Source organism: Pelodiscus sinensis, chromosome 23 (genome assembly GCF_049634645.1).
Source record: "Pelodiscus sinensis isolate JC-2024 chromosome 23, ASM4963464v1, whole genome shotgun sequence".
Taxonomy (NCBI): Eukaryota; Metazoa; Chordata; order Testudines; family Trionychidae; genus Pelodiscus; species Pelodiscus sinensis.
In genome coordinates, this window is record NC_134733.1 from 16,119,413 (window position 1) to 16,245,405 (window position 125,993).

General features: G+C 47.0%; 2 protein-coding genes across 3 annotated transcripts; both read right to left on the reverse strand.

Annotated features, from left to right (window-relative positions):
- Nucleotides 1-50,110: 50,110 nt before the first annotated feature.
- On the reverse strand, nucleotides 50,111-94,602 carry C1QTNF12 (C1q and TNF related 12). Of its 2 annotated transcripts, XM_006127143.2 has the most exons (8): nucleotides 93,263-94,589; nucleotides 77,954-78,073; nucleotides 75,387-75,498; nucleotides 73,979-74,160; nucleotides 66,074-66,182; nucleotides 65,001-65,091; nucleotides 53,966-54,044; nucleotides 50,122-52,011 (listed from the first exon to the last, which is right to left on the reverse strand). In XM_006127143.2, the coding sequence occupies exons 1-8, from the start codon at nucleotides 93,431-93,433 to the stop codon at nucleotides 51,913-51,915; spliced, it is 963 nt and encodes a 320-aa protein (XP_006127205.2). In that variant the 5' UTR covers nucleotides 93,434-94,589; the 3' UTR covers nucleotides 50,122-51,912. The 2 variants fall into 2 exon arrangements, with proteins under 2 accessions (XP_075762467.1, XP_006127205.2); XM_075906352.1 differs by lacking the exon at nucleotides 77,954-78,073 and having other exon boundaries at nucleotides 50,111-52,011; nucleotides 93,263-94,602.
- Nucleotides 94,603-102,784: 8,182 nt separating this feature from the next.
- On the reverse strand, nucleotides 102,785-120,733 carry UBE2J2 (ubiquitin conjugating enzyme E2 J2). The gene is made up of 7 exons (XM_075906103.1): nucleotides 120,509-120,733; nucleotides 113,026-113,156; nucleotides 112,731-112,771; nucleotides 110,827-110,929; nucleotides 110,561-110,699; nucleotides 109,743-109,823; nucleotides 102,785-106,308 (listed from the first exon to the last, which is right to left on the reverse strand). Exons 2-7 carry the CDS (start codon nucleotides 113,154-113,156, stop codon nucleotides 106,024-106,026), a joined length of 780 nt encoding a protein of 259 aa, XP_075762218.1. The 5' UTR covers nucleotides 120,509-120,733; the 3' UTR covers nucleotides 102,785-106,023.
- Between the last annotated feature and the right edge of the window lie 5,260 nt (nucleotides 120,734-125,993).

The window sequence follows — 125,993 nt, forward strand, 5'->3', positions numbered from 1 at the left end:
CCCTCGACCCTGAGCCCTGAGCTTAGAACATAAGAACATAAGAACGGCCGTACTGGGTCAGACCAAAGGTCCATCTAGCCCAGTAGCCTGTCTGCCGACAGTGGCCAGCACTAGGTACCCCGAAGGGGATGGACCGAAGACAATGACCAAGCGATTTGTCTCGTGCCATCCATCTCCAGCCTTCCACAAACAGAGGCCGGGGACACCATTCCTACCCCCTGGCTAACAGCACTCCAAGGACCCAACCTCCATGAATTTATCTAACTTCTCTTTAAACTCTGTTATAGTTCTAGCCTTCACAGCCTCCTGTGGCAAGGAGTTCCACAGGTTGACTATGTGCTGTGTGAAGAACTTTTTCTTATTAGTTTTAAACCTGCTGGCCATTCATTTCATTTGCTGTCCTCTAGTCCTTCTATTATGGGAACTAATGAAGAACTTTTCTTTATTCACCCTCTCTGCACCACTCATGATTTTATAGACCTCTATCACATCCCACCTCAGTCTCCTCTCTTCTAAGCTGAAAAGTCCCAGTCTCTTTAGCCTCTCTTCATATGGAACCTGTTCCAGACCCCTAATCATTTTAGTTGCCCTTTTCTGAAGCCTTTCCAAAGCCAAAATATCTTTTTTGAAGTGAGGAGACCACATCTATACACAGTACTGAAGATATGGTGTACCATAGTTTTATACTTCCCCTCCTCCTTCTTCCCCTGGCTTCCCCCTTCCAGCTCCCTCCTCCCAGGTTTCCCCCTCCCCTCTCCCACCCTTTCTCTTCCCCTCTCCCACCTCCTTTTCCCAGTCTCCCCAGAGGTTAATCCCCCCCCCCCCCCAGTTTTGTTAAATAAAGAGAGTTTCTATTTTTGAACACACGTGTCCTTTATTTTTTACATCAGGAAGGGGGGCTAGCGAAGGGTAAGTGGAAGGAGGTGAGGGAAGAATGGGGCATGAGCCCCCAATGGGGAGGACTGGGGTGGCTCTGCGGGCTCCTCGGGGTAGAAGTTCTCCTGCAGGGCCTCCTGGATCCTGACAGCCCCCCGATTGACCCCCCCAGATGGCAGCCTGCGGCAAGTGCAGCCGGGCTGATGGCCAAGTGTGAGCACTCAGGCACTCCAAGACAGGACTGCTTTGCTGTCCCTCATCGAGGTAGACAAGTAAGCAGGGAACCCTGAGAACTGTCTGTCCGGGGTGGGGGTCAGGTCCCTTTAAGCACAGCCCTCGGCTAGCCTGAGGCAGCAGCTCCACACTCTAAGTCCTAACCTGATGCCCTGCCGGCACTGCTTCTGGACAGCCTTAACTTCGGTTCAGGGTCCACTCAATGTGGACATGCTATTTTGAATTAGAAAAACACTAATTCGAATTAGTTTTTAGGTCTAGATTCACTAATTCGAATTAGCTTAGTTCGAATTAACTAATTCAAATTAAGTTAGTTCGAATTAGTGCTGTAGTGTAGACATACCCTCAGTGACTGTCCTCCTAGCTGATCCCTCACTGTGCCTCATCCCAGGGGAGGGATGAGACCTGCTGGAGAAGTGGAGCAGGTAAACCAGGCACTCCTGTCCCCCCTACCACTACACCCGCCCCCCCACACCCTCAAAAAACTGGTACCTGACTATAGCTGTCAGCCTGTAAAAGCAAAGGAACAAACAAACAGGTACTTAAAGAGTACTTAGAACCCACTCTATCAGCTTCATTTAGCATGGACACTCTAATGCTTGGGTTCCCAAACTGGGGGCATGCCCCTCTGGGGGGCATGAAGAAATTCCAGTGGGGGAGGAGGTGACCCAGCATCCCACCCCACCACCGTCAATCCTCCCCCCTAAGTTTTGCTGCTATTTTTGGTTTTTGGCCCCGGTGAGTTCCTTTTTTTTTTTTTTTTGGCTCAACAAGTTTTGCTGCTATGGGGGCGGGGGCGCGTGTAGGTTTCTCAAAAATCAAAAAGGGGACGTGATGCCGAAAAGTTTGGCAACCACTGAGTCTAATGCTATGCCTACACAGCAGTGTTATTTCGCAATAACTGATGTTATTCCAAAATAACATAATCCGCGTCTTCACACAAGCAGTTATTTTGACATAAGTTACAGAGCCAAAGAACGTCACAGAGATCTGGCGCTACACCCCAAAGGCTGCACGGGGGTGTTTGTACCATGATGCCATGCTGTGGCGATGCAATGCTGCTCTGCAAACTTCCCAGTGCATTGGCCCAGCACCAAGTCATGAGGGTCTCCATGATGCTTCCTCTCTGCCACCACCAGCCTCTAGGAGGGATGGAGGGTTTGTGCAGTGAGAGAAGAAGGGATCGTCTTGCTGACCCTAAAGCAGGGCTTCCCAACCTATGGGTCACGACCCAAATATGGGTCACCATTACATTTCAAAAGGGCCGCCAAGTGTCTCCCCAGGTGGCCCCTTCCTCCCCCCCATTTTTGAATTGCCTTGGGTCACCAAGTCTTCCTGAATTGCCAAAATGGGTCCCCATGTGGAAAAGGTTGGGAACCGCTGCCCTAGAGCACGATGGGTGTTTGATACAGGCTGTAGATCACATGGGCACAGCCTCTGTTCCCTGGGCTCGGGGCTGCAGGCAAGTTTGTTATTAATAGGGATTTCATTTACAAACCAACCAACCTGCGCGGCTTCCCGTTTCAGAGCAGCCTTCCCCAGCTGCCTGCAGCAGCAACATCGCTTAGCTCTCGCCCTGTTCGCCCCGGCACTTGGCTGGCAGTGGGCCAGAGCTGTCACTCAGCATCAGACAGACGCCTTGTCAGCATGCTCTTAGCTGTCACAACACTGTCAGCCCTGGCGTCTAGGCAACAGGGAGAAGATGCTTAACAAGGCCCAATTTGTCTGGCTGCGCAAGGGAGGGGAAAGCGGGGAGCTGCAGGGGGACCGTGTCTGACCCAGTGCTGGCTAGGAGAATTTTAGGACAAGATGGAAGATCACATAGGCTGAAGCAAACAAGTATTTCCCCAGACTGTATATGCCATTCATTAGATACAAGCCTTTCTATGTCTGTTTGCCCTTCCACATCCATCTAATTCCTTCCTTCATGTCTTTCTTCCACCTTTACTAGGAGCAGCCTTCCACTCCCGGGGTGCTAAGCATGGCTATCCAGCGCCTCTAGTGAAAAGTCTCAGAGGTAGTCTGTATCTGCAAAAACAATGAGGAATCCTGTGGCACCTTAAAGATTTATTAGGGCATAAGCTTTTGTGGGCAAAAGCCCACTTCATCAGATGAATCGGAGTGGCATTTGCAGAGGCATGGGTATATATTTATACAAGTGCCCTCTTTCTATTGTTATCCTTATATTTACCTCTGCCTCTGTAAACTCCACAGACCCCACAACCTCTCCCCCCCCACACCCTCTGCCACTGAGACCCTGCACCTCCACCCCACTCCTCCCCCCAACCTCTCCCCCCAGCCTGCTCCTGAACCCTACCTCCTAGCCAGACCACCTACCCTTAGCCTGCTCCTGCACCCATTTTGTCATCATGGGTGGCTGGCTGGTGATCCGTGGAAAGGTTTGCATTGAGCGGGGTGGGCCACAGGCCAAAAAGTTTGAGAACCCCTGATCTAAACTGACACATCCAAGGTCAGCACAGGGTGTGTGCCATGGAAGCAGAAGAGGTTCCTATTTAAAGTCCTTGAACAATGTACCATGTTAGTCTTTTTAAATGGTTACTTTTAGAGTACAGCCTGGCTCCAGAAAAGGTTAACTCAGCCTGTCTGGAATGTATTGCCTTACATGCCGTCTTTGGACCCCACAGCAGAAAGCAGAGATGGTGGTTAGGATGATCCCCAAATAGCATGAACAGAAATAGACACCACTCTACCACCTGTGCCCTCCTCAATAGTGGAGGGGACATTACAGGAGCAGGAGAAGGCAGGGACAGAGCTTGCTGCTCCCCCAGCTGATTCTTGGTAGCATAATGGCCTGCACCTGCCCATAATGCAGCAGGTTCTCTGCTGCAAGGATTCTGCATCACTAGCCCCTCATTAGTATCACAGTGTAATGCCAGCAGGTGACACATTGTTCTTTTGATCTGGCAAAACTCACTTCAGCTTCACCATCTGTTTTGTTTGCCGAGACTCCTGCTTTCTGCTGCTTTCCACCTGGGCTGACGAGGTCCCAAGACAATCCTGTGACTTGCCTCGTGAGGACAAAGAGCTGAGCCCAGGCAGGATTTGAACCCACGGACAATGGGAAGCCTCAGTCCTTTGTTGTAATCACTGGCTCAGGAGTAAGCCAAAATGCAATCCCAGCAAGGGATATGACCTACAACCATCCCCCACTTTCAGACAGAGGTGCAGCCAGGGAGGTTCCTGGGCTTTGTGGAGTGTTTGTGTGTGTCAAAAACCTTATACTTGCTGACAACTAATAGGGATTTTCCTTGAGCTCTACGGGTGGGGACTGTGGTTTTGGAGGTTGACTGTTCTCTCTGTTACTGGGATACTCTATGTGGCCATTATGTGCATCCTTGTGAGAACTGTGAAGTTCTGACTAGTTGCAGAATTGTTACAGTACTATAGGCAACATGTCACTAGTACAGGTCGCCTGTCTCTCTCTATTCCATGCAGCTATCGCCATACAAACCTCATTGTGCTTGTTGCTAAACAACACCCTGCTTAATAACATACCTGTCTCACTCTGGGGGCTGTCACATCAAGAGATTTCACTCAAGGCTGTCTCTGGTTAACCCCAAACAAAACAAAAATTGCTCCTGGCTTAAAGAAACATTCCTTTAATATTTTATAATCCAGGCTTTTCCGTCACAGCTGAAATCATGTTCCAAGGCACTGACTGAGAACACATTGTGCCTTTAAGTAAGAGAATATCACCTGGATTTTCCATGCGCTCATGCGTACTCCTAGTGTGGAGTGGATTTTCCATTAACTGGGCAGAAGGGACGTGTTCAGATGGAAATGGCCAGCAGTAACTTTCCCTCAACATAGCGGCACATCATTAACATAATTGACATGCCCCAAAAAAGTATTTATTTGTTAAACCACAAAATAACATTGTTCACAGAAATTTTATTTTTTCTTCCGAAATGTCCAGCTCCAACCCCCCAAAAAAGTTTTAAAAAAATCAACTAGCTCTATTTCTTTCATTTGTTCGCTACTGATTTGATGTGGAAAGGACTCAGACGACTACCGAAAAGGATGGTCGAATCAGATGGGTTCCTGATGTGGAAAGGACTCAGACGACTACCAAAAAGGATGGTCGAATCAGATAGGTTCCAATGACCCAGGAGGAAATGCTTTCCTATTCCCGTACAACGTGTGCTGTTACACCATGCTTCCCTACAGCCATGTCATCAAACATGAATTGGAACCACAAAGTCTTAAGTAAAAGTGGCCGGATTCTGAAAGGTGCTCAGTGTTTGGCATCCCACAGCTTCCAGTGAGAAAGCATTCACAGCTCCTAGTTTAACTTCCCTGGAAGCTGACGAGTACTCAGCACTCTTTGAAAACCAGATCACTTATTTAGGTGACTAGAGATTGAGGGATTGATTTTTAGTTATTCGATAGTAGGACCCAAAGGCCCAAATCCTAGTCCAGCCCCTAGTGCTGGGCATTCTACAGACACATAATGAGAGACAGTCTCTGCCCTAAAAGTGCTTGTGGTTCAAGAAGACAGACGAAGGATGGGAGGGAAACAGAAGCACAAAGAGGGGAGTTGAACTAATATAATAGAATCATAGAATACTAGAACTGGAAGGGACCTCAAGAGGTCATCAAGTCCAGTCCCCTGCCCTCACAGCAGGGCCAAAAGCCATCTAGATCATCCCTGACAGACATCTATCCAACCTGCTCTTAAATATCTACAGTGTTGGAGATTCCACAACCTCCCTACGCAATTTATTCCAGTGTTTAACCACCCTGACAGGAGGTTTTTCCTAATGTCCAACCTAACCTCCCTTGCTGCAATTTAAGCCCATTGCTTGTCCTATCATCAGAGGTCAGGAAGAACAATTTTCCCCCTTCTCCTTGTAACACCCTTTTAGGTGCTTGCCCAGAAGGGAGCCAGATCTAGAAGCCGAATCTCCTGACTTCCAGTTCAGCACCCTTTCCCCTGCCTTCACCTTCCTTTAGCTGCCTAAACTTTGAATAGTTTGTTAGTTGGAGCCTCCGTCTGGCAGTAGACTAGCAGCAGCTGAGACGGGTGTTTGGACAGGCTCAGCACTAAGAAAGGCTCACTTTGGAGTGGGAGATAGATATGTGGATATCACAGCCACAGGGGTACAGGAGCAGGCAAAAGATGATGAGGTGGGTTGAAGCAATGGTAAAGAGGCCTTTGTGCTGCAGTGGCTTTTGGATGGGAGACTAGCTCTGTGGAGGCCTTCACTCTCTGGTGGAGCTGGTATGAGAAAAGAAACACAGCCCATCATTGTGGAGAAGACAGCAATGGGCTACCTAGGCTAGTGAGTGAGCCACATGAGTGGCCCTCCTCCATCTCAGTGAGCCACAAGACTATCATAACCAAGATGTTCTCCCGGGATAGTTTTGCTCACTGAACTTGCATATCTAGAATTTTGGGGGCGGGGGAGCTGATTGAACCAGAGCCAACTTTGATTGGCCGCAGAGGGAGTGCACGGCTCTTCCAGTCAATGTTGTGTCCAATCAGCACGCGCCTCACTTCATATGTCCTTGCATTATGTGTGTGTTGCTTTAGTAACACCAGTAGGAAAAAAACTAAGTGGATGGAAACCAGCAGCATCTGGGAATCCTGCACATGGATAACGGTAAACAAACTGTTTTGTGGGTTACATGTTGAATGGCAATGGGCCCGCAGGCTGCCCACTGCTGCTTTAAGACAAGAGCCGTACCCTATATCATCACGTTAGGGTGCGACCCAGAGCCGTTCGCTCTAGGGCCTGAAAATGGATCCTTGATCAAGGCTCACGTTCTAAAAGGAGAGCGTCAAAACCAGGCAGGAGAGCTAACCAGCAATAAAACCAGGAGTGTGCGCACTGGGGAGCTGTAGCGTGAAAAGCAAACAGCCCCTGAGCTAGGGCTTGTGTACTAATTATTTAAATTCAGCTGTGTTAGAAAGAGTATCTTGTTACCCAAGCTTGCAGCTAAATACCCTTGATTTGTGCAACCTGAGAAGTGTTTTCTGCCTCTTTTCAAACTTCCTGCTTCCTTTATCCCTTGCAAAGGAATTTGAAAGGGCATCTCTTGTATGCCCAGAAAAGCCCTCCAAATGTCTGTCAGTTACTGTCACCTTGGATTAATTGGTGCGATTACCTGTCGCGTTGCATCAGCTCACGCAGGGTTGAATCGGGATGGTGATCCAGCTGTTACGTTGGTGTAAGACCATGTGTTTAATGAGATCTTCATGCTAGGGGTTTGGTTTTTTTTTTTCAAATTCCTCTTTGTCTGTAGGAAGACACTGTGAAGTGTGAGCCTGGTGAAGGAGACAAGATCCTTGCTTGACAATAAAAAGAATTTTAATTTAATCTCTCCTCTCTTCATGACTATTAGACTTGAGCCAGAATGTCTGAGTCAGAAATCGGATCTGAACTTCTCTCGATGGTCTGAGGAGTTGTTGGAGTCCAAAGTTTTAATTCTGGCCCCATGTCTACTAATAAGTGGTTAATCTAAACAATTCTGAGGCATCCATTCAGAAGAGAGATGGATAAGTAGCATTACTCCTCACCTTAATGAGGCTACGTCTAGACTGCAGGCTTCTTTCGGAAGAAGCTTTTCTGGAAGAGATCTTCCGAAAAAACGTCTCCTGAAAGAGAGCGTCCACGCTGTCAAAGCGCATCAAAAAAGTGACCTGCTTTTTGAAAGATAGTGTTCACACTGAATGGATGCTATCGCTCATGTAAGCGTGATTACTATGGACGGAGTGGCCACCAGGGCACCTGTGCTTTTTCCTCTATCCTCTCCTTTCAAAAGAACTCCTCCTTCCCAGTCCACACATGCCTTTTTCCAACAGAGCTCTTTCGGAAAAAGACTTCTTCCTCGTAGAAAGAAGTTTACCAATGTCGGAAAAACCCCTCTGTTCTTTCGGATTTTTTTCGAAAGAATGAGATTGCAGTGTGGAGGTAAGTGAAGTGAAAACTCTGTAGTGTAGACATAGCCTGAGAGAGGAACTGAAGCACAAAAAGGTGACTTACCATGGCGGAGGGTCACATGAGAAGTGAGTAGAAAAACCAGGACCAGAACTTCTGACTCTGTGTCTCCTGCTCTCTCAGCTTAACCAAAACCGAGGATCAGCTGGGTACATTTCACCTAAAATTCCCTGTCATTGCAGAGGCAGCATCAATCTCTCCTGCTCTCTCTGTCAAGTTAATCTTCTGAGGGCTGAAATGCATTAGTCTAGCTATAGTTTTGGGGGTGTCTGGATGAAATGTTATGGCCTGTGATTAACATGGGGTCAGATGATCTTGTGGTCTCCTCCCACCTTAAACTCAATGAATTTGTCTGAAGGAAATCAGTGAGTCTTCCAAGGTTTGCCCAGTGCTTCCCAAATGGGAAATCACAATGACGTGGGAAGGATTGTCTCCGTGTGTCTCTGCAAAGTTTCATGCATGGTGTCATGTAAGGGCCAGATCCTCAGAGCTGAGCAGGAAATGTTATTCCCATCTTGCAAAAGTTTTTGAGGTTTCACATTTTTCCCCCTATCCAGAATGTGGGGAGAGGCAAAATCTCAAAAAAGTTCACAGTGACCCTGGGTTCTGTGTAGTTCTAGCCGTGTTGTGTCTCTTTCGCCAACAGAAGTTGGTCCAAGGAAAGCTACTACCTCACCTGCAGTGTCGCTCCAACTTCGAATTCTGTCAATCAAAACATTATCCTTTAATTTTGACCTTTTACAAAACATTAACCTACTTTTCAGTATAAATAAACTAAATGTTCAAAACAGCCATTTTGAACCTGAAAATGAAAGTGCCAGGTTAGAAAATTTTAAAATGGGAGGTTTTGACTATTTCAAAACTTGTTGGGGGTTTTTTTCCAAAAAAAATTTCAAACCAGAGGGTTCATCAAAACTGACCTTTCTCTACCAACGGTTTCAGTTTTGGGGAACTGACATTTTTGGGTGAAAAAAGCAATTACTTGGAAAATTCTCAACTAGCCCTACTCTCTGCCTCTTCTATACCTTCCTCATCTCGTACAGCGCTACACCCCCCCCCCCCATCCTCAGCTATGGCCCATACTGCTGTTGGTGCTTGAACCTCTACTAATCCTGGTATTTACTCACTTGCATAATCTCACCAAAGTCAATGTGATTACTTATAAGAATGGGTGCTTCTTAACGCATGTAAAGATTACAGAATCAGCACTTAATAAATACCAATAAATCATAAATATTGATTTATCCATTCAGAGGGAATGTGGGTAGTGAATAAGCTGAGACGAGGAATATACCTGCTTGCTTTTGCTACAACTAACATTCCCAGCAGCAAAAGAGTGGTATTTGAGGACTGTATTCTTACTAGCTGAGAGGTGATGGTGTGTAAGACATGCAAGCCGTGTATTCAATTGATATCACCCTAGCCAATGTGCATTTGTGTTTGTGTTATGCCTATGTGCCTCTGATGGTTGCCGGAAGCACCTGCTGTCGAGATGCCAGACAGAGATGATATCGAATGAAACTTTGGCACTCTAATTGACATACTTCTGAAAAGCCAATTTACATTCCTTGCTCTGGACTTCTGGTGCCAAAAAAAATGTTCCTTGGATCCAAATCTAACTTTGTGGCTCCAGTTCGCCTCGTGAAGTCTCACTGGCATTAAGCTAAAATGACGTTCTGGCTCCCAGCACTATGTCCTGGATGGATCCCTAGCGGCTTTTGCAAAATATATCAGGACGAGTGCAAGGCGGCAGTTATGAGATTGTGATGAAAAGTGGCTCTAGCTGCTACATTGCCCAACCTTGTTTCCATCTTTGTCATGAAGGGCTTCTCAGGACGGTGATTTGGATAATAAGGGCTTCTCAGGCACTGTGATTTCATAACAATCTCCATTTGGAAAATGGAGTGTCTTTCCCTCCTTCGCTCCTACCTCACCCCATTCCCGACCTTCCTTCCCCTCCCTTCCCAGCTGCTCCTAAAGAACACCGCTGCACACAAAGCAGGCCACGCTGGGTCCCCAGCTGGAAGAAAACGGCAGTGTTCCATCGAGTTCAACGTGATTTACGCCATCCAACATTCTGTCCTGGTGATCACACACAACAGACATTGCTTTGAGCTGTCCCATTTTAACCCTTTCTGCTCTGTTGGCTGCTGGTTGAACAGCCTCCAGGAGGTCCAGAACCCAGAGCAGAGCGAGACCTTATACCTTGCTTCACAATTCAGACGTGTGCAAAATGTTCCCAGCTCTGTACGTGATTACGCCATAAGAACATAAGAATGGCCATACTGGGTCAGACCAAAGGTCCATCTAACCCAGTGTCCTGTCTTCCAACAATGGCCAATATCAGGTGCCCCAGAGGGAATGAACAGGACAAGGAATCATCAAGTGATCCCTGCCCTGTCTCCCATTCCAAGCTTCTGACAAACAGAGGCTAGGGGCACCATTCCTGCCCATCCTGGCTAATAGTCACTGAAGGACCCATCCTCCATGAATCTAGCCAGCTCTTTTTTGAACCCTGTTGAAGTCCTGGCCATCACAACATCCCCCAGCAAGGAGTTCCACAGATTGATTGTGTATTGAGTGAAGAAAAACGTCCTTTTGTTTCTTTTAGACCTGCTATCTATTAATTTCATTGGGTGACCCCTAGATCTTACGTTACGGGAACAAGAAAATAACTTTTCCTCATTCACTTTCTCCACACTAGTCATGATTTTATAGATCTCAATCATATCCCCCTTAGTCTCCTCTTTTCTAAAATAAGAAATCCCAGTCTTTTAAATCTCTCTTCATATGGCAGCCATTCCAAATCCCTCATCATGTTTGTTGCCCTTTTCTGAATTTTTTCCAATGCGAAGATATCTTTTCTAAGATGAGGCAGCCATATTTTACACCCTGCTGTCCAGATGTAATTGACTAAATGGGGTATAGTACAATAGAGAATCAGGCCCCAATTATGCCTGTAGTCTGGGATCTTTCCCATTCAGGCTCTCAAGCCCCATTACAGCTTGAAAACTGAACTTGTAAGTTCCCTCTTCCTGAGCAGTAGCAGATTTTCCGAGCTGGCCAAATCAGGTTCTATATCAGAGCACAAATTGGTGACAGCATCAGGGTGTTTTCTTGATGAACTCTCTCTAGACATGCAATTTGCTTTCTGTTTTCTGCTCCAGATGATATAACCAGCAGGCAGAAACCTCATGTGCAGCACCGCTGCCCTGTGCCAAAACATAGCTCGGGTGCCTTTGTCTCTCCGAGGGACCCACAAACACCCAAGCCAAAAGTGCCTGCTCCATCTTCTCTCCCTCTTCCGTTAACTCACGCTGACTGCTTCAGCACACATGGGAACAACCCCAGGCCACTGCTGAGGGAGCAAGGTTTGGCCAGAATGACTGAGGTTAAGTCTACACTGGCACTTTACTGAGCTGCAACTTTCTGGATCAGGAGTGTGAAAAACAATCCCCCCTCATCCCAAGCTTAGCAAGTTACTGTACTATAAAGCACCAGTGTAAACCGGGCAACAACTGGTGCCATTAGCCACTCCCTTCATGGAGATGATTTATCTGGAGCACTGGGAGAGCTCTTCCCCACACTTTATAGCATAGACGAAGCCTTAGCTATGAACCACACAGTTGTTCTCTCCAGCTCCGTCTAGACTGGCATGATTTTCCAGAAATGCTTTTAACGGAAAAGTTTTCCGTTAAAAGTATTTTTGGAAAAGAGCATCTAGATTGGCATGGACGCTTTTCTGCAAAAGCACTTTTTGCGGAAAAGCGTCCGTGGCCAATCTAGACGCGCTTTTGCGCAAAAAAGCCCCAGTCGCCATTTTCGCGATCGGGGCTTTTTTGCACAAAACAAATCTCAGCTGTCTACACTGGCCCTTTTGCGCAAAAGGGACTTTTGCCCGAACGGGAGCAGCATAGTATTTCCGCAAAAAGCACTGATTTCTTACAGTAGGAAGTCAGTGTTCTTGCGGAAATTCAAGCAGCCAGTGTAGACAGCTGGCAAGTTTTTCCTGAAAAACGGCTGATTTTCTGGAAAAACTGGCCAGTCTAAACACAGCCTCCCAGTCTCCATCTTCTCTGCAGAGAATTTTTACCTCAGCCACCCTTAATGGTGGTTCAGCCCATGTTCCACACCCCCTCTTGACCTGAGCTGGGTCTTGTGGATTGCATCCATTAGGATAATGGGGTTAGCTATTTCTTAGATGCAACCCTGTATATGTATGTACATGAAGCCCTGATTCCCTGGACACAGTAGGATTCAAATAATAGGAGACCGTTTCTTTGTTCACAGTTCTAAGCCTCTTTTCAGCCTGCACTCTCTCCAAAAGCTCTCATTCTTTGCTACAATCAGTTTCTCTTTGGTGCTTCCCTGCTGCCTTCTTTGTCTGCCTCTGTGGTGTTTCAGTCTCCTCCCCACCACACAGCTCCACCAAAACAGTGCTCAGGTCTGGGCTACACTTCTTCTTAGCCTATGTGTAAAATATGTCAGGTGGCACATGCCCAGGGTTCATCATCAAATATGGTCTGCTAATTGGATCATTAACATCCCTGGTCCAGGCCAGATACCAGAGACCTAAACTGGCATAACGACATCACTCAGGCTACGTCTAGACTATGGGGTTTTTCCGGGATACCAGAGATATCCCGGAAAAACTCCACCGCGTCCAGGGAACGCATCTGCTCTTCTGCTTTTATCTGCGGAACAGCAGACATGCTCTTTTGGAAGCCCTGTCTTCCTCCTCCCATGAGGAAGAAGGGCTCTTCCGAAAGAGGAGGCATTTCTGAAATTTGGCCTAATGTAGACAGGACAAATTTTGGAAAAGTCTCTTCTGAAAAAATCTATCAGAAAAAGGTACGCAAATTGTGGAGCCCAATTTGGGTACCTTTTTCCGATAGATCATTGTAGTGTAGACATAGCCTCAGGGGTGTAGGTATATATTGTGGCAGGGTCAGGCCAGAGAGCTGCTGCGGGGGGGGGGGGGGGGGGGGGGAGGGGGGGGAGGGAGGCAGACCCAAAAGGGTAAAGACCTGTAAATAGAAGCAGAGGGCTGCAGGACAATTAGATGCAGCTGAGAGGGAGCTGGCTCAGGCAGATTGGGGCCAGCTGACTCCCCTGCTGGCTGGCTGAAGGCCTTTAAGAGCCTCAGCAGTTGGCTGCTGGGGGGAGAGTGGGAGGATGGAAGAGAGGTGCAGGAGAGAGCCAAAGGTTAGAGAGCGATTCATACCAACGTTAGAACAGAAACAGCCAGGGATGGAGTCCCAGGAGGCGTGGCTGGGTTACCTACCAGAGACACCTGCTGAAAACCTCAGCCCCTGGGGTTGGCAGCAAGAGGCTGGCCCCAGCGGCGGTCTGGGTGTGTGGGGCCTTTGCCACAATATACTGATCCAGGACCAGCAATTCTGGGGGGAAGCAGTTGCCCTGGAACCAGAGATTTAAAAGAGCCTGGGGCTCCAGGCTGCCAACTCTGTTACCGTGGCAGCAGCTGTGGCTGGAGAGCCCCAGGCCCTTTAAATTGCCACCAGAGTCCTACATAGTGCAGTCCAGATAGTGTGAGGACCAACTGACCGAGGCCCCGCCCCTTCTGTCCAAAGGCCCCCCCCCCCCCCAACATTATCCTATGCCTGGTGAAGTCTGTTGCCGGCCTTGTACTGTCCAAAGGCCCGCCCCTTCCAGAGCCACGTCTCGTCCCCCCCCCCCCCCCAACATTATCCCATGCCTGGCGAAGTCTGTTGCCGGTCTTGTACTGATCTAACGTCCTGCGTGGACTGCGGGAGAGCCTGCTGACATAACCACTGCCTCTCAGGGAGGCAGATTAATGATCCCGACAGCAGCGCTCCTCCCCGCCATTTGTGCAAGGCATCTTCATTAATGCACTGATGCAGAGTTTCAAGTGGAGACACGCTTCCAGTTCCCGGCCTTTGCATTCTGCCCTCATAACTCAGTCCTGACCAGCCTTCTGCAAGGCCTGTGTTTTCAGGACTGCTATTGTTTTACCTACCTCATTCCTTCCGTGAGCTTAATAACTTCTGATATTTATTCTAGGCGAAAGGTGGCTGGTACAGCTACCAGCTTCGCTGAGGTCCCCTCCATCCCCTGCCATAACACTACTAATCCATTCTGCTCTCTGGGAGCTGTATAAGCTCTTAAAAAGGTACTTAAAAAATCAGACTTCTGTTTTTATTGGCGTTTGGATAAGCCCAAAAGAGTCTCATGAAATTTAGTTTTGAAAAAGTTCCTCCTTGTCTACTGTAGTTTCTGTCCAAAGTAAATGGGCCCACGCTTTAAAGTTAAATAGAAGTCAAGGCAACAACCATGCCTTTGAGGTGGCTTAAAAAAAAAAGTATCATCTGCATTGGCAATACATTTCCTTCACATTAAAGACTAGGGCCTTATTTTTGCATTTCGCTCTGTTTGCCCAGTGGCATTGCTTGAGCAAGTGGAGTGATTAAAACATTCACAGTCAATTGGTGAATAAACAGCTCAAACGTTCTTCGCTGTGATTGTAGCTCTTTCTGGGTTAGGGTTTTGCGTAGCTGCTCATCACCACAGTGTCTACACATCTTGCAAGGCAAGAGAAATCAATGGCACTAAAGAGGTCCCTGCAGATTTCATGCACTATCTGCCCCATCTCCCTTTTAGGAGAGATGCTATGAGCAAGATTTTAGATTTGTTTGGGTGGGATTTCAGGACTGGAAGGAGCATTAATGCTTTTGTCAATACTCTGAGGGCCTCCCTTCACTGCAGTTAACTTGGGTTATCCCCACTCAGGTATTGGAGGAGTAGCCATGTTAGTCTGTATCTGCAAAACCAATGAGGGGTTCTGTGGCCAGAGCCAGCCTGTCCGTGGGATGGTGCGCTTTGGGGGGGCTCTCTCAACTGGCCTATGAATGGGTTGGGCATGGGGCGGCAGCATGGGTCACCCCGACCCCCACACTCACTGGGTGGGAAGGAGCGGAGCAGGCTGCTATATGGAAGGGTGGGGGGATATGACCCTTGCTGACACATGGCTCCCATAATCCCCCCGCTTGCCTTGTGCTGGACAAGGGACAAGGGGGCATGAAAGGAGCAGGAATGGGCAGGGCTTGAGGAAGGGGTGGAGCAAGGACACAGCAGGGGCAGAACAGAGGTGGGGCAGGGACTGCAGTGGGGGTGGCGGATTGCTCTAGGCCTTGCACCTGGGACATTAGAGGGAGGTGGGGGTTGCCCCAGTCCCTGTGACTCCCTAAAGACAGCCCTGCCTGTGGCACCTTAATGATTAACAGATTTATTTAGACTTTAATGGAAAAAAACCCACTTCCTCAAATGCAGTAGATGAAGTGGGTTTTTCCCACAAAAGCTTATACAGATTGGATCCCTCCCCCCCCCAGTCCAGCATCCTCAGGACCTGACTTATCTCAAATGAAGGAGTTAGCCAAACCAGTGCCCAGCAGGGCTCCCAGCCACCAGCCTGCTGCTGGCCACCTGGGCTCTCTGGTCCAGGAACATCTGTGGTCATGCTGGATCACAGATGTTGCTGCACCGAAAAGTCCCAGTTTAGAGAGGTTCATCCTATACCTAAACAAATCTGCTAGTCGTTATGGTGAAACAAGACTCCTCGGTATATCCCCACTCAAGTGATTCTTTTGAGTTATTTTAGCTTATGCAGAATTACCTTCAAACTGCTATGTCTGCATTGGTATGAAACTTAACCATGTGTCATTAAGATTTCCAGAGGCACATCATCTTCTGGGTCTTTGGAGGGCAGTATGCTAAGTCTCTTGTGAATGCTTTCCCAGTGAAATGTGTGAGACCTTGTCTATCTTTTTTGGGTGCAAGGAAAGCCCTTGGAGGGCCAGCCCCTCTTAAGACCATAATATTTTCATGCAGTAAGGCAACGTTCAAGCCGTAACTACAGTATACATTTATAGTGGAAAGGCCTATTTGAGGAAGTGCTGTGCTTAGCTTCATGCTAATCTTTATGTGCAGTTGGATTTCTTAAGTGCCTTTTTAAGAGCAATCAAAAGCAGCGCTGTAGATGAGGTCCGTTTTCTTTTTGCTTGTGTCAACCAAGCTGGATAGTCTGACAGGCAATAAAACATAGGCCTGAAAGAAAAAGGCACCAAACAGAGAGAAAATACAACACAAGGAGGAACCATTTTAGTCTTCCTGTCGGGCCAGAGATTCCAAAGTTCTTATTCTTTATCCTGCTACTTAGTCACTGTTTAAAAACAATTGGCTCTCAGGATTAGTAGTAAATAAACCTTAAGACAGAACAAGCCTGGCCAAAAAAAGAAAGACTTATTTTGTGGAGGAACATTGTAACCACGGGGCTTAACAGCAATTTCTTTTATGCCTGTGCTCTCTAGTGTGACTTGTGTATCAGCTAATGCGCCGGGAGCCCAGTGCTTTGAATAATTGCCGAATGAGGCCTTTCGTTCTGGCGCTCGGAGGCAGAAAGTATTCCCAAGAGGAGGGCATTCAGAGGGGCCAATGCTCACAGGAGGTGACCACCAACATGCCTCTGAGAGGGAGTGAGACCTAGCCCAGGGCTCCAAGCTCAAATCAACTGAACTTTGGCACCATCGGAGAAGAGCTAGGATCCCCGGCTTACCCCAGCATCGCAGGGGCTTGCTTGCATCCCCTCTTCCCGCTGCCTCCAGCTCTTTGCTAGAACCCTGCCTTGCAACTCACGGTGCCCATGTGCACCCAACTATCCCTGTGCTGTAGAATTGTAGCCTTCTTGATGCCAAGGCTTAAAGGACTGCAGAAGAAAAGAATGGGGGGAAGGGGGGGCGGGGATTTGATAGCAGCCTTCAACTTCCTGAAGGGGGGTTCCAAAGAGGATGGAGAAAGGCTGTTCTCAGTGGTGAGGGATGGCAGAACAAGGAGCAATGGTCTCAAGTTGCAATGGAGGAGGTCTAGGTTAGATATTAGGAAAAACTATTTCACCAGGAAGGTGGGGTATGTCTACACTACCCCGCTAGTTCGAACTAGGAGGGTAATGTAGGCATACCGCACTTGCAAATGAAGCCCGGGATTTGAATTTCCTGGGCTTCATTTGCATAAGCGGGGAGCCGCCATTTTTAAATCCCCGCTTGTTCGAACCCCGTGTAGCACGGCTACACGGGGCTCGAACTAGGTAGTTCGGAATAGGAATCCTAGTCCGAACTACCTAGTTCGAGCCCCGTGTAGCCGCGCTACACGGGGTTCGAACAAGCGGGGATTTAAAAATGGCGGCTCCCCGCTTATGCAAATGAAGCCCGGGAAATTCAAATCCCGGGCTTCATTTGCAAGTGCGGTATGCCTACATTACCCTCCTAGTTCGAACTAGGAGGGTAGTGTAGACATACCCGTGGTGAAGCACTGGGTTGGGTTCCCTAGGGAGGTGGTGGAATCTCCATCCCTAGAGGTTTTTAAATCCTGGCTTGACAAGGCCCTGGCTGGGATGATTTAGTTGGGTTGGTTCTGCTTTAGGCAGGGGGCTGGACTCGATGACTCCTGAGGTCTCTTCCAGCTCTATGATTCTATGATTCTATGACTGCTGTAATCTTCCAGTGTGAATTCCTGTCTAGCACATGCTGTTCCCCCAGATAACTACAGCAGACATCTCTTCCCCTTAGCCATGTTTTTCCACCCACTTTGAATCTAAATAAAAGGCAGGAGCGGCCTCTTGGGAAGCCAAGCCGACAGCCTGGGTCCTTCCTTTGTTTCATACTCAAATTTCTTTAGCTGTCCCCAGGCAAACAGTTTTTATGCGCACCCCGACTTACGCGCCCAGAGCTAACTCCAGACAAATAGCCGACGGGAGATTTAGGGCATTGATGTGTAAGAACTCTAGTTTCAAGAGGGTTGGGTTTGAGGCGGATACATGTTCCCAGGAAGGACGTCCCGCAACAAAAGGGAAAATCAGCTCTAGGTAAATATCAGTTTCTGCAATGGGATTCCCCCACCGTCCCCAACCCCTATTTTCAAGGACTTATCAAAGGGCCTTGAACAGAAGGGATCATTTTACCTCAGGTCAACTGCAAGCCTTCCTAGGGTCAGCAATATGTTAGATATTAGCACTGAAAGATTACTGCTCTCTAGCCTCTGGCCAGGGGTCTCAGATTCTACCCTTGAGCTAGTTGGTCCCACTCACATATTCTCCTCCCTCCTCCTTCCCCACCCCTTTTCAGGACACCCCAGCAAGATGGTGATACAGTGGTTCATTGTTTGCAGGACAATGTTCTCCCCGGCTTGGAAGTGTCATTGCCTCGATAAAATCAGCTCACCTTCAGGCTCCCTTGCTCTTTATTGTGGCTCCGAGCCCCAGACACCAGGGCCCACCTCATGACCTTTCAGGGGATGTCCCGTATCCTGTTTCAAGCCTTGGCCGCCTTGGCTGCGAGGGAAGGCTCGCTGGTTTACACACGCCCCACTAATCTTCATGTTGCCAAGTTCAAAGATCAGGAAAGGTGCGATTAGCCTCTAGGCTCAGAGCTGGTTGAGTAACGATGCTTCACTTCCTCCCTTCTGTGAGTCCCTCTTGGATTGCAGCATCTAGCAGCCAGGTTCCCTTGCAGACCGAACATGCACATATCTGTAGGTGTCACCCAAGCCAGCAAAATGCTCTTTCCTTCTCCTCTCTGGCTGCCCCAGGCCTCTGTGTCCCTCTCCATCTCTGGCATAATATGTACAGCTGTTCCCCACCCCCAGGTAACAATTATTTACCCTGAGTTTGATAATAAACAAAAGTGTTTGTATTAAGTATAAAAAGTAGGATTTAAATAATTGCAAGTGAACACCAACAGAGGAAGGATCTATGCAAAAATAAACAAAAAATGCCAGCTAAGCCTAATACACTTAGAGAAATTGTTACAAGTCACATTGATCACCCTAGTCCTTATTTCGGGTAAAATCTTTCTAGTCAGAGATGGTCTTTTCTCCGGTCTGGGTCTAACAGCTTCTTGTGTATCCTCTTAGTATGGGGAGGCAGTTTCAATAGCCAGCTGAAGATGATCATTGATTGCTTCCTATCCCTTGAATAGAATTTCCTCAGGACAGAAAGTCTTTGTCTCCCCATCCCAATGGAAAAATACCAAATCAAGATGGATTCCACCACCAGATAGCATGGTCACATGTCTATGTCAGACCAATCACAGTTTGGGCTTACAGGAAAAACAAAACCTTTTACAGATCATTGTCTTGAGCACTGGGCCATTTAGTTCCTTAAGTACCACTAGTGGCTTTTATTAGAAGACCTAGAATTAATAAAACAGGTTTACATTTCATATTTCTAACTTCACATACAAGAATGATACATGCACACAAACGGAATATACACATTCAGGGCTCTTGAATGATAAGTTACTTGCCTAGTTTTTCATAAAGCATACAAATTATGCATATTTATATTCAAAAGCATATTTCCATAAAAATATGGAGAGAACATCATGCATCATGTTGAGTACTTTCAAGCTACTGATTCTGTGAGTATTTTCACCCCAGTATTTTCATGTTAGTGCATAACACCATGGGTATGAAAATACTCACCGAGGTGAAAATACTCACAGAATCAGAATCAAAATAGGATAAATATTTGCACAGTACTTTGAGGATTTTCATGGTGCTCTATTTTCAAAAGATGTTGAGGATTTTGTGGGAGCAATTCCATGGTATGATGGGTATTTTTATGATCCGATATAGGTATTTTTGCAGTGCTGTTTTTTCCATAGCACTGTGGGCTCTTTTATGGTTTTATGGTTCTCTAAGCATGTTAGTATATAACAGCACGGGTATTTGAAACCAGGGATATTGTTTTCTTTTATGCCAAACCCTTTCAGCATATAGCTTGTGGAGTCGCCTTCCTCTTCTTCCTTCCTCAGACACCAAAAACCTTTTCTGGTTTTTCTAATCTGTTTTTCCACTGATTGATTTCTCCATGCCCAACACTGGGGGCTTTATTTTACTCTGCACTGAAGAGTTGTAATTCCAGCACATATTAAATTGCCCATTTAAGCACTCACAAATTCCAAAAAAGGATTTGCCTGTGTGTATGTGCGTGTGTTGCAATAAAAGCTGATGGAGAAAAAGGTACAGCCTCAGGGCACAGCCCAAGAGCTCACTGCGAATATCAAAAAGCAGCATTTCATTATGTAACAGCTTATTAAGGAATATGTTGACTTACAGCTAGGCTCGTGCAAAAGAAAAGCGTCTGGGTGCGTGTATGTATGCACAGTGTAAAGCACATGGTGTCCTGGCTGTCTGATTCACACAGAAACACTTAACACTTTCATAGGCGCATAGGTACACACGTGCCTCTTCAGCAAACACCGTATCCAGGCACCTTTGTATGGCATTCACTGGGACTGGGGGGACAGAAGTGAAGAACCAATTAAAACCCTAATGGAAGAGCCATGGAAAATGGTTTAGAACAAAGAAAAATCAAGATTGGCAGGGAGTGAGTGGGGTTTCCAGCGCTGGGCCCTGAGTCCTGATCTACCCCTAGACCAGGCAGGTTGGCTTAAAAGTCAAAATGCATAGTTGGATTTGGCTATCCATAAATCAAGCTGCCGCAGCATCTACACTGGAAGAGGCCGACGGGAGCTCACGCTCCCACTGGCCTCCCTTCTTCCTTACAGAATGAGGAGTATAGGACCCCAGTGGGGGCTGCCCTCAGCATTCAATTTGGGGGTCTACAATAGACCCACTAAATCAAACACTAGAAAATCGACCTCTGGAGGGTTGATCTTCTCTGTAGTGTAGACATGTCCTACGGGGGCACTTGCATAATACACAGATACCCAATGGACCCACCAGCAGACCCCCTAGAAGGCAGAATGTGTGCACGCAAATTGGTTAGCGGAGCATGTCTGCGCACCTATTTGTACACAGTGCTGTTCCACGCCCACATGCTGGACTGTCTGTGCAAATGTTTCCTACAGCAAGTATCCTCGGAGACGGCTGGCAACAGATTGTGCTGGGCCCTGGGCAATGTGGGGGCAGCTCTGTTCTGGGCCCAGGCCCACTGATGGGTGGGTAAAGAGGGCAGTTGCCCCAGGGCTCGATAATTCAAATGGGCCCAAGGCTGCCATCTGCCATCACTTCAGGGGCCCCGGGCCCTTTAAATTGCTGCCGGAGCACTGCACAGCTCTCAGGGCTGCCTGAGGGGTGAGCACACTCCGGGAAGCTCTGAGGACTGGCCGCCCCATCCCTGTCTCTTCTGCTTGAGGCTCCACCCCTTCCAGGAGCATGGAGCAGATGCCCCCCATCTTGGCCAGGGGCCTGGCAAGTCTGTTGGCCCCCATATCTGGGCCCCCTGGAAGGGGCAGAGCCTCGGGTGGAGGCTGGGCCTAGCCTTGCCAGCCACTGCGGTCTCTGGCTGCTGCTGCTGTCATGGTAGCAGCGGCGGTGGCCTAGAGCTCCACCCCGTTTAAATTGCCAGTCTTCAGGGTAACTGTCCTTTTTGCCTGTCCCCTTCCCCCACCATCGTTGGCTCTGTCCTCAGCTTCCTGTAAAAACAGCTCTCTGTGTTATAACAATCACCACTGATGGGCAGTAAAGTCTCCGCCAGTTTGAATACTGTGCGAAATCACAGCAGCTGGAGGATTTCTTCTGTGCTATCAGTGGATTACACTTTTCAGTGTCTGGGACTGACCTGCCGAATAAAAGATTTGACGCCCAGCACCCCAACCTGTCAACAGCCTCTTGGCTTGAAGTGAAGAAAGCAGAAAAGAAACGTTCTGAGGAAACATTGGCTCCTTCAACCATGGCTGTAGGAAAGGACATGTAGCCAAATACCCAATTACCTGAAAAATTATAAGGATTCTTAAAACATACACAGCCAGATCTGTCACAAGCCAGAGTTCTGGGGCAGGAGACTCAGCCACAAAATGAGAAGGGTGAAATATCTGAGAACAGACCCAGTATCATGTACTAATAAGAGAATAGTTTTGGCCTAAGCTTGCATAGGTCAATAGTTCCATTGAAGTCAATGAAAGTCTTTCCATTTGAGTCCTTTCCATCTTTACTTTGAATCAGGCCCTCGATTCCCAGGAAATGGAAGTGTGCTGGCCCTTTGCAGGACCAGGGTTTCTATATGGAGAATTAAAATAAGTCCCCAGGGATTGTGAGGCTTAATTAACTCAAAGTTTTGCATCGAAGCAAAAGTCCATGTTTCCCTTCCCCAGACAATTTACATCCAGGTACAAATATAAGAGAAACCAAAGTCACTGGAGAGCATCAGGCAGAGTTCATTGGAAAATATTTTTGTCCCACTGATATTTTAGACAAAATCCAATGTTTTCCATTTTTGTCAAAAAAGTTTGTTTGGTTCATGTTTTGACACATGCTTCCCCATTTTTCGGTGAAAATGGATTCTCTACTCCCCCCTTCCCCCCAGTAAAGTGATAGTTGACTCAAGAAGCCATTTCTGGTACAAAAAAAAGAGGGGGGTATGAGTATGACACAAAATGTTCAGCTATTCAAAGGGTTTATTGTCCTCAGCGGGAAAGAAGCATGGAGAAGGTAAACCAGACTTGCTCCATGCCATAAACCAAGCCAGGTGGCTGGGAACAGAACCCAGACATCCTGAATCCAGAGACAAGATCAGGCTGAATATGAGTGTTTCATTGAACCCCAAAATTCCAGTGTTAACCCCACACAAAGTGATATGGGAAAACAAGTTTCTTGCAGACCTCACCCTTTGACATAGCTTTCCCAAAGACTCAAGTCCTGCGGCAGAGATGCAGGGCTCCCCTCTGCAGAGCCCCGTGCTCCATTTTCACTGAGACAGTCACAGCAACAAATGGGAGAGAATTCAAGATCTTCTTACTCTCAAAGCTAAAAGAGAATTTCTGTTAGCTAGTAGCACTATAGTATCTATGACACACAGATGAGATATTCTGATTCCACCCAGTAAAGGACAGCGAGAAAGACACAGAGGGAGGGACACACACACACACACACACACAAAAGCTGGTTCATGAGTCAAGGGATACTGCTAGCGGGAATCTGCTCATAATTGGAAACAGCAAACTTGTGTATGTTTTCCATTGACTTTTTTTTGTTTTGTTCTTATACAACTTATGCTGAGAACTGTGACGCTGCGGCTTTAGAAATGCTCCTGCAGTCATTCCCTCTCCCTCCCACTGGCTATCGAGTAAAAACAGAACATTCCTTGCCACCCCAAATGCCTGAATGATTCCACTAGGCAATAAAGGACTATGGGAAGAGGAGGGGGAACAAGACTAATCTTTAAGGTTCACTGGGACTGCTGAAGGGAGGAAGTTGGTCTCAATAGTCCACTGGAATCAGCCAGTTTGGAACTCCCTGTCTTGGAGATGATCCCAACCACAGCTTCCAACCTGTCAGTCCTGGAAACCACATTGCTTCTGTAGCACATGTGGTACAGGAGCTGCCTTTCACTGTCAACAGACAAGGGCCAAGGGTACCACAAGGAATAAATTCTTCCCCTTTCTCCATTTCTTCTAGGCATCACACGCAAATATCTTGCATGCTCGTTTTTATATTTTGCAGATCGACAGGGCTCAGCAAGGGATGGTTTTGTATTCATAGGGGTAGAGTTCACTGTGTCTTCTCGAGGAATGCTTGTCTCTCAGTTTTTACCACAGAGTGATGAAAGTGACAAGAAATAAAACAAATGTTTGGACAGATTTAATCTGATTAGCGGTGGCTTGGAAAAGAGGGAAGAAGAGAGAGAAAGCAAAGGCAGAGTAAGATAAACCAGCTGTGTAATATCCTCAAGACTGGGTAAGAGAAATGGTCTAGGACAGTGGTCTCCAACCTTTTTAAGCACAAGATCCCTTTTTGAATTTGTTAGTCCAAGATCTACCTCAAACCCAAATACCCCGGCCCCACCCCTTTGCCAAGGCCCTGCCCACCTCACTCTGGGAAGACGGGGTACAGGGGAGGGAGACAGAGTGACATCAGTGCCCCTGTGCCTCTGTCTTCCCCACACTGCACAACAAGCAGGAGGCTCCCAGGGGGGCAGTTCTGAGGCTCTGGGCAGAAACAGCAGGGCAGTACAGGGAGGGGCAGCTGAAGTGCCAGCACTTGATAGCATCCCAGCCAAACTAGTCAGGATCACCTGTCAGAGGCTCCAAGATCTACCAGTAGATTCTGATCTACTGGTTGGTGACCACTGGTCTATGAGGATTTCCATCTGTAGCTGATTTCAGAGAGGCAGTTGGGTTAGTCTGGTTCAGCCAAAACAATGAGGAGTCCTGTAATACCTTAGGGTATGTCTACACTACCACCCTAGTTCGAACTAGGGTGGTAATGTAGGCAACCGGAGTTGCAAATGAAGCCCAGGATTTGAATTTCCTGGGCTTCATTTGCATAAAGCCGGGCGCCGCCATTTTTAAATGTCCGCTAGTGCGGACTCCATGCCGCGCAGCTACACGAGGCACGGACTAGGTAGCTCGGACAAGGTTTCCTAGTCCGAACTACTGTTACTCCTCGTGAAACGAGGAAGCCTAGTCCGAACTACACGCGGCATGGAGTCCGCACTAGCAGACATTTAAAAATGGCGGCGCCCAGCTTTATGCAAATGAAGCCCGGGAAATTCAAATCCCGGGCTTCATTTGCAACTCCGGTTGCCTACATTACCACCCTAGTTCGAACTAGGGTGGTAGTGTAGACATACCCTTAAAGACTAACCATTTTATTTGGCCATAAGCTTTCATGGGTTGGAGCCCACTTTGTCAGTTGCATGAAGTGGAAACCTCAGTTTGGCAGAGATATATACATGCAGAGATGGGAGTGTTGCATTATTATGCAGAGGAGCCATGTTAACAAGACCAATTCTATCAGGGCAGATGTGGTCCACTCCCAACAGCTGGTAAGAAGATGAGAATACCAGGAAGAGGGGAAATTACTTTTTGCAGCAACCTGAAGATCCTGATGTCGGGGTGCATTCATTTCACTGTGGCCAAAGCTAGAAAAGGGTTTGGGAATATTTATTTTGGTACAAATCCCCATGTGGACAATAATTCTGGAATAGCCATTTGGTAAATTTCCAATTGTAGACAAGCCCTGAGTGCTGTTGTAAGGGTGAGGCTGGGAAGTGACGAAGAATGTTCTCATCATTACTGGTAGCACATCTAGCCATGTATCACTGAGCAACCCTCATCCACACCTTCATGGCAGGAGGGCATAAGGGATCGGTCGGTAAAGGCTTCCCCAGCCGACAGATCTGTGTCTAGACTGCCGCGCTGTGTCGGATCAGCTGATCATCGGCACAGCGTGGCGGCCATGTTTATTTTAATGAAGCGGGGATTATTTAAATCCCTGCTTCTTTGACTATGCCGAATAAACTAATTTACACAGCTCTGTCAACGGAGCCATGTAGTCTAGACACACCCCTAGTGTTTCTGGCTCCATTCTGGAGTTCATGGAGTTGGTGCTTCTGAGAGGGATGCCAACCAACCAAACCTGACAACACTACAGCAAAGCCACAAAACCCAGGCTACCTAGTCAGACTGGAAGATGCTTCCCCTATGGACGCATGTGTTCAGGGAATGCTGATTGAAGGGGACTGAAGAAAGGTACAGGAATGAGTAATATCAGCATAAGGTGCTTGATCCTGGTGTAACTGCATCCATGCTTTGGGGGTTGGACCCAATGAACGATTTTGATTGCTGAGCTAGAATAATTAAAGCGGTAGGAAAACTGCATTGCTCAGGTCTGCACATCTTCGCTTCGGGTGTGTCTAGACTACATGCCTCCTTCGACGGAGGCATGTAGATTAGCCAGATCGGAAGAGGGAAATGAAGCCGCGATTAAAATAATCGCGGCTTCATTTAAATTTAAATGGCTGCCCCGATCTGCCGATCAGCTGTTTGTCGGCAGATCGGGGGAGTCTGGACGCGATGCCCCGACAAAGAAGCCTTTCTTCATCGACACAGGTAAACCTGGTTTCACGAGGCTTACCTGTGTCGATGAAGAAAGGCTTCTTTGTTGGGGCATCGCGTCCAGACTCCCCCGATCTGCCGACAAACAGCTGATCGGCAGATCGGGGCAGCCATTTAAATTTAAATGAAGCCGCGATTATTTTAATCGCGGCTTCATTTCCCTCTTCCGATCTGGCTAATCTACATGCCTCCGTCGAAGGAGGCATGTAGTCTAGACACACCCTTCCACAGTTAGGAAATAGAATTAATTCTGACCCAACTTCCCACGGTTCATCAGCCTCAGCACGTTTGGGAACAGTGCTTTGAGTTACACAAGTGAGAAGTCCTAGGGAAGCGCAAAGTATCAAATATCTGTGCAGGGTATAGGAATAGGGCAGCAGCCCTTTTAAATAACTTGTGAGTCTTCTTAGGGCCCCCAGAAGTGTTTATGTACTTAGGCCATGCTTGGTGTGTCTATTCAGGAAACATTTCTTTGGCGCTCACCCCTCCTAGGTGTTTCTTCCTGTTCTTATGCAAGGGTAAGAGACACAACAACAACTTTAGTCCTTTGAGCTGGCCATAGACACAGCTCCATGACTGCTGTGCCCTTTGGTGTGTTTGTTGTAAAGCTTTCTGAGCTACAGATATGAAATGCACTCTATAAGACAATGTGCCATGGTTACCATCATTAGCACAAATCATTATGCGAGAGGTTTATTTTTAGGAGGGGTTGTGGGGTATTGCTTTGGGAGTGAAAGGATGTGGGTTCTATTCCTACTTAATCTGCTGGGACCTGGAACAAGTCACCTTCCCCCCCTTCTGTGCCTCAGTTTTCTTTCCCACCCTTTGTCTGTCTTGTCTAGAGTGTTAGCTCCTTGGGGGTAAGGGACTGCCTCCTATGATGTGTATGTACAGCAGGTAGCACAGTGGGGTCATGGTGAGTGCCTCCATATATTACTGTAATGTAAATAATACTGAAAGTAGAGACAAATTCCCCTTCCTCTCTCTGCCCATGCTGAGGAAGAAAGGAGGAAGAAAGAGAACGGTAAAGAGGAGGGTCTAGCCAGGTCCCTGGTTTCAGGAGGATTTGCACTGACCGCTTTTCTCAGAATGCCTAAAGGTGTCTAGTGAAAAGGAGAGGGGAGAAAAATCCCACCTGTTCATTAAGTGAGCTCATGCTTTTTAATTAGCCTATAAGTCTCCCCTGACAACTCAAGCATGAACAAGCCTAAGGAGGTTCCATGTGATATGAAAACTTTACACATCTTGGACTGGGGGAAGGAGGAGCCGTGCAAGAAAGAGAGAAAAGGGACACAAACAACACGCAGTTCGATGTGTGTTAAGAGTGGAACTCCATCTCTCTCTCCCCTCCAAATGCAAACTTCACTGCAGAGTTAACACAAGCTTTTGACACTTGAGTTAATGCCCCTCTTGCCAGCCTATATCCAAGTGAGGGCACCCACACTGCGAAGGAACAATCATGCTGTGCTTTGCATGAGTTGCGCAACTTGGAGGAGTAGGGGCCAGCCCCGAGCGTCTGTCTACATGACAACTGGGTGGTGTGATTCCCAGGGCAGGTAGGTCCATAGCCTTGGAGCCAGCGTGCTGAAAATAGCAATATGGCTATCAGTGCCAATGGGGCTTGCACTCTGGTGGCTAGCCCTAGCCATGTCCCCTTTTGGACTCACCCCTCCCAGCTGCAGGGTGGACACAGTGTGGCCAGGCCAGCCAATCTGAATTAAAAGCACCAAGGCATTCAGGTGGCAGGGCTCTGTGTGTGGACGAGAACAGAATTAGGGACAAGACTTGAGTTGATGCTGCAGTGAAGACAAGTCCACCAAGTCCAACACAGGTGAGGGCAGTGTCTCTCTGGTGCGTGCACACAGCAGCTTTGGGCAGCCGCTGGCCAGCGGCTCACCTGTTCTCACGGCTGCCATCCCCTTGTGTGAAGACCTGAGGGACACCCCCCCCCCCATCATGAACTGAAGCTCTGGACTGCAGCTTCCCATTCCCTGGCACAGCCACAAATCAACTCGTCTTTCCTCCCCCTCTCCCCCATCGCCGATCGGATTCTGTTCCTTGTGAGGGTTACGCTAATGGCTTCCTCATGCAGAGCCCAGCACTGCGTGATCAGCAAAGATCCATATCGCCCCTTAATATATCTTAAGGCTCCAGCTCCTATTTGTTAAATACGGCGGCAAGGGGCAGAAGAATGTAAGTCATTGAGACGGAGGGAGGCGAGTGATAACAGCTGGAGATCCAGCACTGAGATGTCTCGCAGGACAGGGTCTTGCTGGCGTTTTTCTTAAAAAAATAGAAAGAACAGACACTGGGCCTAAGTACAAATCAATTCCACAAATACCTTCGCACCGGGAGCCAGCCGGGCTGCCGTCCTCTCTCTTCCCTGTTGGTCTCACCGCCATCCACACTGGCTCTGCTGCTGCCAGAAGCCAAGTGACAATCAACAGCAGCAGCAGGTTTTCCGAGGGTAACAGTCACCCCCGGGCACAGAGCCTGCGCAAGGTGCATGTGTCTTTTAAGACGAGCTTGCATAGATTCTTTGCACCAGGGTGAACTTCCCTACCCCTTTCCCACTATGCCGCAGAGAAGTCTTTTCCAAAAGCTCACCAGGCCGTATTAGTATAGAGGTGAATCCCCATTTATTTCTGGTGCTTAGCCCTTTGCTTCCGTTGACATCCACCATGGTGGAAACAGAAGACTTCAATGCACCTGCTTCCGCCTGTTGATTACAAAAACACCCTGCAGGAGAAGAACAGTCCACGCCAGGAACTTCTGCTGTGAGATGAGCAACGAGGATACATCTGGGAGTGTGGAATTAGCCCCTTCAATTCAGTTCAAAAGATATTAGGCAGGCCAAGGAAGGCTTTAGCCAGTTGGATAACTGCCACCTTAAATTAGTGATCTAGTTCAAGCAGAAAGGCTTGTTGACACCTGTCAGTCAATGAATGCACCAGTGGGCATCAGCGCTGCAAGGCAGAACCACACCCTCAGCGAAGGAGCACAACACCCCTTCCACCGAGAATCCCGTTCATGTTGCTGGGTGCACCAGATAGACTCTCTTGTTCCCTTCCAGCCATTTCCAGCATCCTCACTGGCCAGAGCACAGCAGGGCTGGCCCACAACATTTTGGCACCTGAGGTGGGGAGCTCAAATGATGCTCCCATGCCACCTTTTCTCCTGCCTGCCTGTTATGTCTCTTGTGCCCTCCTTCCTCCAGCACAGCACTCCACCGTCTCTGTGCATCTAGAGCAGAGAGAATACATATGCACCAGCAGCAGACACAATTTTCACACTCTGGGTCCTAGTGATGCACCCCCCTCTCCCCCACAGTCTGGCACCTGAGGTGGCTGCCTCAGTTCGCCTCATTGTAAGGCCAGCCCTGGGGTACAGGCATAGTTTAGCAACAGTAAGACAAAAGAAACTTGAAGTCACTACACCCAGAGGCAAATTAGAGGTGTGTGGGGCCTTGCACTGCAGAAAAGTGGGGCTCCTCCCACACTTTCTGCCTGCAGTCCCACCCTGCACCATGTGACACTCCTGCTGGGGAGCACGCTTGGGGTGAGGTGGCTTCCTAAGCTTCCAGAGAGGAGTGCTGCAAGCTCCTGCACTCTGCCCCTGCTCCCAGGCCGGGGGGGGGGGGGGGGGGGGAATGGCTGGGGACCCCAGGCATGGTCCCCATTAGTCCAGTGGCTAATCTGCCACTGATTACCCCTGTGATCTTCCCTCCTGAGCTCTTGTCTCACAAGCTAAGCAGCAACAGGCCAGGGCAATAGATGGACGGGGTCCCATAGCAGTTTCTTAGTCATAAGACCATCCTTAGTCCTTCCTTGGTGGAGGGATAATGGCTTCCTTGGTGGAACTGGCTTGCGATTTTCTCTCTCATTCAAAATGATCTTCTTTGACATGTGCCAACCACAGTTCAGGAGAGCTTTGTAGACATGGCCAAAGGATGGAAAGTCTCCATGCACGTTCTGCTGGTTTCTGCAGAAAAGCAGCATCTCTTTCCATGAGTGTCTATGTCTGAACCCCCCGAGGGGGGGGGGGGGGCACAGAGAGAAAGACACAAAAAGCCCACCAAATCATGAAAGTCTCCTGCGGAAAATCCAACAGGACCTGTGTATTCACTTTGTCAAATAACTCCACTGCCTATCTCTCTTCCCACCATGTTTGCAACTGGTTTTAAGTGCTCCTGGGAGAGCACACTTGGAAGGACGAAGACCTCACAGCTCATAGCTTTCTTTAGCTAATTTCAGATATGGCCCACACCCCCCACCCTCAGCCTCCAAGTGTGTGCTAAGAAGTTGAGACACTCGCTAATTAATGTGCTTTAGTTATGGCTTGTGGACTTGCCTCCAGAAAAATATCTGATAACCATGAGATGGGATTTAATGAGCAGAATTTGGGTGTCACCCACTTTTTGCTGATGGAAGACATGAAACTGATTAATAAAACTAACTGCTTTCAACGTGGCATAAAATATTAACCCTGCTTTGCCCCAGGTACTCGGAAGCTCTGACAAAACTGGGTGACAATAAACCCATCCTGCTGGGGGGGAGGGGAAGAAAATGGGGAAAATAAGGAGCTATGAATGCCTCTCAGATAACATGAGTCAGACACCACCAGCATTTGGCTTTAACCATACAAATATAAATAAGCAAAACTAAGATCCTAACAGATTCAGAGGTCAAAGTCTGAAAAATCCCGGTTTGGGATCTAGCTTTGTTACAGTTAAAAGGGCCAACAGGAGCAGAAATGAACGATGGGCCCATCTGAACAGCACACGGTTCAGAGCTTCAACCCTGAGAAGCAGCCCACCATTGCAGAGGCCTGGTCTGCAGCTGGGGTAGACCTGGGTCTAGCCCTAGACTCTTATCCAAAGCCACTTGAGTCAGCAAATTAGGACTGGACATCTTGAAGGCAGGGGAGGCCTGTCCATATAGGCGAACTAGGCGGTCACCTAGGGCGCCAAGGCCAAATGGTGGCACAAGATCATTGAGGGGTTTGGAGGCGGGGGTGCCGATTGCAGGGTTCGCCTAGGCCGCCAGTTGCTGGCAGCTAGTCTAGGGCCACCCCTTCTTGAAGGGCAATAACTCCGTCCCTCCTGCCTCTGGCTGGAGGCTGGAAATACCATCCCAGGAGGTTAGTCTTGTCTGTGTGCAGCAGGAACCTGGGAATGCAGAGGCAGCATAAAAAAAGAGGTGGGAGGGTGGGAAAGAGGGAAAGGAAAGCTAGCCAGGTTTTCAATCCCCTCTCCTCAAGAAGTTACTTTCAGTCTGAGCTGTGAGCAACGTTCTGGGAGGAAGAGGAGGAGTTTTCCATTTTGCCTAGGGGCTAGGGTAAAGGTGGGCAATACTTTTCACAGGGGGACCACTTAATGAATGTTGGTAGGTGCTCACCGGCCAACTCCACCCCTCCCAGAAGGGGTGGGGTCTAGGGTGGAAGGGGTGGGGCTAGGGACTAGCCTCCCCCCAGAGTTATCTGGATCTGAAGGCGTTGAAGTAATAACACAACAAAGGGTTTGCAGCTCTTGGCCCCGCTGCTACTGCGTTGCCTGGCAGCCACCCAGGGTTGCTGGGGCTATTTAAAAGGGTCACAGTTCTGTCCCTTGCTGGGATAGTGCCATGACCAGGAGCCGAGAGCCATTTACATAGGATCCTGCTGCCTGAGCCACTGCCTGGAAATTCGGTGGGATGGGCAGCAGGATATAAAGAGAAAGCAGCCAGATGCAGACCGCAGGCCAGATCAAAGTGTTAGATGGGATGGTTCTGACTCCTGGGCCACATCTTGCCCAACTCTGGCCTAGGGAAAGATGGTTGTATGAGATTCACACACATAACTGAGTCAAGATGCCTGGGTTATATTCCTCCCTCTACCACTGACTTTCTCTGTGATGTCACTCAAGCATCTAAGCAGCTTTGAGGAACCGGACCTTAACTATTTGTTGCCTCAGTTTCCCTGTCTGTAAAATGGGGGTGATACTTCTCTGCCTCTTGTGCAGGAGTGTGAGACTGAATTAATTCATATCCAGAAAGCATAGTGAGATGAGAAGATGCTATTAGGAGTCTACAGGAATGCCTGGGTACCCCTAAGCACAAGTCAAGCCCAAGCAATTTTGGAAATTATGTTTTAGAAGGTCTTATATCTCACACAGGCTGTGAAACTCCTGATCTTTGCTATCTCCCCCTGGAGGTGGCAGGGTTAGAGGTGGAGGTGACCATTTTCTTGCAGTCTTCCCCCAGCTGGTGGCCATGGGATTGGAGAATGAAGCAATTCATGGACTGATTTCTCCTCTTTGGGCCACCCTTGCTTGGGATCTTTAGGCCTCCAGGACACTGCAGCTCTCCTGTCCCAATGGTATTGTCCTAAGACCACTGACTTCAAGAGAACAGGCTCAGGTCCCTTGGGGCATGTCTACACAGCAGTGTTATTTTGGAATAACAAACAGTGCATCTACACAGCAAGCCATTATTTCGAAATAATGTTGAACTGGAGGACTTCTTACTCCAACTCCTGTAACTCTCATTTCAATAGGGGCAAGGGAAGTCAAAGGAAGAGTGTTTCCTTCGGCTTCAGCTTCGCAACTGATGTCACTGAAGTTGCGTAGCTTCATTCGACTTTTGCCCTGCTGTGTAGACCTGCCCATACTGCTTAAGCCAGGCACAGTGGTGTTGGTGGTGTGGCAACCTCCCCTACATCTTCTCTTTCCAGCTCTCCTCAGAAAACCTCTCCTCTCCCTCGTTTCTCTCCCTAAGGCTAGCTCTGCAGGACAGCCAACAGAGGCGATTCCCTGCCTCGTGCACATAGACTCATGCTAGCTCTCCACACGTTACCCGAGTAGACACATCAGTGCAGCCCCAGTCATGCTGGCAGCAGCCATGGAGATACAGCTGATGTGCACCATGTACAAACCTGCCTGAAGTTGGTGGATACGGACTCGGCCTGGCTCAGCCCTGCCTCCACTGCTGCTACCAGTGCTAACCAGCAAGTTAGACTCCTGCTAGCTGAGTCTGCTCACTTGAAGTGACTAGAGTTGCACTTGGGCCGAATGGGTGCTAAGGAGGGAATGAGGCCAGTAGAGGAGGCCAGTTGCCTCGTTGCCAGTGGTTCTCCAAGTGTGGTCCACGGACCACTAGTGGTCCATGACTGTCATGCAGGTGCAGGGCCAGCCCGAGGCATTCTGGCCCCCCGGGCACGGGCGTGCGGTGCTGCCCCCAGGCGCACGGCACATGCGTGCCCCAGCTACGGCTGCTGGCGCGCAGCCCGGGACCTGCCTCCGGGGTGCATGGCACAAACGTGGCCCAGTCCAGCCCGGCTGTTGCTGCTGGCATGCGTGCCGGGCCGTGTAGGGCGCTGCGGCCGTCGGGGGAAGGGCGTTGCTGGTGGGCGCCACAGGGATGCGGGCGGGCTGATGCTGTAGGAGCTGGGCATGCGGCGCCTGATGGCAGCTGTAAGGGATGCTGCATGCCCCTTACATCTGCCGTCAGGCACCCCCCATCAGTTGGCGCCCTGGGTAGCTGCCCGGCTTGCTCATGCCTCTGTCCGGCCCTGTGCAGGTGGACCGTGGGCTCAGGGCTCACGCTCCTTTTCTCCTGCAGTGGGGAGACTGCGCACAGGTGCTCCAGCCCCACATGCCCCCTGTGGTGAGGTTGGCTTCCCGCTGTGGAGAGTGGGGAGTCCTGAGCCTCGCAGGCTAGATCCAGCTCATGAGGGGAGGAAGCAGCTCCGCATGCTGCCACTCCCCTCACCCCTGGCTGGGGAAATGGCAGCACAGGAAACCTGGAGGCTTTCCCTGCTGCTCCCATTGGCTGGAATCCCAGCCAGACCTACCCACCCCTGGCCCGCTCCTGCATGCAACCTCCCAGCCAAACCCCCACTCACAGCCTGTTCCTGCACCTACCTCCCGCCCCGTCCCCACATCCCTGTTCTGCACGCATTTTGTCATTGTGGGGGGTTGGCTGCTGAACCGCGGAAAGGTTTGCGATGAGCAGGGTGGGCCGCAGGTGAGAATTGCTGATAGATAGCAATGGAAAATTCAGCCCAGTCTACATCATAGTGACTTACCTTCTCCTTTGCACTGGTGTAAATAACTAAGCAGAGCGTAGGGCAACCAGGAACCTGGCCCAAAGCCTTAAACTCTAGTATCCGAGAAGAAAGGAATGTTCCCAGCATTCGGCCATGATGGGATAATCAAGATGATCCCCCCCCCCAACTTTAGCTTGAAGTTCTCCCAGTCATAGTATAGGGGTGGGACTTCCTGGACCCAGATCCCAGTTACTGTCTGGAGGGCTGAATCCCCAGGTTCAAGACCTGTGGGGCCGGAGCCAGACAAAGGGTGGGAGGGAAAACAGACATGACGTGACTTTTAAGGTCCTACAGCAGGTCACGGGCAGGCAGAGCTGCAAACTGAAGACTAGACTCCTGGCTCCATCCAGAGCCACTGGGCCAGGCTGCCTTGCCACACAGCTAGCTGAGAGTTCACCAAACCACTTGGGTGGCACCCACAAGATGTTACATCCAGGACATTACCTCTGCCCTTTGGGCTTCCGCCCAGAACCCGGCCGCCATCCCACACCAGCTGAAAACAGTTCTAGACTGTCCACTGCTCTGGAGTAAAGCTGCAAGACTCACACCAGTTTGGGGCTATTTATACTATTTGAGATCATTTCCCCGAGATTGATGGTTGCTCCTGGTTTTTAGATTACTGGCAGCGCTCTGCACCCCTTGCTGGGAAAGCGACTTTGAGAATTACAACAGCCCCCGGGAACTTTGATTTAAAAAAAAGGATTCCATCAGGCTGTACAATTTTATTAGATTCCAAGTCTAAAACGCACACCTCTCCCTCTCCACCAGCCCTGCTGTAGCGTGTCTGTCAAAAGAGACACCTGAGACGGTGTTAGAAACCCGATCCTCAGCTGAAGTCACTTGCTCATTCTACTAGGTGAGGCTATGGGGTTACACCAATTTACCCCACATAAAAGATGTTCTTTCCTGGATTGAAACTTGCCACACAGCCCAGCCTAGGATCCTATAGAAATTGCCCTACAAACATTAATTAAACCTCGGATAACTTCCATGAAGCAGGTGGGTATTGCTATACCCATTTTGCAGTGGGTAAACTGAGGCACAGAGCCATCATAGTTAGAGGACAAGTCGATGGTACAGGTGGCAATACAATCCTACACAGAGTCCCAACTCTCAGAGCCTTACTTTGAGCACCAAGCCATACTGCCTCAGTCTGAGGTGCCTGCAGCTTTCTCCCATCTGCTTTAGATGCAGGTAGATATGTTGGCTTGGCTGGATTGAGACATTTTCCTTGGTTTTCCTTGGCTCTCTCAGTGGTGCAACTAAGAAAAGTACAAAAAGATGTTACTTATCAACAAATGGGGTGTCACTGGCCATGGAGAGTGAGAACCAGTGCAGTTACCAGGAATTTAGGACTGATTTCTTTCTTTCTGCCATTAGCACTGACTCAGTCTCCCTCCCTCTTTGCTGAATGCTTCATTTATTTTATTACTTTCTAGTTACCTAGTATTGACTCAGCTTCCAAGAAAGTGTGCCGTGAAGAACAGCTTTATGAAAGTGAGCAAGAGAGAGAGTGCCAGTAAATTTTTGTCCTGATTTGTAGCGTCAGATTCTGCTTGGGTTATAACCATTGTGTATATCCCAGTAAACCAGTATACCTCTTCATAGAATTTTTCTGTCCAAAGAACTTTCCAAGCTACAGCTGCTGCATGCAGCCACCTCTGGGGTGGAGAACAAATGTCAAATGGACAAGGAACAAGCAGAGACGGCTGGACCTGCTGTTACAAAAACAAACCCGCACATTGGATTTGCCAAAAAACACACTCCACAGTAATGAAATAAAATAAAAAAATAAATGTACCTCATAAATAAGCAGGTGCCTTGTAAAACCGTTTAAGAGCCTGATTTATAACCCAACAAAAGCAGCAAGAAAATTTGTGGCCATGCCTAGAAATACAAACCAACATTCTGTACTTGGCAAAGGCATGGGGCTATTTTTTTCTTGTTTTCCACAAGCATACGAGCTAACGCTCGAGCTGACCTGATGCTAGATTTTGTTATTATTTATCTGTGCTACTGAGATCAGGGCCCCATTATACAAGGCATTCCATAGTGGCACAGTGTAAGTAACGGTCCTCATTATTTGAGAAATCTTATGGCAGCTTAGGGCATGTTGATACTAGGGAGTTATTTCAAAATAAGTTATTTTGAAATAATAACTCCCAAAATAACAATTTTGAAATCGCGCTATTCCTCTTCACAAGCAAGAGTTACTATTTTGAAATAACAAGCCCTTTATTTCGAAATAATGGGTTTGGTAGTGTGGACACTCATCTTGTTATTTTGAAATAAGGGGTGTTATTTCAAAATAACTCCCTAGTGTAGACATGAGACTAACAGATTTATTTGGGCATATATATATATAAAAGAAGGGACTTACTTGTCAAGTGTAGGATCAGTGTTAACAGAGCCAATTCAGTCAGGGTGGAACTGGCTCACTCTCAGCAGCTGATGGGGATATTTGAATAGCAAGAGAGGGGAACTGTCTCTGTAGTGGGACAACTATTCTAAGTCAATATTCAGTCCTAATTGGATCATGTTAAATTCTCAAGGGTGTGTCTAAACTACATGGCTCCGTCGACGGAGCCATGTAGATTAGGCAGGATGGCAAAAGGAAATGAAGCCGCGATTTAAATAATCGTGGCTTCATTTAAATCAAAATGGCTGCCGCGCTGTGCCAATCAACTGATTGTTGGCTCAGCACGGCAATCTAGACGGGGATCTGCCAACCCCAGAACCCTTCGTCGGCAGATCCTTTATGCCTTGTGAAACGAGGCTTACAGGATCTGCCAACGAAGGGTTCTGGGGTAGGCAGAACCCCGTTTAGACTGCCGTGCTGAGACAACAATCAACTGATTGGCACAGCTCGGCGGCCATTTTTATTTAAATGAAGCCGCGATTATTTAAATCGCAGCTTCATTTCTCTTTGCCGAGTAAACTAATCTACATGGCTCCGTCGACAGAGCCATGTAATTTAGATGTACCCCAAATGAATTGCAGCTCTGCTGTTTCTCTTTGTCATCTGGTTTTGAAGTTTTTTGGTAGAAGGAAGGCTACTTTCAAACCTGTTACTGAGGGCATGTCTAACCAACAGGGTTAAATGTGAAATAAGCTATGCAACTTGAGCTACGTTAATTGTGTAGCTTAAGTCAAAATAGCTTATTTGGACTTTTGGCCCTATCTACACAGCAGTTATTTCAAAATAGAGCACTCTTCCCCTGACTTCCCTTACTCCCCATACAATGAGGATTACAGGAGTCAGAGTAAGAAGCCTGTTATTTCAAATTTATTTTGAAATAATGGGCTTGCTATGTAGACATGTGTTATGTTATTTTGGAATAACTAACATTATTCTGAAATAATACTGCTATGTAGACATAGCCTGAGTGTCCAGGGAGGTTAAAGTGTTCTCCTACTGGTTTTTGTGTGTTGCCTTTCTTAATGTCTGATTTGTGTCCATTTATCCTTTGGCTCAGTGACTGTCCAATTCGGCCAATACACATGGCAGAGGGCCATTGCTGGCACATGATGGTACATCCATGTATTTTAAATACCTTTTTTTTTTTCTTGTTTGCTTTCATGGTAGTTAACTATTTTCTAGGCTTTCATGCTAACTTGAAGATAAGTACACCAGTTATTTAGGCAAGCAAGAGTCCCAGAAGGAAATAGCCATGCTGGTTATCACAAAGATGAAAATATTTCTTCCTTTAAAATGAAATCTAGTAGTGGCTGGAATATTGTTTGTTTTACTAATGTTGCTATTGAGATTAATATGAAGAAAAATGCAACAAGTTTCTAAAAGTACCTCCCTGATGGGAAACTGGAGGCTCTTTAGGGGAGACTGTTAGCACTTCAAATGTACCCACTTCTGCATGGATATCTCTATAGCATCTTCTGGGGGTGAGTGTGGGGGCATTAAGGGTCATATTTGACTGAGGAAATGGGGGGCTAATTGCTCTCGCTGCTATGTGGGAGGACAAGTAGCTAATTAAAACCAAAAGTCAACATTGGGTTGGAAGCAACCAATTACTGTAACTTCAAGTTGAAGGGCACAGAAGTAATTTTAGAAAATCCACGGTGTACTCGACATATAAATGCCATTACAGCTGCAGGAAGGGACCCCATGTCCTTTATACATAACCAAGGCCTTGTCTTGCTGCTGCCATGATCGATCTTCTAGAGTTTGATTTAGCGAGTCTACTTAAGACTCGCTAAATCGAACTCAGAGGGTACCCCACCAGTGTCTGGTACTCCTGCTTTTGCGAGGAGTAAGGGAAGCAGATGGGAGCATTTGCTCCCGTCAGTCTTCTGCTGTGGTGGGGACACTGCTAAGCTCGCCTTCAGGTAAGCTGACTCCAGCGATATATTCTACATTGCGAGAGTTGTGTACTGTAAGCCGAGCTGCTGGGTCTAGCGTAGACCTGGCCCACATGGTTAAATATCTGTCCTAGCACCAAGCTCAATTCAGCCTTAGCTATGGAACAGCAATTGGCACTTCCATAATGATATCAGGCCAGACTGAGAGGGTACGTCTAAACTACATGCCTCCGTCGACGGAGGCATGTAGATTAGCCAGATCGGCAGAGGGAAATGAAGCCGCGATTAAAATAATCGCGGCTTCATTTAAATTTAAATGGCTGCCCCGCTCTGCCAATCAGCTGTTTGTTGGCAGATCGGGGCAGTCTGGACGCGACGCGCCGACAAAGAAGCCTTTCTTGATCAGCACAGGTATGCCTCGTGAAACCAGGTTTACTTGTGCCGATCAAGAAAGGCTTCTTTGTCGGCGCGGCGCGTCCAGACTGCCCCGATCTGCCGACAAATAGCTGATCGGCAGAGCGGGGCAGCCATTTAAATTTAAATGAAGCCGCGATTATTTTAATCGCGGCTTCATTTCCCTCTGCCGATCTGGCTAATCTACATGCCTCCGTCGACGGCGGCATGTAGTTTAGACGTACCCAGAATGTCTACGCTGCATCCTCACCAGGGCTATGACCCAGGTTTGGGCCCCTGTTTCCATTCCATCCACACACAAATCAGTCTGATCTGGGTCAGCAAGCACTTAGGACCTCGGTCCTAGGATCCTGCGAGGGGAGTGGGTCAGAGCGTAAGTCCTGCTAAGCCTGGGGCCCCAGTCCTGTCGTTTTGCAATCGGAATGCAGTTCAGGCCACAGACCTGAGTCAGAAAGTCTGCGCAGTGCAGTATGGATGCATTCAGACGGCTGTCAGAACTGGATCCAGCAAGCATGTGCAACGTGGACACTCAAGTGAAGGCTTGGAAAGTCCAAATCTACCAGCGCAAGCCCCACGGATGCAGGTTTACACTGCAGGGCAGAGGTGCCCCCTCTAGTGCTGTAGTGGAGCGGAGTGGAGGCCCACTGACCCGGAGGCAGGGGAACCCTCTCCCCGGGAGGCCTAACCAGCTACAAGTGCTCACTTCCTTTTGGGATTTCAATCAAGTTTCAACTTGGTGAGCTTCATGCAAAATAGTTGCCCTCAAGTCACTGTCCAAATCTGCAGAGGCCTTGGAAAAGGGGTGAAGGTCGGGAGTGGGGATCTGGGGGGAGTCCTGAGGGGAAAGAAGAGCTGGGGAAAAACGTATTCAGTTGATGCCTTTTCAAGTGGAGACTGTGTGGTGCTTGAGCGGGCGTGGGGGACAGAGATAAATACATCCTGAGCTTTGCTTCCACATTGTTTACAACAGGCTGGGTCTTGTCTGGGAGTAGGCTAGTGAGGAAGGAGTCTGGCCTGCCCTCCCAGCATGTTCCCAATTGCCTTGTTGATTGCTTGGGTCTGAGATTTATGTTGGTTTTATTCTACTTACATCAGGAATTTTCCTTTCCTTATAAACAGCAAGCGTGTGCCCGCCTCCCCGCCCCCATGCAGTGAGAGACACACAGGCAGCATGCAGTGATCCCGCAGCACATCCACACACAGAACCACATGCATCCACGACACACACGCACAGCGACACAGAACCACGGGTGGGTATGGCCACCCTCAGTCACCTGCTCACACCAAGCCTCAGACACCCACTGCAGGCTCCAAAGGCGTGCGCTCAATGACACACGTATGCCTGTACAAAAATGCATGCATACATGTGTCCTTGTACACAGCCACATAGAGACACAAATGAACTTACCTCCATGGCGTACACACACACACACACACACTCACCCATGGTCATGGCGAAACACACAGACCTCCTCCTGCTCCCATCTAAAGACATACATTTGCACTACCCACCCCATGCACACCTATCCGCACCCGGACACCCACACAAATAGTAGGACCGACAACCACTGCAGGCCCTGGGGTAAGGTGTGTGTGTATGGGGGGAGGGCAGCGCTGCACTCCCAGAAGGGGTGGAGCTTCAGGTGGAAGGGGAGGGGCCCTGACTGCCCACCCCCACAAGCCCTCAAAGCCTCCTGGCGAACACCCTGCTGCATTCTGGCTGTGAATCAAGTGGGCCTGAGGCTCTGGCTGCCAGATCCCTGGACCCCTTTGAATCACTGGGCCCCAGGGCAATTGCCCCTTTGTGCTCCTCCATCGGTGGCCTGCACACAAATATGTCAATGGTTAAGTAAACAATTACAGAACTATTAGTTATTTGGGAGGCAGAGCATGTTCTGCCCTCCAAAGCAGAGGAGCTGGCGAGGCTGGCATAACACAGAAGAGCAGCCAGATGACAGGGCCTGAGTACAAAGATATTTCCCCTCCGCGATCACACAGCAGCAAGAAGCCGGGGACATGGAGCCGAGCTCGTTTCAGATCCAAAAACGGCTTGACAAGCAGGTTGGGGGACCTGCCCTCAGAGAAACCAGGCCACTTCAAGGTGTCTCCACAAATCAATCCACACTTTCAGAAAACCTTGCCCTTCGTGAACAGTGGCCAGAATTGTTCACCCAGTTGGAAAGCCTCCTCTCCCACAACCAGCTCCCAATGCCTGCAGAGAGAGCAGTCCTGGGACTCGCTGGGGTAGGAGTCTCAACCTTGCCCCAGAGGAATCGGATCTTGTTAAAACAAAGCTTCCCAAGGAAGGCAGAGGGAACGACTCATTTCCGCCTCTCCCAGCCCTCTCTACTTACCTACGGGTACATGGGCAGGTTATTTTACAGCACTTGGCTGCAGAGGATAAAGGGGAAATGTTTTACCCTTTTAAGGCTCTACCAAAGGCTGAACACTCACTCGGACACAGTGACAAGGCAGGGGGAGCTCATATCACACCAAGCAGGCATCCCCATTTCCCCAGGCTACCAGCACCCTGAAGATACATACCCCTCGCACCGGGCCTCGGTTGCCCACTGAGCAGCATTCCTGTTGGGATCCCCTGCAAGGCCATCCCCTGCTGTTTTTTTGGGGAAGGATTTTAACCTCTCCTCTGCTGGAACGTGTCCAGGATCTGATTCTCCATTGAATTGTAGGCACCTGACTTGCACCTGGGGTTCTCCTTTCCATCCGTGCCACATGAGAGTTTTTAAAAAAGCGAACAGATCAGAATGGCAGCGCTTTGCACTTCCTTTGGACAGGTGTAAATGATGTCACAAAGCAAGGATCGAGCCTGCTAGGTTATTTAAAGCTTTTTGTATAGTCCCACACCACCTCTTTAATTTAGAAACCTAACAAACTCAGCCCTCTGAAATCCTACCGACAGGGTTTTTCTATGGACACAGTTACAATGCCAAAGTACATTCATTCTATTATAGTCCCCGTGTCATTCTTAAATGTCACACAAATGAGATGTCTAAAGCACATCTTGGGCTAATTTACCCTGCTTTTATTCAAGCCATGGTTTCAGAGGAGTCTCAGAGGCTGCAGCAGTGAAAGTAACTTAAAATTTCTTACAGCTACTGTACTATTGCAACCCGGGTTCCTGCCAGCTCTTTTAATAGCTCCATGCTGGCTTTTGCTGCAGCTCAGCCAGCTCTTGCCGTAGCTGCGCACGTGGGCGCACCTGCTTACTTTCCCCTCTGTCAGAGAGATAGCCATATTAGTCTGCAAAGTAATGAGGAGTCCTGTAGCACCTTAGGGTACGTAATCTCCGCTTCATTTAAATCAAAATGGCCGCCACGCTGTGCCGATCAGCTGGTTGTCGGCACAGCGCAGCAGTCTAGACAGGGATCTGCCGACCCCAAAACCCTTGTGAAACGAGGCATAAAGGATCTGCCGACGAAGGGTCATGGGGTCAGCAGATCCCCGTCTAGACTGCCGCGCTGTGCTGACAATCAGCTGATCGGCACAGCACGGCAGCCATTTTTATTTAAATGAAGCGGAGATTATTTAAATTGCAGCTTCATTTCCCTTTGCCGTCCTGTCTAATCTACATGGCTCCGTTGACGGAGCCATGTAGTCTAGACACACCCTTAGAGACTAACAGATTTATTGGGCATAAGCTTTCATGGGTAAAACCCACTTCATCAGATGAATTGGAGCAGAAGTTACAGAGGCAGAGGTACACAATATATATGCCCCTGCCTCAATAACTTCTGCTCCAATTCATCTGATGAAATGGGTTTTACTCACGGTCTCAGAAGAACTTTCCTATTATGCAACAAACTCACCATTTTCACTACCCCTCTCTTCCTCCTTCTGCATGCAGCCTCCCCCTACAACACAGCACTTTGGGAACATGTTCCATATCTGTGCAATTTCATCATGGTCCTGGGGAGTGATTTATAGCCCGCCCCTATTTATAACAGAGTTTTATAGGACAAACTAATCATTTTGCTTGAAGGTTACTAGCATGCCATTCAAGGGGAGTTTACATACACTGGGCTTTCTTCTATCAAGTGAGGAAAGGCAGGCAATCTGCTGCTAATCCAACATAAATACCCATGGAGTCAGTCTGGAGCGTGGCATCAAAATCATTTACAAAACCTGAAATTTGAATAGGGCTTAAAACCCCATAACCTGTCAGCTCCCAGCCAGGGAAAGTATTCACAGCCCGCCCGAGATTGGCGTCTTGTACTGTCTAGGTGCCAGGGAGATTGCTCCCCCCCCCCCGACACACACACTCCTTCTAAGCAGCTAGCAAGGGAGGGGGAGGGAGACTGGACAACCTAGGGGTTATGGAGCCTTTCACTTAGTTCTAACAGAGCTCAGGCTGGTGCGGTTTCCATACAACGTCTGCTCAGTGTCAGATTAGCTAAAGGGTCTCCGTGTAATTCCCACACTGCAAAGGGCCTGATTTAGCACTGCAGGCCCTATGCAGAGGGACAGCAGGCAGGAGTTAGCAGCACCACCAAACACACCCTGCCAGGAGTCCAGAAAGCCACTGACTCCTGGCTGCAGACGCCCCACAAGTGGGGATGGAGAGTCAGGGGTAGGGTGTGAATGGACTTATGTCACAGAGCCATTGATCTCAGTAGAGTTATCATCTATGCTGCTTTCCCCCAGCGGGCGTATGCCCCTTAGCACTGATATGTTAGTTGTCTTTAGAGCACACTGCATGGTGCATTTTATTGCAAAGTCTGGGGCAGAAGATTAGCTTTACAGGAGGGGCAGGCAGCAGGAAAAAAAGAAGCCAGGGCAGAAGAGAGACAGAAAGAAAATCTCTTTAAGTAATAGCTAAGCCATGTAGGAGATAGGGGACTCCTATAGGGAACATTTCTTAGACTAGCGTCTGGAGCCTACATACTATTGTGATTGGTGCCAGGTAGAATAGATAGCTAGATGGAGCATTTCACCTTCAAAACATTTTTAAAGCATCAGCTGATTCAGTCGCTCAAGCCCTTTGGTGAAGCAAGTAATAGTTTCTCCATTTTGCAGGTGGGGAAACTGAGGCACAAACATACCAATGACTTGCTCAAGGCCATAGGGCGAGTCAGGGTCACAACTGGGATCAAGACCTGTCTGTCTAAAGGGAGGGTACACCCTCAGGAGGTCTCATTAGCAGGGAAAGGTAAACTTATGCAAGTAAAGCACAAATATCTCCTGCTCCTGATGCTTTCCTGAAATGTTGTCCAGAACTCAACACGAGACTGTTCACGGATTTCTAAAAAAATATATAGCGAACGGCTCCCAGCATCCCCACTCTGCTAGCCCCTCTTAGCTGGGCTGCTGATGCAGCAAGTGCATCTCTTTCTATCTGCCACAGCCTGAATGTAAAATACACAGAGCATAGAACAAAGGTACAGAAAAAGGAAGGAGTCCAAGAAACAGACTGAAACAAGACACTTAAATAATTATACATCATATTTTAGGTAGGGCTTCTCCTCTTGTAAGGATCTCATAGTATACACAGCACCAATGAAATGCAGCTTCCTCTGGGGGGGGGGAGGAGAGCGTGTCAACCAACTAGACAACCAGCACACATCAGGGTGGGGAAATATTACCCACAGACACTAGGGCAAACCCTTATTTGTATGACAAGTTTCAGGGGCTCCCTAATGACAAGATCTGGTGTGCTCAGAACGGGGTGCAATGGCGTTAGCTGAAAAAACAAGTTTTTGCCCTATCGCTGCCTTATAACAACTCCACCGACAACACACATACCCCTTCATACCTTAGAGACGTGGTCCCCAACGCAGTGCCCGGGGGTGCCATGGTGCCCGCCGGGGCATTTATGTGCACCCGCCTAGTGACCAGGGCCAGCCCGAGCCATTCTTGCGCCCTGGGCATGCACGGCCCCCGGGCACGCAGCACATGCACGGCCCCGCCCCCACCCACCTGGCAGCCCCAAAAGATTGGAGACCACTGCCTTAGATTAACCGTCGGTATTGATGCCAAACACTGGTAACACAATATGGGTTGGGGTCCTAAATCTAAATCTAATCTTATCTATCTATCTATCCTAGGATAATTTCATGATAGAGCATTTCTAATATAAAATGACCAGCTGTGTGCAGCATGCAGCTACATGGCTGTCTAAAATCGAAGGTCCTGAGAGAGGTATGGATGTGTCTGTCCTGGGAGTGTGAGAACCAACTACACAGCTCATGTGCTGCTGCGGTGCAAGGGGTAGCGAGGGGAAAGCATTCGCAGATGTGCTTGAGGCTATGGGGCTGGACAAATAGCTTCATTTTGTGATAGCTCAGATCCCCAGCTGAAAAATGGAGAAGATGATACTTCCTCTGTCAGCCTCGTCTATTCTGGTCCAGCAACATGGCTGTGCAGTGCCCAGCTCACTGACCCTGATCTGGGCTGGGGTCCGGATGCAAAGAGTGGTAAGTGGCATCGTTCACGGGTGACGAGAAGGTTTGTGTGTATTTTATGGCCACGTACAACTTTGCTCCATTGGTCAACTGGCCGTCAACGTATCTGGATGGGGTGAGATCACAGTGCTGCCTGGCCTAGCAGGTATCAGTCACACAGCAGCCCCCTTCCTAGTCCACGCTCCTTCATTTCCATAATGCCATTCCTTTGAGTTATACGTCCCCCCGCCCCCGGCCCCCTGCTTGAAGCCTCGCCTCTCTAATGAGTCCTGCACAATAGGGATAATTAATGTTTAAAATGTTAAACGGTTAAACGTTTGGTTTAACCAATTAACCCTGTAGCAGTTCCTCCCCCCTGTGGTGTGACAGACTGCAACTGGGGTGACAGGTGTGTGTGGGGGGGGTTGCTCTGCCCCCCAGACCCGCTGAGGCTGGAGGAGCTGCTCTGACTGTGGCCATGGGGGCTGCTCCAGCAGCAGGGGGTCCTCTGGCCCCAGCTGCTGCCCCGGGCCCTGCTGCAGCTTCAGGTGGTGGGGGCTGCCCCGGCCCCACAGCAAGGTCCAGCCAGCCAGGCCAGTTAACCAGTTACCTGATAAGCAGGCCGATAAGCCGCCTGTTTACCAGGTATCCGGATAACCTCTTACATCCTGACAGCCTACAAATGCTGACAACTCCAACCGGCCTGTTGACAGGTCTGAGGAGAAAAACAAAGCCGTTTCCCTTGTGCCTGTTTCAGTTTTTTTCCTTCTGTCCTGCCACAACTCCCCTCCCCTGGGGGGCCGTTTGGGTAGGATTTATACTTTTTGGCCATTAAACCAAAGGTTGGGGCACAAGGGTTTTGTTATAAACAACCTCTCCTTCCTGCTGAATTCAGGTTCTCCCAAACACGCACATTTCTCCTAGGAGTATACATTTTATGGCGACAGACAGAGGAGCACTGTGACTTTGCTTCTCATACCATCAATCTCTTCAGCATCCAAACAGCATTCAGGCCATTCCATGCCTTTGCCCCAGCCATGTCCTGCTTTGGAGTTTTCTGTTTTCACTTAAGTGGCTATTATTCTGGAGCCTGGTGCACTCCCAGCTCACTGCTAGTCTCCTGATTATTGGCTCTCTGCCACCAACACTCCTCACAGCCTATCTCCCCTTTTGTCTTACCCTTGGAGGGGCTATCTCTCTCTAACACAGGGATCTTAAACTCCAGGCCCCGGGAACCTTCTGCGGACCAAGCACTTCCCCAGTCCGGCCTGCAAAATATTTTGAAAAAGTAATTTAACTGGACCCATGAGGTCCCAGAGTGATCACAGCTTATAATAGGGCAGGAGGCATCAGGTAGTGAAGTTCCCAGATCTGGCTTAATTCTAATAAAGTGGCTGAAGCTTGCCAGGAAAACAAAAAGGCCCAGTTATCAGGAGGCTTGTGAGTTGGCATCATTGATATTGAGTCTGTTTCATAACGTGCATTAATAGTTTCACAGCTTACACCTACAGACGGAGAAGGCTCCACACACACCTTCCCCGGGCCCCACGGACGTACTGGCAGTGGCATGGAGCTAGCGTCCTGTTGCTAAGTTAGGGCCCTTGTGCTGCGGGTGGGAGCAGTGACAGTCACTGGGGACAGGGAGTTGTTAAATAGCCTGGAAGTGGTAGGCAAGGCCGAGGGACTCTTGGGGGGGCGAGGGGTTAGGGAGACACCCATCCTCCTAGAGTTCTGCCGGAGGGGGTTCCAGCTGGTCCACTAGGAGGATTTGAGGACTGGTACTGCCCCTAAGGTAAATTGAGTTTCAGACCCCTGTTCTATGGGCGGTAGGTACCATAGGCAAGGGAAGGCATTGCCTTCCCAAAACTGCCTACACTGTCTGGACACCCCAGAGAGCTGGGACCATAGTGTGACAGCCCCGCTCCCCAGCCACCAGGGAGGAGTAGAGCCATGGCAGTCTGGCCCTGCGGCTGCCAGGAAGGGCTGGGACTGCAGCACAACAACCTGGCCCTCTGGGTGGCGAAGAAGGATCAGGCTTGAGGACTTGGGTTGGCCCGCTTGTGGCTGAGGGGGGAGGTTGTTGAAGGGGCGTGGTCTTGAAAAAGGGGTGTGGCTTTGGGGAAAAGGGGTGTGGCTTGCCTTCCCCAGCTGGGCCTTCACCTGCTGCCCATGCCCTGTTCTAATGTGTCCCCCTCGGATTGATGGCCATGGCCCATGAGGGACAAAGTAGCAGCTTTCCAGTGATATTCAGGGTGATCACTGACAGGGCAACACATGGGGAAGATTCTGTACTGGCTTATGCTGAGGATGAAGGGCTACTCAAAGCTCATTGAAGTCAATGAGAAAGGTTCCCATTGACTTCAGGGGCCTTGGGGATGAGGCTCCAAGAGAGGACTTCAGTCCCCCTGGGGCTGCCTGTTGGAACTACTTCACCAGCACTACAGTCCTCCCACAAATGATTTGCTTACTGCAGAGGAACTGTGGTCTGGGCAGCATTTCCCAACCCCCTGTCCGTGCACCAGCTCTGCAGATTTTGAGGGGGGTGGTCAGCTTTAACCAGGACTCCAGGGCGGCTATTGAAGCACTTTGAAAACTCTAATTTTCTGGCAGATCATTTAGCAATTAGCTGACAGGCGTCCTGCATCTAATTTCTATATACAGTAAAACTTGCGCTATCTGGAACTTAAGCATCTGGAAAACTGTACAAACTGGCAAATTTCTGATGCTGGGAAAAGCAAAACAAAACAAAAAAAAAGGAAACAAAAGTGCTGGGCCGCTCCTCAGACGAGCATGCAGCACGTACCTGGGGGAGGGGCGAACGGCAGCCGGAAGCAAGCAGCAAGCATCTCGGCTCCCCCCATGGCTCCTGGCACCCCTGGCAAGCCAGCTCCCTCCCCGTCCCGCCTGCAGCTCCTGCCCCCGCCATCTTCGCCTCCCGCCCCGGCTTCTACCCCCCCTCACCAGGCCACATTCCCCCCCCACCCCGGCAGCTCGTGGCCCCCCCAGCAGGCCACATCCCGGACCCTACACGGCTCCCATACCCCTGCCCCCCAACTCAGATAACCAGAATTTTTAGGTTACTGGCATGCCCTACTTCCCACGTGTGCCGGATAACACAGGTTTTACTGTAAAAGGAAGACAAATATTAGACCCACTCAGCTCTGCTAACAACATGTTCTGACATCTTGCAAAAGCAAATCAAATCGAGGGACACTTGTTAGAGTTAGAATTTTAATATCTATGCTTATTTTGTGACTAACTCTGCAGAGAGCTCTGGTCCCAGAGATCTCTCGGACACAGTTTAGGAAGGCAGCAAGCTGGTCCCTGGTATCGAAAAGGCTGAGGAACACTGGTCTAGTGGATAGCTTGGAAGACAGAAGACCATGTTTCTTTCCTGGCTTTACTGCATGTCAAATCCCTTTCTTCTCCCTTCATATTTTCATCCCTCTGTATATTTTGCCTGTAAGCTCCTGGGGGCAAAGACTGTCTCTTGCTATGAGTTTGTACAGTATCCATCACAATGGGGCCTTCTCTCAGCTTGGCCCACTAGGCATTGTCATACTATCAATAAATAACGTGGGAGTTATGTATGGGTTATGGGTTTGAGTCCTGCCCAGGCCCTACCCTTCTCTGCCACTGGAGCAGAAAGGCAGCCATGATCAGTTTCCCCAGGGCTGGAGATGGCATCCGCTGAAGGTGAGGCGTTTCTTCCATGCATCGCTGCTAAAAAGTGCAAAATCCAACCAACGGTGACTATCAGCAGGGAGAAGCACCCACTCAATAAAACAAAGGCAACGTCAGATAAGCACTTTAGTTCTACAACAAAATAAATATTTTTTCAACTCCCCTTTGCCAAGAGCAGCAAAACTGTTCATGGTTCATGTCTTACAGCACACGGAATGGCACAACACTTGGTGAGTGTGCTGCAGCAAGACACGCATGAAATAGCCCTGTTGAGTACAAGTATTTGCACAATATAAAATACCGGGATAGGGATACATGCTGATTTATAGGCTGCTTGCCAGGACCAGTGTGAATAGTCTGTCTTCACCACTTGGGCTTAGCTGAGAGAGAGTATATGGACGCACACATGCCCATGGCCTGTCTTCATTGATTGCATTTAGCTGATGTGTGTCTGTATGTCCCCGTTATATCCTTGGCCTGTTTTCACAGTTGATGTGTGTGTGTGTCTCTCTACCAATAATGCCCTTGAATCAGTCAATACCTGCTAATTTCCATTCAAGACTGGGCTATCACCAGTTCCTTGATCCTAGGGATCGGCCTACTAAAGTGTAGTGAGAGGATAACAGTGTACAACACACTTTGGCAGCTGATAACTGCCAGCGATTCTCAAATGGCTGTAGGCATGTCTGGGACAGATTCATCCCCATGTAACTCTGCTGATTAGACCAATTAATATGGCCTGTGTTTAAAGGGACACTCTTTGGCCAGGTTTTCCAACACTACAAGCAAACTGAAAATTACATAACACGCACACACCATCTGTGCTAAATAGCTTTTCTCCCTGGGTATGTCTAAACTACATGGCTCCGTCGATGGAACCATGTAGATTTGTTTTTTTGGCAAAGGCAAATGAAGCCGTGATTTAAATGATCGCGGCTTCATTTACATTTACATGGCTGCCGCACTGAGCCGACCAACAGCTGATCAGCTGTTTGTCCGCTCAGCGCGCTAGTCTGGACGCTCCCCTGCCGACATCAAAGCCCTTTGTTGGCAGCCCCGGTAAACCTCATCCCACGAGGAATAACGGGGCTGCTGACAAAGGGCTTTGATGTCGGCAGGGGAGCGTCCAGACTAGCACGCTGAGCGGACAAACAGCTGATCAGCTGTTTGTCAGCTCTGCGCGGCAGCCATGTAAATGTAAATGAAGCCGCGATCATTTAAATAGCGGCTTCATTTGCCTTTGCCTATCTGTCTAATCTACATGGCTCCGTCATCAGAGCCATGTAGTCTAGACACAGCCCCTGGGTTTAGAAGTAACTGATACAAAAGAATCAATTTCTGTTGTACAGCAACTTTCCCCACAGCGTAGTAAATAAATCTTCTGTATGCTCCAGCCTCACTGGAGCGTGGAGAAACATTGGTTTTCTCCTTCCATAGAAACAGCAGAGGGAAGAGTTGACTGTATTTCTGCTGGGGCCATAAAAATGGGATCCTTTGGTTCTTTGCATTCATGGCCTGGGGAGAAGAGTGGTTGATTAGAAAAATACAACACCCCAAAACAAGGGATTTGGAATCTTTCTTCTTTATTTTCTCATCTGCTGAGATCAATGTTAAAAGGATCATCAAGCCTCTTTTTTACCTTGCCAATGTCTCTTTAGAGTTATCTGACTGCGCCATTTCTCTGCCGGGGTTGCATTAACTAAATCCCACCTATTGAACCTGGAACCAACACCCAGGTGCAACAAATTTGCTTTTTTGGGCCACAGGGACTCTGCATCTCCACATTCATGGGTGAAAATCCTGACCCCGTTGAAGTCAAAACTCCCATTGACTTCAGAAGCATCAGGACTTCACACCTTAGCAACAGAGAATGCCTGAATTTGGGAGTTACAGGTCCTATTAAGACACCAACCTGTGCAAACTAGAGTCTGGACAAGCACTGATCCTGTGAGCTGCTCATTCGGTGCCTTCCGGGGGAGATTCACAAGACCTCTGAAACAGGACTTAGCTGAGTCCTAAATGGTGCTTGCATTAGCTTGGAGAGTGGCACTCCCTGTTATCAATCATGCATTTTCATCAATTACACCATCTAATTAGCACCAAATGAAATGACAGCTTTCACATGGTCAGTCTGGGCCTCTGATCCCCAGCCTTTTCCAGCTCTGTTGGCAACTAGCACTGTGTACCTGACATGTTTACAACTTAATATATGGTGTCCCAGCGATGCTGCCTCTATGGATGTGACTAAAAATATACATATATCTCTTACTAAAACATAAGAATATAAGAAAGCAGGGAATTGGCTAGAACTGTTGCCCTTGCTTGTTTGTCTTGCCCTAAAAAGTCATCCTGCAGCCAACACAAAATGTTCAGCTTCGTCAAGAGATTACGGAACGACTTGGACACAAAGTAACAATTCTGCTTAAGTCCTTGGGCCCCCAGAATTACAGTGGGAAATGCTTGAGTTTGATGATAGTTAAAGCAGTCAGCACGCTGTGTACCAGTCATCCAAGAGTCGGGAGGGAAGATGGGGGGTTTCAGCTTGTCCAAAGCATGATATTAGCAGAGTTTGCTGGCAAATCCCTATCTTCTTCCTCCCAAATACAAAGAATCCATCTTTTTGTTAGCTAGTCTGCAAAGAAACTCAAAGCAAACCCATCAATTCCCAAGACATGCTGGATGCAAGCTCTATTGTGTTATGCAGATAGTTATTACGTAACACTTTTCAGACCTTGGTATATTGTGCTGTGAACTTTTGGTGAAGCACAGACAATTTAAATAATATACAGTTCTTTTTTTAATTATTATTATTATTATTGTTATTTAAAGTATATTTGTAGGCAGAACTGATGTAGACATTTAACAGCAGCAACCTCTGAAAAGCAAGTTGAGTGTCGGTGGAAGGAAACGCTCTTTATTTCACTGTATTAGAAATGCCAATGGCTAACAGGGAGCAGTCCTCTAGGGTCAAAGAAAGGTTTCTTCAGTCAAGTGTGTGTTGCAAGGCTCCTGGAGTCATGTCCTTCCCCACCCAACCTGTGGTCGACATCCAGGTTAGATGCCCATAAACATGCCCATGAAATCCGATCCATTCTGAATTGTGATGGAAGCTCCTGCGCTGTTGTCCACAAATATTGAGGTGTATTGTCCAGCCTGTAGGTTCAAAACAAAAGGGGGAGGAAGGGAACTAAAACTGCTATCCAATGTACAAGACGGGGTGGGCAATAAGCAGCCCACGGGTCGGACGCAGTTTGCCAGTTATTTACCCTGAGCATCCACAAGTATGGCAGCTTGCAGGTGTCAGTGACCACAGGTCACTGTTCCCAGCCAATAGGAGCTGCGGAAAGTGGCGGTCTGGTCCATGCCACTTTCCACAGTTCCCATTGGCTAGGAACAGTGAACTGCAGCCAATAGGAACTGTGAGTGGCCGTGTCTGCGGGAACTCAGATAACTCTGTGAACCAGGTCTGACCTGCATACTGTTTATTGCTCACCCCGGGTGTAAGGGAAAGCATAAAGCAGCAAAAACTATTGTTAGGTTGTACTCAAAGCACTTGTGCATGGTGGTTTCAGAGAGCAGGGAGCTGATGAAATATTTACACTGCAGCATTGTGTGTTTGGCTTGGTACTATTCAATTCTATTTATATATGTTTCTTGGCTTGATGTTGTTAGAGTATGAAGACCATGTAGTCTACAGGTTAGAGCAGTCAAGCACAAATCAAATGATTAGTCCTTACTCTGTCACTGTCCTGGTGAGTGACCTTGGGCATGTGGTGCTCCATGCCTCAGTTTCCTTCCAAGAATTTAAGATGATGCTACTTACCCAGTGGTAAAGCACTGTGAGATGGTACAATCAAGATTTTAGGTTTTCACTATTATTAGTATCACAGTTTTTATTAATTCTGTGATTAAATTTGGGAACTTGGAGCTAGGAGATAAGGTCTCCACTTCTAGCCTTGACATAGACTTCCTGGGTGACCATTTAATTTCATGGTATCTTTTATCCTACAATGAAGTTAATAACATTTCCCTAATTCATCGAGGGTGGCAGGGAGAGGAATGGAGCTGGGCTGAGAAGTTTAATTCTATAATACAGGTTGGGCCTTCTTAGTCCAGCACCCTTAGGACCTGACTGGTCACGGATGAGGAATTTTCCCAGATGTCATTTCTGGCCCTACTATTTCACCAAGCTTCCTGGTCCCCCCGGCCTCCTGCAGTCCAGCTGAGCTGTGCATCAGGCTTCCTGACTCCTGGGCCCCTCTTCCCAGTGGTGGAAGCCCAGCTGGGCTGCATGCCAGACTCCCCCACACACTTCCCATTCCTGCGTCCCCTCAGCGTGCTGGGACTCTCTGATGCCAGACCAGAGAGTCCCAGTTTATAGAGGTACAACCTGTACCTATAAAGCACTCTTGCCCCAGCTCCACAAAGGAAGCTTGGAATCTTCATTCCTTTGTGGATTTGGGTCTCTGTGATCCCACCATACTGTGTGCTTTCTGTGTAAGCTCGAAAACTTGTCTTTTTCCCCAAGGGTATGTCTACACTACCACCCTAGTTCGAACTAGGGTGGTAATGTAGGCAACCGGAGTTGCAAATGAAGCCTGGGATTTGAATTTCCCAGGCTTCATTTGCATAAAGCCGAGCGCCGCCATTTTTAAATGTCCGCTAGTGCGGACTCCGTGCCGCACGGCTACACGCGGCACGGACTAGGTACTTCGGACTAGGCTTCCTAGTCTGAACTACCGTTACTTCTCATTTCACGAGGAGTAACAGTAGTTCGGACTAGGAAGCCTAGTCCGTGCCGCGTGTAGCCGCGCAGCACGGAGTCTGCATTAGTGGACATTTAAAAATGGCGGCGCCCGGCTTTATGCAAATGAAGCCCGGGAAATTCAAATGCCGGGCTTCATTTGCAACTCCAGTTGCCTACATTACCACACTAGTTCGAACTTGGGTGGTAGTGTAGACATACCCCAACAGAAGTTGGTCCAGTAAAAGATATGGCCTCACCCACCTAGATTCCCTAACATCCTGGGACCATGACATAGCTACAACTACACAGCGTACCGAATAAGTGTGGAATGTTTTATCACCCTCTTCCATGCCTCCTTACCTGTAGCTGTAGCAATCCATGCACATAAACAGTGAAGATCTTGCTATTACTTTCCAGACCAGCAATGACTTCCAAAGATCTAAATAGCAGTAAGAGAAGAACAGAATATGCACAGTAACTGAGGCGGCTAGTCACATCTGCTCTACACACAAGCAGAAACAGAGACAGCCAGACTAAGGCTATGTCTAGACTCCAGCGCTTTTCTGGAGGTATCCTGGAAAACCAATGCTGCATCCAAAGAACGTGTCCATTTTTTCAGGAAAATTTGCGAGTTCACCATCCCTGTAAACCTTGTTCTATGAAGAAGAAGGGATGTGTCGAAAGAGCAGATTATTCCGAAATTTGGCACTGTGTAGATCCGCCAAATTTCGGAAACGCCTCTTTCGACAGAAACGTGGAAAAAGATATGCAAATTGTGGTTTGCAATTTGCGTATCTTTGTCCGAATTATCATAAATTAGCATATATAGTCCACACCCATGTATAACCCGTGCATAATCTGCGGTTTTTCCTAAATGTATAAAAAAAGTATAAGATAACCCGCGCATGTGTATAGCCCTCGGGTTATATACGCTACTGTAAGGTACCTGGTAATTGCTGGCCGGACTGCAGGAGGGGAGCCGCGCTCGCGTCCAAGCTCTGCACAGCCGTGGCCAGATGAAACCCACCCGCCTCCAGAAGGGGGGGAACAGAGAGCGCAGACAAGCGCTCACACCCAGGCAAGTAAAAATAAACTTGTATACCCCGTGGATATGTATACCCCATGGGGGGGCTGCGGGGTTTGTAAAACTTTGTTATATGCACTAAAACATGGTATCTTTGCAGTCTAGACATAGCCTGAGTCACAGTCCTTCCCTTCTCAAAGAACTTTAACACTCCTGGGGAGCAGAAACCAGTACTAGCACAGACTTTGCTACCTTGGAGCAAACTAGGGATGTTAAATTGCATTTAATCAACTAGTCAATGGAATTTCAATGAGTCAATAAGTGGGGGAAACTGTGGAGCGCAGCAGAGTTAACTCCCAGCCCTGGGAGCTAACCCTGCTGCCGCTCTGCCTTTTAAATGTATTAAGAGCCACCAGGTTCTTAATACATTTGAAAAGCAGAAGTGCAGTCCGTGGGTGCGAGCTGGAAATCAGCTGATTCCCAGCTTGCCCAGTCCCCTGCTACGCCTCTGCCTCCCGTACTCCCCCTCGGAGATGGTGCTGGGGGGAACCGACTTTTAAGCCTGCTCCCCCCAGCACCAGCTCCTGCTCCCCCACCCTTGCTGCCTCTCTCAGCAAAGTGTGGGGGGGAAGTGACTAGTCAACTAGTTGCTTACATCCCTAGATCAAACCAATGCTCCATCTCCATTATAAGTTAATCCTCCCCAATGCCTTCTGGGGCTCTAAAGCGAGATAGCGGCTACGTCTACATTGAAGTAGGAATAAGAGATCCTCTGGAAAAGGGCTTTATTCCGGAGGATCGCGCCAGTCTAGACGCTTTTTTCTGGCTTTTCCCCAAGCCGGAAAAAAAGCGGCGGCCATGTTTATTTAAATCCCGCGGGGGATATTTAAATCCCCTGCGGATTTCCCTATTCTGAAGTTGGAAATTAACATGCCTCTTCCAGAGAAGGGGCCAATGTAGACGTAGCCAGCATGTCTACATTAGGGAAGTCTGCTTCGGACTGATTTTCAGGCTTCCCTGCAGTGTAGACGTGCTATTTTGAAATAAACTATTTCGGAATAACTATTCCAGAATAGCTTGTTTCAAAATACGTGTGCAGTGTAGACATACCCTTAGAGACTAACAGGTTTACTAGGTCATACGGCTTTTGCAGGTAAAACCCACTTCATCAGATGAATTGTACAGAGTATTCTTTGATTGAGGTTACAAAGCAGGTCAGCATGACTGCCAGGAGTAAACCAGATCTTCTGAATCCCTGTCCAGGACTGCACTTCAGTGCTGAATCAATACCCTAGGATAGCATTAGGGCAGCAGAAAAGAGGGGTGAGTGACAGGTGCCATCCGCCAGATGAAATCTGAAAACACCATTGCTCCTCTCTCTTGAACCGTCATGCACAGTTGCTGTTTGCTCTAAAGCTATTGCCTCCTTCTGCCCAAAAACCAGCTGCACACGACTTGCCAAGCACTACGGGTGTGTCTAAACTACATGGCTCCATTGATGGAGCCATGTAGATTAGGCTGATCGGCAAAGGGAAATGAAGCCGTGATTTAAATAATCGTGGCTTCATTTAAATTTAAATGGCTGCCGCGCTGAGCCGACAAACAGCTGATCAGCTGTTTGTTGGCTCAGCGCGCTAGTCTGGACGCTCCCGCGCTGACCTGAAAGCCCTTTATCAACCTCCCCGTTATGCCTCGTAGGATGAGGTTTACCGGGGAGGTCGATAAAGGGCTTTCATGTCGGCAGGAGAGCGTCCAGACTAGCGTGCTGAGCCAACAAACAGCTGATCAGCTGTTTGTCGGCTCAGTGCGGCAGCTATGTAAATTTAAATGAAGCCGCAATTATTTAAATCCCGGCTTCATTTCCCTTTGCCAAACAAACAAATCTACATGGCTCCGTCGACGGAGCCATGTAGTTTAGACATACCCAATGGGTGGGAGTTTCTACAGCCGCCTTCTGCCACTCATTGTTTATTAATTGCTTTGTTTTTATCAGGCCCCTGTCTAATGAACAGAAAGTCATTTCCAAGAGCCAGACCATCCTCTGAGTGCTGATGAGCCAGAGCATGTATGGAAATCTCTGTGTTATCTAGCCAGTATTTACCCTCTCTCCACAGCTCTGCAGAAGTCTCTCGGAGAACTGTGTGGGCAGGGGAAAAATCTCTCCATGTCACCCTATGTGCTCTGAAACTCTCCCTGTCGGATAACAGCCACTGGGGCAATCCATGTGAGCACAGCTCCATCCCCACTGTGTCACGGAGCAGGGACAGAGGCATGTGGCTTCCCAGATCTGCCCTGTCAGTGGGTAGTGCCTCCAGCCTCTTCTCCTCAGAAAACCAACCCCACCCTGCTCCTTTCCACAGCGAGGCAATGAAGGGAAACACAGCGAGTGCCAACATGTGGCGTTTCCAGCCCCCCAACATGGAGATAACTGCGTCCGGGGAGCGCGCTAACTGCTTGGCACCAAAAGCCAACTAAGGAGTTACCTCTGCGTGTCATATCCTGCCAGATGCCCAGCCCACGCAGGATATTTTCTTCGTTAATCTCTCTCACACGCCTGCTCTCCTTCCCGCTAGTGTCTATCCCTCTCTCACTCCCCGTCTCAGCTGGAAGCCCGCAGGCTCTTTCAGCTCCCTCAGACAAATGACTGGGTAAGCAGGCATCCCTCGCACATTCCACAGGCGGGCTCCGGAGCAGCAGTTCACGGAGTGCCAGCAGAAAGCTCGTCTGAACAGGCTCCCATCATGAGAGAAATGCTCCTCTCCCCTCCCCCTATTCTTGCACCACTCCAAGGGACCGTCGCGTCCTCACCCGTTGCCAGCGAGCAGGAACAGCCTCTGGTAGAACCTGGCGTTTGCCAGGCTTCGCCACCCCGGCTGTGGGACAACCGTTTCCAACGCCATCCGAAGAGGGCCACGGGAAACGCCCAATGAGAACACAGCTCAGCCTCCCAGTGGGCCCACGAGCTTAGTCTAATCTACTGAGTGAGGCTGAAGCCTTAGGTCAGTTCTGACACAGCAAGAACACGGCAGGGGTCACAGCAGCTACTAGTCAGGAGGCAAGGCCCTCCCCATGTCATGGCTCTAATCCTGTAAAAAGGTCCCTTACGCTCATTGGTGCCAGCTTCTCATTTTGCCAGGGGGTGCTTGACCCACTCCCTCTGTTCCAGGCTGCGCCCTTATTTCAACCCTTCCTCCAAGCCCCCATCCTGAGCCAGCCATCCCTTTTCCCAACTCCCCCTTCCTTCCCAGAGCCTGAATGCCACAAATCAGCCTTTTGTGGCGCTTCAGAAGTGCTAGGAGGAAAGGGGAGAAGATGCTAAGCGTGCGAGAGGTACGGAGGTAGGGGAGGGAGCTTGACATCAGTGGGTGCTCCGTGCTAGGGCTCTATCTGATTTTTTTCCATCCAGGTATGGAATAAATTTTGTTCTGTGCACTGAGGTATGTGCCGTGTGCACCACTAATAGAAACACAAGCTGCTGCGGCTCTGCTAATCAGCTGGGCAGCATTTGAATCTCTCCTGGGTGGCCACCCAAGTGATCGGCTTACAGGAACGCTGCTCCACACACACTAATTTTTCCCCATGAGTGCTCCAACCCTGGAGAACCCATAGGGCCAGTGCCTGTATTTATACTAAGTATGGCATCGCATTGGACTCAGTGGGACTGTGTGTGTGTGTGTGTGTGTGTGTGTGTGTGTGTGTGTGTGTGTGGCTCCTCTCTACAGGATCAGGGCCTACAACCATAAATTACAGCTGTGATGTATCCTAGAAAGTGGCAGTGCTCTAAATGACATCTGGCCTAGTTTCCTAGTTGGGGGAAGGATTACCCAAGGTAGTCACGCACCAGCCTTGCAAACTACCCCTGGTGTCAGAAGAGATTGGCTGTTGACAGCCATTTTTCAAAGCAATTGCTCCTAGCAAACAGACAAAGTCCTTGTGGGAGGGGAGTGAGCTGCTCCCATGAAAAGTACTTTGTTTCCTCTCAAGTGTCTTCATCAAAGCAGTCAGGAGTGTGGAGAACATGAGAAGGGAGGACGACTCCCACCCCACCTTTTATTTTGACAAATGATTTATCCCTCTTCCCCTCTCCAAGGCATTATGAGGCCATCAGGCCCAAGTGCTCGTGGTTCTGTAACTCTCAAGCCTGTTCAATAAACAAGGAGAATGCTCTCTTGGGCCCAATAAATCCAAAAGGTACACTTGAATAAGGAAAGCTCTGTTTAAAAACAACTGAAAACAAGACTTAAGGCTCAAAGATAAGCCAATCAAATCAGGAGCCTTGTTATAAGGCCCCCCCAAATTTACACTGCCCCAGATACACCTCTCCTATGTACTTTCCCACCAGCCTAAAATTTTCCCTGCAGTTTCAGTTAGACTTAGTTAACTGAGGGAATCCAGGACAGCCCCGTGTGCACTAGAAAATGGAGATCAGCCGTTCCAAGGGAGGACGGATGGTCCAGCGGTCACAGTGCTGGTATGGGGATTAGGGAACATTGGCTCAAGATCCTGCTCCACCACAGATGTCCTGTGTGACCCTGAGCAAGTCACTGTGCTGGGGATGAAAAGATGATGATAGTCCTATTTCCCAACCTTACTGAGGTGTTCAAGAGTAAATGCAAGAAAAATTGCGACTCTCAGATACCACGGTAACGGGGTCAGATAAAGTCCTTCAATCCATTTCTGCAATGCTATTGAGAAAGCAACACATGGGAATAAGGCTCCACAGCATCTTAGTGGAAGTAAAAATAGTCTTTCACCTTCCTAGAGCCACATACATAGGCTAAGTGTTTCAAATCCCTTTGAAATCTCAGCCATAGATACACACTGGCTGAGGGCTCTATTGAAAACTACCTTGGACATCACTCCACTTCATCCACAAGGGACATTTTCCTACCTAATAAAAGTGTGTGAGATACAGTGCAACCGGCAGCCTCTGCCCATGAGAGTCCCAGGGCTAAGGGGACCAGTCCAGCTCCCCATATAATCGAGGGGGCTATAAGATAGCGAGGAGGCCAGGGTCCAGGCTGGGCGAGAGATGCACTTAGCATAGCTGCCTGGAGGAAACTTGCCCAGATGCCTGATTCTAGTCATGCCACCACATACAAAAAGATGGGGGGTGGATGTGGGAGGCTCTGATTCCTGCAGCTGCACACAGTGGGCCTGAAAAAATTTGGGGGAGATGATGTCCTTCAAATCTCATTTAGGTCTGGTCAGCGCCTCACTTTTCAGAGTCCTGAAATCATACAGGACCACAATAAAGCAACACACCACTGGTCTTGTTAGCAAGATCCTGGCCTCCTTGATGGGACGATGAATGCTCTACACTGATCATTACAGTGGTTCGTAATGTGTCGTTTGCTTGGGGACCAACCGAGTCTTTTCCACAGGCCGATAAAACACAGGACTGACACCTGGGAGTTATAGTAGGAGACTTCACTTCACTTTCATTAGAGGCAAAGTCAATCCCATTTATGGCCATCCACGGGGCAGGGCAAGGAAAGCCAAGGGTCTAGCTCAGCAACACATTTAACGACATTAGTAGGTTTCCTGTCAAGTTGTTTTAATGATGTATTTTTAGTGCTCTGTGCCCAAGTCTCACTACAGTTTGGGCTATCAGGGCAGGTAGGCTGGGGTGGGTGGATGAATCCTGGAATGTTCTAAGCAGGAACCTCTGGTAGTGAAAAGCCCAAGAGGGCCTGGCTGCCCTAGCAGAGAGGCACTGCCCTCTGCTGGGCAAAATGCCAGGCTGGCCCGTAGGTTTGTCAGGTCCCTCTGCCGAGCTCCCGAGGGAGAAGCCTGCCTGTTTGTAAAGGCCTCGGCTACTTGTTAAGCTGGTGCCTGGTGGGTTCCAAGTACTTCCTTAAGACCCTGATCCTGCACAGAGAAGGGTGCAGCTGCATGTCCCCGTAAGATAGTGCTAATTGTTCTCCACTAGGAGCCGTCCTTCCTGTTCCCTGATGCAATGTTGGCTCTTGGAGTTCATTGATTTTCCATGACTCTTAGGCTCCTAGGTCACATTATCCCAGTGGCCATGGGTGCGTGGGTGGGAGGCGGGGGTATGCTTTTATAAAGGTCCTGGCACATTTAGCATCAGGAACTGTCACCTTCGGTTCTATGCCTATTCACCCTCCTGACTGGCCCAGCATTTTGAAGGGCAGCGTCAGTGAGATGCTGAGCTCCGTCCAGATGGGCTGCAGATGAAATAACAAAAACCTAGCTTCTGTAGTCTCCCTGCCCTAGCAGCACTCTGGGCAGTGAAGTCTGAGGGACGGGTTTGTGCCTCTGGAAGATTGATAGGCCCGTGGGTCGGGTCGGTTACCATAATGACAACTTGTACATCCCTAGGGTTTAGCACGGCACTTATGTGATTACATTTAGGAAGCAGTTTGTGGGTGTGGGTTGTCGGAAGTCAGGGCAGGGCCGGCGCTCCATTCGCAGCTAATAAAACTTGTCAAAGCCACAGCCGGGCCTGGATTTCAGACCCTTCATCTCATCCCTGCCTCCTGCAAACCTCTAGCTCCTTCTCTCCACTCAGCACTGTTGGCCAAATTCAATTCTAGCCTGTTTTGTCTATGGCGCTCTGAGTGTTTACCTAGATACCCAGCCAGGCTGAGCGCCATCGACTGACAAACAGTGAGCAGGCATGACAATGGGAGGTGGGGGGCAAAGGGGGCAGAGGCCCCAGGGCTCAGTGAGTCAAAGGGGCCCAGGACTCCGGCTGCTGTTGCTATGGCAGTGGTGGTGGCTGACGCACCAGGCCCTTTAAATCACTGCCAGAGCACCTCTCCACGCAGCTCTATGGACTGGGAGGGGGGGGAGGGGGCAGTGCTGCAGTCTGGGGGGCGTTGAGGGCTAGATACCCCAGCCCCGCCCCTTTTTCCCTAGGCCCTGCCCCTTCTGGGAGCACAGAGCCACTTCCCCACCTTGCTCAGGGGCCCAAGGAAGATGTTGATGCCCCCAGCAGTGAGAACTCATAGGAAACTGTGTACAAGGCTCAAGGTTCTGACGGTTCCTATTTCCCGGGGGTTCCTTGGGCCCAGAATTCGTCCCGGGTGAAGCCTGGATCACAGGGATTTCCAGAGCAGGTCAGATCGTTAGTCCAGCAAATCTATTATCCTGTCTCCAGGAGTGGAGCTGACAGCCCCTGTGGGCTCCCAGGCAAGGTCAGGGAAGGGGCCTGGTTCCATGCTCCCAGAAGGAGCTGAGGGTGGAAGGGGCAGGCCTGAGAGCAGCTGGCCTTCAGCACTGTTCAGAGCATGGTGCGGCCCTTCCCCGAGCCCAGAGTCTGCAGCAAGCCACTTCAACAGGAATTTAAAGGGCCCCAGGGGGCCAGCCACCATCGGGTTGATATTTCGGTCCCAGAATTGTCAGGCCCTGGGGCCTGGGCCTTTGCCCACCCTAGTCTGCAGGCCTGGTCCTGTGCCCAAGGACAGAGATGAAATCGAATGGTCCTTTCTACTGTGCATGGTGGGGAAAGAGGAAACACACTAATCACCCAGGATTCATGGATTTTTTAAGGCCAAAAGGAAACATGTGGATCATCGAGTCTGACACCCTGTGTCACACAGGCCAGGCAACCTCAACCAATGATTCCTGCATCCAGGGCATGGCTTCTACTTTTCACTAGAGCATCTCTAATTCATGCGAAATGTACCCCTCCGCAGGGGACCAGTCTTCAGCGGTGCATCACCTTGGTGCTGACTCGTGTTAATTAATTTCTTTGGGAAGCATCTCTCACAGGGTGGAGCATGCATTTTTCCATCAATTAAGACATGGCAAAAAGCCTTCCTGAAGTTAGCAAAGCAGGGGAACGCTGGGAAAAGGCACCAGCCCAGTAATTTATGCTCAGTTCTGAGGAAACCAAAAAACAACTCTATCACTACCACAACAAACACCCACGTATGGACTGATTGGACCATGTGTAGGCATACAGGCTTGCATAACCCACCCGAGAAGATCATGGATCCTTGTCCTTCTTTAGTGACTGTCCAGAGAAAAAGAAAAGAGCCTACCAGCACTGCCTGCTAGTGCTTAAGTGGTTGAAAAATGAAAATCATGCTGAAGGGAGAAACTCTTCTCAGTACTGCCTGACTGTGTACCTGAACCTCTGTACTCCAGGGGTCCCCAATCTGGGAACGTCTGTGATCCAGACCCTGGCAGGGGAAGGCAGAGTGGCTCCCCCTTCCCCACAGCTGGGAGAATGGTAGTTCAGTGATGCACTTCCCCTGAGGCTTTTCCCTGCCGTTCCTATAGCGACGGAAGGTGTGGAGCCACGTGTGCTCCACATGCCAGGTAAGCTCCCCATCCACATCCCTCCCTCATGCCCAGACCTTGCAGCACCCTCCCTGGCCCGGTAAATTCTTTTATCTGGCATTACCCTGTTTCCAGATTACAGAGGTTCAAGTGTAAGAGGTTCTCTGCTAGCTCATGTGGTAGGATCTGTGGTAGGATCTCTAGGATCTGAGCTCCCTTCTCACAGTCTGAGTGACTATAACATGCAACCAAGAGCTACTCACGAACTCCTAGGTGACCATGAATTCAGAGCTTTCAGAGAAGGACAACCATGGCATTATAAAATTAACAGCGACCTTGCTTTGTAGGTAGAATGCGAGCGCCTTTGTGACTGAGCGAGAGGTGGGTGGGCAGTATCCCACAGCTTTCTACCACACACCTCAGCCATACCAACAGGCAGTGCCATACAGTCACAAGGGCAACATTTTGTATTAGTAAGCTCATCTGGTTGGGCAGCGAGACTACTGATCTGTACGGGCAAGTACCCAACATATTACGGTGCCCACCTGCCAAGTTTGCCTGTGCCGGAGTTCCCTGTTAAATTTCCTGTCACTGCTTTTATTAGGGCCAACTCAAGAAAAACACCTGACGCTTTTTAAAATCAAGTGTAAAATGTCTGTCAGTGAATTTCTTGAGGATTTGTCAAGGTCCCATGTGGGGAGTGATGAAAAACAAAGGCCTCTACCTTCTAACAAGCAGATAAGGTAATAAATCAGGCAGCTCCAGTGAAAGCTGCCACATGGATGGGTTCCCCAGCCCTGAAGAGAGGTTACAAGCTCTAGTGTTAAGGAGAAGGTTAGTTTCCTTTGTCTCACCTCAGACAACAGCAATAGAGAAATCCTGGCCCCATTACAAGATATGGCAAAATTCCCACCAATAGAGAAATCCTGGCCCCATTGCTCATAGAATCCTTGCATTCAAATTCCAGAACTATCCCAGCACAAAGGCTCCCAGGAGTTGCTACAAGCTATGGAAAGATAGTTACACCCTTCTGGGCACGGGGAGTTGGAGTGACTTGCCCAGGGCCAGGCAGCATGTCAGTGGCATACCATGGGGAAAAAAGTGATTAAATTCAATCCAGGTGTGATTCTCTGCCATCAGTATTGTTACACAAGAACAGCCACACTGGGTCAGACCAAAGGTCCATTTAGCCCTGTGTCTTGTCTTCCAACAGTGGCCAATGCCAGATGCCTCAGAGAGAGCGAACAGAACAGGGAATCATCAGGTGATCCCTCCCCTGTCATCCATTTCCAGCCTCTGACAAGCAGAGGCTAGGGACACCATTCCTACCCATCCTCGCTAATAGCCATTGATAGACCTAATCTCCATGAATTTACCTACTTCTTTTTTGAACCCTGTAAAAGTCCTGGTCTTTACAACATCCTCTGTCAAGGAGTTCCACAGGTTGACTGTGCGTTGTGTGAAGAATAACTTCCTACCCATTGATTTCATTTGATGACTCCTAGTTCTTATGAATTTGACCTCAGGAGTCCTGATTCAGAATCCCCTTCCGTCCCCTTCCCACAGCTCAGGACAGGAGAGCAGACAGGCTCACTAGGTCCTAGGCAAGGTGTTTGTGTGGGAGGCAGGGAGGGGGAGGGCTCTGCCCTCCCAGAAGGGGCAGAGTCTTAGGTGGAAGGGGCAGGGCCAGGGCCAGGGCAGACTGCCCTCAGGGGCTCTGGAGCATGCTACACAAGGCTCCGGCAGTGATTTAAAGGGCCCATGGCTCCTACCGCTACCTCAGTAGCAGTGGCAACAGCCAGGAGTTCTGGGCCCTTTTGAATCACTGGGCCCTAGGGCAGTTGCTTTCTTTTGCCCCCCAAACCTGCCCACCCAGCGGCAGGCCTGGCTCAGGATAGCTTGGAACCATGATGGCACAGAGGAGAGGTGAGTGCTTTATTCGTTAGGAGATCCAACGGTAATAGCCAATCTGTTTACTGAATTTGAAAAGATGAACACCAGGGCATTTGGAGATGCTCAGTCCAGTAGGTTTCTGATTGGTCCCTCATTCAGAGGCTCTCCATGACATTTGCTAAGAGAAGCAGTCTCTGACAGGTTAACACCCGCACTGCAGTGACTCACGTGTATCGATGGCAGAGGGATTCGATGCAGATCAGCACACGGACGTTGTCTCTGGCTCGGAGCTGCACTTTGCTCTTTAGCTCACTATGGTCTTGGAGAGAAGCAAACCATGAAAACAAAGTAAAAAGACACTCCCTTTACAGCAGGGCAAATCATCAACCACCATACGCTATAGCAGCACCTACAGCTGTGTTACAGAAGCACCCCTCTGGTTTGGCATTGGGGTGAATAAGAGGGAAAAGCCTCAGTGAACATTTTGGTGGGTTCTGGATGTCCTTTTGGTTTAACCATGTTTGCCTGTTTCCACATACTCAGTCCACACTTTCCATAGTCATGCGCGCGGGGAAGGGGGGGGGGGGGGTTTGAAAAGTGAAGTAGGGCCCAAAATAGAGATTCGTTTGATTAAGAAACTAAATTACTTTTGGGCAGCAACAGGACAGCTGATAAAGGGTCAGAGCTGCCCAGTGCCCTTCAGATACTGAATTCCCAGAGCTATTCTCAGAGAAGAGAGCCCAAGCAACACAAGGGCTGTTCATACAAAAGCCCTACCAACAAATTCCAACTGGCAAACAAACGAGTAACAAAAATTGAGGTCTGCTATCCATGGACACTGTGCTCTCTGGGAAATCAACTGGGAAACCATTCGCTGTAAATAATTCAGCCAGCTCGAGCCAGAACCAAAAGCCACATAAAAGTCTGAGGCATTGTTATCTATGAGAGGCAGGAAATGCAATGGAATGTCTGTAGGATTCTAAAATACCAGCCCTTCCTCAGATTGTACCCGCTTATGGTAGCAGAGAGGACGGCTTGTAACACCTGTGTTATAAAATGGCAAAGTGCATGCAGTGGCCTGCCCACGAGAGGACAACACCCTACTGCTGCATCCCGCTAATGGAGCTTCTCTGCTAGCTCAGATGGTAGAGGTCTGCGTGGTACTGATGAATCATGCCAGTGAGTGGCGCTTACACATGCTTCACTCTGAAGAGCATCCAAAAGGCAGCCAGTGGGCATTCTAGAATCCCTCCCCATGCCTGGAGGCTAAACTAGAAAAGGCGCCAGTGAACAACACTCACCGATGTGGACGTTGGCTGAAAACTGGTAGATGCCAGACACAGGTGCTGTGAAGCGCCCGGTTGCCAGGTTCAACCCTGATCCCCGCAGGAATGCTCCTTTGGCCAGAGGCTACAGGGGGGAAAAGAACAGCAGACCTTGAAGAACATTCCCCAGCAATCTGAACCCCCAGTACCTCTACCCATCGCAAGCAGAAAGAAAGGGCGCGTGAGAGTGCAGAGCAGGGATCTTCCTCTCTGCGGATTGCAGGACCCACAAGGGAAGCGTTTATCCCAACAGGTCAGGATCAAGTGGGCACTGTGCAAGTTTCCCCTGTGCACCTCTGTGAATGCACCTTGACCTTGATTCCCAGCACGCCTGCTATCCTAGTACTCTATTCCCTCTTCCAACACCAGCTTTATGAGTGCATCTCAGGCCAGGTCTACACTAAACCCGGTAGCTCAGCATAAGGTATGCAACTCCAGCTATGCAGAATGCCTTAAGCTGGTCGTCTCCAACCTTTTTAACCACAAAATCACTTTTTCAATTTAAGTACAATGTAAGATCTCTCTCAAACACAAATACCCCTGCCCCACTTCTTTCCCACCCCTTCTCTGAGGCCCTGCTCCACTCCTTCTCCGAGGCCTCACCCTGCTCATTCCATCTCCCTTCTTCCCCCATCCTCACTCACTTGCACCAGGCTGGGGTAGAGGTAGGGGTGCAGGTTCTGGTCTTGGGCCAAGGAGTTTAGCGTGAGGGAGGGGCTCTGGGTTTAGCCCAAGGCAGGGGACTGGGGTCCAGGGTAGGATTCAGGGTGCAAGCTCTGGGAAGGAGTTTGGGTGCTGGGGAACTCACGTCTGGGGCAGGAGGTTGGGTGCAGAAGGAGGTTCAGAGCTGGGACAAGGGTTCAGGAAGCAGGCTCTGACTTGACCACCACTTAATTGAGACAGCTTCCAGGTGTGGAGCAGTGGGATTAAGGCAGGCTTACTCCTGCCCTGGCCTTGCACCACTCCGGAGAGCACATGGCATGTACAGCAGTGGCTCCATGGTGCCATGTACTGCCCCTCATCTACAGGCATTGAGCCCACAGGTTCTACTGGCCACAGTTCCCCATTGCTGATCAATGGGAGCTGCAGGAGTGGTGTCTGCAGGCAGGGACAGCATGTGGAGACCCCTCCTGCCTCCCACTCTGCCTTTCTCGGGGGCTAAAGGGACATGCCAGCCACTTCCAGGAGCAGCAATTACCACAGGGATAATGACTCCAGCCACGCCAGGTTAGGCATTTTAGAACTCGCTACTCAAAGAATTAAATGTAAGCGTAAGAGAGAAATGAAAATTATGAAATGCACAGACCAGTCAAAACCAAAATAACCCACTTTGCAAGCAGTAAAAGAAGTAACAACAACCCCCCCCCCCCCCCCACACACACACACACACAGATGTGTTGGGTTGGGAGATTAGAGTGAAGGACAGTGCGTGTTCGTGAGAATGACAGAGACACACACAGTGTGCGAGTGACAGAGATTGCATTGCCAAGCTCCTCCATCCCCTTCTCTCTGTGTGGAGACAGGGTATAGGAGTGGGAGGAGAGGAGACACCCTACACAGCAAGCAGGAGACTCTGGGGGTGGGGTGGAGGGTAGCTCCAAGGGAGAAGGCAGGAACAGTATGATAGTGGGTAGAGGGGCAACTGAAGTGCTAGCACTTGATAGCTTTCTGGCCAAACTAATCAGGATCACCTGTCAGAGACTCCAAGATCTACTGATAGATCTCGATCTACTGGTTGGTGACCATTGTCTTAAGCCAAGCTTGATAGTCTCCCCATAGCAGGAGGCTGATGGGAGTAAATGCTCCTGCCAGCTTCCCTTACTCCTTGCAAAAGCAGGAATACCGGACACTGGCGGGAGTGCCCTCTAAGTTTGATTTAGCAGGTCTTAACTAGACTTGCTAAATTGAACTCCAGGAGATTGATCACGGCAGCACTGATCTTCCGTGGAGTGAAGACAAGTCCTTACCTGCTGCCCCTTCCCACCCTCCACTCTTCCAGTCCTTGGGGCCCTCCTCAGACAGCCAAGAACAGATGTCTTGAACTTGCAGCACCCTCTTCTATTCCAGGCCAGAGATTCCCTACTTTGCTCAAGGCTCCTGATCAGCCTTACCCCTCTGCTACTGCAGTCCTGCGTCTCTGCAGTGCCAAGTGTGTGATGATTCTGTGATGCAGACACAGAGGAGACAACAACACAAGGCCTCCAGCAGTTTCCTACCCCTCTAGAGTTTGATAGGATAGGACAGGACTGATTCCCTCGCACCAGCAGTAATGCACAGCCATGCTGAGCTCTTATGGAATCTATATTTAGCTTCGATGTCTTCCGAGTTTGGCTCTGAGAGGAAAAAGATCAGGCAAAGCACAGTGTCTCCCGGCGCAAGGAAGTGGTCTCGAGTCAGACTCACAGCGGATTATCTGATTGAAGCTAAAATAAACTCAACACGACGTGTTTATTGTTAGTTTTGGCCCGCTCCAGATCGGTTTGGCTGGAGGCAGGGAGAATCAGAAACAGCTCTGATGGGCCAAAAAAGCCAATTATTCAGAGACTCTGCCTCCACCACAAAGGCATTATGTGAAATGTAAACGCGTCGGTACAAGTACTATCCCCCGTCCCTGCAAGGTTTATATAGCTCCGGTCTAGGAGGAAGAACAGCTTCTGGCATGTCCCAGGGCTTAGGTGTGTCAATACATGCACTGCATCTAAGGTATCTGCACACACCAGGGAACTAAAGAACTTTAACATCACTGAATTGTCTGGTATTCGTGCTTCTGACTTTACCCTCATAGGCCTATCATAAAGTCTCTCGCTAGTCCCCATGATACACTGGGGGAAAGTCTCTCCCATCCGCAGCCACAACAGCTGGAATGCCATCTCTCCAGATGCACTATGGAGTCCGTTTGTTTGGCCTGATCTTTGCGGCGACCAAGCAGCATCGGACACACGGGAGTGCTGGTATTTGTATGTGGGAGAAGAGTTGAGCGGATTGAAACATGCATTGGAGTGGATGTTTTAATCCCTGGCAGAAAGCACAGAGAGCTTTGAATGGCAGCTCTTATTATTGTTTCTAAATGGAAAGAAAACAAAACCCAATTAAAGTAAAAAAAATCATTCTCTACCTTTATCGAGAATAAGTCACTTGCATTTCCTCAATCTCTAAGCGCTTGGCTCTCTCCAAGGCTGGTTTTAAACCAATATTGCCCCATCTGGCTTTGACACAGTTCTATACTGCTGTAAGCGAGAGGAAGGAAGTCAGGCCCTGTATGTGTAGGTACAACCATGCCCGGGAGTTTTTCCATTCCTTTCTCAGTGAATCAATTAAACTAACAGAAGAAGCAACCTAATTCCAAAACCACTGGCTATACGTGGAAGGCAACTGCAGGCACCAGTAAATTACTGCTGTTAAACCATTCCTGTTTCTTCAAGTCCTCTGCGGCTTTGTGACTCTTTGTGAAGGGGAACACACAATCTGAAAATCTGGGAAGGGACAGGATTCATCGGACTGTATGCCCCAGCAATCACCCTCCCTGCCCCCACACCAATTATAATTCCCCACTGAGCTCACTGCCTGACATTCGCGCGACTCATTCCACAGCTGCCATAATTGCTGCAGGGAGTAATCCGCAAGAAATTTACAATGTGCTCTCAGTTAGTTCCAACGAGCAGCCCCGAAGCATGTCAATAACACGTCCGTGCCCAGCCCTCCTCTGCAATCCAAGCCTGGGTTCTTCCTTCCCCTGCCTCACGCCCGCCGCGTGATTAACTTGCTGGTGGGAACAGGGAGTCGAGCATCATAGGCTTAAGACGGAGGCTGGGTGCTGCCAGGTGGAAAGATTTCCTTTCTACACATTAAATTGATGGATCCGTGGAAACGAGTCTGTGGAGCAGCCACGGCAAAGCACTGGACGCCCTCTGACTGCCTAGCCCAGGTGAAAATTCAGCTGTCAGAATGGCTACGTCTACATTGGCATCCCTTTCCAGAAAAGGGATGCTAATGTGACGAGTCGGAATTGCAAATCCGCGGGGGATTTAAATATCCCCCGCGGCATTTGCACTTACATGGCTGCCGCTTTTTTCCGGATTGGGGATAAGCCGGAGAAAAGCGCCAGTCTAGACGCGATTCTCCAGAAAATAAGCCCTTTTCCGGAGGATTTCTTATTCCTACTTGAAAGGACTTATTTTCCAGAGAATCGTGTCTAGACTGGCGCTTTTCTCTGGCTTATCCCCAATCCGGAAAAAAGCGGGAGCCATGTAAATGCAAATGCTGCGGGGGATATTTAAATCCCCCGCAGATTTGCAATTCCGACTCGTCACATTAGCATCCCTTTTCCGGAAAGGGATGCCAATGTAGACACAGCCAATGAGTTTAGCCTGACCTCAAGCCAGGAGAGATACCAGGCTTCCTCCCTGCCCTGCTCAGCCCAAGGAGCACCCTCTTAGTCCTGGTGAGTCTTGCATCGCTCCAGCCACGTTCCCTGGGCCTCAGTCAAATGTAAAGCTAGAATCTCATTGCACACTAGAAGCTGTGCCCGATCTTAGCTTTCCTGTGCAGAATACGTTCCCCAACGCAGCTGGGGGAAGCGATGGTCTTGGGAGAACAGAATGTTTGGAGCATGGTAGACAGGTTGCTCAAAGGGAGGAGCAGGAATACCACCCACTCATCTCAGATGCTGTAAGACTGAGGGCATGGTGAGAGCAGCAGCAGGTGTGTGTGTGAGGGCAGAGGTTGGGGTGAAGCATGGAAGTACAAGGGGGCACACGCACACCCCGATGCCAAGGTTGGGAGGAGTCCAGGGGAATCGGGAGTTAGCTGCTGGGGGCTGGCACCAGCGGCAGGTATCCAGCCCCCCTGCACTCACAGGCAGCGGGGGGGGGGGGGTGACACCTCACGGCCCCAGTTGGCTCTGCTCTCCCAGCCACGTCGCTCGGGGGAGGGGCGGGACAGCCCCCACACTCACTGGCAGGAAGCAGAGCGCTGTGCCTGGGAGCCGAGAAACCTGGGGCCACGTTGCTCCACTTTCCCCACCACTGCCAGTGAGTGCAGGGAGGGGGCAGACCCCCACTGCTGGTGCTGGACCCGTGGCTCTGCTAGTCCCATGAGCTGCATCATTCAGGAGAGGAGGTGGGAAGAAGGGGGCAGGGGTGGAGCAAGGGCAGGAAGGACCAAGGGTTCCAGGGTGGGTCATGTGGTCGGTGGGCCCCATGGCCCCTGTCAGCAGTCGCCCCGGGGAAGGATCTAGTGAGACCGGGGAATAGCAGAGAGGGGCAGGACTTGTGAAGTCTCTGGCTCAGGGAGAAGGAAGCTCAGCTGCCCTTAGAATGCCCCCACGTCTGGAGACTGGGGGCACCACGCTGCAGTGCTGGAGACTTTTGAACGGCTCAGTTCTGACCCAAAGCCCCATGAAAGCAATGGGAGTCTTTCCATGACTTTTGAAGGGCTTTGGGTCAGGCTCCAAGGAGCAGAGTTGCTTCCTCCCACTTAAACTGGAAAAGCGTCAACGCCTTGAAAGTTCAGCTCTTAGAGCGGCGCCTTAAAGCAGTGGCTCTCAGCCCTTCCAGATGACTGTCCCCCTTTCAGGTGTCTGATTTGTCTTGCGTCCCCACCCCCAAATGTCACCTAAGTGTGTCCAAAATCACACACAAAAATACAACAGTGTCAGAGAACTCTGTTCCTGAAAAACTGCTCCCATTTGCATGTTATCGTATAATTATGACATAGTTCAATGGGAATATAGATATTGTACTTACCTTTCAGGGGCTAGTACACAGAATAGCATAAACCAGTCCCTATAGGACAGTCGTTTGTACTGACTTCGTTTGTGCTTTTAACAGTGCCTGTTGTAAAACTAGGCACATATCTCCGTGGGTTGAGACCTCTGTATACCCCGGGCGGGGGAGAGGGGACATACCCCCGGCTGAGATCCATGGCCCTAGCACATGCCCAGGCACTTCTTGTCCAGACGCTGAAATGAAGCGTTGGCACACACAGGCCCCATTGATCTGCCAGCTCTGGGGATGGGCGTAACAGACTTGATAACAAGGCCTGGGAAACCCCAGCCCACAGGTCGGTTGCTCAGATGTCTTGATTCACATTCTCACTCCTAATTAACCAGACAGCTCATCTCCCTCCCTGGCCCTGCCTATGTTTCCAAGTATAACCTTGCTCCTATGCCAGAGAATGTGGGCAGCTGTCTCCCCTTGCCTGAGAAGTCCAGTCGGTCTGCAAACTGTGTCCCTAATCCTGCAGCCCTGAAGAGTCTCATTAGCAATGGGACTGCTTGACTGAATAAGATCTGTTGGATAGGCCCCTTCAGAGACAGGCATCTGTACAGCTGCCATGGAAATGCAGCCACTTTTGGGGTGTGGCACAGTTGCTAATTAACAGCATGAACACACCTGACTGTTGACTGAGTGACTGATAGCAACCAGCAACTCTACTGGAAAATGACTGTAAAAATGAAGTCATGAAATTGTGCGTCCATAGAGCTTGTATCAAGACTGCCCAACAGTAATAATGAGATTAATAAAATAAAATTATTATTATTATTATTATTATTATTAATAATAATAATAATAATCACTCACTCATCCCTTTGCAACTAACAGCCACACTATACATTATTATTCCATTTACAAGTAGTTTATAAAGGCTCAATGGATGTTTTCATAGATAGTTAATCAATTGCCCACAGGTTGCTAACAACCATGGTTTATAACCATTAATAGCATCTCCTACCAATGTCCTTCTAACCATATCTGTTCTATGCTTAGAACATTGAGTAACCCTTTAGTCACCCTTTCTAAGCTATTTATAAATGGAAGCTTAGTTTAAAGTGCAACCCATCTCAGGCTAGGTCTCCGCTCATAGGAACATCAACTCAAGATATGCAACTCTAGCTATGTTAATTAGGTAGCTGGAGTCGAGGTACCTTGTTTCACATTTCCCCACTGTTCCCACAGCGAGAGAACAATGGGAGCAAATGCTTCCATCAGCTTCCCTTATTCCTTGCAGAAGCAGGGGTACTGGTAGTTGGCGGGGGCATCCTCTGAGTTTGATTTAGTGAGTCTTAACTAAACTCACTAAATCAAACTCCAGAAGATCGATCGCAGCAGAATCGATCTTCCGTCTAGTGGAGATATGGACTTTTTGTCACTGCTGGAACCATACATTCACACCAGGGATTGGAGAGGCAGGGGATGGTTCTTGCAAACACTTTGGGCTTGCCTACATGTGAAAATGATTCCACAATAAGGTAAAATGCAAATATAAAGTGGAACAGATAGTCCCGATTAACTAATTTGGAAAAAAAGGCACTTTCATTCTGGAATAAGAGTGTCCACACATAGAATTAAGTCTGAAATAGTTATCCTGGAATAGCTAGTCTTAAATAACCCCATGTGCAGACAAATTCTTATAACAACTCCCAGGAGGCAATCTGCGACTACAGCGATGAGCATGGTAGAAGAACCTAGATACAGTAGTATTAGCTGTGAGAAAAATTCTACAGTCGAGACCTAACTGACAAGTGTTTGGATGTGTGAGGTCAGAGGTGAATGTTCCATTGGGGAAGAGTTTTAGGCTCAAGACAGACACACACACACACACCCAGAAGCATACTCTTGTTTGTCATGAAGTCAATGACAAAGCTACCCATTAATTTTAATGGGTATAGAATTGGCTATGATGGGTAAGAAGATGCCACATTTCCCAACCATAACCAGCTGTTAAGACCAGTGCTGTACTTCCAGCAGCCAGGTCTGAGAAGAGAGATGGGATCCTGGAACCAAGCTGTCCCTTTTTACAACACTCCACAACAGCTCTAGGGGAGAGAGGTATCACAGGCTCAGTAGGATGTTGCAAGCACAGGCTGCGCTATCAGCTCACCGACTGGAAGTTCTGAAGTTCCACCAGGGTCTTCTTGTCCACAACGACCTGCCCTTTCAGTTTGCAGTGGAACGCTTCCTCCACCCGTTTGTAGGGCGCGGTCTCCTCCAGGGACAACAGGAGCGGAGGCAGTTGGCTGGGGTGGGCTGAGATAGCCAGAGATGCCCGCCGGTCAATGGTTTCTGTAAAGAAAAGAAAGAACATGGAAGGGCCATCTTGGATTTGGACTGAGCCATCACAGCTGCAGCAGGGGAGCATTTTTCTAATGTACACAATTTTTTAAAAACTCATGGTTTTTAAGGTGTATTGACTACAGTATTTGTACGCTGGCAGCCAACGATATTCAAACATATCTGAAAAGCCACCTCATTGTCGCTCCTTCTGATCCCACCTTAAATCTCTCCTTTAGCATAATACCTACAAAAAAATGTGACAACAGCTAGGAAGCTGAGATCACTCCCTGGCCTGGTATTGTTTCCCGTATTATACTTTGATTATAAGCTCTTTGGTAGACGCTGTACAGAACAAAAAAGATGGTCCCTGCCCAAACTGGGATTCTTGGGGCTACTGCAGTACAAATAATAAAGAATAATAAAGAGGTTACATTCTAGCCCTAACATGGCCAGTATGGACAGTCCTGTTCCATCCTCTAGTCCATACCTTGGTCCCTACATATGTTCGCCAAAGCTTTCTCTAGTCCTAGCTTAAATGACCCAATGCAGAAACTCCCTCACTCCCCTTTGGACAGACCCTTTCAAGTCCAGTCCAAAGAAGATCTCACTCTGGAACTTTATTGCTATTGCTCTGCTTAGAAATGTTAGTCCCATGTCGCCAGCTCTCCTGGTTCTATCGCCAACCCAATGTTTGGGTTGTTCCCAAAGCATCAGTTCCTGGCCTTCTCGGAATCATGGGGAAATCTGTGCTTTCCTTTTTGATGAATGAGCACATTTCTAGCCTTTATATTTGCATGGATAAACTTTAAAAAGTGACCCTCATGCTTCCAAATTCGGAAGATGAATAAAGTGTCCACAGTTTCCTGCCCCCGTCTTATGACTTTTACATCAGTTTCCTGATTTCTGAACACTTGTCCTCGGGAATATTACTCATTCCATTCTGTTACACTCACCTGGAACTCCCTAAGCCATTCCTCTTCCTAATATCATTGACGAGAAGAGAGGGGAAGGTTGACCAACATAGGCCCATATCCTGCAACCTTGTGCAAGCAAGCTAAGCCAGGCACCTGCTCAGAACTCCATTGGCTTTGTGAAGTCAAGTCAGTGGAATTTAAGCACTGCCCTGAATCAGGACATTCATGAAAGGAGCTTCCACTCACTTGAGATGGGGCTGTGGGTGCCACATTTGTGGGTGTGTGAAGGAGAGATAGAAATGCAGCTCCAAGCACCTTTACCTTTTAGTATCTGCTTGAACTCCTGCAGCAGGACTTCCTGGGTGACTTCTGCCCCTGGTGCTCCTGGAGGTCCCTGGGGGCCCGGCGGCCCTGGGGGCCCGACAAGGCCACGCTAAGGAAATAGCCGAAAGAAGACAATGGAAATGAGATCCGGCAGTAACTCCTAGCAACACACCAAAGCCACCACCAAAGAGCTGCATCCTGCAAGCTGAGTAGACCTTCTTCACCAGGGGTGCAACTGAAGGTCTGGGATGGCACCCACGGCTCAGGCTGGCTCTCTGCCCATCTGGGACTGCCAGACAGAGGACTGATCACCTGAGGAGTGATGTGAATAAGAGGCTACAAGGCCAGGCCTTTCCTTTGGGTCTTTGGAGGGAACTTGAGTTTGCGCCTTCTGTTTTTACCTTCCAGCATCCCAGATGGCAGCATGTCACCAGCCTTTGGGGGCTGGGTTTGTTATTTTCTCTGTGGTGCTGCTGCTGATTGCCCGGGGGAGCAGCAGAGCCACTTTATGACATAGCTGGGGCCCTACCAAATTCACGGTCCATTTTAGTCAATGTCATGGTTACAGGATTTTAAAAATAGTAAATTTCTTGATTTCTGCTACTGAAATGTGAAATGTCACAGGGTTGTACGTGTAGAGATCCTATCCCCAAAAGGAATTCTGCGTGCACATGTGTCTGGCGGGGAGTGGGAGGTGGGGATTGCACTACTGCTATCCTTACTCCTGTGCTGCTGCTGGTGGCGGTGCTGCTTTCAGAGCTGGGCAGCTAGAGAGCAGTGGCTTCTGGCCAGGAGCCCAGGTCTGATGGCAGAGCTGCTGCCAGCAGCAGTGGTGCAGAAGTAAGGATGGCAGGGTATGGCAATCCCACCCTTACTTCTGCACTGCTGCCTTCAGAGCTGGGCCCTAGGTTAGCACCACGACTCTCCAGTCTCCCAGGTCTGAAGGCATCAGCGTTGCATAGTATGGTAGTGCACTCCTTACTTCTTCATTGTTGCTAGAGGTCGCTGCCTTCAGAGCTGGGCACTCGGCCAACGGCCACTGTTCCCCTGCCATCCAGCTCTGAAGGTAGAAGAAGGAAGGGTGGCAATACTGAGACCTCCCAAAAATAACCTTGCCACCCCCTGCAAATCCCTGTTGGGTCAGGACCCACAATTTGAGAAACACTGGTCTCCCAAAAGGCCAGATGTCATGGTGGGAAACCAGATTTCACAGTCCGTGATGCACTGTTCATGGCCATGAGTTTCGCAAGGCCCCAGACATAGTTAAATAAAATCCATTAGGCTTGGCAACAAACTCATTGATTTCAATTTCTGCAGTTGTGGGAAATTATGGAGGGGAGTCTGACAATAGTTATTTAAAGGCAGGAGATTCTAAAAATTAAAGCTAACTTATGGGCATCCCGTTCCAGCTCCATAAACACCAGCTCTACAATACATTTCATACACATGAAGGTGGGACTGGTTCTCATGAGGCATGGTTCAGATGGTGCCTATTTTTGGTCACTATCCATGGAACTATTTTTTTTCGGACTGCATCTGGATGATGCAACTGAAGCTTACTGGCATTTACTGATACAAATCGCATCCTTCCAACCCTACGAATCTTGCAATGACATAAGGATGGTGTAATTCTATGAGAATGGGTGTTTGGTGTGACTGTTGTGGATGCCAGCTAGGGCTCCTGGAAAGGAGAAGTAACTAATTTGTACTGCCTGGAAGAGGGCCTCTGTGTCCTAAACTGATTAACACATCGGCCTTCAAAAATAATAATAATGCCCAGCCGTTATCTAATGCTTTTCATCAGCAGGTCTCAAAATATTTTACCTAAGCGGTCAATATTGTTATCTCCTTTTCACAAATGGGGAAACCGAGGCATTGAACAGTAAAGAGACTTTCCCAAGCTACCCCGAACAGCAGTGGTTAAACCAGGTCTCCTGGCAGTCAGTTCAGTACTCTAACCACCAAGTCATTCTGCTATATCGTGCACCTGTGGAGGCTAAAATACTTTACGGAGCCTTAATGCTTGTCAGTTAAAGGGTAAGTCTCCACCCAAGAAATAGGTGCTCTAAAAGATTTGTTGCGAGAAGTAGAATATGTGTATATCTGTATCTCCGCATATGTGTTTTGTATAAATGCAAACACACACTCATGCACACAGACACACATCACTTTACATTTATATAGCACATTTTGTTCTAGTTTCCCAAAAAGCTTTACAAACTATAAATACATATAATACCACTAAAATGCAGTCATCTCTTTGGTGGGAAGGCACACAGAGAGCACCATTTATAGCAGCAGTTTAAGGAAAAACCTTAGGACCAATGTTCTCACTCATTTTTTCCATCTATGGGCTGAACAATTTTTGTTATGTGCACTGAGGCATGTGTGGATGTGTACCACCCATAGAAACACCTGCTGCCAGCTGGTTGTGGGCGTTCTGCTAATCGGCAAGGCAGCACTTGAATGTCTCCTGGGTGGCTGCCCCAGTGCACAGCTTACGGGGAACATTGCCCAGGACACAGATATTTGTGATCCGGCATCATAGTCTAGCGGTAACCTACTAATTTCTTGTCTCTCCCTTTGCATTTCCTTTTGGAGTTGTTGCCATCGTCCGGGCGATGTACAAATGAGATCCAGGTGCGCCGGGGATCTGTGATTCGAGGATCAGGAGATTCTAGAATCTGAAGAGAAATGAGAACAAAGATTGGACGTCATTGTGTCTCTTCATCCATTGACAAGAATCCCAAATGCAGACAGCACTACTGTCTGGTATCTAGCAGGAGAACTAATGAGTAAAGGAGGCCTAAAGTTACCAACCCCCTGGATCCAAACTAAGGATGTTAAGGACTAGTCGACTAGTCAATCTCTTCCCCTCTCCTCCCCCCCCCCCCCCCCGCCCCGCTTGCTGCCTCTATCAGATAGAGGCAGCAAACTGGGGGGGAGGAGAGGAAGGGAATACTTCTAAGGGGCAGCGCTGCCCTTTGAAACTCAGAGGTGGAGTTCAAAGGGGCAGCCCCGCACAGCTGAGCCTGGGCTCAGCTGTGTGGCGCTGCCCCTTTGGAGCCCAGGGGCAGCTGGGGAGTCCCTAGCTGACCCTGGCTCCACGTGGCATTTCAAATCCACAGCGCAGCATGGAGTCCCCAGCTGACCCTGGCTCCACGTGGCATTTCAAATCCACAGCGCAGCATGGAGTCCCCCGCTGACCCCGGGCTCCATGCTGTGCTGCAGATTTGAAATGCACAAGAGCTCCTGCTGGGGACTCCTGTACATTTCAAAGCTGGCATGCCGCATGCAGCCGGGAGTCAGCAGGACTTCCCGCAGGCCCCAGGCTGCATGTGGTGTTTCACGTTCCTCTTGTGAAATGTACAAGCCCTGCTGGGGCTCTTGTACATTACCAAGGAGGAATGCGGAAGTGTCTATCAACTAGTCAGTTAACCAATATTTAACATCCTTGATCCAAACCCCCTGAATGCTGAAGGACATTTAGTTCAGAGACAGAGCGGAACTTGGCAATTCAAGGCCTATCTCCAAAAAAAAGAGCAAGTCAGAACTTGAAGTGGGGGTGGGGAGGATTCTCATTATGGAAGGATGTGGGGGGCTGGGTGGGGAAAGGGCTCCAGACCAGAGCATAAGAGCAGAGAGGGAGGCTGCAACTTGCAGAAACTGCGTGGGAAATGTTGGAATAACATAAGTGAATTCATTATTAAACAAAAGATGCCATTATTTTAATATAAAGAACAACAGGGGAGGAAGGTGGAGAGTGCTGGGAGGCAATGCAGTCCAATGGTTTGAGCTGGACTGAGTCAGAGAAGCCCTCTATTAGCAGGAAAGAGGCTGAGTCCTTCTAGGATAGATAGAAGAAGAGGATTCCATTTGGGGACCTGAAATTATTCTGGACACCAAGCCAGGTGCTCATAGAATCCTAGGCCTGGAAGAGACCTCAGGTCATGGAGTCCAACTCCCTGCTCAAAGCAGGACCAATGCCAACTAAATCCTCCCATACGGGGTTTTGTCAAGCCAGGACTTAGAAACCTCTAGGGATGGAGATTCCACCCACTCCCTAGGGAACCCATTCCAGTGCTTCACACACACACCCCTTTGTGAAATCGATTTTCCCAATATCCAACCTAGACCTCCCCCACTGAAACTTGACGTAGCGCTGTCGACACCACTGCAGAGGTGAATAGAATGACATTGCTCAGGGGTGGCATTATTGACAACTCTGAGCAACGTTGCTGCACCCATGTAATTTTGCAGTGTGGCTCCGGGCTCAGCCTGTGCCTGCTCAGGTCAGGGTACATTTGCCATTCTGTATGAAGAGGTGGCATTAACATGGCAGCTTTACCCAAAGAGAATGGATACAAGTGCTTCAATATCTGCAGGGTTCTTGCGCCCTGTAGGAAATTACTTGACATTGGCCAAACAGCCAGGCTTGGTCAGTGCGCCATCTCATTTAGCTGCCTAAAACCCGAGGAAGAGCTCTGTGGAGCTTGAAACCTTGTCTCTTTCCCCAGCAGATGCTGGTGCAATAAAAGATAAAACCTCACATGCCTTGTCCAACACAGGTACTTTCTGGAGTACTCCCCTGGTGCATTATGTTTAATGAAACTGTATATCGTTGTTTTACACGTATAGATTATTCTTCAGGATGAAAAACACAAAAACACATTGCCAAGAACACAGCCACCTCTAGAGAGGAGGGTATTAACTAGCTGGAATACAGCACACTGTACAACAGGGCTACGTCTAGACTGGCATGATTTTCCGGAAATGCTTTTAACGGAAAAGTTTTCCATTAAAAGCATTTTCAGAAAATAGTGTCTAGATTGGCAGGACGCTTTTCCACAAAAGCACTTTTTGCAGAAAAGCGTCCGTGGCCAATCTAGATGCGCTTTTCCGCAAAAAAGTCCCTATCGCCATTTTCGCGATCGGGGCTTTTTTGTGGAAAACAAATCTCTGCTGTCTATACTGGCCCTTTTGCACAAAAGTTTTTCAGAAAAAGACTTTTGCCCGAACGGGAGCAGCATAGTATTTCCGCAAAAACACTGACAATCTTACATGAGATCGTCAGTGCTTTTGCGGAAATTCAAGCGGCCAGTGTAGACAGCTGGCAAGTTTTCCCGGAAAAGCGGCTGATTTTCCGGAAAAACTGGCCAGTCTAGACATAGCCCAAGAGTAGAAGAGGGAAGCAGGGGATGGAAATTTTTGACTAAAGACATCAGGGCAAATTCTATCTTTATGTCCTTCCTGAGAGAACACCACATTTTGTAAGGTCTCGTTTGAAAGAGCCATAGCATTGGAAAAGGTTCAGAAAAGGGCAAGAAAAACTATTAGGAGTTTGAAACAGGTCCCATATGAAGAGAGATTAAAGAGACTTGGACTTTTCAGCTTAGAAAAGAGGAGACTAAGGGGGGATATGATAGAGGTCTATAAAATCATGACTGGCATGGAAAAAGCAAATAAGGAAAAGTCATTTACTTATTCCCACAATATAAGAACTAGGGGTCACCAAATGAAATTAATAGGCAGCTGGTTTAAAACAAACAAAAGGAAGTTTTTCTTCACACAGCGCACAGTCAACCTGTGGAACTCCTTGCCAGAGGATACGGTGAAAGATAAAACTTTAACAGGGTTCAAATAAGAGCTAGATAGATTCATGGAGGTTAGGCCCATCAATGGCTATTAGCCAGGATGGGTAGGAATGGTGTCCCTAGCCTCTCTTTCTCTGGAAGTAGGAGATGGGAGGGATCAAGTGAGGATTACCTGTTGTGATCCCTCCTTCTGGGGCATCTGGAATTGGCCACTGTCAGCAGAGAGGACACTGGGCTAGATGGACCTTTGGACTGACCCAGCATGCCATTCTTATGTTATGAAAGTAAACTGTGTGGAACTGAATTCACCTCTTTCAGCAGGATGACAGGTTGAGTCGAGTCTGTTGGAATTCCATCTTGCGGTTATTAAGAATGGGGTTTCAAATGTGGTGCACAGCCAAGAAAGCTATGCCCCCCAGGCATGAATCTTGGCACAGAACTGCATCCCTCCGTTGATCAGAGAGATTAGGTCACCACCACTCTTTTTATTTCAACATCACTGAGTCAACAGAAGATTTACAAGCTGCCAGACGGCAATCAATCAGGAAGTGACACATGTTTTGTGGAATTGAGGGGAGGAAGGGCAGCGTCTCAGAAAACCTGGGAGCCAAACCCTGTGTCTATCTTGCAGGTGATTTTCTGTTTGGGCATGATCCACAGATGGAAACCACCCCCACAGAAGGGCTCTATTCCGGCAGCCCACTTCCCTCCAGGTAGACACTTGTAAAACAGCTCGTGTCTGTACTGCAAGCCAAAGTGTGGGCATCCTGCATCCTTTTTCCAAATTGTTCATGCATTCCACTTTCATCAAGTAATTAGTGTCAGTCTCGCCTGCCAGGTACACCCCGCCAAGCACTCAGGCTTAGCCGACATCTTGAAATGAGAGCAGGACGAACCATTCATCGGAACTTGTTTATTCAGTGAACTTTGTCCTTTTCTCAGTACGCAAATTCTGAGAAAAAAAATTCTGAGAAAAAAATCTGAGCGCGTGCAGACTGATTTTTCAACTTGGCTTGCCATTCAGTTGCATGCTGTATTTTAGCCTGTCAGGTCTTAGCACACTGCTCCTCCCAGCTACGCCTTAGACTATTTGCAGTTGTGGCTGGAACTTTCAAAAGAGTCTAAGGGAGTAAGGCACCAGGATGCGCCTTAAAAGTCATTGGGAGCTGGGCACCTACACTGCATAGTCCCAGCTGGTCACCCTGCTTGCATGACATTGCTTCTGCTCCCTGACTGATTGAAATGTTTATAAAACAGGAGGAAGGAAATCAAAGAGGCCCGATGAAAACTTCTGGGCCATATCTTTGAGCCTCTTTCTAGTTGCACACTATTGGCCAGCGTTTACCGTTCTAAGAACAGCCCCAAACAAAAAATGTGCAATTGTAGAAAGGAGCATCTGCTTCCCCTGACTTTGCTGGGTCCTTGACCGGTGCTGAGCACCTTTCAGGAATGGATCAGGCCCAGAGGGTTCAGCCCAAGCTGCGAAGATCCAAATGCAAAAACTTCCCTAATGTTTAGAGGCACTGTTTAGAACACAGCTCATGGTTCCATCATGTCTAAGATTAGGAACAAAGGTTATATCTGAACTTCAAGGAGTGGAAGGGGGTTCAGATCTGAGATTCCAGCTCAAGTCCTTTTCAGACACTGGGTGGATGTAGCATCTCTGCATCTTGCTCTAGGTCGTGCCCAGCTGTTGCGTGGCCATTCATTGTCTGGAGATTAATGTCTCCCTATGAAAGGAAGGGCTGGCAAGTGTCTGGCTGGTGCCTTTCTTCCCCCTGTGAGTGGGTCTGTGGTAGGGATGCCAACATGTAGTTGACTACATGATTAACTGATAAGCCTGGCCTTATCGGTTAATTCTATCGACTACACGCACTCCCCGCCACTTGCTGCCTCTTTGGGAGGGGAGGCAGGAGCCAGCTGCCTCCTCCCTCCCCTGCTGCCTCTGATAGTGTGTGTGTGGGGAGGATGCCACAGAGCAGCCCCTGTCCACAGCAGGCCCAGGCCTGGACAAGGGCTGCTGCCACCCCGCAGTGTTGCCTCTACATCAAAGGCAGCAGCGCAGGGCAGCTGGCAGGAGCCTGTCTGAGCGGCGAGCTGGTTTTTAAACCAGCTCCCTTCAAATACCAGCTCCCACCTGCCACTTCATGCTGCTGCCTCTGTATCAGAGGCAGCAGCGTGTGGTAGCAGGGGGCTCCCGGGAAGTGGGGCAAAGCGCCTGGGAGAACTATCCAATAACAGTGTAACCACTAAGATTTGATGCAGTTACACGACTAATCCATTACACGCTCGCTAACATTCCTAGTCTGTGGTTCAGCTTATACAGCAGAAGGAAACAGCCTATTAAGAAGAGTGCCTGGCGCAGGTGGTGCAGTGCATTCCCTCAAGCCTGCATTGGAATAAAACAAAAGTGCGGCTGAGTGCCAGCGGAAAGGAGGGCAGGATTATTTGGCCTCTGGTGGAAAGGGCTGGCTCACGTGGCAGAAAATCAACAGTCACCTCCAGGCTGGATTGGTAGTGGGTCAGAAGACCCGGGGCCATGTAAGAGCCTGATCCAAGCACGCCCATGGACTGCAAGGGGCTGAAGCCTGGGTGCGAAGCCCTCACCCTCCTTAATAACCAGCAGGCCGGCAGATGCTCCGGGGCTGACCCATCCATTTACAGTGAAGATGAATGACTGCCGTCAGCCCTCTGTGCATGGAACAGAAGTCAGCCAGAAAGCAGACCCCACACTGGGGGTGCGGGGAGTGGAGAAGTGTGTGTGTGTGGGGGGGGGGGGGAATAAAAAAGCCCAGATGGCCCAGCCCAGTGAAATAAACAACCAGAAAAACCTGAAGGAAAAAAACCCATCGCTCCGGCAACGTCCTTAAATTACAAATCCCTCTGCACGGCAGCCGCGACACTCCCCAATTTCTCTAGCGTGAGGGTGATTGACGGTTAAAATGAATGTTCCCTCCTTGTGGTATTATTATTTAATTACTATGGCATGCATGAGCAATCCTAGGAATAAGCATGCAAACCTCTTTATTTTTCTTGGCAGATGCAGGCTCCGGCAGCTAGAGAGAGCTTGCAGCCAACTCAGGTATTGCCCAGAATTGAGAGCACGCTCTCTCTGCCTCCAGGCAAAGCAAAGGCAGCTGCAGGGAATGGGCCCTGCTGCATGGTTTACTGTTTATAGGCCCAAAGCTGCCCCCAGTGGGAGCTTTCTCCTTGACTTGCATGAGACTCGGGTTCTAGGAGCCAGATCCCAAAGGCTTTGTCTACACTCACGTTTTTGTGGCAGAAAATATGCTAATGGGGGACTCATTAGCATGACTTGCGACATCATTAGCATATTTTCTGCCGTTTCTTTTTGCGCAAGGGGTTTTTGTACAAAAAGCAGCAGTGTAGCCGCTTCCGTTTTGCGCAAGATCCTTATGCCTGTCCCAGCGAAGCATAAGGATCTTGCACAAAACGGGTGTTTTGAGCAAAACTGAAGCGGCTACACTGCTTCTTTTTGCGCAAAAACATCTAGCACAAAAAGAAACAGCAGAAAATATGCTAATGATGTCATGACTCATGCTAATGAACCCTTCATTAGCATATTTTCTGCCACAAAAACTTGCAGTGTAGACATAGCCACAGGTTGTGTTTACATTGGCAAGATTTTGTGCAAAAGCAGATGCTTTTGCGCAAAATCTTGCCACCTGTCTACACTGGCCGCGAGTATTTGCGCAAGAACACTGATGTTCTAATGTACGAAATCAGTGCTTCTTGCGCAAATACTCTGACGCTCCCGCTCATGGATAAGTATTCTTGCGCAAGAGGCCAGTGAAGACAGGCAACGTTAATTTCTTGCGCAAGAGAGCGTCTACACTGGCATGTATGCTTTTGCGCAAAAGCACATGCCAGTGTAGATGCTCTTTTGCGCAAATACTTTTAACGGAAAAACTTTTCCGTTAAAAGTATTTGTGCAAAATCATGCCAGTGTAGACGCAGTCACAGTGTTTAGTGGACTTTGGATCAGACCTCCTAACATTACCTTGCAACCCAGATACAACAAGCATTTCTGCTAGTGCATGTGAAACAGACAAGAAACTAACGTCCCCTTGGTGTCCCTCATGGTAGATAAGAGACTAGGCTGAAGTTGGGTGGCAGGCCAGGCCTTCTGATTCCCTCTGGCTCTCTGCCTCCCTCACAGGCTAATGCAGCCAGTTTAACCCAATGCCACCACACAGGGCCTCCTTAAGCCATTGCCTGGCCTCACCCATCATAGAATGAATTGCCGGCAGCACAGCAGGTTGAATCATAAAAATGTAGGGCTCAATGTGGCAAAGATGGTACCCTGAGCAAGGGAGGAACTTTGCGGAAGCTAAAGTGCATTTGCGATCCAGTTTATTGGTGCAACTCGATGGGAAATCAAAATGAAACGGACGAGCGTCATTTTCAGTGTCTGTGCTGAGCAAAATGAAAAAAAAATTCTTTACATGGTGGACAAGTCGACGGCATTAAATTGAAGCCCCACTCTCTTCATCACTTTACGTATAATCAGTAGCACAAGAAAGGATTTGGAGGTTGGGAGAGGGGAAGAGCATGTTTGTATAGTGGTAGTATCCCGGTACTTTTGAACAGGTTAATAAACATGTCTCTCACCAGGAATCACACTGGCCAAAATTTACTGCAGTTAAGCTTTTTGCTCAATGAACAACTACAGTGTCTACAGTTTGCATCACTCTTGCCATAAACTGAAGTGCAGTTAACATACTTGGTTTAGGAAAACAACCCCAGCTTACTTAATATAATGACTAGCCTTTGACTAGATCCAAATCGGGCCTCGGCCTGCTATTATTGATTACACCAGCAGTGTGAAGGCCCTGGACATCAGCGAAGTCACTCCTGATTGACACTAATCAGGCCCATTGTATAATTAGTAACCAAATGATTTACCCCCCCAGAATGTATTTTGTTTGGAACTAATTTAAAATGACATATCGCTGTTTTTTGGTCTGAAAAAATCCCATAGCGGCTATTCATGGTTATACATGTTCTTGGTTATTAACAAGACATGAAGCCAAGGGCCTGCCCACATGTGGATTTTAAGGGTCTCGTGAGAATTTTCATGAGAGCCGAGGTGTTAAACTCAGTATCCTAGCCAAATCCCAACTGGAATGCCTCTCTCAAATGACCCTCTGCTTTTAATTGGAGGAATTATTCTTCATCACACTAATTCAATAGTGTTGTGCGGCTCAGAAGGTTGCCTTTCATCCACATTGAGGACACGCACCTGTCACCCTTCCTCCCACAAGAGATCCCTTTGGAGTCAAGCAGCCTACTCCCACAAGGAAGTGCTACTCCAGCTGAACTATGGTGGCAGAGTTGGGTTGGGAGCTTAGCTGCACGGAAGCGGCAGGTGATTCGACCTCTAGACTTACAGGCAAAGCACAAGTTGGGAAAGGCACTATAGAAAGGGAAGAATGGGACAGTTGTGACAGGGTCGTACGACACAGTGTTCAATTCCGGCTCCTGGACACAAACGCAGGTGAGGCTCTTTGGGAAACAAACAATATTAGAAAATCTTGCAAGCTGCGTGGAGACAGAAAGACCGAGGAAATCGAATGATGTGAAAGTGGAACTCGCCGGTTAACGTGCACAGTTACACATAGCCCCCTCGCTGCCTCTGTATCAGAGGCAGCAGTGGGAGGGTTCCCACCACCCTGCCTCCGCCACATGTAACTGCTGAAAATTTGAGTGATTACACAATTATATAAGTAAACACATTTTAACATCCCTAGTTGCTATGAATTGCTTGCAGAGGGCGGGGCGATGCTGGTAACACCGTTCTAAGCTGACCTCTATTACGGGATGGGCAAACAGCAACTGTCTTCTCCTCTGCCATGGCTCCCAGCACATTGGGTCAGGAATGGACAGTCAGGAGACCCGGACACAGGGGATCAGACACCAACCCCGCAGCCTGAGCGGGTTCTATCCACCACAGGCATACAGCTGAGGGCCAGTCTGTCGTACAGTGTTTATACCTGTAGAGTTGGTCAGGCCAATAACATCTCCTTGAATTCAATGGGAATTGAGAGCATCCTCTCCCAGGGGAGGCAACGCACAGATCTCATGACGAGAGGTGGTAGGTGCCCGCCATGCGACACTGGTGGCCTGACCAAATGGAAGGACGGTTGGGTCTTGGTTTGGATTCAGACAGAAAGGAAAGTGGCACAGAAGAAGTTCAGAGGGAGATGAAGTGAGATGCAAACCAAGTAGTCCTGGCCCCAGTAATCTTTTGGGAACAGGTGAATTTGTTCAGCTAAGACATAGACTGAACCGAACCGTCAACCAGAAATGTTAAAAGAAACAGATGGGTCTAGCACTGGAAAGCCCAAGGTCAGTCCCGGCTAGTGGCCCCGTGATATTGGTCATGACATTTTGTGCTTCTGGTTGCTGAGAGAGCCTGACTTGGGTTCTGCCATCAAAAGGCTCCCCTGGATTCTTTTCCTCAAATGCAGTGGTAAGGGTTGGATCCAGCTGCCTTGGAAGCTAAGCACAGTGAGGTTATGTCTACACTGTGGAGATCTTTCAGGGGACCAGAAATAACCCGAAATAGCTTTTCTGTGTCTTTTGAGTGTGCCCATTATTTCAAAATATAACCGGCTTGCTATTCCAATGTCATTGAGGGTGTTAAGAGATGTTTCAGAATAGCGATGTATTTCTAAATAATTTTTTATATAAACTATTTTGAAATTACTCAATTTGCGTAGTGCACATTGCGTATCTTATTTCAAGGTAAGGGTGCAGTGTAGACACCCCCTAACACAGCTGTCCTTCAGCTTACATCTGACCCTTTCACCTTAGGCTGCAGCCAGATCCCATTCTTTTGGCTGACAGAGAAATACAAACTCCACTAGCTCTGACTTCCATCCTTCCCCCACTGTTGGCTTCCCCAGCAGAGAGTTGCAAGGATAATTAGCTTACTGCCTGCAGCCCTGATCTTATCAGATCTCACAAGATAAGCAGGTTTGCACCTAGGCACTACTTGGCTGGGGGGACTACCAAGGAAAGAGCGAAGTGGTGAAAGAAGTGGTGCTGGGGAGAAGAAGACAGAGAATATCTTAATATCTCTATATGATTACATGATACACCCACATCTCGAATACTGCATGCAGATGCGGTCGCCTCACATCGAAAAAGAGATCTTGGCATTGGAAAGAGTACAGAAAAAGGCAACAAAAATTATGAGGGGTATGGAATGGCTGCCATATGAGGAGAGAGTACTAAGACCAGGACTTTACCGCTTAGAAAAGGGACAACTAAGGGGGGATATGACAGAGGTCTATAAAATCATAACTGGTGTGGGGAAAGTGACTAAAGAAACGTTCAACAAACAAAAGGAAGTTTTTCTTCATGCAGCGCACACTCAACCTGTGGAACTCCTTGCCAAAGGAGGTTGTAAAGGTCAGGACTTTAACAGGGTTAAAAAAAGAACTAGATAAATTCATGGCTATTAGCCAGGATGGACAGAGATGGTGCCTCTAACTTCTGTTTGTTGGAAGCTGGGAATGGGCTTCAGGGGAGGGATCACTTTATGATTCCCTGTTCTGTTCATACCCTTTGGGGCATTTGGCACTGGCCAGTCAGAAGACAGGATACTGGGCTAGATGGACCTTTGGTCAAATGGCCCCAAATAACAGGGGGGATTCAAACCCAGATACCTCCTGTGCACTTTGTGGGGAATATCAGCGGCAAGCTCAGCAGGGAAGCTAAGGACTGAATGGGCCGTGGAGACAATTCCTCCACCTGTTCCTGGAAGTGGTCCTTGCACATCAGGGCCAGCGAGCTTTGCACTGCCAATGACTACTCTGTGGATACACCCAGGACACAAGGGGCCAGGGCTGTTCCAGTCTTGCTTCAGCATTACAATCACACACAGCCAGCTGTCAAACAACATTTACTTTTTACTATTGAATTTGGCTCAACAGTAAATAAAATCGCCCCCCATCATCCGCGTGAGATGGACGCCTTCCTAGTGCAGCTGCCCTGACTAACAGAGCAACATCACGGATGAATTTGGCTCCCTGCAAAAGTCTAGTTTCTAACACTGTCATCTCAGGACTCTTTTGCAACCCCAAGACAGCAGTGGCTTGAAAAGGAAGGATATGCCTGGCAGGTGAATGACTCGGGGTGGCTGAAGCACCAAACCAAACTGAAATGGGACTGGCTCCCAGACCATCTCAATCAATTCATTGCACCTTTGGCTTGGAAAGTCCCTCCTTGGACTACACAGAAAAGCTCTTTGCATGGGCCTAGCAAGACAATCATTTTAAAAGTGACCCCGCAAGGGAAAAAATTTGACCTGACTCCTACTTAACAGGTATTGTTTTTCCTTAGGAATACCAGAAATATCAAGTGCTTCACTTCCCAGATTTACCTAGAGATCTCCATGGATGACAAGAGAGCTGTGTGTGCATGCAAAGGGAGTTTTCTCAGCCCCTAATTGAAAATATGGGCCTCCCAGACATCTGATTAAGCAGCTGAAAACAAAAACTTGATCTTTAAAAATGAGTAGTCCTGTGGCACCTTAGAGACTAACACAAATAGACAGAACCACGAGCTTTTGTGGGTAAAACTCACTTCATCCGATGAACTGGCCACTGAAATAAAAATCACTTCCCCTCTCAGCCAATCAGATTTCACTTCCTGGAGCTTTCTGAATCATTATGCTACAGTTCTCCAGGTGATCACTGAGTCTTCAAGAGTAAACATGGATCTTAATTTTTAGAGTAAAAGACCACAGGTTTTTAAAAAGCAACAACAGAACAAACTGTTAAGCTTTTCTGTGCACAATACCAAAGGGAAAATGAACACTGCCGGATTTTTTTCTTTGCTTTGGTAGGCATCCTTTATCAAATCCTGATAGGTACTGCCTTCAAAACCCAATGGTGGCCAGAAAGGCTAATTCAGTCTTCATGGAAAATCAGCTTCCAACAAATGATCAAGTGAAACAAAGTGAGATTTGGAAGCTTTGAAGCCTGACACCCCACCCGAGCAGGTAGGATATCTTTACCCAGAGTACAAGGGGGGAGACTTCAGAAGTGGGTTGTAATATGCTGAGTGCTAATTAATACAGAAAAATCACAGAGCCTCTTACATGCTCCTTGATCTCACTCTCACTATAACCAGCTAAGGAGAGTAATTGCCTCTTCAAACTTTGCCACTTACCATTCACGGTAAGGTATGAATTACAAGTAGTTTACAAGCCTCTAATCTCTGGCTACTCATCTCTCCCCCCTCATATACTATTTATAGGGTATTTACACAGTCAGTCATTTCAAATGGAAAGAAAGAACCAGAGGCCTGACTTCACCTTGAGACATTCTGCTGCCTGGGTGCTGGGAGCAGCATTGCCACGGCTAAGGGGAAAGTCAACTTTTGCAAATTCTCCACCAAAAGCAAACTTCTTCTGTGAGCAGCACCAGATGTGAAAGGCAGATTTGAAACAAAAGCATTGGCAATTTAACCAATGCTGTAAAACAACATTTTCAAACAAATGGATACCTTTCCCAATTGCTCTGAGCTGCCCATACATGTAGATCAGCAACGGGCAACCCAGACTAGCGAGTGGGACATGAGTGGTTTCCTTCATCCCCCTGGGCCGCAAGATCATTGTAACCAAGAGAGTCTCCCAGGGCACGATAGTGTTGCTTCCTACACCTGCCTAGCTAGAATTTGTGGGAAGTGCCGAATGAACTGTAGCAGTGTTTTGATTGGAAGCAGAGAGCTCTCAGTCAGTGTTGTGCGCAATCAGCACCCACCTCTCTTCACGTGCCCTGGCTTTACGTGCGGGTCACTTTAGTAACACCGGTAGGGAAAAAAAAAGATGAAAACCAGCAGAATCTGGCAACCCTGCGTGTGGCAACAGTAAACAAAACGTCTCATGAGCTACACACAAAACCTTGATGAGCTAAAAGTGGCCCTTGGGCCACAGATTGCCCATCACTGATAACAGACGGATGCAATTGTGCTAAACTGCCTAATTCACAGTCTGTACTAACAGGTGTCTCATATACCTTGTGTAGCAAGCTGTGCGGGTGTTGGCTAGAGCATTCCACCCCAGAGGTGGAGATACTCATTTCAATGACACTGGACACACAGTGCACCTTGGAAAGCACTTTGCGCTCTCGAGATCAGGTTTGAAATCTCCAGACTCTTTGGAGTTTCAGATTCAAAGACCTGACAAGGTCAGTGTCAGAAGATACATACAAGTTCAAACTGTTGACTGTGTTGGGGTCTTTCAAGATGAGACCTGAAAAACTCAGCTCCTGAGTGGCCCTGTTGCAATTTGCTTAACTGATTTCCCCGGTGTCCTTAATCAAAGCGCTTTGTTCTAAATGGTGGTGACATCCACCCCAGAGGTGGCTGCATTTCAGAGTTGCTCTATGTTTACAGTTTGTCTATTACCCCTTGGCTTGGAATTTTGGGAAGGTGCTATATAAATGTAAATACAATACACACTCAGCCACAATCGGGATATATTTAGAAACAAACCTTCACGGATAACTGAACCTTCTTCACCTTCTTATAAGATCTCACCCTATGAGAAATTCAAGTCGGAAACTTTGGCACCAACTATCACGCAAGGAGTGTTATTTTGTTTTGACACCATCTTTATTTCAGAGATTGAACCACCAAGCTGTCATAGCAGCCAAAGATTTGTCAGGGAAGCAGCAAGGTAGCTCCATCTGAGAGGCTTAGCTTCTAAACAACGCTGTCTTGAAACGGCTATGCTACTTCTAGCAATAGTGCAGACGGGGCTGTATTCATTTCAACTGGGATTAGATTTTGTTTACGTTTGAAATCAAGATACAGACGGCTAATGGTCTGGTAAATTACTCAGCGGCCCAGAATGGGCTGCTGCAGTTACACAAGAGATGATCTGGGGCCAGCATGCAGGAGAAAGAAACTTTCGAAGAGGCAACTGGGAGAAGTGGGGACAAATATCAATAGCATGAGCCCTTGGAGAATGAACACAATCACACAATCGGTGATGACAAAGCCTGCAATGAGGTTAACGGAAGAAACACAGCCTCGATCCCCCTAATGATCATGTAAGAGCAGCAGCCAGCTTTTTAATATAGGGGACAGTTCCCCAGGCTTGCCCAACCTTAACCAATTATTCTCACAATGGCTTTGAATGGGATATTGAGACTGTCAGCCCGATTGTTCATCCTCCCAGCCATCCCCCAATTTTTGACAGGTTGGTGCCTCCATTGCTTAGTGACTGCTGCCCCTAATGCTGGCGATCAAAGAAGTCCCATTTTAGAGGTCATCTACATGTGAAACAAGGGACATTTCTGTGTGTGCTGGAGAGAAAGGGACTGCCTGATGGAGGAGGTTCCTGCCTCCTTTCTCACCACGGCATTTCCCTTTCATTCTGTCCTGCGCCTAATCCTAGGCCCTGCTTTAATTCCACCCCACCCCCGTCACTCAATGTGAATTCTCAGCGGCTGTATCTTAAAAGGTTTCTGGGATCCCTGAACAATTGACCTGCAACTTTTTGCAGCCTTCAGACTGGAATGATTCTCACTGACATTTATTGGAAAAGGTCTGCGCTGCAGGACTGGTTCATTTGCTATGGCTGGTAATGCAGCATGAGCAGGCATCAATGGACTAGACATACACTCTATGCTTGTCCTTTCCCACGAGGGGCCTACTGTACACACATCTGTCTTCCCACATTATTACCACAGACTCAAATCCTTCCCTCCAACAGCCACAGCTATTCCCCATCTCCCGGTGGAGACTGTCTAGCTACACTAGGACTTTTCTGACCTGTCATTCCCAGCGTGTGCAGTTTCAGCAGTGCAAACGGAAGTGCAGATAGGGCTCAGGCGTATATTCACAACTCTAAGTCATCTGAGTCTGCTTTGGCACCGGATCCTATGCTCAAAAAGCATGTATGCAACAGACTCACTAACATTCCACAGCATGGGTGTATCAGGATGACCAGCTGACTTTCATGCAGATAGAAGCTAACAGCTGTTTTTGAGTGAGGCTCATTCCTACACTTCAACTTCCAGCAAAGCAGGTGCTGTAATAAATGGTCAGATACTATGTGCTCATTAGTAATGCAAGTAAATAAAATAATCAAACATCATCATCCCTGACATTCTGGCCGCTTGGCGGAGTGAGAGGACCAGAAGGCATGCCGCAGGAAGATTTTAACCCCTCTCTTGCAAAAGGGTTATATCCAGAAATTACTCAGTGCTCTGACTACACATGGGTTACTTTCACACATACCTTGGCATGCTCATGCAGTTCTTCGCTGTTGGATAAGGTGGCATTGAAGGGCTCTGTATACTGATTGGGCTCTTTCATCTTCTTTCTCTCTTTCTTTGCGGCCATCACTTTAAAGAGAGCAAGCTGCTGGCACAGTAAAATCACCACAAGTAGCCAGATCCAGCCTGTCATTGTGGCTTCTTTTCAGACAGGGATGTTGAGAGGAGGCTGAAAACTCTCCCGGAGCAAAATGAAATAATAAATAGGGTTGGCTTTCCCCCCCCCCCCCTTCTCTTTTTTATGGAGGTCACCGCTGCTGAAGATGTTCCACTCTGGTAGATGATGTCAAATTCTCAGCACACACCAGTGGGCCTGGCTCGAAAGAGATCTCGGTTCAAGTCGGATACATTGAACCCACATGGACCTATTTGTTTGCCAATTCTGATCCAGAGCTGCAGTTTGATCAGGCAAAGGTGGGAAGAGGAAGCGAGTTTGCTCAGCTGGGCAGAACTTTCATGAATGGAAGCAGTTTTGATTTCTCTCCTCCCCAAACTTTGCCTTTAAAATTTTACACCCCCACCCCAACAAGTCTTCAGCTCTCAATCACAATTCACTCAGCTAGGAAACCTAGAAAGTCAAATGGCTCAGGGCACGGGTAGCTCAGGCCAGAACTGACAGCACATAAGCCCATGAGGGGGGTTGTGGGTTTGTTCCTTTTCAACGGAAGATTTCACCTTCTGTCATTTAAACCCTTGTGCCTCCATGAGGTCCGTCCATTCTCAGCTTAGTAGTGGGACCCCTTCCTTAATGACAAGCCCCCATCAGTTCTCTTCTCCTTCATGAAGGCTGGAGGATGAAAACCCAAAGCTGCTACAATCACTCTTCTCCCGGAGAAGCAAAACGGGTCGGAATCCAACCAAAGGCTCAGTCCTCTAGGGAGAAAACTAATCTCTCCCACGCGTCAAGAGTTAAAATAGAAAGATACAAGGCCTCTGGGGAGGTATCTAGGTCTGTTAGGAGCGGACAGCCTAGTCCTAAACCAAATTCTGTCTGGCTTTATCTTTTCTTGGCTTTAATAAGACGATGAGGAATCAGCGCCTGTGTTGTAAACAGCTCTCAGAATATGGAGTCCTGTGCCTCCTATCCTAGCTCCTTTCCACCCCAGGCAGGATTTCAGGTACCTTTACGTTTCCATCACTTCTGATTTCTCTCAGTGCTCCTTTCCCCGGCTGCAAATTGGAGAAGCCCTCCTCAGCCTTTGCACTACCTCAGCAAATAAGTACTTCTTTCCTGAAAGTGTTTCCATCAACTTGAAGAAAGAAAAAAAAAGGGGGGCGGGATCACATTCTAATGAGCTGTCAAGCCTATTCTCTTCACATTCCTATTAGAGACGCCCTGTCAGTGGACCTGGCCCTGTGTGCCAGGGAGATTTAAATCACTAACTCCCTCCCCCCCCACCCATACTCACACTCTCCACCTTCCCTTCACTATCTCAGAGGAATCGCAAAACAGCCCATGGGCATGTGGCAGCATTAGAAGTATGTGGCTTGGAATATGCATTCAGCATCACAACACGCATGCATCCAGATGTCTTTTACGTTGTTCAACTCCATGCAAATGTTTTTCTCCAGACCTCTTCGGATTCAGTGCATCCTTCATAAAGGCTGCGTCGTTCTGCCCCAGTGCCTCCCTGAGGAAGAACTCCAAGCACTTGGCATGCGTGTGCCGGCACGCTAGGGTAGCCAGCGCCATGCAGAATTGCAGCCCTAGTTTTTACAGCTATGGAAAATGAAACACTGTGTAATGAAATGGCACAAAGTTGCTGTAATGACTCCCTTTTCATGACTGGGATTCTCTCTCTGGTGATGCTACAGATTGGACCTCCCTGGCCTGGCACCCTCAGGACTTGACCGGTCCCAAATGAGGGATTGTGCTGAACTGGAGAGGTTATTTCTGGCCCCCCTGCCACTGGCCCCACAGCTCAGCTCCGTACCTGTCCCAGCCACCAGCCAGCTCCCTGCCTGCCACCTACCCAGCCTCCCTGCCAGCTCCCCCACCCTTCAGCTCCAGTAGATGGGTTCCCGGCCACTGGCCCCACTGCAGCCAGCCTGGCTGGGCTCCTAACCCCTGCAGGGCTCCTGCCGCCAGCCCTCCACCAGGACTCTCTGGTCCAGGAACATCTGTGGTCCTGCTAGACTATGGATATTTCTGACCAGAAAGTCCCAGTTTAGAGAGGTTCAACCTGCATTTAGCACGTGCAAAGACTGACCAGGATCCTTACTCGCCACTTTGCAAGTGGGGAAACTGAGGCATGGAGCATCAAAGCAACATCCCCCTCAAAAAAATCAGAGTCAGTGCCAGACCCAGGAGCACAAAACCAGATAGTTGAAACACAGCTAGAAAGAGAAGCTAAACAGTTAACAAGCTATCACCGCTCTTCAACTCCCCACTCCCACCCCACTAGCTCACATTCCATCAAAACTATGTGGCAGTCCTTATTTGTTAATAATATTTAACTTTCTTTGGCGCCTTCTCATACTTAAGCCCCCCTTTCAGGTTAGTTGTAGACAAGCCATGAATTTGTAAAAGTGCACTCGATGACACATTAATAGGACAATCTGTCATATTGCAGCTAAACAGCCCTGACAGATCCACACACCATGGCAAGATGACATTCTCGAGGCTGGTGCGGGGCCACGTCTTTTTTGGCCCCGGCACAGGCTGTGCTGGTCTGCATGCAGCGTCCCCTTTCTCATCTCAAGAGCCAGATGCCGAGGGCACCCTATGGCCCTGCGAAATCTGCCACAGGCTAGGAGAAGGAAACCTTCCTTCCCACCCCAAGTCATAAGCAAATGCTACTAATCCCCTAAGTGCCCTTCTGCACAACGGGCTGATCTCCCAAACCAGCAGACACACAAGCAGCCTGCCCTACTCAGTACAAGAGCACCCCAGCCGTTCGCAGGCAGCATTATACCAATGTTACACTCCAGGAAACTAACAAAGGGTGAAGGGAGCCACCCCCTGGTAGGTAGAACGTGAATGGTAGAGCCAGGAGTCCCGGCTCTCAAACCCAACCATTTTCTATGGGATTTCTAATGGTGAGGATTCAGAGGAAGCCACATGAAGCATCTCAGATGTTGGGGAACTTGGAAATAGCCTCTCTAAACATAGCTAGCAATTGACAAGCTAAGAATGGGGGATGTGCATTGTCCAGTGAGTAGGACATGAATACTAAAGCCACACAAGCTAGTTTAGAGGGAGCATTTCCCCCCCAGCGTTATCCCTTTAGAAATCCAACAGTCCTGTGCGTTGGCCACCCCACCACACCTCCTCCCTGAACCATGTGCATTTTTACTTCTGTGATTCATATTTACTTTCAAGGTGACATTATCTTGCCAACAGTAACGGGGTGGCAATTCCAAATCTCAAAAGGTATACAGGAATTTGGAATCCCTTGGGCACTATATGCTCCAGAGATACTGAACAATGCCTAGAACATAGGCCTTGGTGATAATGATCGTGCTGGTAATGCACTAGGGGCACATGCACACTGCCGCAAGTACCAGGTTACAGTTGTTAGATGGAGTATCTAGAACAGTGGTCCCCAACCTTTTCCAGACGGGGACCCATTTTGACAATTCAGGAAGACTTGGTGACCCAGGGCAATTCAAAAATGGGGGGAAGAGAGGGGACAGAGCCACCTGGGGAGACACTTGGTGACCCTTTTGAAATGTAATGGCGACCCATATTTGGGTCCCGACCTATAGAATGGGTTGGGAAACCTGATCTAGAAGATAACTTGGATCAGCCTTGAAAGTAGTGCTCAGGCTTTTGTCTTACAGATGTCTATATCCTACAATTTAAACCCAATCATAATGTGGATGCTTGCACACACACACACACACACATCCCTACAGTTAAATCCATCCCTACAGTTAAATCCAGTCATAATGTGGGTGCTCTCTCTCTCTCTCTCTCTCTCTCTCACACACACACACACACACACACACACCCACACCCACCCACCCACCCACCAGCTTCAAGAAAGGTCAACAGTTTGGGTTGCTGCAACTGCCTTTCATAACATACTTTAGCAGGACAAAATATGCCTCATAATATGTTAAGATGCCTCCTTCCATGGATCCTCTCTCTGTATATATATTCTCCAGCTATCCCGATCCAGAGCTCATTTGGAAAGATGTAGATGGTGTTTTAGCGCCACCCTGTGTCCAAGCACCACAACTCAAAAGGCACAAAATCGCCTAAGCTAAGACTCAATCTTATATTTGTCATTACAATCATTTTGGAGTTTCTCCTATCATTCTGTTCCCTTAAAAGCTGATCAGGGATACAGTGTAGGGAGAAGGACTTAGAGAATCTCCATGAAGAGCTCCAAATAATTTGTTATTTACTTAGGATTAATTTTGAAGACATCAGAATGCGATGGGATATTTTTAAAGGATATGAGGGGTAAGGAAAGGTGGGTGGTGATTATTTTTGTTTGTTCCCAAGTAACTTTAAAAACAAGCCAATTTAATTACTTGCCAAGGGTCCATTTATTTTTATTTAAAGAAAAGCATCGTTTGATGGTTTTTAGTACTGGAATAGGGTCAGAACCAAAGGCTATAAAAAGGGAGTGGAGGGGCAATCTATAAGCCTCAGACTGCGGAGATCCCTGATCCCAGAGTAACAGGGAGAGGCTGTTTTAGAACCAGCAGAGGCAATCAGGAGCAGTGGAACACCTGGGACTAATTGACCAGGCCTGCAGAGTCAGGCCAGCCTAGGCTAATTAGGACTCCTGGGGGTAAATATGAAAGCCAGGTCAAACTGGCTATAAAAGAAACTTTGCCTATTGCTGGGGTGTGTGTGTGTGTGTGTAGCTGAGAGGATGGAAGAGGGTACCGATGGGAGTAGGAGGAAAGGAGACAAGAACTGAACACTAGGAGGACAAACAGGAGAGAAGGAAGGTGCCGGGACAGGTACGGGGAAGTAGCCCACAGGTCTTGGAACTGTCTTATAGGAGGTGTTGGGGACTCATACAGGCAGCTACTATAACAGGGCCCTGGGCTGGAACCCGGAGGAGAGGATGGGCCCAGGATCCCCCCAACATCCCCATTTCCACTCGGGGGGGAAAAGGACTGTGGCGTTTATTCTCTGTTTTACTATACGCTGGCCAATGATGAAAAGAGCTCATCAAACAGCAAACGAAAGCCTTGGGTGTGGTGCCTAAAACTGTGGGCCTCTGTGAGAATCTGAGGCAAGCAAAATCTGCCAGGACGCACAGGACCTACCAAGTTTTCATAGGAGCTTTGTCACAGTATCTTACAACGTTCAAAACCTGCCAAGTGTTATTTCAAAGCTTCTGTAAGATCACAAAAAATTCTCATACAATTATTTTACAGCATACGTCCTAAATACATAATTACACAACAGGTTAGAATGGTTCATGATGGAAACAGGACATATTGAGGGGTGTTTAAGGCCCATCCCAACTTCCACTGAATCTTTCTATTGACTTCACTGAACCACTAATTAAACTGGAACAATTCTGTAATAGGAGAGGGGGTTAAAAACCCTATGTAAATATTTCTCATTAAACCAGAAGAACATCATCCTATCTCCTGGACGTATTACACATTTAAAAAAAAATTGCCTAAGCAGGGATTTCTCTGAGCAACAAGAACAATTTCAGCATCTGTCAAATGTTATTTTTATGATTTTCTAATACTTAAAAATTCTGGCCTTTTGATAGCCCTTGGTTTTAGGTTGCGTGTGTGTGCCTGTGTCTAGACTGGCAAGTTTTTCGAAAAACTTGCCAGCTGTCTACACTGGCCACTTGAATTTCCACAAGAACACTGACGATCTCATGTAAAAAAAATCAGTGCTTCTTGCAGAAATACTATGCTGCTCCCATTTGGGCAAAAGTCCTTTTGCGCAAAAGGGCCAGTGTAGACAGCTCAGATTTGTTTTGCGCAAAAGCGCGTCTAGATTGGCCACGGATGCTTTTGCGGAAAAGCGTCCATGCCAACGTAGGCGCTCTTTTCCACAAATGCTTTTAACAGAAAACTTTTCCGTTAAAAGCATTTGCGGAAAATCATGCCAATCTAGACATAGCCAAGTAATTTACAGTCAGACACACTTTCCCTTCCCTAACAGTTCCTTTACGGCAGTTTGGTTAGCATAGATGCCAACAGGTGAAAGCAATTAGCAGGGATAATTGGAAGGTAAAAGATGGAAACCTTTTTAATCCCTCTGAAATGCAATGAAGTAGATGGATTTTCCCAGATGACTATAGGAAACCATTAAATCTTTTCTCGAGATTGAGACTGTCCTTCCCAAACAGGAACAACTACTGGCACCTGAAGCTTGCTTACCCAATTTTCTTCCTGTCTGCATCAGGCAGGCAGCGATCCCTTTTTCATATCCTCAACTTCCTGTTCCTCAGGCTTTCTGCAATTGAAACTTGGCTGTTATGTTCTAGTTGTCACCATGGCCCCCTACTGGCTACATTCACATCTAAGCACTCATACAGCTGCAGCAAAGGGACAATTCTGATTTGGGGCAAGGAGGGTTATAGTTTTGTAGTCTTGTGTGAGGATAACAGCTCAGGTTGTTCTTCAACATTCGAGGAGGCTATAGAAAATGATAGTTAGGACTGTATCCATTTCATCCCAGAAGCAGGCCTTGTATTTGGGCATGTGGACTCAGTGACTCTTCGGATGCACTAATTTATCTATTTAATTTACAAATGATGATGGGTGCTTCTATCAGTCTAAATAACCAAGGTCTGAAGCATTCCAGTGCTAAGAGCTCTGTACACCCATGTGCGGTTCTAGTCTTTGTATAGCTGCTTTGCACAAAAGTTAGGAATGCAGATATCTTGAAGAGAAAACAGACTAGTTTAAGGAAACTGGGGAACACAAATGGACTACTGGCTCTTACTGGTGGGAATCCAGATTAAATGTACTAGCTTCCATGGAATTTCTTGAGTCAGTGTAATTTACTAAAAATAAAACTTGAAAGTTAATTCTGCTCAGAATCTCATCCTACCTTCACTCAACAGAAGAATGGTCTCAGGCAGAAGAGAAGTTAAAACTTGGGCTCCATCTACACTACGGGGTTTTTGCGCAAAAACAGCTGGTTTTGCTCAAAACCCTGCAGAGCGTCTACACATCAAGCACGTTTTTGTGCAAGAAAATTTACAGTAGAACAGAGGGCTTTTTGCGGTGTAGATATCTCTCTCGCTAGGAGGAATGTGTGTGGGGGGACGCTCAACAGGGGTTTCTTGTGCAAAAAGAGCCTATCAGAAAAAGCACAGGTGGATGGCCATTCTGTGGGTGGCCATCAGAGCTTTCTTGCACAAGAGCACCGTGCAGTGTGGACGCTCTCTTGCGCAAAAGTGCATCGCTTTTGTAGTGCGGACGCACTTTTGCGCAAGAAGTTTTTGCAGAAGATCTCTTCCGCAAAAAGGTTCTTGTGCAAGAAGCCTGCAGTGTAGACATAGCCTCATTTTTTTTTTTTGGGGGGGGGAGGGACCATTTGATTCATTTCTCAGATATAATACTGACTGATATGCTGTGTTCAAATCAGCAGTGGCTGCGTTGCAGTGGTGAAAGGATAGCTATGTATATCATTTGAAGAGGCTTCAATTCCTCTGCAGACACAAATGGACTAAAGAAACAAGGTAGTGGCTGGACTTGGAAAGTATGTGGGTTATTAATGTTTTCATATGGATGGGTGTGGGCTGACACTGATTAGACATGAACAAAGCAAAAAGCTGAAATGTCGTTCTCTCACCCAAACCCAGTCTCAATAAGACATTTCTTCCCTACCTAGTGCAAGGCTACATACTGCTGGCATTCCAAGATGCAGATGTGCCAGGGGTGAAAGTAACTTTCATTTCTTAGTATTGTTTTATTGCAACCCCTTCCCCCCAGGGCAGGAGGTTGGAGGGAATTGTAATACAATAATATCTGAGAGAAATTAAGTGTGGGATGGAATAGGGAGGGGCCTCAAGGCAGGGAGTTGGAGAATTGAGGTGTGGGACTCAGGACAGGAAATGAGGATGTGGGGGGGAGGAGTGCAGACATCAGAAGCGACTTGCGGTGTGTGGGGATCAGGGCAAAGAGCGTAGGAATGTGGGGGTGTAGAAGTCAGGGTTGGGATGTGTGTGAAGGGTGCAGGAATCAGGGATGGGGGTGAGTGGGGAAGGCAGGGGGATGAAGCCCCCGATACACATACCAGGGTTCCACTTGCTTTTCCCCTTCCTGTCACGGTCAGGGAGCAAGAAGAACATGCACAGCTTGTCTATCCCTAGCTTTTCCCAGCCAGAGAGAAGAATGCAGCAAACTGCACTTTCCCCTTGTTCCCTGACAGTGACAGGAAGGGGAACACCAAGCAATCTCCCTGTACAAATCTCAGAGGGATGGGAGAGCTTCAGCCACCTCATCCCTTCTAAATGATGCTGGGGGAGGGGAGGCTTAGGGCTGGGTCAATCTCTGAGCAGTGTGGGGACGTGCCTCCAGCCAGCCCTACCTGCCTGCCTGCTGCTTAATGCAGCAGCCTGCAGGAAAGTCCTGGGAGCTGGGCTGGGAGTGCACCCATGCACCCCCTGCAGCCGAGCACCCAAGCCAGCTACCTCTTGATGGAGCAGCGCACTGGAGGCAATGGCTTAGTTCCACTTCTGGATGTGACAAAATAGTTTGTGTAACCTAATGTTAATTTGTTGCTATTATACTTCAAGGTTAAAAGTGAATCAGCAATATGATATGGCACTTCCGCATTTAAAACCAAATTAGTTATAGTCAAGCATGAAGCACAAAACTGAGGTGGCTCTACCTTATGCACAGAAAAAGCAACAAATTTCTTTTGGCAGAAATTCACTGAACTGAAGTAGCTGCTTAACATTAATTCCTCTACTTCATAAAAGCTAGTGCTCCTGAACAGCATGTGTCAGAGAAACCACCTGAATGAAGACACGCACCTGTTTTTCCTAAATTGGTTCACTGAATAGATCTTTTCTTGCAAAGTCATCATTAAAAATAGCATGCCAGATGTTTTGCCATTATATTTAAGTGAGGATGTTGTCATCAGCAGCTGTTTCCTCAGTAGCAAAAAGAAAAAAAAAAAGCCATCTTTGCCTTAGTAAGTTTTCCTGTCCATCCAACATCTCCAGTTTTAAATTCTCCCAACATTCCCTTTCCCAAAAAAGTCCCATAGAAAAACATGCATTTTAAACATGAATAGTTCTGTTTTTATTATGAATGGATAACTTTACAATGCAGTCATTTCTACTCCTCAAAAACATGCTTAAAGTTTGCGGCCGAGGCATCAAGAAGAAGTGGTCGTGTAACTTCTGTGAAATGAAGAGTGGGGAAAAATTGAACTACACACAAGTCCAAAAACTGTAATTCTGAAAAATGTAAGACTACAATTGAGATGTCTCATGATCAAAGACAGGTGCAAATCTTTCCCCCAATTGTGCACTGCAACTGTACAGGACTCTAAGGAAATGAAGCACAGAAGTGAAGGGTCAAGACACCATTTGTTCCAGTATGATGCACAAAAGGACAACTTTCAGTTTTATTATGTCATTAAGATAACACACTGCCTCAGGGCATGAATTCAACATTTTTGCATGGCAAAGAATGATTAATTCCATCTACTGACTTTGGTAACAAAATCAAAGTTCGGATACTGCATACCATAGTAAATACTATTTAAGTTCACTAAAACCTACACAGGAAGGGATAAATATTCTGCTACCAAAGACAAGGGTGTATACCAAGGGTGTGTTGGGAGGGTGCAGCAAGTCAGCTAGCTTTTCACAGATGGCCCCGAAAACCACTGCCAAATCTTTCCATCCTTCCTCAGCGTGTTGAAGAAAAAAAAAAAAAATCACTGACAGAAGACAAGCTCCACTTTAAAAAAAAAAAAAAAAATCAATCTTTCAAAAAGAATGCAGCATAGTCAGGGTTCTATAAATAGCATAAATTTTGTATTCCCAATTGAGGCACTTTTTTGAAAATGGACTCAACCTTCAGATGCCTAGGGCTAACTGCAAGGCCAACTTATTGCCATGAAATAAAAATGGTGGATATTTGAACAACATCCTGTCCTATTGTTATTTCACCTCCAGTACACACTAGGGATGTTAAAATAGTTTGGGTTTTTTTTTTGTAAAAGTGTAACTGCTGAAGTTTTCAGCAACCTGGCTCCCCATGTGTGCTGGTTCCCGCCTCCTCCCACCGCTCCGCACTACTGCTTCTGTTTTAGATGCAGCGGTGCAGCAGGCGGCTCCCCAGGAGCTGGTGCTTCCAGGAAGCCTGCTTTAAAAGGTGGCTCCCCATGAGCACTAGCTCCCATCTGCTCTCCCCTCACCCTGTGCTGCTGCCTCTGATACAGAAGCAGCAGCAGGGGCTCACATGTAACTGTGAAGGTTAACTGATAAGCCCAGGCTCATCGGTTTACCGTTTAAACACGCTCACTGTCCCAGCCCTCGTACATACATTCACACATGCCCTGAATGTACCACAGCCTACTTCACTTTGCCGTCATCTACATTCCTGTGGCCCAAAGAGCCTTCATGAGAGAAAGATGCACAATCTTAAACATCTGCCTATAGGGAACGACAATGGTAGCAAAAGGCAGCATAATGAGAAGGCTGAAACAGATTTCAGTATTACAATGACATCAGTCAGTTCAACCTTTGCTACAGAGCTGTTTGCTTCCCAAACCAGTCTTTAAAACCCATAATTGCAGAAGAAATAAGACATTTCTCTTTCTCAAGATGGACAGGACTGAACAGTTTCTCAAAACAAGAGCTACAACCAGAGCCTCTCTTTACAGGAGCAGATTAAGCACATACAAGAGGCAAATTAAAGAGCAATTCTAAATAAAAATTTGATTAAAAAAACCCAACATTTTAAACCATTTATAAATACATGTTTTAAATCAAGCCCATCACATGCTCTTTCCCACCTCCAAAGGTCTGTTGTAAGATGTCTTCAGTCCAGAGCTATTCTGTTAGTTCTGCAAATCCATACCTACTTCAGAGTATTGATCACAGCACATTTTCTGATTATCTAAGCTACATGGCTCATGGGTTTAACACGTTGTATACAATCCAAAAATTTAAAAAAAAAACAAAAACAAAGAGAAGCAGAAAAATCAAGCATTAAAAACCTTCAAAAGAAAATAAAACGAACAGCCCCGATAAAATGCATTCTTTAACACTTGAGGTAACATTTACTGGGCTCTTTAGAACATTTAACAAAAATATGAAGTTGGGTGCAGAGCTTTTCATTCTGCCATCTTTTTGCAATGTTTATTAGATTGTAACAGAATATTTCATTTGCTGGGTAACTAAAAATCAATGCCAATTTTGAAAGACACAGTAAGATTGCCTTTATAAGAAGTCAAAGCATTTGGGTCATAAGGGCTATCCCTTAATTGCAATGTTTAATAAGGTATGACCTGTAAAAATAGCATTTTTGACAGTAAACTACACTAATAGTTTTAGTGCATATCCACACAATCACAACCTCATTACCACCAACTGGAATGTAATCATTCAGAGGTCATATGCATGGGACCATGACCAATACTTTAATTTAATAGAAGCAAAGGGGCTTCTATAATTCAAGCAAAATAAGTAGTATCTCAGAATAAGGTATTTCTGAAATGGAATTTGAAAACTGGGTCAAGTAATTTAAATGGCTTAAGTTTATTGCAATTAGTAGCACTTCAGAGGAATCCACTAGTCTGAAAAGCTGGCTCAACATTCACTCTCCTTTTGCTTTCCTCATCAGGCCTGGTGGGGCAACGTCATTTCACTCACTGAAAAACTCAAAATCTAAGGAATCCAGGGATGTTTCTTCTCAGAATATACATTTTTCATTACACTTTGCAGATTTTTTTAAACAGAACAGTGATAAACATGTTTTCTTTTTCAGCATAAGTTGTCTCACTGCTAAGTCACAGTAACTTCCAAAATGGAATATTGTAATTAAGCAAACAAAACCAAGAAGTGAAAACAAAAATTACTTACGAGCATCACCACTAAATGCATTTGAAATATTTTCTGCGTACACATGGTTTTCAAAGGCCGGCAACTGCATTTCTTGTAGCCCAAATTAAGCCCTCTTAAATGCTGTGACAATTTAGATTAAACATATTTAACTAACACACACAGTGTTACTTTCCAACTCATGTAATCACTGTTACTGACTACATATGCAATTATATTCATTCTCTATTACAAAGTGAACTAGCTGCTTTCTGTCACACCAATGTTCACATTAGCCAAGCTGTTCAGAAGTACAGTGAGGAAACTTGCATTTTAATTTTTCTGTATTTGTACAATTGACTTTGCAAATGAAATTCTCAACAGAAAATGTATGCTGAACTTGTGATATGCATTTTCAAGTGTCCTATTTTAAAAATTGTTCCATCTGGTAAAAAGATTTAATAACCTAAGATTTTTAATTTCAGAAAACAAGGGATGAGTGCTATAAAAAAAAAATCAAAGCATTAGAAATGCCAGTTTCACATCACTAGTGCTTTGACTTGCTAGTGAGCCACTTAAAACTGTAGTGAAGACAAAGGAACTGTCTTCCCTTAGAAATTATACCTGCTTCATTTTCCAGACTAAACCCATGAGCCAACCAATATTACCTGAATCATGGTAGCACAAATATTTATCCCAGTCTCAAAGTCTGATGCCCAGAGTCCCGCTCATTCTGCAACTACCACTAATTTGGTCTTGACTTCTGTTATGCTCCTCATTCTTGAGCTATGCTTCTCAGTACATACTTGACTGTGTAGGCAAAGGCTGCAAAACCAACTATAACAAACAAGTTCGCCAAAGCTCCTCCTAAGAGTCCATGGTTACGATTGGCCTGTTGGAGACCTGGGTGATTGGCAGCTGCCAGTGGAACGTGCCCATTAAGAAGTGGTATCCCGTTTTGACCATGGTGTGCTTCCCCATCAGGAACAACATCTGGTAACGGGAGGGGTGGGGGTCTGCTATTGAGCTCTTCTTGTGCTTTCTGTTTTTGTTTGATCTCCTGGAGGGGAAAAAATGACAGGGATCATTGGAAGGGAAGAGGATTAAGTTTCCTGGCAAGTCATCTTATGTTTTTTCAAAAAGTCTATCCATGCAAAGCGAGTTTGATATTGAAGATATTCCTTTTCAATGTATATCCAGGTGCAGCTCCACAGAGAGAGCTTCTTGCTGTTTTTTATCCATAATAAAGTTAAAAGATGGAAGGTCATATTGTTGCATAAGTCCCATCTAGTCCTGGATTGTTGCATACACTATATTTTCTAATGCTCTGCATCACTCTAAACTATTCCACAGAGTAACAAGCTTCACTATTAACAACTTTTCCATAATATCTACCCTCAATGTTTTTCTCTTAATATAACCTCAGTATTTATTTGTATTCATTTAAACAGACCTAAAAAAAAAAAAACTTTACATTCTTTGGAGGTTTACACCTTCAAATATTAGCAGATAACTATCCCTAGAAGATGTCATAGTTGCTATTTAACCAAACAATATTGAGTTTTAAATGTTCACTTCTACATGCGGTTCAAAATTTTCAATTTCAATTTTTTCAGAAATTGTCTTTTAAAACTCTCTCTCCACATTTGCTACTATAAAGACCCTTGAATGGGAAAATGTAATTCAAGTACTTTCAAAGAGTGCCAAATAACTCCACAATTCTCAAAGAACTGAAATGGAAGAAAAAGGCATCCTCAAAGCATTGTCTCAAGGTTAGGAATCAAGTAAATCTTTTACAAGTTAAAATGTAGAGATACGAGGGTTCTGACAACAACATTATGGCAGTAGGGCATCAAACTGCACTCTGTAATCATTTTGGGCTTATCAGGAAGAGAGTTAAAGCGTGAGGAACAGTGGGCCTCATGTTCTCTGGTAACTCTGTTAGCTGATTTATAGGGAAAGCAGACTCTAAAGGAGAGGTGGGGAGCCTAAGGCCTGGGGGGTCACTTGACTGGATCCAGCACCCAAGGCTCTGGGCTTCCCTCCCGACCCTGCCCAGCGCTGGGGAGCCTGCACTGGTGCTCCAGCCTCCCTACCATCCCCCATGGGACTAGAGCACACAAAATCTAGTAGGCTGGGCTCCTCTAGGCTCTGGTGTGCGAGGGGAACTTGGAGAGTGTCTTTCTCCTTCTCAGTCGGAGTCAACATCTGAGAGGGTTTGGTTTTCTTTCTTTTTTTCCTTTTGCTTCTCACTTACGAGCGGCCCCCGTAGCCTATCAAGTTACTTGCCTATCGTGCTAATAATATGCTTGTGTAAATTTAGATTATTTAGGTAATAGTTAAGAGCTGTAATGTAAGAAATCTGCTAAAGGCTGGTCTGTAGCACAATGTGCCCTGCCTGCCCAGTTCCTCAGACGGGAGAGTGGGAGGCAGGCGTTGCAAAACTGCTCTCGGCATTCCCGCAGGCCCTTTGTGTTACCTTGACTGATGTCTGGGTTCAGTTGTAATACACTAGGCCTTATATCTGCCCATTGCAGTTTGTGAAGGCCCACTGAATACTAGCACTCAGCTCCTTGGGAGGGGGGGGCTTTGCTATTGACCCGCCTGGGTACAGGTCCGTGCCCTTTCTTAGCAGGGGCCAGGACACGATTGTAAATAAGAGTCTAGCAAGAGCCCCAAATTAGTGGTCCTGCTACTTGTACCTGTCTGTTTTCGTATGCTGCTTGCCACCCCCCATACAGCCAGCCACAAGCCTGTTGGTGCCATGCACTCACTGGGCTGTGTGGCAATCCAGATGCCATTAGGCACAGGAGCAGCATGGGTGCAGTACTGCCCAGCCCAAGGGCTGTCTGGTGAATTGGGTTCCCCTGCAATGCAATGGCTCCTGCTCTAGGGTGTGATAAAACAGTTCAGCCTCTGAATGCACTTTCCAATGAGTACCATGTCTGCATTACAGCCAATTAGAGAGCAGGGTTGCACTCGAATGAATAAAACACACACAAGCTCACAGTCCAGGTCAAGTAATAAGGTGCTATATTCTATCCGTTCTGTAACAGGCTGTTCACAAGATCAGCAGAAGCTGATGTTAGCAGATTTCCGTGGTTGAGACATGGTCTCACCCAGATACCGGTGATAATTTATGTATGGTTTCCTAGGACTGAAAAGGGGAACGTATGTTTGAGACCTTTTACCCACATACTATGGTAGGAAAAATACCCTCAGACTCAGCAGATGCATCATTACATAAAAGTCTCAAAATAACTGGTTCAGGCTGAGTTAAGTAATCAGGACACAGAATACGACAGATAGCCACAAAGGCTCAACGCAACAATCTGACATATATGATAAGTTGAGAGCAATGATACACTAACCAACAGGAAAAGAACACTTCAGCATTAGAAACATCCCCTACTGAATATGCATCAAACATGTTACTGTCAGCGTCACTTAGTATAAAAGTGGAACCCCAGCCTAGGAGCGAGAGGGAGGAGAAGATGTCCTTGGAAGGATCATAATGATGGACCCTGAGATGGGGAAGGTGAAGATAATGGAAAAAATGATGGGCTAACACTTAAGATTGTTCTAGAAGGAATGATGTAAGTCTATGGTATGGAAATATGGATGTACATTCCCTATCTTATGAAACTGGGGTGTTTGACAACTGTGCTAACCATATTAATAAACTATATTTTTAAATATACAAAAGTTTCTACACTGAGTGTTGCAGCTGTGCACATCAGGGTTTCCAATCATAGACTAATTGTATACTGGGCCTGATCCTGGGACAAAGAACCTATCAACCCTAAAGGTGGGAAATTAGAAATTTAAACGTAATCTTAGATCAAGCAACACCCGGGACCCAAAAAAACATTCCCCACCCCGCTCTAAAGCTTCAGTCAGACTAATTCTGAGGGGTGGAGGAAGCAGTATGGAACCTATACAGATGTGTAATGGAGAACTAGCTAATCAAGCTCTGAAGTCTTGACTGATTTTATGCACTGTTTCAAAAGCCCTAATTGAACATCTGGAGCAACTGACTGATTATTCTATCCAGAAGTTCCCTTTGTGCCTGTGAATAATGCTAACAGCATTAACCAGCCTCACTTTATGCTCCACCATGTTTGCATACAAATTACAACTGCCTTTCCTGTATAAGTACAGTGGGAGAAAATACTTTGTTCATTTTCTCCCTTTTCTAGCACATCTACAGTGGGCATCTGGAATTTGTCCTTACCTAAATATTCAACTTTTGATTCTCCAAATGAGAGGCCTTCACATTTAAATACAGAATGTTTTACACAGAGAACCATGTTTTCCATTTTTGTACATTGAAAAATCCAGTTCTTTTAGAGGGGTCTCAAGTTAGATACCCAAAATTGAGGAAGAGTGACCAGTATCTTGAAAATCTTGGCCAATTAATTTGTATAATTTGCATATTTATACAGAGATAAAATGTGAAAGCCAGAAAAAAAAAAATCAAATGAACTTTCTTACCTCCACCACTTCAGGGAAGAGCTCACAAAAGACTTTATCTTTTAAATTAAATGCTAAACTTTGTACAGCAAGCTGTCTTTTCTATCGAGGAAACAAAAAAGGATCATTAGCTTGAAAATTATAATTTAAAATACACATTAACCATAAAGCATATGGAGGATATTTCACAAGAGAATGCTAAAAAGGTACTAATCTACCACTTCCTAATATCTGTAGCTATTTCATCATTAGGAATATAGGCTCAACAGTAATGACTTTCTATAAACCCTGCTCTTCAGAAGCTTATAACTTCATTTCATCTGAATGCTTTTTCATTCTGTGTCTGCCCAATGGTGATTTTTTTTAGGAGTTTGGGGGAAACAGGAAGAGGAGGAGGGGAGAAACAGTCCAACAAACATAGCAGCTACATTTTACAGAGAATCCTCACTACAAAACCGTAAGAAGGTATGGTCTAGAAATGTGCATAGAAGAAAAGGTTGCCTGGGATGTGAGGGCTGACCTATTCAACAGAATACTGAGTTCCAACTAACCTATTAATAAAACAAATAGGTTAATGTAAAAAGTTAGCTTTATAATCAGAAGCGGTGGCACTTAAGTTATATTTCCCACCTGTGATCCAAACCCTTGACTCTATGTTCTTTTAAACACCCTCATCTTTTCATCATCCCTATGACCAAACTCAAAGGCAGAGCCAGGTTTAGAACCCAGAAATGCTGGATTCCAGTCTCGTGCATAATCACTGTGGGGTGCGCAACATATCCTGACCTGAACAAAAAAAAAAAAAAAAAAAAATTAAAAATGTAATATTAGTTGCTTACTGTAAATTCTGAGGTTTCTATGCTGCCCAATGTGGGGCCTTTTTCCACCATAAAACTAAGAAGGCCTGTTAAGATTGTTGAGACTGACCACGCTGGATTCCATGTATCAGGATGGAAATCAGTGATTGAAAGACACAACCTTAAAAAAAACAAAAAAAAAAAACAAGCAGTGCACTTTATTCCTTGCCATTAATTAAAGGGGGAAATTATGCATACATGATACTTTAACTCTTGTTTCGAAATTTGTATTAGAAGAAAATCCTTACCTTGTATTACATTTAAATCTTCCATTAGGAGTTATCATATAAATACTAGGAGGTTTAAAAGGAAATTCTCTGGGGAAAATTAGTTTTCCATGATAATAGCCACCTGTATTGTACAAAAAAAAAATTGTTTTGCACTAAGGAAACACTTTCCTCAAATACTTGTAATGTTATGGCATATAAGATTTAAAAGAACTTTTACTATATACATATGCCAAACAATTTAAAACTGATCTGGCACTAAGTACCTTTGGGAAAGACATATTTTTGGAAGTACTATTATTCTGTCAGTGCATATAGCAAGCAACGCTTTCTAGTGAACAAGTTCTTATTTGATCTACACGGGTTTGTCCCTAAATGTATTTAAACATCATGTCTGCACAAATGGCATGGTTTTGCCTACTAACATCATACTGATCATTCTAAATCGGAAAAATCAAATTTCAGAAGCCGATCTTTTTCGGGGGAGGTTTGAGTATACAGTGAAATACAGTAAAAGCTTTGTTATCTGGCATTTTGTTAGCCAAAAAACCAGAACTGACCCCAGAGAGTTAAAGTTTGAATTTAACAGCGTACTGGATGGGTTGCAGCCGTTCCTGGAGAGGAGGTTTCCTCCTCCATTGGGGCATAGCCAGCGAGGGCTGCTTTGTTATCTGGCACAATCAGTTAATTGGCAACCAGCTTTACCCTGGGTGCTGGATAACAAAGCTTTCACTGTATTATAATTAAAATTAAGTAGAGCTGATACTCATCCTCTCCAGGGTTGATAATTGGGGAAAAAAAGGCGTATACCTCAACTCTAGGAAGAACAAAGTACAGGCAGTCCCCGGGTTACGAACAAGATAGGGACTATAGGTTTGTTCTTAAGTTGAATTTGTATGTAAGTCGGAACTGGCTCCAGATTCAGCCGCTGCTGAAACTGATCAGCTGCTGATTACAGGAAGCCCTAGGCAGAGTTGCTCTGCCCCTGGCTTCCTGGAATCAGCCGCTGATCAGTTTCAACAGCGGCTGAATCTGGAATCCTGGGACAGAACAGCTGGGGCACTGCTGGGTAGGTCCCCGCAAGACTAACCCGGCAGCACCCCAGCTGCTCTACCCCAGGCGTCCCGCAGCAAAAGCTTGGTCTGCTGGGGGAAAGGGGGCGCACTAGCTGCACCCCCCCCCCAGCAGACCAGGTAGACCCGAGCAAAGCCACAGAGGCGGGGGACCCCGCCGCCTGTGCGGCTTTGCTCCGGGGCAAAGGAGCAAAGCCGCACGGGCAGCGGGGTCCCGCCACCTGTGTGGCTTTTCTCGTCCCCCCCAGCACACCAGGGAGACCCGGAGCAGCTTTTCTCGCCCCGGAGAATGCGGTGGCGGGACCGCTGCGCTCTGGGCAGTCCCGCCGCCCGCGAGCTCCGGGGCGAGAAAAGCCCCGTTCGTAAGTGCGGATCCGACATAAGTCGGGGACTGCCTGTACTCAATAACTCAGAAATAAGTTTTATTAGCCAGTTTTTTTGTTTTGAAATAAAAACTGTCAAAATTGGGCTATTTTTAACACTGTTCATCTGGCTAGCTGGGCACTCTCTACTTCCCAGATGTGTGACAATTGCTAAAAATCAGATTTCTTTAAGCAAAAAAAACTAAGCGTGTCACATGAAAAAAGATAATAAAGAACTGTTCTAAGACTTTGAGGAACACTAAGGGATTTGTTAGAATTCCTTGGTGCTACAGGGAATTATTTGAGGACAATGCAAATACTATCACACAAGTCAAAGGCAAGTGTTATAGTTTTATAAGTAAACTGTTGCTTTCATGAATTAAGAACCACTTTTGTTATATAAAAAGACCCATTCCTAGAGTTATGAACTCCTCATCAAATATAGAGAATATACATTCTGTTCATGCTTTTGCAAAAAGTGAATGTTTACCTTCATATGGAGTCATTTCAGGTCCTCGTACAACATAGTGCCTAAAGGAACAATGTAATTTTGTATTAGAGGAGGGACACCCAATATCTTATAAGTATCAAATTTCCAAAGGGAAGACAAATCATAAATGGGTTTACCACCTCAGCTCAGCAGCTTCATATTCTCCCCCCTTTTACTACCCATCACATCAAAAAAGAGAGGCCAACACAAAAAGGAAGGTGTACGTGAAGCTCAGATGATGACCCAGATGGTCTGGGTTTCTATGTTTGTAGGAATAATTCATTCTGATTCTTACCATTCAAGGATATTTGATGGGAGGGGTTCAGCACAGATATAAGGCACTGGATCTTTTTTAATTCGAAGGTAGTCCTGCTTAAGTCTCTGTGTTGCTGTTGTTGGTGCTCTCTTATTACTGTTGTTGCTCATCTGTTTTTTTAAATAAATTTTAAACAGACAATCTCAGTATAAGCTTAATGATAACACTGTTAATGAAAGCAATCTCCCCCAAACTATACAATGGTCACAACTTGTTCTTGTTGACTCAGACAGATTACAGGCAGAAAACTAAACTGCCAACTCTTCCTTACTTTCTGATCCAGAAGACACAATGCAGTTAGTTCTGTTTATACAGGTGAATGAATACAAAGACTAGTTTGAACAACGAACAGAAATGTGAAATGCTATGTTACACGAGATAGAACCAAACAATTAATCTCCAGTGCTGAGAAATAATTTGTTTTTCATCTTTATTTTTTCTAAGAGGGGGGCAACTATGCCTCTAAATGTTTTTAAACTCTGAGCCAAATCTACTATATACAAACAAATTGTATTTATTTATATATATTCTGGTAGCAACAAAAGGTGCCGCCAACCTATTCTGTTAGATACTTTTTTGTAGTCTATATTTGTGTGCTGCCTAACTCAGACAAGACAGATATAGACAAAAAAGTAGCTTGTCAAAAAATAGTAAGTTTTTTTCCCAGTTCCCCACTGCATAACAACATACATAACCTCCACCAATCTCCCATTTCCAGCTGTCAGTCAACCCCAGTAGGAAAACATCTAACCTAGCCTTAAAACACTTTTCCTTTCTAAACAGCTAGTTCTCCAGTGATTTTCTTCTTCTCAGACCTAATAGCTTTTTAAAAGAAATTCCACTCAAACCTCTACATATGATGGATTCTTAAATATCAATATCACCACATCGTATGCATACTTGGCAAATTAAGAACATCCTGTTAGTCAGTCACTCTCCAGAGATAATTATAGAATACTAGAACTGGAAAGGATCTCAAGAGCTCATCAAATCTAGTCCCTGTACTCATGACAGCACCAAACACCATCTAGAGCATCCCTGACAGATGTTTGGAGATATTTAAAAGGTTAGACAATGGATTCCACAACCCTTGTACGCAATTTATTCCAGTGCTTAACCACACTGACAATTAGGAAGTTTTTCCTAATGTCCAACCTAAACCTCCCTTACTGCAATTTAAACCCATTGCTTCTTGTCCCATCATCAAAGGTTAAGGAAAACAATTTTCCTCCCTCTTCCTTGTAACACCCTTTTAAGTACTTGAAAGCTCTTGTGTCTCCCCTCCATCTCTTTTCTACACTATAAAACCCAATTCTTATAGGTCTTCCCTCATAGATCATGTTTTCTAAACCTTTAATCATTTTTGTTGCTCTTCGTTGGACCATCTCCACATTTTTTCTGAAATGTGGTGCCCAGAACTGGACACTAGGGGTGTGAATAGGTATCAATTAACCATCATCTGGAAACAGCGCTCTCACTGTGCGTTAACGTTTAACTGGTTAATGAATTAAACAGGATTTTACATCCCTACTGGGCACAATACTCCAACTGAGGCCTAATCAGCGCAGAGTAGAACGGAAGAATGACTTCTCATGTCTTGCTCACAACACTCCTGTTAATGTATCCCGGAATCATGTTTGCTTCTTTTTTCCGCCCCAACAGTGTCACACTATCGACTCATATTTAGCTTGCAGTGCACTATGACCACTAGATCCCTTGTAGCAGTACTCCTTCCTAGACAGTCGCTTCCTATTCTGTATATGTGAAACTGATTGTTCTTTGCTAAGTGGAGTACTTTGCAATTGTCCTTATTAAACGTCATCTTGTTTACATTAGACCATTTCTCCAGATCATTTTAAATTATGACCCTATCCTTCAAAACGCTTGCAATTCCTCTCAGCTTGGTATCATATGCAAACTTTGTAAGCGTACTCTTTATGCCATTATCTAAATTGCTGATGAAGATATTGAACAGACCCGGACCAAAACTGATTCCTGCAGAACCCCACTTGTTATGTCCTTCAAGCATGACTGTGAACCATTAATAACTACTCTCTGAGAATGGTTATGCAGCCAGTTATGCACCTACCTTGTAATAGCTAAATCTAGGCTGTATTTACCTAGTTTATTGATCAGAAGATCATGCGAGACCGTAATCAAATGCTTTAGTAAAGTCTACGTATATCACATCTACTTCTTTCCCCCTTATCGACAGGACTTGTTATCCTATCACAGAAAGCTATCAGGTTTGTTTGACAATTTGTTTTTTATAAATCCATGCTGGCTGTTACCTATCACCCGACTATCTTCCAGATGTTTGCAGATGAATTCCTTAATTATTTGCTTCATATCTTTCCTGACACAGAAGTTAAGCTGACCGGTCTGTAGTTTCCAGGGTTGTTCTCATTTCCCTTTTTATAGATGGGCACTAGATTTGCCCTTTTCCAGTCTTCTGGAATCTCTGTAGGCTTCCTTGACTTTCCAAAGATGATAACTAATGGCTCAAATACCGCCTCAATCAGCTCCTTGAGTGTTCTTGAATGAATTTCATCAAGCCATGGTAATTTTAAGACATCTAGATTTTCTAAGTAATTCTTAACTTTTTCTTTTCATATTTTAACCTACCTTCTTTTCTTTAGCATTCACTATTGTAGGCTTCCAACCACCACCAACCAACCTTCTTGATGAAAACCAAAACAAAGAAGTCATTAAGCACTTCTGCCATTTCCACATTTTCTGTTATTGTTTTTCCCTCTTCATTGGGCAATTGGCTTACCCTGTCTTTTGTCTTCCTCTTGTTTCTATTTGTAAAATGTTTTCTTGTTGCCCTTTATGACTCTAGCTAGACTGAACTCATTTTGTGCCTTCGCCTTTCTAATTTTGCACCTACACTTTTTTTAATATATTCATCCTTTGTACTTTGACCTAGTTTCCCCTTTAATTCTTTTTTGATTTTTAGAGAATTCACAATCTCCTGTTTAAGCCAGGGTGGTCTCTTGCCATGTTCCTATCTTTTCTACACAGTAGAATAGCGTGCTTTTGAGCTCTTAAGAATGTCAGTTTGCAAAACTGCCATCTTTCTTCAATTGTTTTTCCTCTTAGCTTTGGTTCCCATGGGACATTACCTACCAGCTCCGAGTCTGCTATAGTCTCCCTTCTTGAAAAGCACTGTTATTTTACTGTTCTCCCTTCTATCATTCTTTAGAATAATAAACTCAAATCATTTCAATATCACCCATGCTGCCTACCACTTTCAAATTCTCAACCAGTTCCTCCCTATTTGTTAAAATCAAATCTAAAACAGCCTCCCCGCAGTAGCTTTCTCCACCCTCTGAAATTTAAAAAAATGTTTGCAATACATTCCAATCATGGCTCAGAGGTTTCCCTAAACATTAAAATCAAGCAGAGAAAACTACTACCTGATGAGTAGCAGCCACTGATAGACAAACAAAGATACATGACATGAATGGTTCTGTATTATATAAAACACCTTGAAAAATCAATCTGGTTTTGTGCCAGAGTGCTAACTGCACAGATTGTGATGGCTGATACTCTTGACATGCTAAGCACTAGATCCGCACAGCAGGGCCTCTATTCTGCAAAGCCACTAGAAACACTAGTAAGAGACACTGTGCACGTGAATTAGAGGACAGTTTTTATAAACTCTTGCATATCTTTTTGTACTTTGATTTTAAAGTAGTCTCCAAAATGGAAAGAAAAGACAGTCATTTTATGACTTTTATAAAAGCTAATTAGTGTGACAATGTATAACAGATCTATCTTCTCTCCACACAATGTCATGTAAAGATTAGAAATGGAAAAATAAAATCTACACTTTCACTGAACGCAGTCTGTTTAAAGTTGAACCTCTCATCATTAGGAGCAAGGTTTTTAGAAGCTATATTCCTCAGGTGTTTAATTCATTCCTTGATTCACTATGAATTTAAAGCAAAATGAATTTTTTAATGCCACTTTACATGTCCTCGGATGCACATGCAGCTCATACTGAAATCAAAGATGTTAGTAACAAAGGGATAGAGATGCAGCCGTGTTAGTCTGGTCTAACTGAAACAAAAGGCAGGACTATGCAGCACTTTAAAGACTAACAAGATGGTTTATTAGGTGATGAGCTTTAGTGGGCAAGACCCACTTCCTCAGATCAATTTGTGGAAGGAAATTGGCACAATTATATATACACCAAAGTGATATGTGTTCACTTTTTTTTTTGATTGTATCACTTTGGTATATATGGTTGTGCTAATTTTCTTCCACAAATTGATCTGAGGAAGTGGGTCTGGCCCACGAAAGCTCATCATCTAATAAACCATCTTGTTAGTCTTTAAAGTGCTGCATAGTCCTGCCTTTTGTTTCAGTAACAAAGGGAAGTGTCATGTCTCTCTTGGGAAGTACAGAAGCAACACCCCCTTTCAACTAACATCTCAAGAATATATATCAATTAAAAGCCTGCCATTCAACTTTTTTCATACAACAAAAATCACAAAATCAAGCATGTCACTTGGCCTTATTCTTGCAAATTTGACAACTTTTATAAAAAATATGAGACAGTGCTCATTTAATGTTAGGGTAGACAATTAACTAAAAAAACCCAAAACACAAACAACTTTCACTCTTTATTAAGACCATATTAAGACCATATTATTAGATGTGTTAGGGATGTTAAAATTAGGTTAATTTACTAATCAAGTTGCCAATAGAATTTGTATCGACTAATCAATAGGGCAAGGCAGCTGACTCTCTCTTGCTCTTGGGACCAAATCCCACTGCAGTTCTGCAATTTAAAAGGCAGTAGGAGCCGAGCAGCCTGCCCCCTGGCTCCTACTGCCTTTTATAGTGCAGAGTCGCAGCAGGGTTTGGACCTGGCACGGGCCGGGACTAAGCCGGGCTGCCTGACCAGCCAGAAGAAGTCTCTGCCTGTAGCAAAATACAGGACTAGGTAGCACTTTAAAGACTAACAAGATGGTTTATTAGATGATGAGCTTTCGTGGGCCAGACCCACTTGAGTTCACCACTGGCAGAGACTGCTTTGCGGCAGCCTCGTCTGGCCCACCCCCAACACTGAGGCCTCTGACAGAGCTGGCTTCCCCCAGCACTGGCTCAAGAAGTCATTCTTCTGCTCTGCGCTGATGAGGCCTCAGTTGGAGTACTGTGTCCAGTTCTGGGCACCACATTTCAATAAAGATGTGGAGAAACTGGAGAAGGTCTAGAGAAGAGCAACAAGAATGATTAGAGGTCTAGAAAACATGAGCTATGAGGGAAGACTGAAAGAATTGGGCTTGCTGAGTTTGGAAAGGAGAAGGCTGAGAGGGGACAAGATAGCAGTTTTCAAGTATCTAAAAGGGTGTCACAAGGAGGAGAGAGAAAAATTGTTGGACAAGAAGCAATGGGCTTAAACTACAGCAAGGGAGGTTTAGGCTGGACATTAGGAAAAAGTTCCTTACTGTCAGGGTGGTTAAACACTGGAATACATTGCCTAGGGAGGTTGTGGAATCTCCAGTCCTGGAGATTTTTAAGAGCAGGTCAGACAGACATTGTCTAGACGAGGCTACTCAACATGTGGCCCTCGGCCCGTTTGTTTGCAGCCCACGGTGCAGTTTGGGTTGATGCAGGGCTCAACACAAGGCCCATAGGTGGGAGCCAAAACAAAAAAGTAGTCAATATAATGGTCTTCTGTTGATGTGTGTTTTAGTAATTAAAAGTGCTGTCATATGGATGGAAATCGGGTAAATATTGCATTTTATTAATATCAGCAGAACTGACTTAACATGGGGCCTGTACGTTGTGTAGTTTTGCCTTAATCTTTGTATTTTCATGCCCATCAGTGTGAAAGAAGCTATATGCATATATATTTGCAGGGCTCGCTGAGCCACAGATCGACCAAACCCTGCTCTTCCGGGCTGTAATCTACTCACCACGGGCGAGTAGATTACCTAGTTTGTCAAGCCCTGTATATCTGTGTGTATATACAACCACACTTAAGCTGCGGCCCTTGGCATGTGCAGTGTCATTGTGGCCCCCAGAGCTTCCAAAGTTGAGTAGCCCCAGTCTAGGTGGTGTTTGGTGTTGCCATGAGGGCAGGGGACTGGACTCGATGACCTCTCAAGATCCCTTCCAGTTCTAGTGATCTATGATTATATCTTGTAAGTGGATTTCTTCATATGTGAATGCCAATTACAGCAAAGTCCAGGGAAAAACAGTGGTCAAACCAGTAAACTTCTGTTTTGGGGTTATATCTTATGTATGAAATGAGCAGATAGCGCCCAGAGACTTTAACTGAAAAAAAGCTTATTCAACCCAGATGGAAAAAAGCAGAACACCAAAGCCAAATCTGCTAGTAAAGTGACTTTCACACTGCAGGTTTTCCCCTGGTAAGCAAGTTAAATTTCTGGTCCTGCAAACTGCTCCCCATGGTGTGCCTTATTAATTACAGGCTGCATGAAAGATACAAATTATACTGGAGTACCAAATATGTTTGTATGATATTATCATCTTCCTTGAAATTATCTCAAAGAGAGACATTTGTAGCTCCCTTCAGTAAGGAAAAAGCTTACAAAACTAAAAAGAACCCGATCTGGAATGTTTAAAAAAATTCAGTGAGGCCAGCTTTTTTGTTTTGTTTTGAATCAGGCTTTCCTTTGTAATGTTTCTAAATAAGTTACATAAACATTTGTCTCTCTAAGCACCAAAAGTGGGAATCCTGAAAACCCTTATTCACTTGGATACAGGGCTGCAGGGTCTTACATGATGAATGCAGATTACTAAGGAGATGGCAACTAATACTAGATAACAAGTCTCGAAAATATATTTGCTTACAAATACTGCTTTTTATTTAAAAAATAAATCTAACCTGACCATTGCCCCTGCAAAACAATTTCCACGCTATACCCATGAGAAATTCGCTAGCATACGTCACTGCTCACCTAGAGCAGCGAACGTTCACCGGCAAGCGAGGCAATGAACACACCCCAGCGAGGAGCATCCGCGCTGCCGCTGGTGCAACCCTCCCCCCGTTAGCCTCAAGTCCAGCCGCGATCCCCAGAGAGAGGGGGGGCCTCAGTCAAATCCGCCCAACACGAGAGATCCTGCCAGCGGTAGAGAACGACTGCCGTCCCCCTCCCCCCGCAGCCCATGCACAGGGCCCGGGTCTCCCCAAAGACCCAGCAGAAAGCGGGGCGCCTCAGCCCCGCACCTCCCCGCAGAGACACCGGGATGTGGGAAGCCCCTCCAGGCCGGACACCCTCCAGGGAAGGGCCCTGCCAGGAGAAAGAGCCTCCCCCAAGCCGGACTTGTGCTCGGAGGGGGCAGGACGCAGCCCGTCGGGGCCGATCTCGCCCCAGCGGCGGCTCCGCTCCTCCCCCAGCCAGTCCCGCTCCCGCCCCAACAGCTGTCCGATCCCTCTCGCCAGAGCGAGCCGCCCTAGGCCCCGGCCTAAGCCCCCGATCACCTCTCGCTGCTCAGGCGGGAGCCGCGGCCGCTCCGTCCCTCGGGGAAGCTCTGTCCGGCGGCAGACGGCGGGGAGGGGGAGGGGACACGGAACTTCAGCCGGGACAGAGCAAGCGCCGGGATCCGGGTCCGTCCGCTGCCCCCCTCCGCCGCCGCCACAATCCAAGATGGCCGCCCCAGGGAGGCGGAGCCGGGTCCGACCCAGATTCCCCTTCCGGGAGGAGGAGGAAGAAGAACCGAGCGCGCCTCTCCTGAGCAACTTCCGGTTCCGGCGGCAGCACGGGCGCTGAGCCTTTCAACTTTCGCCACCCGCGCGCTTCCCACTTCCGGTCTAGAGCAGACTTCCGCTTCCGCGCGGAGAGGGACGGCCCGGAAGTCGCCGCTTGTGGCGGGGCTGGGTGGTTGGGGTTTCGGCTCGCGGCGCGGGAAACCGGGCGGGGCTCTGGGGCGGCCTTTGCTGTGCTACTAGCTCTGCGGCTCCCCTCAGGGGCGCGTAGGGAGCTGCCGAGCCCCAGCCTGAGTCAGGACATGCCGAAGGGCGGGGGCGCCTAAAGGGGAGTCGTGGGTCACGCAGGCTCGTGAGTGGGCGGTGGCCTCCTTCATCTCCGTGGGGCCCGAGACTCTGGTGCCAAGACGGTCTCGCAGGGCAGTTTCGCTCACTGTGTTTGCATCCCTCGAATTCGCGAGCCGATGGAACCGTAGCAGCACATTGACCGGAGGGCTGCTTCATGTGCCCTGGCTTTAGTGCCTGTCACTTTAGTAACGCGGGTAGGAACGAAACTGGATGAAAACCAACAATCTGGCAGCCCTGCACGTGGGCAACTTGAGACAAAATCTCTGGCGGGCCCTGCATAGGTGCCTAAGCGTCCTTGTGTGGCCCTCAAGCCATAGGTTGCCCACCACTGTTGTAGGTCCTATATCTGCCAGCACAGAATTTAGGATTTTAGTCATTTTTTGGAAAAAGGTGTTAATTTCACTTCACAAGACTTCAGGGGCTGGGAATTTAAGAATAGCTCCTGATATGGCAAGACTTACAAGAAAATCAAAAGTGTTTGTGGGAGCCTGATGCATGATGATGGCTGCAGCATCATTTGTGCTAAGATACACTGGTATTTCATTAGGTTGGCCTTGATAGCTGTAACAGTAACAGCTTGCTTCAGTGTGCTTGTGTATTATTGTGTATCATACCAAGCTGGGAGGGGTTGTGACTGCTCTGGAGGATAGGGTCATAATTCAAAATGATCTGGACGAATTGGAGAAATGGTCTAAGGTAAACAGGATGAAGTTTAATAAAGACAAATGTAAAGTGCTCCACTTAGGAAGCGACAATTAGTTTCATACATACAGAATGGGAAGTGACTGTCTAGGAAGGAGTACAGCAGAAGGGGATATAGTGGACCACAAGTGGAATATGAGTCAGCAGTGTGACACTGTTGCAGAAAAAAAGCAAACATGATTCTGGGATGCATTAACAGGTGTGTTGTGAGCAAGACACGAGAAGTCATTCTTCCGCTCCACTCTGCGCTGGTTAGGCCTCGGAGTATTGTGTCCAGTTTTGGGCACCGCATTTCAAGAAAGATATGGAGAAATTGGAGAGGGTCCAGAGAAAAGCAACAACAATGATTAAAGGTCTAGAGAATATGACCTATGAAGGAAGGCTGAAAGAATTGGGTTTGTTTAGTTTAGAAAAGAGAAGATTGAGGGGGGACATAAGAGCTGTTTTCAGGTATCTAAAAGGGTGTCAGAAGGAGGAGGGAGAAAACTTGTTCATCTTGGCCTCTGAGGATAGAACGAGAAGCAATGGGCTTAAACTGCAACAATGGAGATTTAGATTGGACATTAGGAAAAAGTTCTTAACTGTCAGGGTAGTCAAACACTGGAATAAATTGCCCAGGGAGGTTGTGGAATCCCCATCTCTGGAGATATTTAAGAGTAGGTTAGATAGCTGTCTATCAGGGATGGTCTAGACCAGGGGTGTCCAAACTTTTTTCAAAGAGGGCCAGATTTGATGAAGTGAACATGCGTGAGGGCCGACCATTTTGCCTGACATTCTTTGAACCATTAAAATTAAATGCAAATTAACTATTTTATGCAAAGTTTATTGCAAACGGCATACTTTTCATTTCGTCACATGGATGACAAATCTAAACAGGTGTTAAATCACTCTGCCTTTCATATCTGAAGGTCAGATGAAAAAAAAAAATCCAGGAAGCTGAAATATATGTCAGGAACATTGTAAAGTACATTACATATTATTGGTAATAAAGGTTGTCTGTCAACTTTTAAGTTCAAAAAATATGAACAGGAACATAACACCAAGTATACATGTTGTGTCCAAATATATTTATAACTGATTTAGACCAACTGACATTAACTGAGATTTTACAATGTATTCATCTCAATACATATGGATTCGTTGGGGGCCATAAAAGATAGATATTGCCAAATTACCTGGGGGGCCGTATTAAACCGGAACACGGGCCGCAATTGGCCCTCGGGCCGGACTTTGGACATGCCTGGTCTAGACAGTATTTGGTCCTACCATAAGGGCAGGGGACTGGACTCCATGACCTCTCGAGGTCCCTTTCAGTCCTAGTATTCTATGATTTTGTATGGCCATAATTGCTCCAAGATATGATAGTGGTGTGGTAGGCTGGCATAATTTCATGGTTAAGTGTGGCAATATCTGTGGGGCTGTTGCATTATGATGTGTGCATGTGATGGGATGTAGTAACTGGGACTCTTATTACAAAACTTTTGATGCAACAAGAATTGTACAGATATGGGCATAGAGCAAAAACAATTAAAATATGTATGTAGCTTACATCAACAGAGCAAAATGCAATACAAAATCAAAAATACTTCAACAATGTGAAACAAGAAAATTTTATGTATTTAAAAACTTAACACACGATCATCGCCATTTACAACAATACTGTCACAAAATGAATATAAATTTCCTAAATATCTGATACTACAGATGTTTAAGAGAAGAGGTTTTGGAGCTTTTGTAACTGAATACCTTCTCACATGTCTTTTATAACAACTACCTGAAAAAACACACAGCTTTAGAGCATAATTTGTACTACTGTATATGAGTAGAAAACACTTTAAAACAATTTTTGTTTAGTATTTGGTGTATTTTATATATGCAGTAACTACTTTTACACAAACTTCTCAGTACAGCCACATTTCTAAATAAAGGTTAGAAATATAAAGAGCCACAAACTTGACTTCTTACTAAGTGTAAATATCATTAAACTTGGAACAAATTCATCCATAAAGCAAAGAATCATAGAATACTAGAACTGGAAGGGACTTGGAGAGTCTAGTCCCATGGCCTCATGGCAGGATCAAGCACCCTAGATCATCCGTGATAGATATCTATCTAATCTGTCCAACCTAAACCTCCCTTGCTGCAATTTAAGCAGTTGCTTCTTGTCCTATGCAAACAATTCCTCTTGTCAATGGGGAAAAAAGCCAACCAGGAATTGAGATCTCTCTTAAATATTTAAGATTTTGCTCAACTGGGTCACCGCATGTGAAATGTGTTCTGTTTGAAATCAATACCAAAACTGCCACTGACTACAATAAAGCCAGGATTTCATCTACCACTTCTGTGAGGGGATTCAAGGCAAGGGCAGATATGTTTTCTTATTCTAGTTTTCTTCACTAGACTAAAAATAATGGGCCAGACCCCAGATTGGTACCAAATGTCCCTTTCCTCATGTATGCAATGAAGTCTGCATTTTGCCAGGTAGCAGTATGGCATACAGATACCCCCAATGCTAAGGCATCTGAACCTTGCTAAGACCAAATATTTAAATATCACTTAGATCCAATACAGTGAAACAATACATTTATCAAGGGAAAACAAAGGCTTAAACTTTATCAAAAGTTTTAATGTAATATCCTTACATCTACTTTAATAAGCGGTGTTGAAGTCTGAGATTTAAGAAAGAAAGAGCAAAGATAATATGTGTCCTGTAGTTAAAATAAACAATCTCCTTGCTCTTCAGAATAAAGTGTCTTGTGTCAGCAGGCAAGATTAAGAAATGGAGTTAAGTAACATGTTTAAAGCTACAGAATCCATTGGTAAATTCTTCAAGAGATGTAAGGAATAAAAGATACAGGTTGGTCCTCTCTGATTTGGCACTCTTGGGACCTGACCTATACCTACCAGGGAGTTGGCGGGACCCTCTGCTGCTAGCCTCTGAACTTCATTCTTGATACCCAACTGCTGGTACCTGTCTGCTGGCCCCCTTGCTGCTGGGCTCTGGGCATGCTTCTGCTGGCCAGGTTCTACTCTGGGCCACCAGCCACTCTACCAGGCTCTGGGGTTCTGATCCACTAACATCCATGGTCCTGCTATCTTTTGTGTTTTCCATAGTAAATCAGTTCCAAAAGAAATTCAAAACCAGAGTTATGTGAATACATTATATATTTCTGGATACAAGAAGTACAATTCTGTATTTTTACGATTAAATTCTGCAGCATTTTGTGTTCAGGAAAGTTAAGTGAAAAATTGAGACTAATTTATTCTTATCCCAACACGAGCTTAATTTGAGAGCATTTTGGTAGATCATTTCAGCTTCTGAAGGTAGTTATGTTTCCATTTACCATATTTTTAATAATTTCTTGCATCTTTACCTTTCCTTTCATTCTCCTGAGATAAATGCATGAAGGATGATAGCTCTTAGTTACTAGATGTATGCGGTTTGCCATGCCAATCTTGAAGTATTTTAGATCAGTATACATTACATGACATGTTTTGAATGAGTATATTTATTTTACAACACAGTTCAGGAGCAGTCATTTATCCTTTTCAGGTGACAGAATTACTCTGTTTTTAAAGTAGTACACCAATTGTGGGGCTGCTATCCTATCTGTTTTGAAAGCTTCAAGGTGAGGCTGGGTATCATGTTATATGTCCTTTGTAGATACCCTTTTACCATTTCAGAGATATCCTTCAGCTTTGTTCTTTGGATTTGGTATTCTTTGGAAATAGGAAATGCAGCTAATGTGCCTGAATGCTCTGTAGCACTAATCTGTCTCCTTTTTCCACACACAACTCCGGTCTTAATCCTTTATTACTTGCATTTTGCATGGAGTGTGTTAGTGTAATATCTGAGCACACCCCAAATAGATTGCCCTGTATAGACTTCTCACATATGGGAAGTTGTTATTGTAGGACTCCTTGTCCCCACCTCAGCACCAGGATTTTAAAAGAAAAGAGACAAGGGAAATATTGATAATAGGTTAAACTGATTTGTCCTGAATGGGAAAGCCTGGGCTTAGATGTGTTTCTTAGTGTTTTTCAAGTATTACTAGGTTTAGGTTTAGGTCAGTTTTTGGAAGCAAGCATCTCCCAACCAAGATATATACATTTGCAATAACTGCCAAAGATCATGCAGATCTCAAATTGGACTATTCAATCACATGAGACATTGCAAATCATTTACATCATAAGCTACAATTCTCACTGT

Bases quoted from the DNA above. Each gene is read 5' to 3' on its own strand.
- C1QTNF12 (XM_006127143.2), bottom strand. From the start codon at position 93,433: ATGACAGGCTGGATCTGGCTACTTGTGGTGATTTTACTGTGCCAGCAG. The intron at 65,092-66,073 runs GTGAGTGTTGTT...CTTCTCTCCAAG, and splicing joins TTCAGCCAACGTCCACATCG to ACCATAGTGAGCTAAAGAGC. The intron at 52,012-53,965 runs GTAAGGAGGCAT...TTGAACCTACAG, and splicing joins ATGGATTGCTACAGCTACAG to GCTGGACAATACACCTCAAT.
- UBE2J2 (XM_075906103.1), bottom strand. From the start codon at position 113,156: ATGAGCAACAACAGTAATAAGAGAGCACCAACAACAGCAACACAGAGA. The intron at 112,772-113,025 runs GTAAGAATCAGA...TTGTTCCTTTAG, and splicing joins CCATCAAATATCCTTGAATG to GCACTATGTTGTACGAGGAC. The intron at 110,930-112,730 runs GTAAACATTCAC...TGTACAATACAG, and splicing joins TGAAATGACTCCATATGAAG to GTGGCTATTATCATGGAAAA.